Source organism: Eptesicus fuscus, chromosome 4, assembly GCF_027574615.1.
Source record: "Eptesicus fuscus isolate TK198812 chromosome 4, DD_ASM_mEF_20220401, whole genome shotgun sequence".
Classification (NCBI taxonomy): Eukaryota; Metazoa; Chordata; class Mammalia; order Chiroptera; family Vespertilionidae; genus Eptesicus; species Eptesicus fuscus.
In genome coordinates, this window is record NC_072476.1 from 39214069 (window position 1) to 39358247 (window position 144179).

A 144179-nucleotide genomic window follows, 5' to 3' on the forward strand; every position below is an offset into this window, starting at 1 on the left:
CTCAAAACATCCTGTTTCCTGATACACCTTTCTCCAAGTCTTCACTAAAGCAAAGCCTATTGTCCCTCAGCTTTCAGCCTGGACTTCACTTGGTCAAGGAAGGTTCTCTGAACTCCAAGCTCTTACACACTATGAAGGTACCCCGTGTTTCTCAGTTTCTAGCATTCATCAATATTCAATGGCCTGCTCATTACACTCCCTCCGACCTCAACCCACTATCATTTCAGGGATGTGTTAACCCATTCACTTGGAAAATACAGTATAAATCTTTTATACAGAAATCTTTTATGCCCCCCCCCCCCAAAGCTGCTCATGGGTAAATGAACTGATTATGATGGTGACTTAAGTATTCTAGGACATCCTGGGGGCCAGTGTCTAGCCTCTGGTCTGAAAGACTTCTGTGATCATCAACACAACCTACTGAGTCAAGAATTACTTTGAAAACTCCCATATAAACCCTCACATATAAAGTCAAATGATTTTCAGCAAAGGAACCAAGATCATTCAATGGAAAAAGGGCAGTCTTTTCAACAAACGGTGCTGTGAAAACTGGATATCCACATGCAAAAGAGTAAACTTGAACCCTTATAACCATATATAAACATTAGATCAAAGACCTAAACATAAGAACAAAAACTATAAAACTCTAAGAAGAAAACATAGAGAAAGTTTCATGACACTGGATTTGGCAATGATTTCTTAGACATGACACCAAAGACACATGCAATAAAAGGAAAGAAATAGATAAAGTGGACTTCATTAAAATTTTCAAATTTTGTGTATCAAAGGACACTATCAACAGAGTGAAAGGCAACCCAGAGAATGGGAGAAAATATTTGCAAATCATATATCTGATAAAGGGTTAATATATAGAATATATCAAACTCTTATATCTCAACAACAAGAAAACTAACCTGATTTAAATATGAGCAAAGGGCCCTGTGGTTGTGGCTCATTAGATTAAGTGTCGTCCCATGTACCAAAAGGCCACCAGTTTGATTTCTGGCCAGGGCACAAGCCCAGGTTACAGGTTTGATGCCCGGTTGGGGATGTGCATATGGGAGGCAACTAATCACTCTCTCTCTCTCCCCCTTCCTCTCTCTAAAATCAATAAAAACAAAGGACATAAGTAGATGTGTCTCCAAAGAATATATAACAAATGGCCAATAAGCACATGCAAAGGTGCTCAACATCACTATTCCTTAGGGAAATAAATGCAAATCAGAATCACAATGAGATCCTACTTGACACCATCGAGGTGATTATTATTTTTGAAAAAAAAAAAACAAACACACAGAAAATAATTAGTTTTAGAGAGGATGTGAAAAATTGTAACCCTTGCCCCACAGGTGTGACTCAGCAGTTGAGCATCGACTTATGAGACCTATAAACTAGGAGATCACGGTTTGATTCCCAGTAAGGGCACATGCCCGGGTTGTGGGTTCGATTCCCAGTGTGGGGCATGCAGAAGGCAGCCAGCCAATGATTCTCTCTCATCACTGACATTTCTATCTCCCTCTCTCTTCCTCTCTGAAATCAATAAAAAAATATTTTTTAAAAAATTGCAACCCTTGTGCACTGCTGGTGGGAGTATAAAAGAATGCAGCCATTATGAAAAAAGACATGATCACTTTCCTCAAAAAATTAAAAATAGAATTGTTGTATATACCCAAAAGAATTCAAAGTAGGATCTCACAGAGATGTTTGCACATCTATGTTCATATCAGCATTATTCACAATAGTCAAAAGGCAGAAGCAACCCAAGTGTCCATCAGTGTATGAATGGGTAAAGAACATGTAATATGTACATACAATGGAATATCATTCAGCCTTAAAGAAGAAAACAATTCTGATACATGCTACAACATGAATGCAACTGGAAGAGATTATGCTAAGAGAAATAAGCCGTCACAAAAGGACAAATATTATATGGTTCCACTTCATTTGAGGTACCTCAAGTAGTCAAATTCATAGAGACAGGAAATAGAAAGGTCATTGCCAGGGGTTAGGGAGAGAGGGGAATGCGGAGTTGTTGGTTAATGGGTAAAGAGTTTCGGTTTGAGAAGATAAAAGTTCTAGAGATGAAATAAGATGATGGCTGCACAAAAATGTGAATCTACTTAATGCTTCTTTACTGGACACTTAAAATTGATTAAAATGGCAAATATTATATTATGTGTATTTTACCACAATTTTAAAAATAAAATTAAAGATTTACTCTGAACTAAAAGCATTTTGGTAATGAAAAGAGTCCAAGAATCCCACCCAGCTTTGAAGTGTGAGGTTTCCCATATGGGGTAAGTCAGGTTTCTCCGAAAGGCTGAAGGCAGTGTCGGTTCAAGTAGACAGGTGAGGAGAGAAGGCAGGATACAGCCTGATGGCGTTTGGAATGAGGCTGGAGTGTGGAAAACCCAAAGATACTGGTCTGCAAGAGTTTCCCTTCCTGCTTCTTTAGAGACTCTTGTCTTGTTCAGGGAAATGGACTCCATCTGGTCTGAGTCATCAGCACGTTTGGAAATGTTGCTTTGAAGCTCTTGTCGAGGTGCAAGAAAACCTAAGCCTATTCTTGTCTCCTTTGTTTTTAACGAAGGAGGCTTTGTGATTGGCCAGACGACTGCAAAGCCAATAAGACTCAAATTCATATCCAAAGCCCAGGCTTGTGGAGTTCGAGCACTTTCAAAACTTAGGCCAAAGGTAAAGAGCGGTAAGGAAATGCTGCCGAAGGAAAGCTGCAGAACTCGGGGTACTGGAAAAGTGAGCAGTGATGAGCTCTAACTCCTTAAGGCTTCTCCTGCCAAAAGCAGGGGGAGGGCAGGAGAGGCCTCTGGGTTGCTTGGCTCATATTCACAGAGACTCAGCCCATGGAAGAGTAACGTGCCCCCCCGCCCCAAGCTAATGCCCAGTGTCACTGAAAGTGACTCAGTCCAGGAAAGCCATCTTAAAAGGAAAACAAGCTACAAAGTGGGAGGAAGACCAGTGGACGGATGCTCTTAACTGTGAGAAATGGTCTTTTACTCATAAACACAGACAAGAGTATGGTTACCAGAGGGAAGGGGGCTGGTAAAAGATAAAGGAGGCCAAATATATAGTGACGGAAGATGATTTTACTGTGGGTAGTGGGCACACAATGCATTATACAGATCATGTATCATAGAAATGTATACTTGACACCTATATAATCTTATTAACCAATGTCACCTCAATAAATTTAATTTTTAAAAAGAAAAACAAGCTACAAAGGAAGACCAAGATGCTGAAGGGATGCTCTTAACTGTGGGAAATAGTCTTTTAAAAGAAAGTAGCTCTGACTGGTTTGGCTCAGTGGATAGAGCATCAGCCTGCGGACTCAAGGGTCCCAGGTTCGATTCTAGTCAAGGGCATGTACCTTGCTTGCGGGCACATCTCCAGTAGGGGGTGTGCAGGAGGCAGCTGATTGATGTTTCTCTCTCAACGACGTTTCTTACTCCCTCTCCCTCTCCCTTCCTCTCTGTAAAAAAAAATCAATAAAATATATTTTTTTAAAAAAGAAAGTAAACAAAACCTATTAGTGATTCTTTGCACCTCATTTGGTAAGACTCAAGAAACCTCTACACAGAATCCAGTTTATTTGCCTCATTTGAGGGACTCATGGCCTTCTGTTATTTGGCCCAGAGCAAACTCATCTAAGTTGCCCCTAGTTGACAGCAATGGAGATACCATTACCTTTCCCACAGAAAATGTCACCTTTTAGAAAGTGAAATAGTTCTAAACCTGAAAACAGAATTCATCCAGCTGTAGATTTTGGCTTATTTTCATATAGATCCATCTAAGAATAATTGCTCTTACGGAAGTTGCTTTCCGGACTATTTCATATTTGGGACTCAATGGGTCATGTTCCTTCCTGCCCCTAAAAAGGAGTACTCAGCCAAGAGGCAGGTTAATACTCGGAGCCAGGGAAACTCTTCACATAGGAGGTGCCATTGAGCGGCGGGAGTCTGTGAGGGAGACAAACAGCATAGTGTGAAGAAGGGGTTTCTACAGAGTCAGGTACAAAAGTCACTTAGAGAAGCATAGGGCCAAGAAACAGCAATTCCTATCACCAGCTTTCGGAAAGCTGAAGGTTAGACACCTGAGGCTGCCCTAAAGGGAGGCATATAATTGCCCTGTGGTTGCAGGACTATGAGCTCTCCAAACCCCGAGCAAGATGAGCATTGCCGCCAATGACTTTTTAAGAAACTTCTCACCCTTTCAAAGTTTCAGCTGATTTCCAAGCTCTCTTTGCTCTGGCCCTGGGCTATTGCTATTATGAAAGTCCCAGAATAAATCTCTGTCAATGGCTCAAAGGTTAAAACATTAGACCTTTAAGGGAAAAAATGAAGAGGCTAGGATTGAATAATCTAGATATACACATTACAGAGGAATGTTTCTGCAGATCTTTGGTAGTTACTAGAGTTCTATCAAGGGGTCAGTGGCAGTTTAAAAACATGGCCGGCCCCCAAATGCTTCGACATTCCTTCCATTGAGAAGTCAAGGGTCGATGTCCTCTCCCTTGAATCTGATCAGGTTTCTAACAGCTTCAATCTACAGCATATGGTGGAAGATCGGCTGGTCCTTTTGAGATGCTCTATCTGGAGGAAACCAGCCACCATGTAATATATCAAACTCCCCTAAGACTGCCAGGGACTCTGGTCAGTAGCCCATCTGAGCTCGTAGCTGACAGCAGGCATCCACTGCCCCCCACACCAGAGAGCCATCTTGTGCGTGCAGTCACACCTCAGGTGACCCAGCCCCACCCAAGTGCTGGCTGCAACTTCTTGAGAGATTCCAAACAAGGACCGCCTAGCTGAGCCCTTCCCAGATTCCTTATCCACAAAATTGTGAGCGAAGTAAAAAGGTTGCTTTAAATCACCCAGTTTGGGGGTCATTGGTTATGGAGAAACAGTAGCCTAAGTGTGGTCCCTCGGCAGTTTGTTGATTTCGGCAGAAAAGGTGAGGAGACAACTTTGTATACATGTCACAAATTTACAATGTTAGGTTGATTATGGTTTTTACAAAAATCCAATTCTGTCCTCAGTAACTATTACAGTCGTAAAAATGACACATGCACTGTTAAAATTACACATAAGGTTGTCATGACTAACTTTCAGCTAACAGGATACGGTTATTCTTTATATTTGCATGTTGATATTTATAATAAATTTGCATTTTTTCATCTTTGTTATACATACATTTTTATTTGTTAGGTGGCATAAAAGCACTTGTATGCCAGATACTGTTCCAAGTGAATACATTTAATCTTCAGACTGATCCCAGGAGGTAGGTATTATTACTTCTATCTTCGTTTTATAACTAAGAAAACTGAGTTACAGAGAGATTAAGTATCTAGGTCATGGTCACATAATTCTTAAGTGTTGGATTTGAAATTTGAGCCCAGGTAATCTGGCTTGAGTCCATGAATAATTTGACCCCTGCTGCATCATTTTATTTCCAAGTTTCTCTCTCTCTCTCTCTCTCTCTCTCTCTCTCTCTCTCTCTCTCTCTCTCTCACACACACACACACACACACACACACTCCAATGTGATACACTGAAGTACTAAAACAAGTAATAAAAATACACACTTTGTGTCCAGCCAGTGTACCTCAGTGTTGAGTATCAAACTATGAATCAGGAGGTCACAGTTTGATTCCTGGTCATGGCACATGCCCAGGTTGTGGGCTTGATCCCCACTAGGGGGTGTGCAGGAGGCAGCGAATCAATGGTTCTGTCCCTTATCATTGCTGTTTCTCTCCCTCCCCTCTCCCTTCCTCTTTGAAATCAATAAAAATATATTTTTAAAAAGTTGTTCCTCAAAATATAGTACCTTTAAAATATGTATGTGTATGTGTGTGTATATGTATACATACATATATACATACGTATTTTGGAATAATGTCAAAAATTTAAATGGTCACCAGAACTCAAGTGAAAATATAAAGTATGTATTATATGGGCTGGGGTGTGTAAGAATCCAAGTATATGACACCTGAAAATTACATTTTATAAGATCATCTACCCATTTATCCCTTATCTCTAGTTATGAAACACTAGGAGCCCAGCGTGCAATTCGAAATCGCGCGGCGCCGCCCACCCTCGAGTCGCCTGTCTGGCCCTGCCTCGCTCCCCGGGACCCCCAGCAGCCGCGGCCACTGCCAGTCCAGCCCTGCCTCCCTCTCCAGCCCTTGAAGCAGTGCAGCTGCTGCTGATCAGGCCCTCCCCCAGCACAGGCGCGCGGAGGCCCCTGCTGCCCCACCCTCAACAACCTCCTCCGGTCCGGTTGACCTGTTATGGCATCCCAGTTAATTAGCATATTTCTCTAATATATATATTATGTTATTAAACTTTATCATGTAGGGTTAGAAAACAACTCAAAGCCTTTCCCTTATTTTTAAACACAGCATAACAGCCTTCCTGGAAAACCAATGAAGTACTTCTTAATACTCTCCATTAAGAAATTTCCAATCTCCTGCTAAGGGACAAGAGAGACAGAAAGTACAGAGGCCTCATTTAACAAGTCACACTGTTGCCAATACACGTGTAAAGCCAGCTATATATTGACTGGTTGATATGACGTTTGGCAAGAGAGCAGAACAAGCTATGGGAGAAGCTCCCTCTTCAAGTGGCACCGTGGGTGTTACGTCATAAGAATGACAAAGTGTGGAGGAACAATGACTTTCATGTGTAGCGGTGAAGAACATGGACTCCGGAGCCAGAACGCTTCAATCCACACCCCAGCTTTGCTACTTGCTAGCAGTGTGGCAGTGGGAATGGGACTGCCCCTCCCCGTGCCTCAGTCTCCTCGTGTATAAAAGTGATCATTGTAGCGCCTCAGAGCTGCTAAGAGGGTTAAGTAAATCGATAATGCCAAGCACTTAGGACAGTGCCTGGCAGAGGGCACCTGCCATATACATGTTTGTCAAATCAGTAAATAAAACGTGTGCTACGGATAACTCACCCTGCAGTTGGCTAAAACTGCTGCTGTACAAGGCAGTGCATATATGCCCACATATGAGGGAGAAATGTGGGATGGATGTTGTTCTCATTAACACTGCAAGCGAATATTGTACAGAACAGACTTTTTTGGTTAATCATTATTTGATGAGCTGTGACAGAAAAGGAAAGTTAGTTTGAGTATTGATGGGGTTCTAAACTATGTGTGCACCAAGAATACAAGAGTAAAATAATGCTCCATTATTAAATAAGTGTCAATCCATACCCAGCTTTATTCACCAAGAACAGCCTCCAAATCTTAATTACATGTTGAAGGAAATAATGAAAATTGTAACTATAATCAACTCACGACCACTGAATGTCTTTTCGGTGCACTGTATAAAAAAGCAGTGAAATACAGGCCTGCCGGTTCTCCACGCAGAGCTATCTATGACACAGCTACCCCATGGAACAAAGAATCACAAAATCTTCATGGCACACAATACACACGCTGCTCATGTAGGGGGACCACTGGGGATTAGCTTGGCAGCACTGGGGAAGCTGGCTGGGCTCACACAGTGTCTAGGGGTTGGCTGGGTATCAGCTAAAGCTACTGGGGCAACTTGGGTCAGTTCCAAGTGTCTCTCCTCCTCCCCAGGCCTGTTCTCATGGCAATGAAAGAGGTACGAGAGAGCAAGCAGGAACACACAAAACCTCCCGAGGGCCGGGCTCGGAACTGGCACACAGTCACTTTACACACTCCATTGACCAACAAGTTAAATGCCAACTCATATCGGAGGTGTGGAGAAACACTCCGCCTCGTGTGGTCCAAATGCAAGCTCCCAGGGCAAAGAGAATGAAAACAAGCAAGGCAAAGTAAAAGGCCATTCCATCATTTAAAAACGTTCCCCCCGCCCCCCAATATTTATTCTCTGAGGAATGCAAAATGTACCTAAAATTGGTGGGCTGTATTTTTATGAAATGCTCATAATGCATTTTGATTCTATGATACATCCTACAATATCATGAATTTTACATTTAAAACCATAATTTCTTAATAAGACAAAACTGGAACGCACATGTCTAACTGCCAAGAGCTTTACTGACACTTGATCATTTTTGTCATTTTTTTGGAGAAAAAAATCAATGATGTAATATTGGATACATTTTAAAACCATAAACAAATGCTGCAGCAGAACAGGAAAACATACCTTTCACAGCCACAGCACCCGGAGTGGATTAGGAAACCAGCCTTTAACTCTCACGTTGAAATTTCAAATTTCCAACTCTGAAACAGCGTACGTCCATCAGTTAGATTTCTGACACAATGCCCAATGAAATTTCCAGTGAAAAAATTCGTAATTCCTGGCTTTGTGTCTAACCTGAATGTCAAGGACTCTCTGACAAAGCCATCAGCTACCTGCTGCCCTTGCCAATAACTTAGAATTGGAAACTGTTTCTAAATTAAAACAAAGAAAGAAAGAGGAAAGAAACGGATGAGATGTGGAAACTGATCTATGACTCTAGCTATTCATCTTGGAGCCACATGACGAGATTACCTTTCAGGAAAATAATTTGGGGAAAGATTACAGATACCACCATTCCTATAGTTTATGTGAAAAAAATATGGTGACTTTTTAAATGTTTTATTTGCTGTTTAAAGCTTATAAGAACTCTTTTAAAATATTATACCTAAAATTGGCAGGATGCACATATGCCCTTTGCCATTATATTGTCTACACACAATAAAAGTTTAAAAAAGAGGTAATAGTTAGCAAATGTCTCAAAAGCAGCTTGCCAACCCTGAGAGTCAGCAGAATACAGATTCTGTATAGATCCAGGCACTTAACCGACTCAAGAACAGTTATTAGGAAGGTAGTCATTTTGCACGTCCAAAGCCACATGGAAAGCCTTACTGACCAGTGAGAGTAAGAGCAAACGAAACGATCTCAGTGGAGAGAATTTCCCAAAGTACACTTCATTGCCCACTCACTGTTTGCAAAATGCTGGGTCATAAGCTGCATGGTGTGTTCGTTTCCTACAGCTGCCCCAACAAATTACCACGAACCTGGTGGCTAAACACAATAGAAATTTATTATCTCACAGATCTGGAGGCTCTGGCAGTTTGAAATCAACGTGTCAGCAGGGCCAGGCTCCCTCCAAAGGCTCTAGAGGAGAATCTTTCTCTGCTTTTCTTAGTTGCTGGTGGCTCCACGCATTCCTTGGCTTGTGGCTACAGCATTCCAATCTCTGCCCCTGTCTTCACATGGCCATCTCCTCAGGTGTCGTCTCTTCTGCCTCTTATAAGGACACATCCCTGGATTCAGGAGCTAACTGGACAACCCAGGATGACCTCGAGATCCTTAATTATATCCACAAAGAAGCTTTTCCAAAATAAGGTCACATTCATGGGTTCTGGATGAACACTCAACCCACTACAAAGGGGAAGGAGTATGGTAAAACCCAGAAGAGAATACAAACAGAAGCTTGAATTTTTTTTTTCTTAAGGATATCAGAGATAAAGTAGATTATCTCGTATAAAATGTATGTGCCTGTGCAGGTGTATGTGTGTGTGTGTGTGTGTGTGTACACTGACTACCTGAACATAGGTAAAATTGAAGAAAAGACCTTGTAAGAACAGTCCCCTCTCTATATAATATGGTGAGTTTGTGACTAAAAGTTCTGTTTTACTTGCTCTGATAGGTATTAAATAATTTATTTTGGTTATGACTGGGATTCCAAATAATTAGTATTCCCTTACATTTGTATGCATGTCATGCATAAATTCTATACATACAGATGTGGTTTTAATTTGGGGATGGGGAAAAAAAATAATCTGGAATATCAGGTGGAAAAAAATCTCTGCCTGGTTGTTCACCCCTTTCAATGATAACGGAATGACCTCTCTAACTTATTGATTTAGCCTGGCTTTCTGTCTAGGTCTCCATGACCTCATACCCAGTCATAAACAGGAAAAGAAGCACCTATTCCTACCATGTCCCATTCATTTTTTATAGAAGCATCTCAGCACATAGACTTTTTGAAAAGTATTTGTTAAGTGAGTGTATAAATGAGTGATGAACAACCAATACAAGTTGTCTGAGGACTCGAAGTCACATTAAAGTTGCTTAGAACTGTCCCAACCACGAGGCTGAAAACCAGAACCACCCCACTGTCAGGCCCTGCCTTCCCCCCACCAAGTGGCACTCAACTGGGTCTATATTCTGACCAGAGAACTGGAGACACAGGAGAATCGCACCATATGCATTCCCAGAGCACCCTTCCTTAAAGAACCTCCAGAGTGAGACTGGTGCCCCATGGCTTCAGAGTTCTTCTAATTTCTAAAGGAGAGCCTCCCTTCTGATGTAATCGTTTTCTCGAGAAATGTTTGCATGTCATTCCTGGGCAATGGACTACCATGTGGTGCCACAGAGGAAGCAGAATAAAATTCAACTCCCTGTTTGCAAACGGGGCTGGCTGCTGAGCCTGGCCATGCAGGGGAGTCCACATCCTTGTCAGAGCGCTGCCCACTGTGCATGATCATATTCCCGTGTATTCCCCTGGAATGACCCCGATGCTTAAGGAAAGGCTGAGCAACCCAAAAGTGGAGTATAAACCCCCAGACCGAAAAAGTTCATCTTCCAGTTGCCCAAAAGCCTTGGAGTCATCTTGACTTCGCTCTTTAGATAACATCCCACAGCCAACTCGTCAATAAATCCTGTCCATCTTCAAAATACACCCAGAATGTAACCACTTCCTGCGCCTGTCCCACCATCAGCCTTGCAGAAGACATTGCCATCTCCCACCTGTATCGAGAAGCCCTCCTAACCACCTCCCATCTGCAGCCCACATCCCCCTTGTCTATTCTCAACACAGCAGATGGAAGGATGGTTTTCAATCAGATCAGGCCCACCTGTGCTCAAAGCCAGTTCCCCCACCTCACTCAGAGGAAACAGCCACGTTCTAAGGCTCTAATGGCCCAGCCCACTTTACCACCTACAGTTTCCCCGGCTCTCAATCTACAATTTCCCCGGCTGTGTTCTCCCTGCTGTTCCTTGAAGCTCAAGCACTTTTTCTCAGAGGAAAGTAGAATTTTATGTTCTAACAGAACAAAAGGTAAGTCAAACAGCTGGCTTTGGCTTTCTCATTGAGAGTCTCATGGCCCTAGAATACTCTTACTTAGAGCAGGAGCTTTCTGCTCTTCTCAGGGTCTTACGAGGGCCAGAGGTCAAATGTCAAGTCTACCCTGCAGCAAAACTGCGGCTAAGCCTCTGCATGTATGTTTCCTTCAGAATGGACCGGACTCAGCTGAGCGAATGAGCATGCAAGCACAGGAGCAAGACAAAAAGCAATTTAAACATACCTGAAGAAACCATGGGGTTGAATTTCAACAGTCACTCTGATAGCTAGTGCTAGAAGCATTCTATTTTCCAACGTATGCTTTCCCAGGAATAGCTTGTTGACTTCCTATTACCTAAGCTGCACGCTAGAATCAAACAGTTGGACACGCAACCAACATGGGACTGGAGAGAGATACCATCGGCAGATTAAGTCAGTATAGGAATGTTTTATTAATCAAATATATTTACATGTCTTGGTCAATTATCTCCAAAAGTGTGCCTGTTTTTCATTTAAACATAATGTAATCCCACAGATTCTATCATAGGAGTCCAGCTGCATGCATGATCTCATGGGTCCTTTGTAGTTTTTTTTTTTTTTAAAGATGTGTGTTTAGTAGAGCTAAACAACATAAGCACATTGTTACCCATTCTAACTGCAGGATAATCATTCTCGTCATACCAGTGACCCGTGGAGTCAGTGCCCTCCCACCCACAGTGAGCTTCTCCTCATTCTCTTGACTGACTTACTGAAACTTTCCAAACCTCAGAAAACTGAAATAGAGCACTAACCCTAGACATTTTATGTGGTAGGAAGATGGAGAGAGAGACATATTTCTATTCCAGTGGGGGACCACTTACAGTAGTTTAAATGAGTATGTTAAGGTAATTTACACAATGCCTTGATAGCATCTAAATGTCACACTTCTATTAGCATACTACTCAGCTGGATTTGCCTTCCCCTTAATATAACAAAATAAATGGATTTGGGGACATCAGGTTTCCAAAATTACTTTGCTTTTCTGAGCCCAAGTTTTCCTTAGTGTGAGTCACCACCTTGGTCTCTGCATGTGTACCAAGAGGAACCCTCTTTCTCAGAGCATAACTTCCCAGGAAAAGAATTATGCCTCTATTTTTGCTATTTCATCTCTCCAAGTTGGAAGAAACCTGAGTATGTGTCCCAGCTTGTTCAATGAAAGTAAAGTCTACGAGGGTTGTTTTTCTCGGTAGAGAATGCTTGCAAGGGGACCAGCAGGGACTGTGAGTTGGTGGACATTTGGTCTGAAATGGCTGTTCTCATGGACATGTGGTGATCACCTGCTGTGACAGGATTTTTTTTTTTTTTTTTTTTAGCTCCAAAGAGTTCTGCTGTAGAAATATATCTCCAGCTTGCTGAAGTTTATATCAAGATTGTTTTCAGTTGGGAGTGCTGTGCCAAGCATTGGGGGAGAAAGGCAGCAGCAGGGATGCTTCGAAAGGCAGGAAACAGGAAATACCAACGGGAGCCCATCCTGTTTGACTGACAGGGAAAACGTGTTCATCCTTTTCATAAACAAATGTGCCCGTTAGAATCCGAATTTGGACAAAAATAGCATACAATGTGGTTTCCATGCCATGGTGAAGAACGTCCTTCTAGTAAAGTCAGGTCATAAAGAAATTTTGTGAACTAACTTTTTGAATGCATCTTACAAATAGTCTCGTCTAGACTGAGCCTAAGACCTTGAACTGGCTCCCTGAATGCCTCATTCATGGAACTGCATGACCTGTGCCTTGGACAAACCAAACCTGACCCCAGGCTTTCTATCTCAGCGCTTTAAACCAGCAGGCAAACAGCATAAGCTCATAGTCTTAATGGACACAACTACATAATTACTCCATTGATGCCCGAAAAGGCCCTCACTTAGCATTCAGTCAGAACAAAGACAGACAACTAGATTCCACTTAGCCTTGTTCAGGATGCGTCTTCACTTGTCAATAGTGTTCAAGCCTCGTTCTTCATTTTTGGCCACTGCCCAACATCACCTGCCTTCCTGCCTGGTGCCATTTGTCCTAATGTGTGATCACATACTCGAGAGGATTTGTTTTCTTTTAATGTGGAATTTTGGCTACATAGTTAGAAAAATAAAAGCAATTCCTGCCAGCAATGGGGTGTTTGACACACTGCTGTCCAGCCGCACAGATTTGAAGATTACAAAATCAGCAACTACCAGGACGTATATTTTAAGAGTATTTTAGCATTAAGGATAGCATGGTTTCCCCAAACACATTTTATAAGTAAATTATACTTGTGTTTATTTTTAAAAGCTCTCGTTCTCAGAAAATAAACTTTGAATAAGGAAGTATTTTCCCTTTGAAAAGTTACTATCATGTGGTTTTGGAGGGGGGAAAAATAAAGAAGCGGCTAAGAGCAGATTAAGTATATATGTGAAAGGGGTAATGATAGTATCTTTGTCACAGAGTAATTGAGGGTTAAATGAAATAATCCCTGTGAAGCACTTAGAACAGTGCCTGACAGTAATTGCACTGTATACGCTGCTGTCGTTATTATCATCCCCATCTACTCGGAGGGAATACACTCAGACTTCATTTTTCCATTAAAATTTATGCAACAGATACTTTCATAATATTAAATACAGTTTTAGCTTCTCAATATATAGGGACGATGATTCGATAGTTTTATGTCTTTGCTCTGTTTTCTGATTGACATTTTTATCATTGTTCATATTGATCTGATGCAACATCTGACATTCATTACTTAAAAGAAGAACTGAAATACATACTTTAAATGTTAAACACAACCATGGATTACAGGCTAAACATCTGTAGCAAGGCTTCCACAGCTAGAGCAATATTCTTTTCAGTTTGGCTCTCTGCTCAGTTATACCTGACAGCTGGTCTGGGCTTGTAGAATTTAATCTTGAGAAGGCCTGAAATATGTGGCTCTTCCCGGGACTCTGTTTGCTGTTTTGTGGTAGTTCGGAGAAGTGCCAGTGATGGGAGAGCCTCAGACCCTTGGGGAGATAAGTACCGGAACATCTAGTCACTTCATCAAATGTCTCCAAACCTCTTCACCTTGAAAGGATCCTGACAAACAAATGACATTTCTGGAACTTGCTGTTACCACTTAGAGCAGCATAGCTCTTAGGATCTTTCAAGATTTGGTGTCAGAAATTCACAAAGGCTGTGGGAAGTAAAATTAAATGCACAGGAAGGAAAGAAACAGAAGCTAACTTTTTGGAAAGTGTGCTTATTTCGTTTATTTGTTATTCCTGGCCTGGTCTCTGCAGGCACATGTAGCCTTAATATGAGAATGACCGGTTTGCTCCAAGCGACCCACCGACCCCAGGCTGTCCTGGAAATGCCCTACTTTGTGCCATGTTCCCCATTTTAAACAACTCAACAGATACCGCATTTCACTTTTTAAATTCATGCAAAACAAATATATAAGGTGTGCCCCCAAAATGCATACACACTTTAATAGCTGATAACTCACTTAATTTTCACTCCTTTTCAAGTTTAACTGATTTGAAATAGTGGGTAAAGCCAGACTAAGCTTTGCACAAAGAAAATTTGTAATAAAGTGCCATAGACTTTTTTATGGGGATACATGAAAGATAAAGTTTAGGGTTCAAAACTGGCAGCAGTCCACAAATTGAGGGCACACAAATACCGAACGAAATGACTCCTGATGTTTGCGATTCCATTGCTTCGCGTTACCAGTCAACAGCGCCTGGGCCAGAACGGTCATCAGTTTGAAAACAGGCATTGACAAAAAAAAATACTGTACATCCTTTTAAATTTTGAAGGTGAACTGGATGTTAATAAACACTGACTTTATAATAATTCAAAGTGCTTATTCTTTGGGGGGCCACCCTGTAGTAATAGTGCGACTTCTAATACGAAAAGCAATTAAATACTAGTTGTTTGGTTTTTTGTTTTTTGTTTTTTTACAAGAACAACTCCTTATAACCAATGACGAGCAATGAGCTTTGCAACGATGCACCAGAGACCTGGGGCCTCGGAGGGCCATGCTGCTGAAGAGGAAGATCCTCCAGTTTTTGTGCATAAAGAGCTTAAAAAGCCAAAACTTAACCGAAGCTGCTAATTTTAAATCGAAGGCGAACACCCACTGTGACTGCTCGCGGAAGCACCTGCGTGCAAGGCAGGCAGCCCACCTCTGGAAGCACCACGGGCACACACCGGGGACAGGGCTGCATTGGCCCTCGCAGTCCCGGGAGGCTCCTCAGACCCAGGCAGGTCTGCAGCTCCTTCCCAGCCCTGTCCCCTTTCTTACCTTATCACTGGAATAGGGTCATAAAACCCCTACAACCCTGGCCCTAATCCTAGGATCTTGATATTGTTGCTAAGAACCCACAGCCCAGGGAGTCAACCAAAACCGATCAGGCCGTGCATCTTAATTTGTTTTGAAATATGCTCCCTTCTGATCCTCAGCAGAGCGTACATCCCTCTGATCCCGCAGGAATCCCTGCAACTTCACCGAGACAATGGTCCTAGGACTGAGATACCCGTGCTACCAGCCTACCACTGCCGGGGAGAACATGATTTCCTCACAGATAGTCACTTGAGTAATGCTGCTTAATAGCAAACACCTAGAGTGGGATCTTATACAAATCAGGAGTTCAGTACATGTTTCTGGAGTAAATTAATAAGACAATGAACCAATTGACTGATGGGAAAAAACTGGAGGAGTTGGTACATGTTTGTAAATCTTTGCGTAGCTTGACTAGAATGAAGTTTTTCTAAGGTGCAATCCAATAAATTGTAAGCCCTGTGAAGACAGAAGTGGTATCATAATCTTTTTCTATGATGAAAAAAACAGTTTCCCCCATAAGGCTAACCCTTGCCTGAACATTCAATAACTATCTACTAATTGAATCAAATTATATAAATTAACACAAGACTTAGTTTTATAGCTTTCATTACCCACACAGTAACTTTACAAAAGCATAGATACTGTGGAGCGGGGGAGGGAAGTCATTTTTAACAATAAAAACAACCAAAATGAAATCATATGCATGTCCTGGGGAAAGTCTTCAGCTTTGCTAAGATTATTGAGCTATTTTTAGAAATGTGATGTCTGCAGCCCCACCCCTCATCCTCTACATCTCCACTTTTATGTGGCATTACCCTCTGGTTTAGACTCAGAGCTAGACCAACGAGCATGTGCTGTGATGGTAGGTCTTACTCCAGGGAGAGGAGGGAATCTGTCTCCATTGATCGAAAAGGGCGAAGAGATTGCTTCAAACTCTGACTGCCTCCCTTTCTCGTCTTGGCTATCCTCCCTTTTCCTCAGTGACTCGGAGCATTTATTCTCTTTATGCCATGATTCACTAGAAAGTCGTTAAAAAGGGGGACTGGCAAATCTTTAGAACTGCATTTTCTACCACCGTTTACAGTGTTCCAAGGGAATATCTGTCAATTTTACATAGAAAATGCTGAAGCAATGGTTGGGCGGTTTTAAGAAAAAACCCCTCCCCACAACATACTTCAACTAAAAGCATTTGGGACCCTCAAGGCCCCAAGTCAATGTGCAGGGAAGGCCTGTCTCATGGACAGACGGCCTCGGCTGTCTGCTACCCCCTGGCAATGGCTCAGCAATGGGAAAGCTGTGAATGTACCCTATTTTCTAAAATATTTTTCTAACCAAATTTGGTAGACAATACATGCCAAAACTTTCTCTTACTAATAAAGGAGAGAAACAAACTTAACTGGACCCAAAGGCCAGAAGAATCTTTTTGTACAGAGGTTACTGCCATATTAAGTCAAACTTGGGGATCAGATGGGAAAGCCATTGGAGTGGAAGAGACTATTGCTATGAAAACCCTCCCTGTGCCAGATATCAAGAGCAAAGTGAAGGCTTCCCGTGCTTGCAGGGGGAGGAGCTCAGTGGGGTGTATTGTGTTCAGTTATAAAAGGGGGCAAATGATTGAACTAATTTTTCTCGCAGGAAAAAAATATTAGAAACATACAGGTGAACCCCTTATTATTTTAAAAAGGTACAACCAAGTGTTTTAACCTTAATAAACGGAACAGCTTGCTTATCTGTGCAGCCCATCTGTCACTGTCTCTCAGGTTTGGGTGGATATGGCTACAGACTCTTTCCACCCTTCCCATTGCCACACGTTGCTGGCAAATGCCTCCATCACTTCAGGCAAGGAGCAGCAGAGAGAAACCTTTCAATCAGCCACACTCACACAGCTTACTATTTGCATGGTAAGAAGCCAACGAGAACCGGGAGGGAGTTGTAGGTAAATGACTTGAGAATGGACATAGGAAGTCAGAATTTGTCACGTTCCTTTTGGGGGCCTATCATCGCATACATGTAAATTACAAACACAACCAGCGGAGCCCTGTTTTACTTCCATTTTGAGTTTGGCAGTGGTGCCAAGGGATGGGGAAGCAAAATTAAAAGGGGAGGAGGATTTTCTGAGAACCAAATACATGATGATCCATCAAACTGAACCAGGTGGTCTCCTTCCTTTCAGTGGTCAGTTCAGTGACGTGTCTCACATGCTTGTTGAGAGAAGACAACGGGAGGCCTAAAAAGACAAGGAGATCCTCAAAAGGCAATGTTTGTTACCAGGCGGCCAAGAAATCTACACAGAGATTGCTACTGTGAACGAAGCATTCTAGATGGAGCAGTTTTATCTGCACTGGCCATCAAGGTAGACTCAGTCTCTGAGATGCTACTGTGAACTAATAGACAAGAGGACAGAAGCCGCTGTTTCTTCCAGAAGTTGAATCATGTCATGTAAGATGATCCAATTTATGGAACATCATTGTCGAATTACCAAAAGCCTCGCTGAAGTTAAAACTTACTTTCCTAGCACTCAATCCAGAAGTCGTGAAATTGTGTACACCATTCTCCCTTTCAATGGCTCCGTGCTGAGAGAAGAATATTACCCAGGGCCACAGGAGAATAAAAGGTAATTTCCATTGATAAATTTAGCTTTTTCCCGGGCAGGCTGTTCTAACCACAGTCCTCTCTGTGGCTCCTCCTCTCAACGTTTCCTTGTCTAGGTTCCTTGCGCCTGTTTCTGCAGGAAAGCTCCCTGCACACCCAGGAGGGTCTATGAGGAAGGAAGATGAAACTGCCCAACAGGGCCCTGACAATGGGGCCTGGCATTATTTTTCACGTATTCAACGCTTCCACAGACACAACAACGACAACAAATTACGTGAAGCCTAGTACCTTATATTCAGCCTCATACCGAAGAACTTTTATTTTTGTGGGTTTTTTTTTTAAGCTAAAATGGTATTGAAAACAAAATTTTCTCCACTAGCTGCTTCAGAACAATATACTGTATTATGAAGCTCCGTACATTTTACATGTTTTTGAAACAGGACAAAGTAAGTCCCCCATTTTTTTTTTCCTTGAATGTTGACGCTTAAACCATTTTCTTCCACTTCCAGGCTCTTCTGCATCAAGACCAGGCCGTTGGATGGAAGGAGCCACGTGACAAGTGCAGGAAGAGTGAGTGCGGAAAACACAGAATGGGATGCCTGTGGGGCTGAAGGTGGCACTGACCGGGCGGACGCTCTCGCTTCCGCTTCCACGGGCCCCGCCGGGCCGCCCGCGCCGGGCCAGGCCAACCCGAAACAGCAGGAAGAAGGGCTGTACAATGGGTCCCCTTGGATCATGCTACTAAAAAAAGGTGCAACGAGAAACAAGTCCCTGTGCATTCTTAGTCACAACTGTGGGCAGAAGAACCCATACGATTCCTCCCTTTGGTATTAAATAACAGTTTAGAAAAGCTTTTTAGAAACAAAGCAAATACATGGTGGGACTGGACATGTGGGTCATCCCAGGTTAGTTGTCCACTGAAATGAGTCTCATCCCTAGTCATAAATAAATAATCTCTTTCCCGGTCTGACTTCCACGCCGGGATCGATATCTCTTAACATCTTACTTATTTTATTACTGCTTTTGGTTTTCTGGGACTGATTGAAAGTTGCTCCGAGGAAATCTTTGGTTTTGCTTAAGTGTCCGTGACATTTAATCATGACTTTCCTTGCAGTTTAATTCCAACCAGTCAATCAGTTAATCCACTTCGATTGATTCTGGGCTCTCGGTGATTGGCTTGCACTCATTGGGCATCCGCTGGTGCCGGCTCAGCTGGGTGGCCTGCGTGAAGCTCCTCTCACACCTCTCGCACCTGGTGGAGGCAAGAGAGAAAATTGAGACCAGGGAGCGGGGCCCGCAGGGTGATGGGCGTCCTCTCATCCTGCCTAATCAGAACAGACACTCCAAAGTGGCTTCAGATTTCCCCGGCTCAAGAGGTTTAATTGGTGGCTCCTTCCAAGGCCTGGACGCCTGTGATGGGACAAAGCCCGTCTGATGCAGAACAGAGGGATCTGTCAATAGACGGGGGAAGGTGATTTCTCCAGAGAGCCCTGTCCTGCTGCAGCTCTGATCACTGTCAGTTCAAATAGATAAAGAACAAAAAGAGATTTTTAGGAGTGAGCCATCAAAGCAGCAGCTTGTCTCCAGTTTTCTGCTCCGTAACCCGAAAGAGAAATTGATGACAAATAAAATTTCACCTGCTGCTCATTTAAAATCGGGGAATTCAACTTCCCTCAAAACAGCAGCCCAGGGGCGAGCCTCTTGGCGTTTGGAAACCAGAGGAAGGAATACATGAGTCTGCGGTGGTGAGGCGGGTGGTGTGGGCAGTTGCTTTTGTGCAGAAGTTTGTTCTAGTATCGCAGCCCAACCAAACTCAGGATTAGCACAATGTTTGTGGTTGGGTAGGGCCTCAAAAAACCTGAAACGAACCTATGATTGTGTGGGTCAAGAAGTTCACCTCTCCCCAAAGTACAGTCATAGAATATCCTTGCGGGCCTTAATGAAGGGGTGGTGTGTCTGATGAGAAACCTGGTTTCACACCTCAAGACTATTTCCTCTCCTTAACTTAACAAAAAAGATTATAATTAAGGAACCGTGGGCCTGACCTATCTCCCAGGCAACACACATTACTAACTTGATGGCTATTCAATCTAACACACACACACACACACACCCCTAATGGTGGCTTCTAGTTTTTCTGTGATGATTGGTGTTACTGGCTGGTTGTCTATGATTGTATACACACACACACACACACACACACACACACACACACACACACACAATGGCAGCAAGCTGGACCCAGTCAGTGACTTCCTGTCACTACCCTGCTTGCCTGGGCAGCCTGGAGCAGTGGCCAGGCACTCTTTGGGGCATAGTAGCCGCCTCAGCCATCCCCTTAATGTCCTCTCTTCAAACCTTTGAAGGAAAGATATTCAGGAGAGCTGCAGACAACAGTCTCTCTTTTCAATAACACTACCTTTGGTCCTGGGGTCCCTGCATAATTGGGAATGTGGCAGAAATCATCATGAGAAAAAGTCCGCATTGCCCTATCCTGTGCCCGAGTCTTGTTATTTGGTGAGCAGTCCCCTCTTTCTCCTTCCTTTTTAGTAAAGTATGCAAGATCCCCATGCCATAGGAATAATCACCTATAAAAATAGAACACGCCATTCGCCCTGGAGATTCTTGCACATTTATGAGTGGTGGGAGGCTGGCGCTTGACCAACAGGCATGGCTTTTTCAAGGCCCCTATGCCAGCTGTGTGTGGCAGGGTGAAGAAGTTGCGTTTCTTTCAGGGAATATTTTTAGCAGCCTGTTCCACTGTTAAAAACTGCACTGTGATCTTGACAAATGTATAATGTCAGCTTTAATGTATCAGACCTCTCAACTCAATGAAAATAACTCAGAAGTATTGACCAGCTAATGATTTTTGGTGTATTCATTAACGTCCACGGGCAGCTCATCCCCTCTCCAGAGCTCCTGAAGTGCTGATGACATGTTAGTGAATTGCTGATTGTTTATTAGAAAACTGATTAGTTCCTGGATTAGTGTGTCAAAATATACTACCTTTCACTGCTTGACAAACTTTCAAATTATTATAGTCCTTTTTTTTATTATTATTTCAGAGCTCTAGAATCAATTTCGATGAGAGCAGAACAGTTGGAACAATTATGAGGCATGACAATTTACCTGGCTCATACTTTTGCACTTCTAACCTTGTGTATTAGAATATAAAGGAGTCGAAAGGAGGAAGTCTCATATTTCATAGAAGGCAAAAGTGTATGTGGATATGTAATATGTAAACATCCAGATTGGACAAAGACATTAAAAGGAGAATTAGGCATTTCTCACATGTTTGCCTAAATGCCTCACAGATCTTTACTCACGGAACAGTTTGTGGTAATAGTCAGGAATTTTACGAAGTCAGATCTAGCCATCCCATGAGACCATTACTGAAACTTCATCTTTAGTGCCATCTGCCCACAAGTGTGAGTAAAAACACACTCAGAACCAGGCTACTCGAAATATCTATGTGGTTTGGGAATTAGAAGAATACAATTTGTATTACTGAGGAAGAGAGCTAGATATAAAAATATTTTTAAATAATGGAAGGACTTCAGTTTTATGTATATCATCTTTAATCTTAGAAAAATTTCCTTCACAAGTTATTTTCATAGCTTAATAACACTCATCAGAAGGACAGATTCAATGCAAATACCTAGGTTCTAGCAGGTCAGATCTGGACGTCGGCTGGGTTGGCATTTAACCCTGAACTACAATCCCAGACGCACGACTGTGCATGGGTGCCTCTAAGCCTGGGCTTCATGCAGGGGAGCAGAGTGAGGAGGAGAGAGAGATGCAGGCAATGAGCTGGGAGCAAAGAAATGTTCTTGCACACAGGGTCCTCTTCCTTGTGATGACGTCACGGCCTTGAAGGAACATCGCAGGAACAGTGAAGTGGAAAGGCGTCCAAATAGTTCAGCAAAGAGAAAGTCCCCAACTTCCTACCAGTATGGGTCTCTTAACTGGACTTGATTTCCTTTTAGATTTGAGATCATTCTTTACTTACTGTGATGGTTGACTGGATTATAGGTACAGGGAGTTTAACAATTACCATCTGAAATTGACAGAGATGCAAAATAATGTCAAGTTCTGTTCCTTTCTGTGCCTCTATAACCTGTCAAAAAATTCTTTACGAGCCAAACCGAACTGCACAGGGCTTCATACATATGATGTGCTCAATGCATTTTTACTGATGTGCGTTTTCAATTTGCTTTGATTTTGCCTAGTTCTTATTAAAGTATTAGCTGCTCTTTGGAATATCCTTTGATTTTTTAAAATACTGAGCCAAACTGTCTTTACTTAAGGCAAAATGTAGTGATGAGTATTGCCCCTGCGTCTAACAGATGAAGAGAAGAGCCTCTCCTAGGACACGTCCTGGGCTTCCCAGGCACAGAGCCAGGCGGGAAGCTGCTCGCGGGGATCCTTCCAGGCACAGCAACCTCCCTGAAATCCTGCAAGATTGCGTTTAGTAACAGAGAAGGAGAAAGGATTTGTCATTGCAAAGAATACGTTTTAGACTGCCAACTTCATTCTTTATTTCCTTCCTTTTTTCAATAAAGTGCTTGGCAATTGCTGTTAAATGAAATGTCTTGCTTTTGTTCCTCATTTTCTATGACTTCCAGTCTCACAATACAAACTGAAAGCCAAGACCTTTAATATCATCCTTGATATGCATTTTTTCCTATGTGCTCCTGTATCTTTAAAATTCTAAGTCTACAGCAGGTTAGCTACCCGACAGACCTTGGGGGATGGAGGCTTTCAGTGGGAATTCAGCCCATCAGACTGTGAGGCAAAGCCTGGAATGTGACCGATCCCTTAGGCCAAATCTTCTCCAGCCTTCTCTGGTGGCAATAATCTTGATCTGCCTTAAAAAACCAAGTCACAGCAGAAGATTTTAGAGGTTGGGAAGACGTGGCAGGTTCCATCTGACCTGACCCCTGGGAATTCTGTGAAGGCCTCCTGGGCCCTGGGTGGGTAGGACAAGTGGGAGACTGAGCCATTTGTGGCATCTATTTGGAAGCTGCCCAACATGGAGAGTTTAGGGTTGTGTATCTTTTACAAGATTCTTTTCCTTCTTTGCAACATTGTTTAAGCCAATACCCATTAGTTGAAGTAGTAAAATTAACTGTTGTGGTGAAACCCATTTTATTGACTAATCTGCAAGAAAAGTTTTTTTGAATGTTTGTTTTATAAGCTTGTAAAAGGACATCTTCATAATATTTACAAATGTCCATGGGACGGAAATCCATGAGCTGTGTTGGAAGATCCCCAAAACTCCCTTGGGATAGTTCAATCCTGACCGATCCGTTTGTATATACTTTAGGACTTGGCTCTCCACTTCCTAGAAGATGTTAAAATCTTGCACTTATAAAATAAGCGTACACTCAGTTCTTCCCATAGGAATATCTATGATAAGTTAAAAAATGCCCACAGCATGTGGCTAATCTTAATAAGAGTACTAACAGGAGCAGAAGGAACTAAACATACACATAGAATCTAATCCACCCAACTCTGGCTATTTGCCGCCCCCCCCCCACCCCCCAGATGAAAGTAGGTTATGGTCACAAAAGCATACGTTTAGAAAGGAAGAAGATAAAATTGCTAAAGCCCTTCAAGAGAGTACCCTGATGAATTAAAAGTAAGTTAAAATGGCAACTCTATCGGAAACATGACAAAAACAGGATGTTAAAGAAAAAAAATTGAGTGGAGTCAACGAGGTTACACATAAGTAACACCTTAACATTAATAGAAATCTATTTCCCATTTTGACCCTGAAACCCCTTCAATTAATTACTAAAATCTATTTACACAGCAACAAGATAAAAATCAATCTGATCCTGGCACTGTGTCTGTCTGGCTGCCCTCTGCACTATGAGGGCCAGAAAGACTGTCAGTCCTGCGTCTCTTTTGAAAAGCTCTCTTGCTCTAAGGCTCTCAGGGAGCGGAGCCACGGTCACCTTCCACATCCAGAGCAGTGGGGAAGCCAGAGTCTGTGACCCCCTGAGGGTCAGGCCTGAGGGCAATGCAGAGCCCACCTTGCAGGACACACACACCTGCAACAGGGAACTCTAGGGCTGTGCTAACCCATCTGGTCCTTAAGGAGACTTAAAAGACCTTTGGGCTAGCTCAGACCCAGACGTCACCGCGTGGCTGGCATTAGTGCAGGCTCGATTTGAAAACCCATTCAGTCCCCTTAGTCAGATATCTTTACACAGTGATCAAGCAGCACCCACATACAAAGACGAAAATTAAAACTATTTTTATTATCCATGTCGTAAATTAAACCACAATGGAAAACAGTGGAAGATAATGAGTGAAGGTGACTGATTCATGGGGAGTTGAGTGAAGATGACAGCCTTTTAGGAGCTCCTCCCTCGCTGGCAGAACAGAGGTGGCAGGATCCCGACCAGCAGGACTCTGCCACCCTGAGCCGAGCCCGGACACAGACTGAGCGCCAGGGCAACCACCACACCTGGAGGTCCTGAGGGGAACACATGGGTAATGAGAGCCTGGAAAGGCTCCTTGGCTGATACTGAGCCGGGGGATTAGTCCTACGGCCTGAATCATTTCCTTTCGTGCTTGGTCTTGTCCTACAGAAGGTAAATAGGCTATACATCTATGCCCTTTTCATTTCCCTTCTTAACCAGGGGAAGCCACTATGGTAAATAAGTAAAGAGAGATGTCAGAGGGTTGAACAGAAAAGAGTCCATTACACAGAGAATAGAAAAGGCTTTGAGATGACCGACCAGTCATCCACACTACTCCACAGTCCCAAGCCATCCACATGCTGGCTGGGCTACCAGAAACGTCTCTTTCCTTTGAATGCCTGCAAAACTCCTACTTATCCTTCAAAACACATCTTAGAAATAAAACAAAACAGAAACAGACTCATAGATGCGCAGAACAAACTGATGACTGCCAGAAGGAGGAGGTTTAGGGGGCTGGGTGTAAAAGGTGAAGGGATTAAGAAGTACAAATAGGTAGTTTTGTAATAGTCACTGGGATGTAAAGTACAGCATAGGGAATGGAGTCAATAATATTGTCATAACTATGCATGGTGCCAGGTGAGCACCTGAAATATGAGGAGATAGGAAAAACTTTGTAAAGTACATGACTGCCTAACCACTCTGCTGTACATCTGAAACTAAAGCAAAATAACACTGAGTGGAAACTGTAATTGAAAAATAAAATTTAGGAAAAAAATACACTGATATCATCTCCCACAAACAAAATTGATTACTCCACCTCTGCACTACCCTGAGACACTGTACATACACATCTAGTTGCATTTCACGTTTGCATCTTTCACTCTATGTGGTAATACTTGTTTATCAATTGGGCTTCCCCATAAACCATGAGGTCTTCAAAGGCTGGAGGGCTGAGTCTCATTCACCTTTGTATCTGTTGTGCCTCAAAGGGCGCCCAGTACAAAAGAAGGTGCTCAGTAAGTATTTGCCGAATGAATGAACATGGACATGAATGAATGAATGAATGAATGAATGAGTGAGTGATGGGCCATCTTGCACGATTCAGATGTCCACTGCTTTCTATATCAAGAAACAAACTCTCTCACTCAGCCAAAGCCCTTGGAATTCAGTCCCACTTCTTTCTACACTCCCTGAATCTTCAAGAACTCAGACATGCCCTGTGTTTGGATTTTTCTTTTTCTTTTTTCACCAAAGTGGTAATGCTGATCCAAAAGGCACACTAAAAATTGCAAGTTGGCTGCCATAATAGAGTCAAACCAAGAGGAGGGAAATAGTTCACCAGAATCCTACAGGGTTCAAGGTCCTCAAGAGATGTCCTAAATTGTGGCCATCTTGCTGATGGTCATGGGGCTTGCTGATGGCCGTAAGGTGGCATTCTGAAACTGAGCTCCCAGCTCCACTTCTAGAAGCATAGATCCACGGGAACTAGAAAGAATCTTAACATGACTTACACCTACTTCCTTATTTTACTGATTAGAAAACAGTCCCAGAAAGTTGGTCTCATGTCCAAGGTTGAACAGCTTGAGTGAGGATCAATGTATAGGTTTCCTGACCTCATTTTGCAAACAACAGCCACTAAACAAGTAGGTCCTTTTACAGCCTGGACACTGACCTTCCAAATAGCCTTCTCCACCCGCTGGCTGAGCCGGGCAGCACCAATCCGCCTTATCTGCCGACTCCCGGAAAAGGCTAGAAGATGGGGTGAAAGGTTAGCCACCACTTACTTGAAGGGCTTTTCTCCAGTGTGGGTCCGGATGTGGTTGTTGAGGGTGGTGGCTCCGGCGAAGGCACGGCCACAGTAGCCGCACTTGAAAGGCCGGTCACTGGAGTGAGTGACCACGTGGTTCCTCAGTTCTGAAGGCTGGGAAAAGGACTGGGAGCAGTGGCCGCACTGGTAAGGTCTGAAACAAACAGACAGACTGCCTGGTCATGACTTTCCATGTGGGTCAGTGGACAGCAGGAATGTGAATCAAAGGCCACCGCTTTCTGGTGACGTTTTCTGTTTTGCATAGAACTTTGGCCACTAGGTTCCCATGGCTTGTTGCCACAGGGACAACATTCACACAACTGCTGAGACATTAAGTCCCAAACGGTTATTTTTTTTTTCTTCTGGTATTAACTACCATTTCAAGAACCCCAACTTGCTTGTTTCTATCCCTTCCCCCAGGCCAATGTTAATGTGTTTTGGGGGAGCGTAGAGAGTACAGGCTTGATGAGCCAGCATCTTACAAGAGAAAATATGTATTGTCTCTGATAATTCCATGGCACTTTTAACTTTTCAAGGGGGTTTAAAGCCACTTATTTAGTTTAATCTTTACAATAATCCTCTGGGACAGGGAAAGCGCCCTTCTTATCTCTGTCAGTTCAGAAAACCGAGGATACACTGTCCTCACAGGAGATAAGCTCTTGATGCCAACGTCACTCTGGGGCAGTTGGACCTTTATTCTAAGCGCCAGGTAAACATGCAGGCACTCGTTTCCCCCCATAATATTTTTCCGTTTGGGCCTTGTTCCTGAACCCCATTTCCCCTGGTTCACGTGGTAGAAGCGGTAAGTTATCACAGTTCAGAAATGACGGGGTGCCACTGTGCCTGCAGAAGGGTGACTGCGATGCAAAAGCAAACGGAAGGAAGTTGTGGCAAATACCTGATAATTAGCAAGACTGCCCGAGAACATTCTTTCCAGCTCCTGAGAATCAGATCCATTTTGGGTTTTCATAAAATACATTAAAATTCTATCTTCTCTACGGAAGGTCTTCTGCTTACTTCAGCAAAAGCTGCCGAGTGATAGAAAACCTGGGCAGTTGTCGCTGTCTGAAGCTATTTCATGTCATTCCTCGACAGGACTCCAATTTGTTTATCAACATTTTTGTTAGGAAGATTAAGAATCTGTCATGAGGGATATTAACAGCACTCATGAGCCCTGGTGTGCGGCTTGGACTTTCTGGCTACACTTAGAAAGCCAACGGTGCAAGTGGACTTAATTGTTCTACCTTTAACAAACACTTAAGCTCCCACGACCAGAAACCAAAATGTAAGGCTAGGAGACAATGGTGACCGAGCATGTACAACAATTCAATTAAGTGCAAAATAAAGTGGACCCTCTCATTTGTCAAGCGAAGTGCTTAATTGTGGCTACTTGCCTCACTGAACACAAATACCATTATTTTACCAGGCTTCAGCATGCTGAGCACTGATTGTAGAATTTTTTAGCTTGATTAATAGTCCAGGATTGATCAATAACTCAATACTATACAATTTTAATTACTTACACTTAGAAATCTATTTAACTGCTCTCAAACAGGTTTCAAAGAAATATGTAAGAGTCCTTGATAAGGAGTTTATCAATCTTGACAAATTGCACACACATTTTATTATAATTATAAAATAATGCTTTGAAAGCCATTAAAATTATATGTAGATGAAAATGTCCTCCTGCCAAATCTCTTCTTTGTTATAACCATTAACTTTAAAGAGTTTTTCAAGAAATCATTCTCTCAGGGGTGAATTTTTTAAATGTTATTGAAGATTATAAATAAAATAATGCATTATTATATGCTATATCCACTGACAATTGATTTTTCTAATAGTAAAGGGACCATTAACATTTATTAGCCTCTGGTTATCTATTTTTAATAGCTATCACAATAAACAATAAGCCACTAAACAAAACCAATTAATCTTTTCTTTTCTTTTTCTAACTCTGCTGTCAGAAGTTGGGGTAATTCATTTTCTATCGTCAGAAGTCAATCCATTCTTTTTATGTCAACGGTCACAAAGATTTACAAAAATGACCACAGAGAGGCTTGGGTTGAATTCTTATATCAAGGTAATACCAATGAAAGGCAAATGGGATCCCAACACATCACCTCTACCCACCCAGCACCAGCCTGAGAGGTGTTTGTTAGGCATCTAGTGACCTATGTATGGCACAGCTTTTATTTTATTTTTTTAATTTTTTTATTGTTTAAAGTATTACACATAGTAGTACATATATCTCCTTTATTTTTACCCAGTGACCTTCCCCCAGCCTCCCCCACCCCCTATTGCATGCCCTCATCCCCCCCACCCCAGTGTCTTGTGTCCATTGGCCGTGCTTATATGCATGCATACAAGTCCTTTGGTTGACCTCTTTCCCCCTGCTCCCCAACACTCCCCAGCCTTCCCACTGTAATTTGACAGTCTGTTTGGTGCTTTACTGCATCTGTATCTGGCACAGCTTTTAAAACGTTGCAGAATTTAGCTTAGCTGAGTGAAAAGGTCTAGAACAGGAAAAATAGGAGAGGTAAGTGCTACTTCAGCCTCTGGCCTCAATCAGCTGTGGGACTTGGACAAGTCACTCAACTTCCCTGACTGTATTTTTTCACCTCTCACCTCTGGTAAGGGGGGTGGACTGACCTAGACGCTCTCCTGCATCCTGTCATGCTCTGCTCCTGCTCTCAGAGGTGTGCCGCCTGCGATCTGTCCACGACACAGCTCACAGGAGACGGCATCAACAACATGATCTCCACCTGCCATCATGTGCACTAGCCAGTTCCCTATACATAGAGCTTCCCGTGTGTGTGTGTGTGTGTGTGTGTGTGTGTGTGCGCGCGCGCGCGCGCGCCACTTAAACTTACTTGGTAAACAGCTGCAAATCAGAGCAACAAGAAAACCTAGTACCAGAATGTAGGACCAAACCTTATTGCAGTTGATCTCAAAAAATCAAGTGGCAGCCTTTCTTCTTAAGTACCTTAAGGAATAAGATTTTAGACCGTAAGGTCACGTGCACCTGTACAGAAGTTGACTTTATGTAGAATTTAGAACTAAAATGTCTGCTCCACTTGCCAGTATAAAAACAGATTGTCTCTCTCAGCCTAGAAATCTACAGAAATTAGCCCTAAGAAAGCACAGAAGTTACATAGTGAGTCAACAAGATCCCTTCTTTACCCGGATTGTCAATATTTCCTAAAAAAAAAAAAAAAAAAAATGAACGAAGAAAATGACCCAAAAAGTAATTTTAACACTGACTTCCTCCTCGGCTTTCATCTAAGGATGCAGGAAAACTTTCAAGACAGAATGAAACCCTCAAGCCCAAACGCAGGGCCTAGAAAACATCACTGCTGTGGAATCTCAAACCTCACAACTTCTTTGGGGACAGCTGGCCACAGGAGCGGAGACCCTGCATGCAAGTTCCCATGAGCATATCCTGATGCCTCACCTCTCAATTTACTGCGGGGGTGGTTGGGGACACAGGATCAATTGCCATTACTCAGCTTCTTATTCTGATGACTAACAGTCCATCAACTTTTCAAAGATCTAGCCAAAAGGTAAGACTAAATATATTAAACTTTCGGACACAAGTTCACCTCCTAAGTTCTGTCTCCCTTCGGTGAGTTGTACCAGAAGCAGCAAGGGAGAACCGACATCGTCAAATGCTGCGTTCATCTTCACTCCTTCCAGAACCTCGTGTCATTGAACAACTAAATGGGACTCTCCTTTCTAATGCACTTTGATTCTTCCCAAGCCATCATACACAGACAGCACTTCATTATTCTCAAAACAAGCGCAAAGAGCATTCCTTGCAAAGGGACAACATCTCACAACCACAATGAGCTTATGGCTCTCTGACTACTTGAGAGCTGAGGGCTGGAATGTTACCAGCAGTGCTGTCCAGTGATGGAAATGTTCCGCATCTACACTGTCCAATATGGGGGCCACTTGCCACTTGAAATGTGTTAGGGCGAATGAGAAACCAAAGGATTGTTTTACTTACTTTAATTTTAATTCAAACAGCCTCCTGTGGCCAGTTTCCACAGAGATAGCAAGCTTCATGAAAAACTAGAAGGTGTTCCATACTCAAGAATGAAATAACTAAAAGACAGACAAAGCCTGGGTCCATTTCGTTAGTGTCTAAGATGGCTGGTCAGATCTTAAGCAGAAAGAAAGCAGCGGGACAATTCTGTACGTTCCCTGGCATTCTCCGTAACTGGCAGCCCCTCTGCCAAAGACTCCTCCACTAAAATGTGCAATTCATTTACTTTGAGTCTGTAATTGGTTCGGTGTACACATAGGAAAAGAATGAAACATGTAACAACATTAAGTGTGGTTTGGTTTAAAATATTATTAATTCTTCTTTGATTTTTCTTTCATGGCCTGAAAGCCTCCAGGACAAAAGTTGTTCAGTTGGGGCCACATCCTCTCCTTGCCCCGTTAGTCAGACCAAGTGCAAATCCCCAAAGACTTCAAAGGGAGCCTGCTGTTGGCTGTGCGGAGTGAGAAATGACCTGAGCTCTCTCTCTACATGAGGAGGAAAGGGTTGCAGGGAAGCAGCAAAAGCGCAGAGCCAAAGGACCTGGAAAACATGGAATGCCAGAAAGAAGATAACCTTCACACTTGGGGGGAGGGGGGAGTGGAACACAAGAACACTGACACATTCCAAAGAAACCATTATGGTGATGGATTAGCTCCAGGCTCCTCCCACCAACAGCAACCTCTAGAGTCGTCTTCCCTTCTGGTACCAACGCAGCCACATACAAACAATGATACTCAAAACAGGCACAAGTGTGGGCAGCGGATGATGCATCCGGGAGGTTAAAGGCAAACTCTCCCCATGTGACACAAACAACCAAAAAAAGAGAAAAGGAAAAGGATGCAAAATGAAGATAAGCATTAAAAAGACACTTTCTGCAGAAAGAAAAAAAAAGGAGAACATATTTATCAGCAAATAATCCACGGTGATTGAAGGCTTTGCTTACCCCTTTCTGGAGCCCCCCCAATGGGACTGTTGAGAGTTTCTGCAGCAGAAAAACAGAAGAGAAAAGGGATTGCTGACTCCTGGTTCGAGCAAAAGTGAGTCAAGCTGCCCTGGCCTAGGTCAGAAGCTTATGTAAAACCCCAAATGTTTATGAAGTTCCTGAATGAAATCCTGGTTGGTCTAGATTCCAACAGCTTCTTCCCTTTGAATTTACTTAGGAGGGGGGGAAAAAGCCAGTTGACTGGGAGAAAGGAAGAAGGGATTTGGGGGCTTGTTTGTTTAATATTAACAGAACAAAATCAACAAATAACAATTCTGTGGCTCTTAGGACCCTCATGAATGTGAATCGTTTTTCTGTGTTCAATGTAAATAACACGGTAGTAAAAATAAAAACCGGTGATGCTGGCAACCCTAGGTTTCCTTGGGTCTCTTTTCTTTATATCAAGGCATAGATTTTTTTATGCCCCCTCACATGAAAAAGCTCACAAATATAGACACACAAAGTCTCTTTGATGAAGGTTGAAATGTCTTAGGTTTCAGGACTAAATACTTAGTCTGTTGAGTGAAAAATCTTTTGGACCTAAGATTCAGGGGCCTGTTTCAAATTTGGATCCGTTTGAAACTCTAACCTGTTTACCTTCTGGCTTTGTCTTCTGCATCTCCCTTTCTTGCCTGTGGTTCTAGCCAGATTTTCCTATCAAAATAAAAGTGTTTGTGTTTTTCAAATCAGTGGGAAATGGGTTCTGACTGGTGAGTTCTAAGCTTTTTCACTGTCTGTGTCTGAACTGGCACAAACCGCCGAAGACGGAAAGCCACTTGATTTATGGCCACTCCCTCAAGAAAACATGGACATTCAGCACTTGTCATTCTCCACGTGGATAATAGAAAAGGCTCCAAATTTTGCAACCATCAGACACAAATTTGATGTTCCATTTCAGTTTTGTATATTTATCTTATTTAGCACCCATGGGGTTAAGAATTATGGAGAGTATCTTTTACTTCCAAATTTGCTGGTACAAAGACAACATCCTAGGTTCTGGACCTGAAAGAAACTATTCCAGTCCTATTGCTAAAGGCAAACCATGTCTCCAGAATGAGACCAGTGGGTCGAAGTGACTGGGCATCTCCTATGTTCCCTTTATCCTCAATAACCAACTCGGATGTAATGGAGTAATTCCAGCATATCATCATCATCATCATTTTGCCTATAAAGGGACTAATATTTTGAATACTTAATTTTAACTTACTTATGAGTGACGGTGACCACCTCTCATGTCACCAATAAAGCACAGGAAAGTGAGAAGCAGAACCCACTGCGTGAGTAATCAGGTCCCTCTCTGGCTAACTATGTGGATACTGAGCACCTATTACCTCACCTCACCTGGGGAGGGAAGGCCTGGCCACACCACGCTTGGCATCTGAGCCAGAGACGCCCATCAGCACCTAGCACAGGACAGGAGGCTCATGCCACTTGGATTTTTGCCAAGAACTCTAAATTAGCTTGGAATGAGCACTGACCCAACAGTCTTTCAAGGAAGTGTGTTTTGTCCACATAAGTTTCCTGATTTATCAGGTACTCCTCTGACAGTTTACATAAACGTGTTACTAGTTATGACACCATCATCTGCCAGGACAGACACCATAATGACTTAAACCTTAATACACACACGGTTTTCTAAGTGTGCCTGAGGCCAGTCCAAACAGTCTGCTTTGGTATCTTCCTATTCACCGTGACATACTTTCATTGCCTTACGTGACATTCAGCATGGGATTATATTATACTCAAAGCTAAGCTTGCCATCCAGAAACTTTCAACTATCATTTCATTTTCACCTTGCACGTTCAGTTATTATAACAATGAATCTGTGAAAATAACAAATCTATCCATTCGGACTCACTGAATTTAAAAAAAAAAAAGTAAGTTTATAATAACAAGATACCCCTAAACTACTGAAATGCTTTGCAAACTTTGAATGCATATATCTTGAGGCTATATGGATACTTGCAAGGAAGGCAAACTTTTTAAAAATCCTTTCTGAGTGAATGAAACATTTTCAAAACTTTTGTGCCCTCTCTAAAGCCAATAGTACTAATTTGCACCAGGTGAGGGTTGAGGCTCTCCTACTGAAGGTAAAGATTGTAAAGACACAGCTGCCTTACCAGGCCTAAAGCAAATGTTTCGGCATTAATTAGCTACAGCAACGATCAATGCTAAGTAAGTGGTTTCCAGAATGGTGCAAATAAAAACATGTACACATGTAAGTGTGTCTATGGACCCTAAAATGGTATTTTAGAAAAGACCTACCCGCTGTGTACCATGCCCACACCCTCCCTGCTGGGTTTCCTAGCACATGTATATCCTGCCGAGCTGGGAGGGAAGAGATTGGTGTACATTGTAAGGCAAGGAGGGCCATGTGGCTTACGGTTAATCCAGTGGCCCAATGAAGAAAATAACTCAGGAGTCCTGCTTCCTAGTCTCTTTTCCTACTTCCAAAAATTATTTCCTGCTTTTATACTGAAAGTGATTTTTGATGCTATTCTTAGATATGTGAGGGTTAATCAAATTTCCACAGGCTGTGAAGAAGAGATAAAACACACTTTTTTCTTTTTGAATTAATTTGATTTTTGTCTTTTGCACTCCCAGCGATCAAGGCTGTCGAATAAACCAGTTTTGATTCATAAATAATAGTTCCATTATATCTACTATGCCACTCGTCAGAGTACCTGAAATTTTAATTCACTTGTTCAGCTAAATTTCATCCTCAGTTCATGGCCATAAAATTCTTTATTGACAAACTTTCAAACCAACTTTGACTCTGAGGTATCTAGTCCACATTTTTCTTCGGTGTGGATATTAGTTTATTGAATAAGTGGCATCTGTTTTCCTCCACATCACTAGCAGAGGAGGTATTTCCTTTTGACAGCTTTGCAGGATTTATGGGTTTGCATGCTCTGAAGAAAAATAGTACTAAGCAAAAAATTCCAATTCATTACCTCTTAGTACTTAATTAAGTTCCTACCCACGGCACACTGGAGGTGAACCCTGAAACGACTGTGGCAGCAGCAGGGCGGCCGGGTGTATTATCTTTGGAAGACGGAGGGGATTCTAATTATCCTGACCTCATTTTTCCACCCATGATATTCATACCTGTTCCTCCTATCTTGCTCCCCTTTAGACTCGGACTGTTTGGAAAGCAAGCGCAGACTCCTCTCGATACCACTGTTTATGGGGCCCTTCTACACAACCAAGGCAAGGGGTGGCCTGACACGCCTCTGACCTGCCTGATGGCAGACACCTCTGATCACAGGGTTTCCCCAAGGGGTGGCTGGAGGAGGTGATTGGCACCTGTCAGGAAAGCAAGAAGGGGTTTTACTAAGCAAACACCCCGCGAGCAGAAGAGTCAGGGTTACCTGTCGGGGTTCTGCGTGCACACGTGCATCTGTAACAGGATCCTCTGCGTGAACGTCTTGAAGCACTGCCCGCACTTCCAGAGATGCCAGTCACTGAACTCCGAGTGCAGCTGGCTTGTGGACGTCGGGCTCGCCAGGACGCGCTGGTTTTTCACGTTGATTTGGTTAAATCCAGATTCAATGGACCCCGATTTATCCAGGAGAGAGAAGTTCCTGCTGCAGGGCGTCTGCGGGAACACCACCGAGCGCTGCTGGGTGGCGGGGGAGAGTTTGCTGCTCTTGCCAAAGGGCTGCAGGGCATCTTGTCGGCACATGGCTTCCATGACCGTGGAGGGGACATTTACTGGGAGAACAACAGAGTTTTACAGGATCAGTTTTATTAGCCCTCAAAATAAGCAAAATCACGTGCACTTAAAAAATTCTTATAAATCAACATTTTAAAACTTCACTTTTCTGGATTCAGAATGAACATAATAGCAAAATTAATAACTCATTCACTGCTTGTTTATCATGCAACTATCATACGCTCAGGATTGTTCGTATGTGGTCTTTGTCCTCACGGAGTTCACTTACGACTTTACACATAAGGACTCCCTCATGAGGCTCCACACGGCACCCCGAGTTTGGAGGGAGCTCAGATGGGAGGCACAGCAAGAGAGGGGAAGAGAACAGCAGGGACTGCCCAGAGAAGGTGGCCTTGAGCCGTGCAGGGAAGGTAGAGTCAGGCCTTCCAGCAGGCCCTGCCAGCAAAGGACAGGTCTTCAAGGAAAACTGGCTGAAGAGATGAAGGGAATAATACAAAATGAAAGACACCTGGAGACAGAGTCTACCATGCTGGTGAGATGGTGAGAGACACACTGACCAAGCAGGGCCATGAGCTCTCGACACTGTGGGAATAAGGCAAGGGGCGGGGAGGGCTAGACCTCAAACAACCTTTAAAGTAAAAAAAAATAAACAAATGACTTCAGGCCTAGAAAATAGATGCAAACTGTTTCTGAGCAGAAATAGCAAGGAGAAAAAAAAACAGTGTTCAGGGAGGGCTTGAGTGAGGCATGATTTACAGACAGGGTGCCAAGGATAAAGTCAGAATGGAGGCAAGAGTATGGGCGCTTGCAACTTAGGCTTTGGAGCTACAAAGACCTAGGTTCAAATCCTGCCTCTACCTTTTATAGCTTGGTGATCTTAGGCAAAGTTCATAAATCTCTCTGTGCCTTAATTTCTTTATCTGCAAAATGAAGATAGTGGTAGTAATAGCAACATGGTTTACGTTACTGGTTGAGGTGGCCTAGATTTTAACTCCACTATTTACTAGCCTTGTGATTGTGGGCAAGTATGAAACACTGAAGTCCACATTTAGTCCTTGGTCAAATGTAAAATGGTCACCCAAAAGGTTGAGTGAGATAATGCACAGATAGCCTTTGCTAAATGCCAGGGTTAGGACTCAATAGATGTTGAGCTCCATGAGCCCTGGTTTCTTCCTCTTTACCCCCTTTTGTGAGGTTTAAATGAGATAATGAAAATACTCATCACAGGGCCTACCATCAACAATAGCCAATTCTCATTATTTATAGAAGGAAAAGAGAATAGAATGAAGGAACCTGGCCCTAAACTGGGATAGTGGCAGTGGAGGTGAGGAAAGAACTAGAAGAAACGTTTTTGAGGAGGGAAACCTAATATACTTGAAATTTGTTTTTCTTCTTATAAGTTGTTATTGTGTTAAAAATATATATCATGTATTCACTGGTCAACCCACAGGTTCAGAAGTGATTAGAACCCAATATGCTTAAAAACTATTATTCTTTTTCTAAGTACCTACTGTGTCAATAAATGCATTTTTTCGTTGTTTCAGGGGTCACAAAGATTAAAAACTATAAGGTGATCAAGAGAAGGAAATTAGAGATCAACAATTTTGAAAAGGTTGTTTGGCAAAAAGATTGGTAATGGGAAGTAAACCGTGGCTGTTGGCCATATTTCAAGGCCATGTGGAAGGAGACACATGAACAGGGGGCAGCGGGGGGGGGGGGGGGGTGCGGGGAGGCTCTTATCCTTTCCAGCCACAGCACTGCTGAGGTCGCTACGGAGCATGAAGACTCAAGCACGCTCAACCATGCAGAGGAGCATGCCTGCAAGGAGCTCCGTGCTGGAGTGGACAGACAGGTAGCCACCACGTGTGGGGACACTAAGCACTCTTTAACTTAGAGCATTCTGTGTAATCCCATGTAATTAGACAAATCCAACAAAAGGAATTGCTCTGCTCTCATGATCCATCCTGTCCTGAGAAGGAAAAGGAAAGCAAGAGACTCGAAGGCCTGGAGAGAGCAGAGAGTTTTCCTAGGTGGCAGTTCTTGACCCTGACTGCACCCAAGACACACAGGGGAGATTTTTTAAAAATTAGATCAGAATCACTTGGTAGATTCTGGGCACCTGCATTGCTAATGTATAATTGGGGCTGAGAACCAGTGATCGAATTCTACTCTCTCTTATTACAATTAAAAACAGCTCAAGTCCAAGAAGGGCCAATAACTTGACCACGGTCACACATTCAGTTATGGGCACAGCAGAGCTGGAAGCTTTAGCTTTTTGACTTCCAGGTAATTTTTTGCTGACCACACTCCTACACTGTCTCTGCTCACAAGCTGTGCTTCAAAAATAAAAAGGACATTTTATAGCCAGTACATCTCACATGAACATATATCATATATACACATAAATACATATATACCTATACACACATACAGGTTTATGTACATATGTGTTCTTTAATATTTAAGTACAATTTCAACTTCTGGGGCAAAAGTGTATGATCAATATAAAATTTATCCATACATTTCAGACTTTCAAAAAATCTTTGATTGCACACAGACTGTTTTTTAAAAAAGGTATTGAACAATAAGGAGCAATGTTTTCTCCTAAGGGCACTTTTTAAATAAAAAAAATAAAAGCAGCAGCATTTTCAGAGATGGGGGTAGAACTCATCTTGTGTAGCCCATTCATAACTAATCTGGGAGAGACACAGCACAGAGAAACCCACAAGTTTTCAGACAGCACTGAGCTCCTGCGGGCTGGGAAATGCCCTCTAACAGGAAGGAAGGCACGGTGGGAAGACGGTGGGATGAACATGTCATCAACATGCATGCGAGCAGGAAGTCGGCCAGAGCTTCACTGTTGGGAAGAGGGATAGGATGCCTTCGGGGGGAAATAATTCAAATAACACTCTAAGTATAGGTTATAAATCCTGACTTCTCACTTACCCTCCTGAAAAGCAACCTAATAAATTAATTTTCAAAAACTGTTACGGTCTCACAACCTTTATATTAAACTAAAGAATTTGTGGGCCAATGAAGTTTTGTTAAGTTTAATGATCAATGTCAAAATGGTAATAAAGGAAAACTTGAACCAGTTTTTATAATAATCTCAGATTTATGAGATCTGGGTTAATGATAGTAATAGTAGTATTTAGGCAGTAAGAGTAGAAATGGGTATAATGAAATTCTTGTCTTATTTTTCTTTTCTGGGACACCCCAAACAAATGTAATTTTTTTTTGAGATATAGGTAGCAATGCTTGCACCCTAGAGATTGACAAAGTATCGTTTCTTCAGGACCTAAAGGGCACAGAGATTACTCTTTCCAAATACCAGCCTGCCTGGCTATAGCAATCAAAAGCATTAACAAAAGGCAGGAAATTATCAGGAAAAAAATAGGGAATGAATTCAGAAAACACTCATCCCAACACAAGACAGTACGGACAACTGCAAAAGGCCCAGAGACGACTGACTGAAGGGATCAAGAGGATGAAGTGCTTTCTACTTGAAGACATACCACCAGTAACATCTCTTCAGTCAACAAAACCAAGATGAATGGGAAGACGGCAAGCTCTTAGAGCCCTAAAGGATACAGTAAGAATATAGAACATAAACTCATCAAATCCTGGAAAATTAAAACGTTGAGAGGCAAATTTAGGATCTATAAAACAAAGTCCTGCTCTCCTCCCTTGTCCATTCATTCAATCCACAAGTAGTTACTGAGCGTCTATCCCATGCCTGACACTACAGATATGGGGGAACGAGAGAGCCACGGCCCCTGGCCTCCTGCAACTCCAGAGAGAGAGAGAGAGAGAGAGAGAGAGAGAGAGAGAGAGGGAGAGAGAGGGAGAGAGGGAGAGAGAGAGAGAGAGCTAGTAAACAGATGTTGTTACAAATAAATATTTACAGTTTCATCAAATCTAAAATTCCACTAATGGCAAGTTGTAAGTCATTCATTGTAAGTCACCGTTCATTGTAAGACATCTTCCAGGTTCAGAAGGAGTAAAATGTGACAAATATATAAATTTTAGAATTAACACTATAACAGCTGATACAAGTTTGATAGGCGCTATGAGAGAGAAGAAAGGGATGAATCCATGTGGGTGTGAGGGGTGGCTTCCCTAAGGCATTGACCTTGAAGGTGAGTCCTGAAGGTTACACAGACCAGACAGGTGTGAAGAGAGGAAAAAGCAACGCGAGGAGATGAAACACCGGCAGCTCGGCCACAGAGTCTGTGTGTCGTGCTGAGGTGAGAAGGTCCTCAGGAGGACGGAAGAAACCAAAAGAAGGCTAATGTGGCCAGAGGAAGAGGGGAGAGGGGCGGCAGCTGGGGCTGGAGAGGAAGGCAGCGCCATCACCAGTGCCTGTGGGGGCCGGGCAGGTAACAAGGAAGTGATGGGAGGCAAATTGATACAATAGAGGATGCTGGGGTCTGCAGCAAACTGAATAGGGCAGAGCCTAGAGTCTAGTGATGCTTGACTCTAATTTTGCAAAACATTGTGAGCCATGCAAAACATTTCTGAAGAGTATGTGTGGCCCAAAGGCTAGCATCCTAAAAAACTCGAGATTTTTTATGAGAGTAATGGCAAGCCAAAAAAAAGAATGTAAAGCTAGGGTGATGGTGTGAGGTGATCAGATTAATATATTAAATGCATCATCACTCTGTATTGTTAAATGAAAAAGTGAGGTGCAAAACAACGTATATAGTATGTTACTATTTGTATAAAAAGGGGCAGGAGGCAGAGTGAGAGCCAGAGAAAGAATGGGAGAATATGCTTGATGCTTATATGGGGAAAAAATATGTTTGGAAAGACACCTAAGAATCAGTCAATTGATGACCTCTTGGAAGGAGAATTATATAAGCCCATGGTCCTTCTGGATTTTGATCTATGTAACCAAACTACCGATTAACAAAGCAAGTAAGCTGAGACAATAAAAAAAAGCAAATCAACAAAAAACTTCACTTTGGCTGCTGTAATACTAAAAGAAGGACATTGTGACATGCAGGAGGCGACAGCAGCAGTCCAGACCAGAGCTGGTGGTGACGCTGACCAGGGCGGGGGCAGCAGAAATTAAAAGAAATGCGTTTAAGAATATACAGCCACCCAGCCGGCATGGCTCAGTGGTTGAGCATGGACCTATGAACCAGGAGGTCACATGCCCAGACTGCAGGCTCGATCCCCAGTGCAGGAGGTAGCTGATCAATGATTCTCTCTCATCATTGGTGTTTCTACCTCTCTCTTCCTCTCCCTTCCTCTCTGAAATAAATAAAAATATCTTTTTTTTTTTTTATAAAGAATATACAACCAACAGGACATGATGACAGACTGGATAGAAGGGTGGATAAGGGCAACTGGATGAGTGAGAGTTACTGAGCTGGGGAAGAGGCAGTTGGTGGGAGTGAGACTGGGTTCAGATCTACATGTTTAGTTAGAGACTCCTGTAAGGCATGCCAGTGAAGATGTGTAGACCGTTGGACAGGAGTCTGGGCTCAGTGGAGAAGTCTGGTCGGGAAATATAAGCCTGGGAGTGCCTGTCTTAAGTCGGTTCCCTGGGAAACAGACTCTGAATTGGACATTTGGAGCTTCATGTGCAGTTTACTGGGGAATGCTCCTGAATCAACACCTCCTGGGAGTGAGGCAGAGGATTCTGTTGAGAAAGGAGATGAACAGGTCTGGGGCCCGGAAGGTCCTTCAGTTGTATCGATTTGCCTCCCATCACTGCCTTCTGTTACCTGCCCAGCCATCCTGAATACCCCCTTCAGTGACTGTCAGGAGACATGGGCTATGGGAAGAGGGCATGACCAAGGTGAAGTGGCCCTCAGGCTAACGGTGATTCCTGGAGTCACACTCCCCTGAAGGCTGTCAGCCCTACACTCCCGGGAAGGGGGGCGATGAGTGCCTCACCCTGTGCCAAGGGTGGAGTGTGGGAGGCCAAACCTCCCATGACAGCGGATTCCCTGTGCTTGTCATTGTCATTTCTCTGTGTGGATGCGTGTTCAGTGAGTGGCCTGCTGGAGTCCCGCGCAGACTCAAGAGGCGTCCTAACAGGGTGACCCCTCCTTGCTTCTTCCATAGCCCTACAGGTTTCTCCACTTCTGGGCCAATTTTTATACCTGTTTCCTGGCCCAGAATTTCCACCCCTGGCAGGTAGGACCAAACCAAGCCATGCCATTCCTTAGCGAGGGCTGCTTTATCGAGTGTGGCATTCTCGTCTCACCCAACAGCTCAAGAAGGACAGGTCCCTGGTCTGTTGGCTCGAGGTTAACATTTTTGTAGTCCCCATTCAGGGACAAAATGTAACTTCCGGTTCCGGATTTATGTAAGGAGTCCAACTCCAGCTTCCCACTGTATCAGGGAATGGCACTCTCCTGAGCTACACGCCCCGGGCTCCCCATTATGGCAGCTCACAGGGCGGCCGCATGGTGCTGTGCTGTAGTTGTGGGCTTATGTGCCTTCTCCTAGACTGAGTCCTTAAGGAGAGGGTCTGCGTGTGTGCACCCCATCACCATGCTTCCCATGGCCCTTGCACACAGACGTTCTTGTTGGATGGAGCTACACTGCAATCTCCTCCATGTTCATGGACATAAAGCTTCAGGGGGGCCTTCTTTACCCCGGGGCCGAGGTTTTTCATTATCGGAGGGACAGTGAGGGTGGGGAGCACTGCACAGGGGTGCCCCTTTTTACTTTCTGCTCTTTAAAAATCAAAAGAAAAAGGCCGGCCTCCCGGAGGCAGAGTTCACTCCCGTGCCGGCAACTCCCGCGTTGCCCTCAAGTTTCACATTCTGCTACCTCAGCTTCATGGGCCGAGGCAGGAAAAGCAGCAGGAAGACTTGTTTGACATTTATTCCCAGGGCTTTTTTTTTTTTTTAATTTCCTCTGAAATGAATACGAACACGCCGTGGTCTTTACACTCTGCGGGAGCTAATCCCCACTGGAAGCTTGGGGCACCTCGCTCCTTCGCGCGGATGCAATCTGTCGACATCGGCGTTCCTGCCGGCTCTCCTGAAGGGCCCGCGGGCCACGCAGCGGCTCTCTCGTTGGGGCCCTGTTACATTTAAAACGATGGCTTTTTTCAAAAGAAAATAACACAGGGATTGCTTCCAGACCCCAAATGCCTGTGTGAAACGCTGCCTTCTCTTGGAGGCGAGGCGGCTTTCAGTGGCTTGTCCGGGCAGTGCGTGTGCCCCACGGCTTCACGGCCACGGCCAGGGGCGCGGTTACTCGAGCCTGAACCCACCGCACACGCTCCATAGGAAATGTGTACTTTCCATGTTGAAAGAACCATGGGAAGAAAATGACATTTTTATAAATGAAAGTGCTTATCGAGTACTATTCACTAAGCAGAATCAAATTTTCCTTTAATGTCTTGGGCCAAGTATCCATTTCATTAACGAAGAAAAATCTGGCTGAAATACTTAATCCCCCAATATTTAATGGCAGTAAGATTCTCCATTTTTATCCAGTGAGCATGGATTAATTGTGTGCCGTGTGCACAGCACGATGAGGAGGCTCTGTGGAGGCATGTTGTCAAGGAAGTTTTTGATCGCAAGAAGCTTTTTTAAAAAACAGTTTTTTAAATTGATTTTAGAGAGAGAGGAAGGGGGGGAAGAGAGACAGAGAGAGAAACATCGATATGATGTTGTTCCACTTGTTTATGCACTCATTGGTTGATTCTTGTATGTGCCCTGACTGGGGATTGCACCCACAACCTTGGCATATAGGGACAATGCCTTAACCGAGTTATCCCGCCAGAGCAAGCAGCCGTTTTTAAGGCCCTTCATTTATTTTGTGGCTAACTCAAAATAAAAATTGTCTTAGATTTGCTGACCCAGTTGAGATTAAATTTCTCAGGGCTGAGGAAGCCTATCTGTCACATTACCTGCCCAGGCCCTTTCTCACGTTTGTGCTTTTAAATCACACGGAGTGTTTTCTCAGTACAGAATAAGGAGGCCTCAGTATACGCAATCCCAGGTCCCTCACTGAGTCACATGGAATGAGAATCCATCTTCGGGTTAGAGTCAAAGTCATATATCTATCTCCCCCACACTCTCCGATGCAGCTTTCTGCTGGTTTCTTGGGTGGCCAGTCACATGACAGATATATGACTTTGAGACAGGAACTGAAATAAAACTCCTATAATACCCTGAGGGGGAAAGGGGATTGTCACTGTTGAGCATTTTAGTCAGTGACTTAATTCCTTTTAAACTTCCCTCCGCCCTCCGTTAGAGCTTAAACTCGACCCAGAAGAGCTGCTTAGTTTACCTACTGAATCCACAATACTTCAAGCTGCTGTGGTTTTGTGAATTTTCTTCCGAGGATTTCAGGTGCTAAATGATATAACATATGCCCTGGTAGAGTTTATTCAATACTCTAGTCAGCAAAGCTCCATCCGGGTTGGACTCTAGGAGAAGGAAGAACTGAAAAGCAAAGCAAATGGTGTTTCCAGAAAGCACATTTTTGGATGGTATTGAGTCTGAAGACCACAAGGTATGCTCTCAGACACCGATGTGCAGGTGGCTGTGAACAGTACACAGGAACCCTCCCGCCCAACCTCTAAGTCCCTCTCATCATGTAACAGTGCCATGAAGCAGAAGCAATGTTGCAGATGTGTGACTTCCACCCAAAGATCCAGGTCAACGGTAAGAAATGCATCCCCTAAGGCATCGTTCCATGGCAGTTTTCCTTTCTAACTAAGTCACTCAGTAAATGGCCACTCCATCCTTCCCGTGGCTCAGACCAAAGCCTTGGATTGTCTTGACTCCTTTCTCTCTTACTCAGCATCCAAGATGTCAGCAAGTGTTGTTGGCCCAAGACCCAAAAGGTTTCAGGTTCAATTCCTGGTCAAGAAATTTCTTGACCAGGAATTGAACCCGGGTCAATCCTGGGTTGTAGGTTCGATCCCCGGCCCTGGTTGGGGCATGAGTGAGAGGCACCCAGGTGATAGGTCTCTCTCACATCTATGGTTTACTTTCTCTCCCCGCCCCTCCCTTCCACTCTCTCTAAAAAATAAAGAAGTCAATGGAAAAATATCCCCAGGTGAGGTTTAACAAACAAATAAAAATATATCCAGAATCCAACCACTTCTCGCCACCTCCACCACGTCTACACTGCTCCACACTACATCATCTCTCCCCGGAATTCCTGCTCCACCCTCACCCCTTACTGTCTCCACGCAGTAGCCAGAGTCATCCTGTTACAACTTCACTCTTCTGCTCAAAACTCTGCAATGGCCTACACAGTAAAATACAGGGTCCAGACAGTGGCCTCCTGGGCCCTATAAGCCCCACCTCCCCCCAATATCTAAGTTAACTTCTCTCCATCTCTCACTCCCAAACACCTACACCAACCTCTGTGATGCTCTTCCAACAAGCTAGGAGCAGTCCTATCTCGGGGCCTTGCACTCCTAGACAGCCTGCCTCGAACACTCTTCTCCCCAGTAACACATGGCTTGTTCTTTCACCTCCTTACGTCTCATCCTAAAGGTCACATTTCCAGGAGGACCCACCCTGATCACTCTCTAAAACTGTGATTCCCAACTCCTGGCACTCCCTGCCCCTTCTCTGTCTTGTTATCGCTACAACACTTACCACCACCTGACAAACTATTCATTAGCTCATTTATTTGTTCATAATCTGTCTCCTTCCACAGGAAGGTAAGTTCCATGAAGGCAGGAATTCTTGTCTATTTTGTCCACTGCTGTATTTGCAGCAACAAGAAAAACACTGGCCTATAGTAGGTGTTCAGTAAATATCTGAACAATGAATGAATGAATGAGCAAACAAATGGCTAGTTGGACTATGGGCTATGTACTTTAGAACTCTAGGCTTTGCTGTTTATTCCCAGATAATCTTCAACACACACATCATAATAACATCTTCCGAGTTTGTAGCAGGTTTTATTAAAGGACTTCTGGAATCCTTTTGGATCAAATGCCAAACTTCAGAAAGTGAGGTTATGTCAAGGCTCTACGTACAGACAGGCCCATGCCAGCAGGTCGGGTCGGGGTGGGGGCTTGGGGGTCTGATACTGGTGCTTTTTCTGTCCAGGGACCTAGAGCTAGTGCTAGGGAAGCTGGGGCCATTCTGGGACGAGAGAGCGAATTGGCCTCCATGTCCCTATCTGCCTCTAACACCAACCACACACTCATGTCCAACACTGAGATTTTCTTTTATGCAAACACACACTCCCTCAAACAGGGGTATCGCTGCAGGAAAGAAACTTTCCAATGGAAACCTGGGAAGACAGAGGAATGTACTATATGTCCAAAGATTCATGTTTTGATTTGAGATTGGTTTTGGGTTCAAGTAGAAAAGGAATGTTGATAGTAATACGCCTTCTGAGGATTCTATTTTTCACAAAGAAAATAAAGGCAACATGGAAAAGAAATACCTGATCATCAGGATTTTGTTCAGTAGTAATGTGGACTTTTTTTTTTCTTTTTTGGAGTTTGTGTGTGAGAGAGAGAGAAAGTTAAGTAGAAAAGGATAAAGCAACATAAAACTTGTTTTCAAAATAATGTCTCTTGAATAAATCTGTTCTCTCGGCTTCTTTTTCTGTTGCATAATCCCAAAGGATCAGTTCACAGATTAGTCAATTTTGGGACAAGAAAGAAAATAGCATCACTGAAACCAGTGTTTCTCACTGAAGGTCATCAGAATTACCCAATTCTGTTTCAAATACTGAAAATCACCTTAAAATATTTTCCAAAGAATTGATAAAGCACAGATATAGAGTTTAAGTGAAAATTGCTGCAAATTTGCATTTGCTTAGATATTAGATTATTTTTAAGAAGATAATGGCTGCCCTGGCAAGAAGGATAGAAGAAAATTACATGCTTCACTCAGGCTAAGATGAGTAGAGGGACACAGGTTCCTCAGTCATAGGTCTGCGATTTTTACCGTCATTTCTCCTTGCAGTGACCTCTTAGGAGGAAGCACACCCCATGGACTGGTGGGGGGCTACTCCTGCTGAGCGGGCCCTGCTTTCTCATTCTCTCGTTTCTGCAGGGAGAGTGACGCAGCAAGACTGCACGTCCCTTGGGAGCAGAAGTTGTACCTTACGAGGCTCTTTGTAACCCCGGAAGGTGGCAAGCACAGAACCAGACACACAGTAGGCGCTCAGTAACTCCCAGCTGCCTGAACATTGCTGCCGGCGATTATGTAAAACTCTGACATACGTTTGGACATTGTGAACAGGCACAGAAGGATTGCCCTGTACAAGGCAAGATGCCCTGTGAAGAAGCCAAGGACACCCAGGGAAAAGAAAGTGATGGAACAGACCGTGCACATTTGTGTCATATAGCAGAGTGAACCGCATATTTCAGGAGTTTCAATCAACACTCTTACACTCAGCTTTACAACAGGGATTTTGAGGTGTAAATTCAGAGCTAAAATAAATTCTTACAGTTTTCATCCTGGGCAATGCATTGTAAGGGGATCCCAAAGAAAGACGTATAGCTGTCATTGTACCACACCAGAAGCTCGGTGCCCCTGGGGATATCTATACAGGCTCGGTAGAATATATTCGACCTATTCAAAACAAAAGAAAACCCAGCTTAGTAACACGTAGCACTCATGTGCCCCCATCCACATTCTCATTGCCCCCAAAAAGTTCTGCCCATCTCCACCTACACAGTTAATGCTTGTAATAAAATCAGCACCCGCCTTCTCATTCCCAGCAGCCAATGAAAGCTTGTAACCCAGTATGATAAACAGCTCACAGTTTATTTCCACAGGGTCCCTTCCTACAGCGTCTTGGCTGAGGAGACTGATATTTGGCCCAGGAGACAGCAAAAAGGAAGAGTTCATTTTTTAAAAAAGAATTCCATCTCACACTGATGAGAAAATTCTCTCTCTTGGCAAACTGCAGACACTGGTGCCTCAGCCTTGTATATAAATTAACACCATTGATTTCTTATTTGAAGGAAAAGCATTACGTGTATTCTTGCAACTTGGCATTGGGAGTTCTCAAATTTGTAATAAAATTAAACAGCTCTGTGATGTAAGGATTGAGAGAAATAAAAGTCCCTTCACCCCCCCACCCCCCCCCACCGCCTTCCTTTTGAAGTTAGATACAGGGGAAGAGAAACCCCCTCTTCTGTGAAATGGATGGCAATTCAGTAAGTACAAGAGGAGCACTTGACTGTGGTGGAAAGATTACACTCTGAAATGATAGAGTGAAGGTACCAAGAAAGAAACATTATTTTACACAGCCTTGGTACTGTAAAGAAAAATCTACAGATTTTTTTAAAAAATGAGACTGCAACCGGTTTTCTCAATGAAGAATTGCTGCAAATATTAGCCTCCAGTTCCAGATAAAAGCGTTGAGGGTTGGTGGGCCTTAAATGTAGCCCTTCTGTAAGGAATGGGCTGCAGCAGGCAATTTGTTCCTGGTACAACACTGCAGACAGAAGGCGAATCCTTCACCACATTTTTCATAGCAGTGAGATATGCACTTGTCAACATATTTTGTCACCACAAAGTGGCTCTTGGCAATAGGATCATAAAGATCAATAAAAAAGTGCAGATTCTCAATATTTTACTTGCAGCTGCAAAAATTTCATTTATCTTGTTATTTTCCTTACTTGCTGCCATTCTGTCTCACGAGGGCACTGCTAGCTAAGCAGAATGTTTTCCCCCAACGTTCTATGAATATCTGACAAAAACTCCAGCCAGTTGTCCGGCCCTCACTACCCTTCCTCCCTCTGCATCCCCGAGCGCTGTGCATTTTATTAATTCTTTCCACTGCTACATAAAAAAAAAAAAAATCAAAATTGGAGCCGAGCTATAAATCACTGGCATCTCCTAACTTGAGAAAAATGGAGTCTACTTTGTACTTCACCCTTGTAACATTTCATCTCTCGGTTTGGCTTCCCTTAATATAAACACAGCGCCCGGCAAATGAATGTGCTAAAACCAAATGACACACTTTGCCGCTGAAAGAGCAGAACTGTTTTCGAGCGATGGGTGGTCCTCGGAGGCACGGAGTCGGCCGAAAGGGGAGGGAAAAAAAAGTGTAAGTGTACACCGTTCCTTACAAGCGGGCAGAGCTTCCAAAACTCGCAGAAATCTCTGCATGCTGAAGCACATCAAAGGGATTTTTCCCTTTTCAGATAATATTTCCTTTGCTGACATGTATTTAGTATTGTGGTTGGATGACTCATAAAGATAGCTCCGTGGCGTCCCCACACAGTTGAAGCAGAGCATATGCCAACAAACATTATTGTCAGCCTCAAAATAAAAACAAAACGTTCAGCTCAGGGTCAATCAATCAAGGCGCTTTGAAGAAAATTCCATTTAGATATTACAAATCATAACAGAATGAATCTAAACCAGCTGACTTTCTGTGAAGAGGACATTCATGTACAATAAAAATTAGGCTGGCTCTTCAGGGTCCAACTTTTCTATTTTCTTACTCTTGGACGTGGTCACCGGTGATGGATGCCAGTGTTTCTTTTTTTAAAAAATTGTGTTTTTGTAGCTCATTTTATAAAGATCTGAAGTAATCGAAAACAGATCGGCACGGCAGAGAGAACTTGGGAGTTGAAGCGCCCTCAAGAAAGGGGAGCTATAAAATCCACTTACTATTGACAGCTAGGTAATGACTTACTCATGCCCACCTTCCTGTCCGGGCTTTCTCGTCCGTCCGCCCGGATTCCGACTTTGCCTCAAGAGCTCCCCGAGCACTCATTACAGGGCCAGCCAAGCTATCTCTTGCTGAATGGACAAACGCACTCTTTACTAATTCTCTAGCTGCGAGTTTCAGAAAACCTTCATGGCAGAAGTGCAGCCTCCATAAAGGTGGGCAAGGCCTGGGCACAGCAGGGTACGGGACTACTGCCGTGCGCTGTTCCATGCGACCCTTATTTCATGAAACAGAACTAACTGCACAGGAAACCAAGGCAGGGCAAAGTCACACGCTGCCCAAACACGCTCCTTTTGGGTTGGAGACCCTCAGAGAGCGAGCCAGAGTTGTGCAGCCTTTAACCTATACGGGGCATAAAGCTCTTTCTCTCTCTCTTTTTAAAGGCTTCATTAAAAAAAAAAAAAAAAAAAAAAAAAGGAAAGGAAAATAAAGAGCCACAGGCAGGACTCCAAGTTGCCAAGCTCAGGGCCTCCTGCTTTGATGTGTCAATGGTGCCTAATAAAGTTAAACAGTTGCTTCTGATTCTAAAGGGAGCATGGCTGTTTATAACTGAGGTCATGTATTTATATGGCACATGTTTTCGAGGGAATTTTGAGAAAAGAAGGCTGAGTGGTAGGGCTTTTTTCCTATGTGATCGCTTGTCTCCACGCCAACCTTCTTTAGCACTAAATGGGGAAGCGTGACCAACAGGTGCACTGAGCAGATGTGGCTCAGCATCTGCTTCTCAGCGCCTCCCCCCGCACCCGCCAGAGGCTCCCCTGTGAGACTCTGAGAAATGGGGGTGGCTCCACCTTGGCTTTGGGCAAACAGCTCGGAAACCAGGGGCTTCCCTGTGCTCTGGAACCACCTCACCTCCTGAAACATACTCTGAACCGTCCAAGGACCAAAGTCCAATGGGCTGGCACCTTTCCAGGGATCAGGAGAGGTCACTCTGGCTCCGGTGCTGCTGCCGAGCATAACGGCTTTGGAAAAGCAGCCTTGGGAAGGCTGAGGGACCTTGGTTTCCCAGGCCTCTGTGCAAATGAAACTGTCCCTCCGGGGGAGAAGGCCTGAAGGTGACTGAAAGCGAGGGGCCTGGGGCTGAATCTGCACGTCTCTGTGTGCACGCGCACTTCCGCTCAGGGACTCCGCCCGGCAGTGGGTGTGCCGGGCTGGTCCGGCCAATGTGGAAGTTCAGGTGAGGATGTGGAAACGACTGTACCACGTGCATTGAGTGAAAGAGGCCTTCTACTAGGATCTTTATTCCTGAATTTTCATGCAATTACTGTTGCAAGAACTAAGATTACAGAAACCTCGCAAAAAATAAATTTCTGCCAGTCCTTGCAGAGGTCCTGCAAAAACCCCTGCAGAAGTGTTTCAAAACTAGCAGCAAGCCTGAATTCGTATATGCAAGCCCAAGGGCTTCCGCTCCGTAAGTGGGAAATCGAGGTATACTTTACCTGTACTGAACTACTGTTAGATTCTGTTCTCCGCAGTGCCTTGCACATCGGATATACCTCATCCAGCTCGACTTACTAGGTTCCCCACCATCAATAAAGTGCTGTAGTGTCCCATCTTGGTCATATATCTAGAGAAGAGGTCAGAAGGTCAAGTAGTTAGAATGAATCATCAGCAATCATTTTCCCTGCTTCCCTTGGTGTCTCTATGTGTCGGCTGCAGAAATTTATTGTCCTTCGCTTTGCTAGTGCTTATTGATGCTCATGGAAACTCAACCAGAATAACAGGGAAATATTTTTCAGTGATGCAAGTCAATCACACTCTTCTTATCAAGCCAATCTTCCCTGTGTTAAACATATTTGTGGTATCTCAAGGATGTGAGGGACCATGTTTCCCAAAGAATATTTAACCTATTTTGACAGGCTACTCTTAAGTAATGAGCTGCTGGATAAACAAAGCCAGCTGAAAGGAGAGGCCACACGGACACGGCTGGAACATCTACACTGCAGGCCCCCAGGCTCCAGCACACAACTGTCCGAAGGCATTCAGAGGCAGCAACCGTCTGCTCTGCAGGCTGGGCGACACCCAACAGGAGGCAGTTGGAGAGTTGTGGAGCTGGTCAAATAGATTCTGATGTGGATGAAATAAATGGACTCCCACCTCACAGAAGATGTAGGACTGCAACTGTCTGGACCTGAAACTATTAGGAGAGGAGTCATCAAAAAAGAGAGACCCTCGTAAAGGAAAAGGAAAAAATGCTGTTTCCTATGGATTCAAATGTCTCAATTGAGGTTGGTCTAGTAACAATTGCCTTGGGTCATCTCAGACAGATTTTCTTTCAACACTGCATTCAAAGAAATGAAATCTGCTTCAAACCAGGCAATAAGCATGGGACAAAAAGTCTTATGCAAAACAAGTCGCCAGCCAGGCACAGGTGGAGTCAGTGCCGACAGCAGAGGCAGGCAGCTTCCAGAAGCCAGGTCAGCCCTGGGCACCTGGGAGGATGTGGTCTCTACAGGAGCGGGAGATCAGGGGTTACATATGGACAGCAATTCTAGGTCATTCCCTGTCCAAGGGGAATCCAGGAAGCAAGTGGTACAGTTCTCAGAAGGACCATTGTGAAACTGGACCTTTTCAAATAAAATCAGTGGTGGGATCTGACAGAGCATCCCCAGAGCATCCTAAGAAATCATGTCTCTTACTCTTGCTAATCAGCTCTTCCACTTCTTCCTAAGTAGTCATAGAGAATAAGTCCTACAGAGAGCCTCACTGGTTACATTAGGTCTTAAAATTACTATGGTCATTCACATTAATTTAGCTCAGTATTTCTATTCTGGGGGTCAAAGGGCTTAGTGATGACAGCCCCCACCCCCCCTTTTTTTTAAATCACCATTTTAAAACAGCTGGGTTTTTGGTTGGGTTTGTTTGTTTTTTTGTTTTTGCATTTCTTGAACTCAAGTTTTCCACCCCAACCTTTCCACTAATTTATCCCACAAATAAAAGATAGATACCAATCTAATAAAGACAATTGTTTGAGAAGTTATGATGGCATAGGATGCCAGAGTGGTCGCAGCTGATAATCATTATAGCCAAGAAGAATGAATAAATCCCTAGATTACATAATATTTCAGATTAGTAACTTCTTCAAATTCCTGGTTTGGGGATGATGGCAGAGAATGGAATCATTTCGGGGGGTGGATACATCCGCTGCATGAGCAATCTGACGACAGACTTGGTATTGAGGTTAGATGGCACTGTAGTTATTTTATTTTTTGTTTTTGTTTTTGTTTTAAGAAGCTGGTTCAAAGATTGAAGGTCTCAACCCCGAGCCTGCTGTTGACAGCCCATGAACACTGAACAAGGCCATCAGTTCCTTAAACGCCACTGTTTATCTATCATGGAGCCAAAAATGTTGATGGCCCAGCCCTCTGCCCTGTCCTTTCCCCATGAACAAACAAGCCTTCCAAGAGGACTGCTGGTGAAAATAATTATGAAGCATTTTGAGAAATACAATTCTCCTTTGTGCTTCTAGCCAACATCCCCGACAGCAAGGAAAATTCTCAACATTTATATGTAGTGGATGCTACCTTCTGTGTTAGCTCATCTGAACATCAGACACTAGCCAATCAGTCTTGCAAATAAGTACAGCATAAAAAGTGTTTCCTTCTACACTCTTGTCTCAACATTAATTTCCTTAAATTAAGCATATTGTGACTACAGGAGTCCTACAACTTTTGTCTGCCCGATGAAACGGCTACTTGCCTTGAAGAAAAGTGGAGAGCTGCTTGGTCAGACTTTTTACGAATATCACACAATGTAGAACATGGCGTGAGGTTGAGCCTCCCTAGCTTCAGCTAATACTGATATTAAACTATGTCACAGGAAGCTGTGATGAAGATCCCGTACACCTAATTAGAGCCCATAACCGTGCAGCCAATCGGAGTTGAGGAAACTCATTTGATCTTGACTGATCCTCTTCCTGCCCTCAGTCCCCCCCCTACCACCCCGCCCCGCCCCCCGAGTCCAGCTATCACTAAAGCCAGTTGGATTTGCCTCTTAAACTTTTCACGTGCATCCATTTCTCCCTCCCCAGTTAGCTTCCTTGCTCACAGAAGTATTGCAATAGTCTCTTAACTGGTCTCTCTACAGCTTCTCCAGGCCTCCTCCAACCTCTTCTCTAAATGTAGCCAGAGTGATCTTTCGGAACATAAATCTGATGATCTCCATATCACCCAACTCTCCCCCAAATAAAAAGCTTCATAAATGTCATAAAACACCAAGTCATAACCCAGTTTCTTCACAGTATGTGAGGAGCTCATCATGCTCCTGTGGCCAGCACCTCCTATCAATTACGCAGAGAGGCCAAACATGTGTGCTTCTGCATTTGGCTCAAGATAATCTTGGGCCATATCTGTTAAGAGTTAACAATTAAACTCGGTGTTTCTTAAAAGAGGAACAATGGACCAGAAGGCACTGATGCCTATTTCTGTTCATTCCTCTAGTTAAAGGGGAATAACATTGGGAAAACACCTAAATGCGAGTGCTAAATGGGAATTAAGGACGACTTCTCAAAAAGGCTCTAGGTACCAATTTGGGCGCTATCATTATTCTCCATCACCAGCTCAATTTTGTTTCCCTTTAAAAGCTCAGTTTAAAAAAAAAAAAAAGAGGGGGTAAAATTCTGCATGTAACTAAAGCATACAGGACACTGTGCCTTACCCATCGACTGTACCAGAAAGGGGCTGATGTTCTGCCTCCTAGGTGAAAGGGGAAATGTTCCAACAGGTTTCAGTCTAGAGTAGCAGCAACAATTTCAAGTTCAGGAAGCCCTTGGAGGTTGCATTAACATCTACATTTGTTTGACACTAAAGGGAAATTTGAAGTTCAATACTGAATAGGTCTAAAAATGTAAGGATTTAAGGAGACAAATTAATGCCAAAACCAAGAGTTATTTTGTATTTATTGCCTTTCAGAAGATTTTAAATAAGCAGAAAAATATTAGAAGCCATATACAAAGTGTTTAGACAATCCCCTTAGGACCTATGAATGCATGAAAGGTAAGAAATTTTATTCATTCAAATAGTGAGAATGAAGTCAAAGAGTTCGTTTAGATTAGGGAAAGATTTGTTCTGAAAGAATGCTTGAATTCAGCACAGTTTTGATGAAAACTGGATTTTATCCTGAATGAACATAAACAACCAATATTTTGAGTTGACAATGACTCAACAATTTCACATCTAGAAAGTTACTCCAAAGAAATTCTGATACGTGTTCCTGAGGAGACAAGTTCAAGGGCATTCTCTGTTGCACTGTTCATAATAGTGAATGATGGGTATCATCAGAAGAATAAATAGTGGCTTACTTATTCAGTGCAATAGTATAAAAAACTTAAAATGGCTGAACTAGATCTGTATATATTAAGATCCAGTTCATATAGATAAATATCAAAAAATATACATTGAGAAAATCAGGTTGCATATAAATACCATTTGTTAACATTCCAAAATGTATAAAATAACACTATTAATAGCCTACCTTATAATAGTGTATATTGTGATATACATATGGTCATCTAGCTATTTATCTATCTATCTATCTACATACATATTGTAAAATTCTGAAAAGGCACACTGGAAGGATTCCTGATAACGCCCTCATAGTACTGTCTTATTGGAAAGAAGAGAGTGGAGTAAAGGGAAGTAACACTTTATCTGAAATGCTTCATTTTTCCTAAAAAATAAATATAAAAAATTCCTAGCAAATTTGGAAAAGTGTTAACACTTACTTTTCTGGTGGCCAGTATATTGGCTTTCTATATTTTATTTCCTGCTGTTCGGTGTGTGTTTTTCCCCAAAAAAAAATCAAGGAGAGAAAAATAAATAAAAAGAAAACCTAGCCATTTCTTTCTTTGTAGATTAGTTTTTGCATGTGTTGTTAAAATAAAGAAGCTGACTATTTTACTCAAGATTAAAAACTATACCTGTATTATGCTCCTGGGAAAAATAGTTGTAATACATATCACTACATTATCAATCACTGGTTTCTTTTGTGATTGTTGCTGTTGATACTTTAAAGCCACTGTTTTGGGTCTGTACTTTCTCTTTTATCTTGTATCAATGGGAGCAGAAACATAAGTAAGGGGAAAGAGCTAAATTTTACCATGTTAAGGGGATTTTTTAAGTTTTCAATTCAATCATACTTATTGGGATGTGACATATGTGGTTGAAATAACAATCACAAATTCTCCCTCATTACAAACCATGTGTGGCATTAACTGAACACCACCAGGCAAAAGACATGTTTTATTTCAATCCTAGATATTAGGAAGCACCACTCTTTCCCACGATCTTATTTTCCTAGAACAAGGATCTACTTTAAATGAGAACAGCATGAGCAAAAAATGCACCAACATTGTATCTTATAAACCCTGGTCATGAGTGGCCTGTCCATGGCTCTGTCATTTATGAATGCTGCCAACTTACATTAACAATAATAATAATCATAGAGACAGTGTGAGCCAGAGACTGACTTGGGCCTATTTTAACATAATAGCAAGAAAACCATCTTTTGAATGATAAGAATTCATGTATGTTGGTGCCTCTGAGCAATCTGTTTCTCTAATCTGCAGACTAGTGGCTCCCAGGCTGAATTTGGGCAATTGACCAACATTGCTTTTCCTCCACTTATATGCATAGCCAATGGACACTGGCAATAGAGTGGTGAAGATTGGGGGGCAGGAGGGGGATGGAGGGAGGGGCTGGGCAGAGGAGACTAAAGAAGGGGGAAATGTATTGCTGACATCTGTAATACTGTCAATCAAAATACATATATATTTAAAAATTTTGAAAATTTTACCTATTTTCTCATTTTGCTTGAGAAAAAAAAAAATCAAAATATGGGTACCTGCCCATTGTCTGGCAATCATTCACTGCAGCTGAGAAAAAGTAAGTGGACTCTATTTTGTTGTTGTTGTTGTTGTTAATCCTTACTGGAAGATATTTTTTTCCATTGATTTTTAGACAGAGTGGAAAGGAGGAAGGAGAGAGGAAGAGAGGAGAGAGAGAGAGAGAGAGAGAGAGAGAGAGGGAGAGAGAGAGATGTGAAAGAAGCACATTGATTAGCTGCCTCCCAACCAGGGCCGGGGATGGAACCTGCAACCCAGATACATATCCTTGACCAGGAATCGAACCTGAGACCCTTTGGTGGGCGGGCTGAGGCTCTAACCACTGAGAACATCTGCTGGGGCAAAAGTGGTCCCTTTAGATTGGCCGTGTGCTTTTCTAGTTTTCCACAGTCCCTACCACTCCCTATAGTCTTACATGCTTCCTCAGTAATTCACTTACCTGCTTGGCCTCTTTCAGCATCTAAGTGCGTAATCCCAGCGTAAAGGAATTACTGCTCCCCTGAATGAATCTGGTACAGCGGGGCCACTTTCCAGGGAAACCGTTTGAACTGATAGCTTGGAAACACTGCGAACATTCATCATTCCTGTGCTGCCCGAAGCCATCCTCTGACTGAGAGCAGGCTTTCTGTGCTTGTTTTCCAGGGAGCGGGAGGGCAGAGAAAAGCATGCGTTTCTTTCATTTTTACCAGCGCAGGCTTTCAATGGTCTTTTCAAGCAAGGGATCCTTTTTAATGCAAAGAAGTCTAAAATGCAATTCCACTCTAAAAACATAAAAAGTTGCCCTGGTCCACTATAAAAACAGAAAGGAAGTTTCCTGGTCCGCTATAAAAATGGATAAAAAGCAAGTCCACCGGGAACACGCCGCCAGATTGGCGAACCTCACCCTTGCTCTCTGAGGCGGCTCCTGGGGCCTCACCAGGGGCCTGCAGTGAACTGAGGGACCCTGTTTGAAAACCACAGGCAGCGCACTTCCTCCAGCAGGTAGACCTCCATGAAGAGGTCAGTCACCAGTTCTTCCGCCAGAACACTGAGTGCCTTGGCCACAATTAGAGCCTCGGAAAATCAGATTTGGAAAGGACCTCTCAGACCATCTGTTCCAACCTCACTGGCTTACACATAAGGAAATGGGGTCTCCAAAAGTTGGTGACTGAGACAAAGCAAGAGTACTGTGGCTGAATGAGGCCTAGTCTCCAGGCGTCCTCACACCCCTCCATCCCTCTGCCTTCCCATCAGAAGTGTGCCGAGGCCGCTCTCAGCTCATGCAATCCTGCAAACACCCAGAAGAGAGCCACTGATCTTAATTAAAGGGACTTGAATTGTAACTAAAACAGTAATCTGTTCCTCCCAGAACCTGGGTCCCTGAATTTTGGCATAAGAAAAAAAAAAAAAGTTTTATATGTTAATGATTAGCCAGATTTTGGGGAGCAGGAAGGCATCCCAGGCTCCCTCTCTGATGGTTCCACGTGTTGGATGCCCCTGTGCCGAGGCCCCAGACACCAGCATTGGGTCTTGTGCTAAAATGCCAGCCTTCTTCAGCTTTGCTGAGCAGCTAACACGAGGGAGCATATTTTATGGCCAAACATCTAACACAGGGCCCAGCATGTAAGAGGAACTCAAAACATGCTGAAGTGAACTGAACTGAATCTCCACAATAATCCTTCAGCTTCTTAGAGAGCTCAAATTTTATTCCAAGCTTGCAAAGAAATCACCACTAAAGGCAATTAAAACTTCATTCTACTAGTAAGAGCTCACAACCAGGGCTTTTTTAGGAGAATATGACATCCTCCTTAAATCTAACTTCTTATAATTCTATGACATGCAAGGGTGAATTTCATAAGAGGATTAAAATATATTAAATAATTACCACAGAAACCAGCTGAGGAGAGAGAGGACTTTGGGGGTTTTCCGGTTTAGACCTGAGGACCCAGCGCTGATGGGGTCCTCTCACTGCACACGGAGGATCTTGGGAGGAACAGATACAAAGATGGTTTCTCAGACTTCTTCCCCCTATTCTCCACCCCATGCCTTCATAGGGCCCGCCTTTCTGTAAAATTCAGAAAATTAGGGTTTCAATAATGGAGTGTATTAGTAATCTGAGAAACTCAATGGGGATGGATAAAAATGTTTTCCTGTGAGGTTCCTGTGTCGGGAGGTACAACGTTGTGGCCTGAGGATAGCAGTGAGCCACAACATTGTTTTGACTGTGAAAGGTTAAAACCAGAATGTCTCTGTTGCTAAATAAAAAGATTTTACTTTTACTAGTGTGGCTGCTAGTGACAACTTCTTAAGTATCACCCGTGAAAACACGTGAGGGAAGTGAACGGAGAGGACAGAGCGCAGAGGTTAAGAGCACACATGTGGGTGTCAGCTCCCATACCTGTGAGTTACAATCGTGGCTCCACCGCAGGTGGCCGTCTGAGTTTGGGCAGGTACGTAATTTCTTGAGGAAGCTAGACAGTCTTTGAAAAAGGGTGGGGCTGAGGACGGTCAAAGGACTGATAGGAAAATCAAATGAGCTAGTACCTATAGAGGACTCATGGGCACTGGGCACACAGTAAGCGTCCAAAGAGCATCAGCTGTCCCGTGGGCCATCGCTATAACTACACGGGAAATGCCAGCCCAGCATCATCTACTAACCTGCGCGGGGACACTGACCACAGGATAATATGTACAGCGTATGCAAACTCCCTGTTGCTAAAGTTACCAGATTGTAAGCTCAATGAAAGCAGAAATGCCTTTCAAATATTTTTTTAAACTTATCCATAGCTACCTTACACAAGGATTTGTATATACCAGGAAATCAACTTCGGTTGAGAGGGAGAGGAGAAAAAAAAAATTGGAGATGACATCAGGGAGATGTAGGAGTAAACCAGTCATTCTAATTTACGTTTTTATTTCCCAGATGAGCCTATCAAAAAATAAGACAAAACATTTAAAATAATGGATGAATGCGAATACGATCTAGAAAATAGTAAAGAAGCATTTCTTCAGTACTACATTTTCCATTACCTAAACTTAAATCAGTCTTCCGTTACCACAGTGTTATAAAAACGTCATCCAAAAGACACAGGTTCCCACCGCACCTTTAAGAGCTTTCCGGGAGCATACCTGTAACTAACAGGTGCTTATTACAAGTGCTCTAACTAATTACGGCTCAAGGACCCCAAAGACCTCTCGCTGAACGCCACCAATCACTCGGGGTTGCCTGACCTCTGAGACCACTGGCATTTCTGGCCAGAGGAGGTCCACCTTACAGTGCCTCATTCCTACATGAGCAAGGGACATGTCACGGTAGGTGAGCTGTGTGTGTAAGCCGGTGTACCTGGATGAGGAGCGGGGCACACGTGTGGGTGGCAGCCGGAGCATCAGATCCACAGAGATCCCTGTTAGTCAGGGGTTCCGGGCGCTGCTTCCCAAGCTAGAGAGGGAGACAGCAAGAACGCCACCGTGGTCTCCTAACCCAGTGGTCGGCAAACTGCGGCTCGCGAGCCACATGCAGCTCTTTGGCCCCTGGAGTGTGGCTCTTCCACAAAATACCACGGCCTGGGCGAGTCTATTTGGAAGAAGTGGTGTTAGAAGAAGTTTAAGTTTAAAAAATTTGGCTCTCAAAAGAAATTTCAATCGTTGTACTGTTGATATTTGGCTCTGTTGACTAATGAGTTTGCCGACCACTGTCCTAACCGCTTTACTTCTAACCTTTCCAATCAAGCAAACCAAGGCTTGAGAAGACAGACCCCAAACAACACTTTAAAAATGAGTTGAAACCATTTGTCCCCACCTTAACACAAAGAAAGCAAGCCCTGGCCGGGGGACTCGGTTGTAGCATCATCCTGTACATCAAAAGGTGGTAGGTTCGGTTCCTGGACAAGGCACATACCTAGGTTACAGGTTCCATCCCCAGTTGGGGCGCATACTGAAGGCAACCGAACAATGTTTCTCTCTCACATCGATGTTTCCTTCTCTCTCTAAAATCAATTTTTTAAAAATATCCTTGGGTGAGGAGGAAGGAAGGGAGGAAGGGAAGGAGAGAGGGAGGAAGGAAGGAAGAGAGGAAAGGAGGGAGGGAGGGAGGGAGGGAGGGAGGGAGGGAGGGAGGGAGGTTATCAGGTCATACACAATTATGTAGGATTTTAGTTTATAAAAATACTTCCACAGGCTTATTTGAGCCTTCCACTGACCTCGAAGCAGGCTGGAACATTATTCTGTTTTACAGGTAAGAAACCTTGGGCTATAAGGTTAAATGACTTGCCCACAGTCAGACAGTTCATGATTGACACAAGGAATCACAGGCTGTCGTATTATTGCGATTTTCATCACATCCCAGTTGTCCTATCAGAGAGAAATAGTACAGCTTTTTCTCTAAAAGCATCTGAAATTCTCCAAAGGAGGGCCATAAAAATGTTCATAATGATTAATAATGGCATTTATAAAGCAAGCCTATTTTCAGAGTAAATGTCAATTTAGTGAGAATTACTTAATCTGTCAGTAAAATTTACACAAAGCAACCATGCCATGGATCAAGATACAAGTCCCCAACGCTGTATTAAACCACTCTCCTTCCGCTGGCAATGGGCCATAATGGCCGGGAACATCAAAAACCAGGTGAGGCAAAAGTTTGTAGATGAAGATGCATATTTTACAAGAAAAGCTTCTTCATTAAAGCAAATACCAGCTACTGAGGCCCTATTTATTTGTGTTCAGTTTTCCAACTTTTTTCTCCCGTATATACTACTATAGGTGTTTTTCTTCATTTCAATCATTTCTTTTTCCTCCCTCCATTAGAATTAATGTATTTTTGTTGTTATTTCTCATAAGAAAACTCTTTCCTCTTACTTTGGTTTGGACTATTTTGGAATGCTTGGAATGGCAAGATTTTGAAACGAGGCTTCAAAGGGCAAGTAATAAACGCCCCATAAAATAAATGAGTAATGGTTATATACACCGTCGCGGTATTTTCAGTAATGCTGATAGAAAGCTATATACTGTACTTTGTCAATTCACATTCATCAAGTTCCAGAAATATTAGAAAATCATTAGAGGTTTATGTTGAGCTTGCAGATAATACTAGCATATAAGTCAAGACTGAAATATGGTCATCAGAAAAACAGTTGAAAAGTGTCAATAAACTGTAAAACACCCCTGGTGGGGATTGCGAAGCCTGCAGCAGAGTGCCAGCCTCGTGAAGAAATGGAAACGGGTATTTTGGTCACACTGTGGGTCGGAGACTGGTATGTGTCAGGCCAGCAGGAGAGACTGGGCGACGCGGGATTCCAGCCCAGAGATGTGGGAGCTCCCGAGAGCTGCTGAGCAATTGGTGAGTCCCACTTATCTCCGCGGACGCCAGCAGCCATCAATACGAAGCCTGCCATCCATCAATCTGGGGTCCTTTTTCAGACATCCTCGGCCTGTTGATCAGAGGAAGACTTGGGGGAATTAGGCTTCCATTATCAGGATTTTGTCTGCGATCTGAACAAGCCACTGAACCTTTAACTTTTCACTTGGCAGAAGCCTCGATGCTGGAAAAGTCCTGACAGTTCATTCATTTTGCTCCATCCCGGAGCCAGCTGATGTCTGACTGGTGAGACCCGCCCTCTTTGATGTTGTACTCTTCCGAGAGCGCCCTGCTGGGAAAAAAATTTTATCCGTCCAAATGAAAGAGAAATATTTCTGCATCCAGCTGCTAGCTGGGACACGTTTGCCATTTTTCAGGGCACTGGCGTGGTGCCATCCGCAGGCGCGGCGGCAGCAGTAATACCCACAGTGCACAACCGTCTCCATGTCCACACAACAGCAACACGGAAAAGGAAAATGCTGCTAATCCTGCACTGCTAAGAACAGCCTCAGACATAGTTTCGTGTGGCCATTCCTTTTCTTCATTTCTTTTTTCAGTATCCTCATCAACGTCTTCCACAAACTCCAAAATTCTTCGACAGAACTCACCCATTTAAAAATGGCTTCTATTCGGTTTACTAAAAATCCAGTCTTTAAAGTAACCAACAAGAAGTCCCGACTTCTAGTAAATATATTTACAAATGAAATGAATTTGGAGCCTGTGCAGACTTATTTCATATGTACCGAGTCCACATTTAAAAATGGACGTTTGTTCAGGGGAGAGAAATCTGTGTAAATGAAGAAAAACTCGCACACAAGCTTGAATAAATATTAAGATCTAAATGATCAAGAAAGCCTTATCTTCTCGTATTTATTAAGTGTGGGGAGGGGAGCTTATAAAGATTGCTGCCATGAACTGTGTGTGTGACAAACAAAGACAGCTCACATTGTTACCACGTTTTTCTCCATACACTGAGATGAATGAGTAAATGCAAGTAAAATACCCCAGTTCCCAATGAGCCTCCCCTCCCCCCCCCATTCTGGTCTCTTCTCTCTCATTTTCACTCTGCTGGGCTGGAAAGGGATCAGTGGCATTAGACCTCAGCATACCTCGTCAGAGCATCCTGCCTGGAGGCTGGTCTCCGACTGACTAGCAGAAATGCACCATCCTTTTTCACATCGGGAAAGGTGAGTTGTGAAAAAAGTAAACAACAAAAACATGTTGTATGAGAGAAAAATATCAATTTTGGAAAACCAACCACAGGGAAATCTGAGTGAACACGCTCCTCCATTTGGAAAAACAAAACCTTAGTTTTCCACCAAACAGGAAAGGGGAACATTTTGTTAAAATAATTCTAGACATATTACCAGTGTGAGCTGCTGCGATGTGCACATTATTCATAATAGTATACCAAGTGGTTCTGCACCGGAGAACTATAAAATAACACACTAAAGTTAGTTCACACACAGTGGCACCCACTAGAATTCTCAATGGTTCATGCAATGCATCTATGGAGTACTGTTTAACCCTCGCTGTAGTGGAAACTTCCGGTTTATAAATTCTAGGTAAGACCATAGAGACCTTGGTGAAAACTGTTACTGGTTTTACACTTCAACGTGGGAGCTAATGAAGAACACGATGTCCAAGAAACAGCTTGGCCCAGAGCCTAGGTGCAAACTGCTATGTAGACAGCCATCATATTAAATACTTACATGGTAGTGAGTAGGGAATATCCCTGAAAAACCAGACAGAGGCAACTTCCATGTATGTGCAGACACACACACCATGCCCTAGAACTCACCCGTGTTTTTTTAGTAAGAACTTTCTGAAGACACAAAATATTTGTCCCAATGAAGTAATGGTTTCCTATGGTTTTACTCTCTTTTCAGAGCAGTCTACAGCTTTATTTCTTCGCTGAAATGTGTCACTCTTTAAATTATTATGTTTTCCTAAGTCTACGACATTCTTTTCCTAACCACACCAATAAAGTGTGATTGTCAGACACACTTTATTAGAGGGAAAGTGACCATCTGTCCAGGGCACAAAACATATTTTCACATCTTAAATTTAGGAGACATTCCTTACGTCAAATAGAGTCACTCATTTCCCGATTTATACCTTCCTGCCCAGGATCCCAGGACAATGGCAGAGACACAATGAACCCTCAGATTCACAGTGCTCCAGCGTGTGAGCCTCTGAGGGTGACAACTGGCCCAGACCAGGCATGGTCCCGAGGGAGAGCCCCGAAGTTGCTCTCCTCCCAACGTAACTGCTTACAGGAAAAACCTAATGAAATGCTGTTTGTCCTGGAACAAGAGACATGGGACAGAAATGGATTTGGGCTTCTCTGAACCATTTTTCTTGAAGGAAGGGTTGCACAGAGGACTGAACAAACACACTCGTTTGCCATAGGTCTCCTCCCTATCAAAATACAGAAGGTGAAGTACCAAGGATAGAATGTGACAGCAGCAATGGTGAGCCTGGAAGGTCGACTCCTGCCCTCCCAGACACCACTCTTTCAACAAACATTTCGTAAGCAGCTCCTAGGTGCCAGCCAATCCGCTTAATGCAGGGCATTAAAAACTTAAGACCCAGTCCCTACCCTCAAATAATTTATAGCTCAGTAGGAGAGATACACGCATAAATCAGAAGACATTTATTCTAGCACCACAATCTGTAGATTTTTCCCACTCGTATTTTGGACATTTGATGTCTAGAATGGGATTACTAGGTGTGGGAAGGGTAATCCATTATAAGTTTATAAAAAGAACAACAGAACGTAATGAGTTAAAACTAGTTATTTAAACAAATTCTGGACTGTGAAGGCAGCATTACACGAATACTTGATTAAAATCTGCCAGACTATATAACCTCAATGAGGGCAAAGATAAAATCTGTCTTATTTGTCACAGTATCCCTATCAATTAGCACAGAGCTTAGCTTACTATAGGTACCTGGTGTTCAATAAATGTGTGTTGGTTGGTTGGTTGGTTGGTTTGGTTGTTGGTTGGTTGGATGGATGGGTGAGTAGATGGATGAATAGATAGATAAAAGGATGGATAAGCAGATGGAAGGATGGAAAATAACAAGGATACAGATGAAAGGATTCGATAACTTCTAGGTACCCAAGCCTTAAGGGCTGGACCATGTCTGTCTGCCCTCTGGGCAGGCCAACACAGCCAGGCAGAGTTGGAAATCCAACTGGGAGAATTTTAAGGGATGCAACATTACTTGAAGAAGTATACTTTGCCTCACTGGCTAAAATTAACACTTATTTTTTTCCAATTCTTTGGTTTATTTCCCCCCAGATTTATTGAGGTATAATTAACAAATAAAACTGTAGGATATTTGAAGTGTACATCATGGTGATTTGCTATGTTATACAGTGTTAAAGGATCACCCCCACATATTATTAGCACATCCCTCACCTTCACATATTTATCTTTTAGAACACTTCAGTTTCTTTAAAAATGCCCAACAGTCTCTGAAGAGTTGAGTCCACTGCAAAGCAGTTGGATGAAGACTTCAGATAACGGCAAGGCCAGAGGCTACTCGGAGCCTGGCACACACCTGCCTCTCTGCCAATGTTGGTCCCTCCTCCCATCCCAACTCCCCAAATCGCCCCCTGCTGAGGGTTATTGTTGCTCCTCCTAGCCTTCCCTGTAGGTGACTCTCTTCCTACCCTCCATCCTGCTTCAGTCCTTCTCCACGGGTCAGGTGCTCACTTGCACCAGGATCCCAGGAGCTGAGATTTACTTCTAGCCGGGAACCTAGGTCAAGATGCTACTCCCAGAAAGAATATTTACATTTTGAACTTTTCCTTCAAGTGAGGCTTGAATGGGGGCATCATGCCCTTTGAAAGAAATTCAAAGAACCATGACAAGTGCTGAAGTCGTCCTGGGAGGACGAATGACCATCCTGGGACTTCCGATTGCACACATGGTCCGTTTGGGTCCTCGGACAGCTACAGGCTGAGGCTCTGACTGAGTCCCTGCTGTTCAGGACAAGAGGACAAGCCTCCTCAGCAGGTGGGCTCAGGGGAGAAGGTGGGGGATTCTGGTGACAGGGGAACCCCAGCGCCCCCTGCAGAAGAGCTTTCTGCGAATCCTCTCCGGGGGATGCCAGCCGGGCCAATCCATGGAGAGCCTCAAATGTGGGCCTTTGAGGTGAATTTCAAATGCAGTTATACAGACAATCACAGACAGACTGACAGGATTAAAAGGAGGCCTTCTTTCCACACTCCCATCGTGGGCCCTTTGACTGGACCACACTGCCTGAAGTGAGCCATAAATTAACATTTTTATAAATCCTGTAATTAACTTATGAATAGCACAATTATATGTTTCTGGTATTAAAAGCATTAAGTTGTTAAAGGTAAACATTTAAAGTATACCCCTGTTTTTGTAACCCTGTTTGGGTATTTTTTTTCCCATTTTTCCATATATCAAGGGCCTCAAAAAGCGGAAGTGGCCCAGGCATCTCCTCAGCCCCGGTTTGGGCTTGTTGATAAAACTCCCTTCACACAGTTGGGCCAGAGGGCTGGCACGTGTGCAGCCGGCGCTGGCACACAGCGCTTTCTCACAGAGAGACGGTCCTGTGTTCCTGGACAGGCAGTCAAGTCCACAAGGCATGATTCCCCGGAAATCCAAGCAAGAGACCCAGCGAACCTGAATGTCTGGGGCGTGAGGTTTGCAAATCCTCTGGTTAGCAGAGGAAAGACTGATGTCAACACCAAAGAAAGGCCACCACCTCATTACCACACTGCTATAACCCGTACACTTCCTCATTTTTAGACAAGACTTAGAATTCACTTCTTTCCCCAGGAAGCACCTATGGACGGAAAGAGACCTCTTACCCTGGGGTCCACAGAGAGGTTTCAGACAGGGCGACGAACACCCTAAAATTTCAAGAAAATGACGTATGTACATCTAAGTCCTTAGATTTCAGTAGATTCTCAAAGGGAGTATGTTCACACATGCATGCGTGCGCACGCACGCACGCGCACACACACCTGCAGAATTCCACACATTCACAGAGAAGGGCAGTACTGGATGAAGCAAAAAGGAGATAAGGGCATGTGTGGAAGAGCTAGAATTCGTGGGGTATTTTATGTACGTTTCAGGAAGTGCTCTTCAAAAACGGGTAAGTTTCTTTGGTCTCTGAATTGGTCTCATTTTCATGTCCTCCTCTTTGGAGCTAGAGACCCTGAGCTTCCTAGGCTCCTTTTACCACATTTTCACTTTGTATTTGATTGCAACTGTTTTGATGTGTTGGTTACGCCTCAATCTCTGACCATATTTCCAGGACCACTGGAATAGAGTTCTTGGGTGATTTATTTCATAATGCTGATATTTTTAGGTTAGACGTCCTGTGAGTGGGCCAGATCACGTCGGGCAGCTCAGTGTTTCAGCTTTGTGGACATTAACCACTGCCTGTTCTGGATTTAGTGAGTCAATAGTTATTAATACTCCAAAGCATTCCCATTCAGCTTTGATCAAACCCTTGATGGCACCTTTTTTTCCTACTAAAAAGGAAGTATATAATCACATTTAATCAGTCCTTCCAACAGAATCATTTGCTTTGTAAGCTATAAAGGTTTTATAAATTAAAGTATTGTTTACCTTTCTCTGGTTCATTCCTTTATATTAGTCATTGGTAGATGAGCTACAAGTAAGGAATCCTGGGTTCTAATTCTGGCTTGGGCAGTACTAACTTTGTGACGTAGGTAAGCCACTTTATCTGACTGCATGTCCTCGGATGTGACCCTCACGCCTTTGCAAAAATGGAGGTGCCCACAGCCAATAAGAAGGGAATGTGCTAATTGACTGCCCCGCCCTCAAAGACTGCGGTGCCCATAGCCACAAGATGGCGGCGCCCAGTCCCCTCAGCCCTGCTGGGGTGGCAGGCATGCAGCAAGGCCAGTCCTGCCCCCAGGTGGGCCCGGCCACTCTGCACGCCTGCCTCCGGAGTCCCCCAGTCTCCTCAGCCCCCCAGCCTCCCAGGGCTGGCCCCAGGTGCAGGCAAGCCTCAGATGGCGGCTGCCAGTATGTGGAGCCCTGGCTGGTGTGTTCAATGGTTAGGGTGCCATCCAGAGCACTAAAGGGTAGAGGGTTCGGTTCCCAGTCAAGGGCATGTACCTGGGTTGCAGGTTTGATCCCGGCCCAGTCAGGACACAAGCTAGAGGTAACCAATCATGTCTCTCTCTCACATCGATGTTTCTTTCTCTCTCTTGCTCTTTTCCCCCCTCCCTTCTTTCCCCTCTCTCTAAAAAATCAATGGAAAACAATATTCTCTGGTGAGGTTTAACAAAAATAAATAAATAGTAAGTATGTGGCTGCTGGAACCCAGATGAATAAAAACCCCAACACAAATGGATTCGGGCCTCGGAGGGAGCCCCAGGCTTGGCTCTGCTCCAGGCTACAAAGTTTCAGTTGTAGAAGGAAAATAAATTCCAGATACCAGGAACTCCGCTTGCATCCCAGGGGGCGTGGCCGGCCTGCAAACCACCACAGGCCCCTCACTCAGGCCGCCCCTCGCCCCAAGGGAACCCCACCTGATCAGGGACACCCTTCAGGGCAAACCAGCTGGCCCCCACCCCTGTACAGGCCTCTATCCTATCTAATAAAAGAGTAATATGCAGATTGATCATCACTGCAACACACAATATAGCTGCCCCCATGTGGTCAAAGGTCCTGCCCCCATGTGGACACAGGATGGCCACCACAAGATGGCCAGAGGAGAGGGCAGTTGGGAGGCACCCGGCCTGCAAGGGAGGGCAGTTGGGAGGCACCCTGCCTGCAAGGGAGAGCAGTTGAGAAGAATAAATAATAATACTGCAATGCCCAATAAGGGGGGGGGGAAGGGGGGCAGAATAACATAACTGTAAGTCACATACCTTTTCATTAGAACTGTGCAAATTTAATTATAATTTATGTCTTCCAAACTATAGTGTATAACTCTACACTCTATAATAAACTCAAGAATAAACTCTTGCCCTGGCCAGTGTGGCTTAGTTGGCTGAGCATCATCCCATGCACCAAAAGGTCACCAATTCGATTCCTGGTCAGGGCACATGCCTGGGCTGCAGGTTTGATCTCAGTAGGGGGTGTGCAGGAGACAGCTGATAGATGTTTCTTTTTCACAGCAATGTTTCCCTCTCCTTCTCTCTTTCTCTCTCAAATCAATAGAAACATACTTTTTTTAAAAAAAGAAAAAAAAAACTCTTAAGCAATTATATTTTTAAAATTCCATGTAATTGTAAGTGAACTCAATTATACAAATGTGGAATGTATACACTTGGATTTCAGAGTGATGGAGACAGGGTATTGGAGCAGAATCAGGCAGCCTGGGTCTGAATCTTGGATTCAGCCATTAGGAGCCGTGTCATCCTGGGCAAAACACTTATCTCATTTGTAAGATGAGAAAGATGTTAATGCATCTTCAAAGGGCTTTTGTGAGGATGAAATGAAATAATGCATGTGTCTGACACATAGTAAGTGCTCAATAAATAGCACCATTATTATTGCTTTTTACTGGTGGGTTTCAATATTTCTGAAAAACGAAGTACAAAAGAAAATGACAAGAGGATTTTCATTCCTTGGCTGTGTGTGTCAAGTGGGATTGGCCAGAGCAGGAATCAAATCTCAGCTGCGTGACCTTAAGCATGTTACTTAATATCTCCAGTTCGTTTTCTGATGTATAAAAAGAGGATAATCATCCCAGAGGCTGTGCAAGGATTTACAGAAATAAGGCATATAAAGAGTGAAGGATAGTGACTAAGACACAGCTACAAAAGAGAATTCCTAGAAAATAAAAATTATTTTTTTCTCTAGTTCAGTGACCTTGTATTGTAAATACTAAAAGTGTCAAATAATAACAAATTCTAAAAAACTCTATACAATTGTTTTGAAATAAAAATATAAATGCCAAGGTATTTGATAATGTTTGAAATATGAATTGAGGTACATTCAAACTTGAAAGTAAATTTCTAAGTCATCTCAGTTTTATTTCATTGGCTCACATTGGATTTCGTTTTAAGTTAAAATAATAGTTTAAAGAGAAAAATATTAGTCCTACATCCTCAAAACAATCAGAATTTCATATATGTATATGTGTGTGTATGTGTGTATGTATACACACATACACACACATATATATATGGTGTCCCCAAAAATGTATACACACTTTGAATAATAATTCTAATGTTTCTTTTCAGATGTTTAACCCATTGGAATTAATCATTATTCAAAGTGTGTATACATTCTTATTTTTGGAACACACTGTATATATTGTATGTGTATGAATGTGGATTTTTAAAATTTTTTTACAAAACAATTCTAAGTTTGGCATATAATTACTCAAAACTGGGTCATAAAAGCAAGAAAGTAAAATCATGAGAAGCTTTACAGGATTTATACTTTTCTCTCTCAATTGAGTAACTAGCAGAAGTAGCCCTAAAAAATAATTGACTTTATTTTTATAAAAATGTTTAACTTAGAATCTGAGGTTCAATTTGAAAGAAGGGGCATGTCTGATGAGATATTAGGCCAATAAATAACTTTAGAAACAGTCATACCTATAATTATAATTTATTTCAGAACTAACACCTTGCCTTCTCTTGATTAGTAAACCATTTACAAACCAAAGTCCCAGCAAGAGTAAATGCAATAACATTTCCATGCACCAAAGGGAGGATTGCATACAAAGATTGTCTCATTCATAAAACCCATTTTTCAGAACTTTGCTCTCATTAGAAAGCAAAATGATGTAGCCTTATGAAGGTATCTGCCACTTTTTTATTAGGTAAGAGTATTTTTGTTCTATAAACCATCTTTGAATTTCTTTTTCCATAAATTAAATACATGTCAAATTCTAAATGGCATAATTAAAACCCAATATCTTTTTACTTAAATAATTTTGTCTCACTTAGACGTTGCATAAATCTTGGCTAGTTTGTACATTTTTGCTTTCAAGGATGTAATGAAACCATTGGAGCTGTTACATCATGTAAATAAATTTCAAAGATGGTATTAATATAAAAACTATATCACATAACCCTAAAAATTTAAGATAGCTGCCAGAGTAATAACCAGATCATTTTTCCAAACAAATATATATTTCATCATGTCATTTTGAACTTTTTCTGAACTTTTTTTTTTTTTTTAAGAAAGAAAACTACAATTGAGACCAAATGTTTTGTGAAAGAAAATACAGGCAAGCCGATTTGGCTAAGCACAGACAATTTCAAGTTACAGATGTTACTATATCTTAGAACTTAACTAATTTTTTTCACAAGGCAAAGTGATTATTAAATAATTATGATCTGAAGTTATGTCACTTAAGGAGGTCTATGAGCTTGCAACAGTGCTTAGAATATTTCTGAATGGTTTGACATCAGCTCTGACTACCAATTTCACAGTTCCCTTTTTTAAAAAAAAAGTATATGCAGGGTTTACTGCAGTTTGCAATAAGAGCTACAATTATGTCAGCATCTTTTCACAAACAAATTGTAAAAATGAAGTCAATTATTTTTTAGGGTTAATTCTGGTTGTTGTTACAAGGGTAATTATAAAAACTAATATTGTTATTGAGTTAGAGAAAAGTACAAATTCTATGGTGCTTCTCATGGTTTTACTTCCTTGGTTTTATAACCCAGTTTTGAGTACTTTATCTCAAATGCAGACTATTCCTATAGCATCCTTTTTGCCTAACCCTAACCCTAACCCTAACCCTAACCCTTCCTCCTTCCAGATCATCCTCCCCATCACCCCATCCAACCCATATGCTCCTTTCTCTCCTATTCAACTCAACTCATGATGGTTCCAAATCTCTGTCATCTTTCAAGTCTACTCTGTGCCTTTAACAACCCAAAGTCCTGAAGTCCCCACATTTTAAGGACCGGTTGGATCCATCACTACATTCAAAACAGGAGATGCAGTGACTTTATAAAATTAAGTCACCAGGATCCGCACAGCCTGCACACACTGAGTGATGCCTATTTCACCAAAGATGGGTTCAGCCGGTGTCAATCAAGAAACAATTCTCCAAAAGCCGTTCAAGAATGGCAAAGGCCCTAGGGCCCACACTCACCTCTCTCTCAAGCTCACCATGCAGGAAAACACAAAAATTATGGAGGGGGTGGGGAATGGATGCTAATCTAATAACACAATGGCAAGACCTAGCTTTCAGTCAGTATTATCTGTAAATTCAAGCAGTACTCCTCCTGGATTGTCCCCAGGAGGAGATCAGTTTATAGATCACCTAAAAAAAAAAAAAGTGGCTTTCAGACCTACCGAGCGATTCCATACTATACTTTAAAGCTGATTTGGGCCAGGTTGGGTCTCTAGTTGGAGAGAATAATAACAAGCTGTCCTTTTACTTACTAGTCAAAGAAGTGCAAATTTATTATTAGCATTTTTATTCACTTAGAAAATGACCCAGTACATTTTAAAAAGCAGGAGGAGGGGTAAACCAAACACGTGGTATCTAATATGCCCAAATCCTGAACATTCTGATGATGTCGGCTTTGCTTTAAGAAAACTGTTTGACAGTTCTCCTTAAAGCATCCAGCTTCCCCAGAGCCCTAAAGCATGGCTCGAATAAAACAGATTCAGAGTATCTACAACATTTCAAACATGCGCTACTGTGTGCAGCCGGGTTTACCTGTGTGTACACACAGATAAGGAGAGGAGATGATACAGGCGCTTAACCATCTGGGCTGAAAGTGAATGAGTAAATGTTCATAGGCGTGTGATAAGATAACCCACCCACTATCAGAGCCATTCCTGACATTTGGGTTTTCATATCTGCCTTTTCCTTCTAAAGTGCATTTCACACTTCCCTCGACTTGGTGCAATCGCCAACAACTACTGCTTCTTTTTGCACTTAGGATTCCAGAGTACGTCAGATGCTGTGCTTTGGTTTTTTAAAAAGTTACTGTGCTTTGATTTTTTAAAAAGTTACTAGACTAAGAAAAACTGGGGCCTACAAAGTTATTTTTAAAATCTTTGGCCATATAATCATGAACGAAAAAAATATTTAATTATAGAAAACCATGTCGGCCACCATCCAGTTCTCTATCCATATTTGAAACCTGGAGTAGGCAGGATTTCCCTGACCTCAGCATTGACATAAATTATTTTAGCTTTCTCTTTACACTATCTGTACCATTATGTATTGAATATTCTTCTTTAAATTAATTTTTCATGTTAGCCTCAGCATAAGCAATAATACTTATAAAATTGTGGGTTTGATGTACTACATGCAAGTAATTTCAAGCTCTGTGGATCTCCTGGTTTGTACATCCATAAGTAAAATGTCAGGGTCATGTTAAAAGTCTCTTCTAAATTAAAAAAATTTGATGATCCCAGGATTCCTAGAGTGATTTGCACAGTCACCTTACACAGTACATCAGAGCAGAACCAGGTCCAGACCTCAGGGTTCTGGACTCCCAATTTAGGCCCCTTTATCCTCATTCTACCACGCACACAAAAGTTCAAGTGTCAGGGAAATGAGCATACTGGGAAATGACAGCACATGCATATCTAGTGATTACTTTTGCCAGGGATGGTTCCAAAGATGCACCATATATCATACTCCTTCATCCTCACAGCCATCCATTCATCTATTTAACAGAGGGAAACTGAAGCACAAAGAGAAGTAACTTGCACAGATTATAGGGTTATGTAGAAAGCGATGGAGCTCAAATTGGAGCCCCAGAAGCCTGGCTGCAGCATGTGGGCTTTTATCACAGTAACGTGCTATGAATCTGGGGTGCCCCTCAGCGGCTAAGGTTCCCATGCACACTTTGCTGGCGGAACTCTGAGCATGTGAGGAGAGCGGAGGGGACAGACAGAGAGAGAACACCAAAAAATAGTATCAAAAAGAATGGCGGCTAGGAAAGTATAAGGAAACAGAACAAATATGGATTCTCTTGCTTAAGTTTAGCATAAATAAGATCAGCAATATTCAGTGCTATTTTTAATAGTACTACAAGCAACTGGAAAAAAATCCAAATAACATTACATACCCAGCCTCTTCCCCACACACACAAAAAATTAAAAAGAAAAACTATAGCCAAAATGTCCCCAAATAGAGTCAAATGTACTAAAATATATTTGTAATCTATTATATTTACTACTTAATTAAATAGTTTCTAGCTAGGTGTGTGTGTTGTTGTTTTTTTTTACATTTTCATTCTTTGTACAAAACAGAAAATAATAATTACAAACACGTTGATTGGCCTCCTAGGTATCCACATTGTGAAACAGTCCACTGGATTGGGTAAATAATTTGGTATTTCTACTGCTATTCTTGGCCAATGTGAATCCTATACCCACATTAAAACAGGGCAGAAATAAAATAGAAGTGGTGTGATTCACTTTAGGCCTCCGTAGTTCACGTTATAACATGCCAAAAAATACATTCAATGTTGTATTAGTCTTATGATCATAGTCTTAAAATTTGTAAATGCAACGATTTCCAAAAGGAGATAAAAGTCTGAATTCAGAGTGGGATGAGGCTGGGAATATAGCTTTATATTGAAGTCTTCCCTGAAAGTCTCACTGGAAACCTAGTCAAGGCCACCTCAGGGACCTCTGCAAACCCCATGCATGTCTCAAGCGGAACAGTGAGACTTGGTCAAACAAAAAAGTTTTATTTTTATTTTAAGACCTTAGACCATCTGAAATATAATTTTAATACTTGAATTTCCTTTACTTATGGAGAATGAAAATAAAAATTAAAAAAAAAAATTCCACGGCAGTGTGACAGTTAGCAAAACAAACAAATGAACCCCTAAAATAATTATGTTGACCTCGGCTGTCCAAATAGATTGGTCTGGTTATTTTAATATTTGTGTAACACAGATAAATATGTATGTGTTGGGGGGTGTGAATGTTCATGAATAGAGTCCCAGGAATTTAAAATTTCATCCAAAATTCAGCAGTTTGCGATGACTTAATAAGTTTGATAATGAGACACAGAGACTTTAATTCTTAAAGCATTTGTTTTATTTCAAAGCCGTCAGGGGTGATTAATCAGCATTAGTAATAGTTTAGTGGCTTAGAAATAGTTCCTGGGGCTCTGGAGGGGAGTTAAAGGTAGCTTGGGGTAATGTTGCATTTCCAACATCCCATCTATAGCAACCATTAATGGACACACCCTGAAGTGTTCTTAAATGCACAGGCCTTAAATACAAAGCTGAGCTGCAACCCTGGCCATGTGCACAGAGTGGAGCCACCTCAGGGAGAAACCTCTGCATTCACTCTGGTAGCCAGGGATGCCTGCTTTGTTTTGGTTTTGTTTAGGAGAACAGCCTTAGCTGTTTCAGGATGGTGAGTTTCACAACCCAATACTGCCTTAAAGACTTCCCCCTCACACTGGTATCTGAGTTAATGATTTCTAAGCCTTCATCAAATAGGAAGAGAAAAACGGTTTACATGCACATAGGCCAAGGTGGCTTCATTTGTGTTCATATAACACTTTGCATTTGTGTAGGACTTTAATGTTTTCAAAATACTTTCATACATTTTACTTCAGTATGGTTTCCAGTCTATGTAAACTATTTAACAACGGCTAATTCTGGTATGACCACGATCTTTACTTCAAGACCACCACAGAAATTTATTTTCAGCAAAAGCTTAATTACTTAAGGAGAACAGGGATTTGGGATTTTTTTCTTAAAGAATATTTTTTTGCCCCTTTTATGCATTTATGTTGAAAGATCTGACTGTCCTATTGCCTATGGAGGCTGAATGTGTCCATCACTGCAGGTTAAATGTCCCTGCAATGTGATCATCTTCTTAGAACCATGTCTTTGCCCTAGCCAGTGTTGCGAAATGGTTAGAGCATCAGCCCTGTGCGCCCAAGGGTCATGGTTTGATTCTCCGTCAAGGTCAAGGGCGTGCGGAGGCAACCAATCAATGTGTCTCTTTCACATTCAATGTTTCTCTCCCTCCCTTCCACTCTCTCTAAAAATCAATGAAAAAAATATCCTAGGGTTAGGATTAACAAAAGAAAAAAAAATAACAACACTTTTATATAACATTCTAGCACACAACTATGCATGCTGAATAGTAACTGCAGATGAACCAATTAATTGCAATATACTCAAAGAATTAATTCCTGGGATCTAAACCACATACTATTTAGTAGAAGTCTTATGCTAGAAATGATTGGTGGGGATATGAAATTAATAATTTTTATGTGTTCACAGTTATTCAGACTTAATTTCATTTAATTAATCTATTTTATGACAAACACATGAAAAATTTCAATTCCTTTCAAAAATAAATTCAAACATACCCATAAATTAGCTTTCTGTGTTTCCTACTGTAATTTCAAATATATATAAATTAAAATGTTTTCTAAACAGATTGCAGGGATATAACATCTAAATCCATCTACTTATACCAATGCATATTTTGTTCACTGACTGTAACAACCCTCTTCATTAAAGTAAGCTTAATCTATTCCCTTGAAATTAACATGTACAATTTTTATTCCATTTCTTCTAGATGCTAATTTGAAGTACTAGAATAAAGATCTCAACTGAAAAACTTAACTGACTTTGAATGCATCCACATTCTTTTAGAGCTACAATCTCCAATAATTAAAGGCAGTACAATTGTTTAAAAAGAGAGAGAGAGAACAAGGAATCAAAATTCAGTGGTAAATTCAAGCTAGAAAAAATATTATATAAACCCCACATTTATTTTTCAGATACATTTTGAGTTTTTACAAGGGGAAAGAGCTACAGTTTGGCTGACAATATGAGAAAGGTATCTGGTAATAGGACAAAGTGACTTGGAGTTGTTGAAACTATTTATACAGAAGTGACCCAAAAGTTTGTAAAGTGATCCTTAACTGGTTTGATTAAAAGAGGGTAATTAATAAACGGCAAGACAGAATGAAAAGTTCATTGTGGCATTTGATAAACCACCCAAGAAGTTAAATCAATAGTTTTCTGTTTAATTTCACTATTTGTTTTTCCATTAGAGCTGCCAGTTTTTTTTTGTTGTTGTTGTTTTTTGTTGGTTTTTTTTGCATGCTATGGAAAAAAAAGAAACTTTCCCTCTTTTTTTTTTTTCTTTTGATTGATAAACATCACAGATTTTTGTTTCAGTCCAATTGAACTTTTTCAAGATGATGCTCTCATTTGCTGTCACACTTGTGGTGAAGGCATTATTCCATCAAAACGCTTTAAACAGCCGCCCCTCCCTTTTTAACTACTTTGACAAGAACACCATAAACAGTTCACATCACCCCTGACCTTCAGGGTGTATATCATCTTGTCAACATGTAAACAAACACACTATTGGTTGTATTTTAATAGATTTTGTAAATATCAAGATCCAATTTATCAAAAGGTTTGCCCTAAGTGACAGCTCTGAAATTTGGATTGGATTTGCAATGCTAATTCTGACTTTTAATGAAAAAGAGTATTTTGGTTGTGTTTTGTCCTTTTGTCTCCCCCCCACACACACACAGGGATGTGAGTAAACTACCAGAACTATTTTTTCCTCTTTTCTATGGCAGAAGCTTTGGCTCTGATTCCATCTCAAAAGGAGAAGACGACTTGTACTAGCAAAGGTGGTTATTTCTCTCAGAGGAGAAACACGCAAGTTTGTATAGAAAAGATTTATATGCGATTCCTACTACTCTCTTCTAAGTTTGGCAAAATTCATAACCTATAATAATAAGAATACCTTGTTTTAAATGGAAAAGGAGGTGACGACAAAGGAGAACACTATGTCTGCAATCAAGTAATTTTCGTTTTGATTCCACATTCACAGCCGTCGCACATTTGGTGTCGCTGGCTTTGTATCTTCTTTTCAAAACATAAAATGTGTCGTCAATATTAATGTGCCCTCTTTCCTCAGAAGGCCCTTTATTAGGGATAAAAGTATAGGTCTCCTGTACACTTCCTGGGCAAGGAGAATTGATGGACAAAAGATTCTGTTCATCAGGAAATGGTCTTCTAGATAATGTTTGTGAAAGATAACATGTAAGGTTTATCAAACTTCAACAACTGTAAAAATATAACATCTATATCTTAGCAAAACAGAAAAAAATAACAAAAAAGTGAATACTACATCTGAGAGCAAAGTGTTTTAATAAACAATTAAAACCTCTACAATAATAAGACAATGGCAAGGGTCTGTAAGAGATGCTGACCTGCACAGACACGTGTGTACGTGTGTGTGTGTGTGTGTGTGTGTGTGTGTGTGTGTGTGTACATAGACAGCCACAATTTTATGATTAGAAATCATCCTTGGAAACTGTCTTGATTAGCACGTTTCTCTGAGTCTGGGCCAACCACTCAGCCCAAAACTCCGATGCATTTAGAAACATTCAAAGCTTCCTGAAATGTCAACACACTTTGAGAGTGCTCAACCAGAGATATGGGATGATATACCTACTCTTGTGAAAAACTAAACAAGGAAACCCATTAGAAGGTACTTACAGAACATCCAACATTTAGAAACTTCTCTTTGATACAAGTTAGAAAGAGGAAACAAACAAAAAAACCCACATAACTCATTGTTACTTGGACAGAGGAATTTGTTTAGCCTTATGTGAAGGCTGAGCCAGCAATAATTCTAATTCTGAGGGCCCGAGGTGTTTCTCCACATTTATGCACTCCATGTGTTAATGAATGGCATTTTCAGTGCTGAAAAGACCACAATGTAGGAAGTTAGCTCGGGTAATAAACAAAGGAAATTTGGATCTCTCTACATGAACTTTTTCAAGATGATCCAGAGACATGGAAGCATGGAACAGACTGACGAATCTCAGAGGGAATGGGAGAGGGGAGGACAGGAAGAGATAAACCAAAGAATTTATGTGCATATATGCATAACCCATGGACACAGACAATTGTGCAGTAGGCCTAGGGGAGGGAGGGCAGGTGCGGGTTGGAGAGGGTCAAAGGGGAGAAAGAGGGAGATATATGTAATATTTTGAACAATAAAGAAAAATATTTTTTAAAAGAGAGAGAGAACCCTTAGAAAATAATTTGCATCCATTGGAAATAGCTTGTGCATAAACTCTCTATTTCTCTAATGGTAATTAAAGGGAAAGGAGGACACAGTTATTATGCCTTTCCTACACAAATGATATTTCAAAGTATCCAACTGATGTCAGCCCCCTTCCAGCTGATAAGTGAGCGCAGTAGAAGTGACAGAATCCAAAAGCATCTATTTTGCAATCCCTAATGAAATAATTGAGTCCAGCTATGGTCATCAACTGATGCTAAGACTCGAGAAGAAAGGTGCGTGAGAACTAGGCATCTTCAGGGTGCCAAAGACCGATTACTTGTTGGTTATAAGGAGAAAAGAAAAACTTTATGCTGGATCAACCAGGCTGTCACCTGGACCACACAGACCCACCTTGTTGATGCTAACAGTGGGACAGCTAGCTATGATGAAGCCCACCAGGTGATACAATATGAAGGACATGGTCCCTCCAATGAAGTATTCTTGCCAAAAAAGTTGATCCTGAATCTAATCGAAGGACATTTTTTACAAATGTAAAAAGGGAAACTGAAAATGGACTGAATATTTGATGGAGGGATTACTGCTAATTTTGTTAGGTACAATTAGGTACAATGGGCTTTTGTGTGTGTGGAGCTGTATACTGAAGTACTTAACTGTATACATGATGTCTAAATACTTCAGCAAAGAATAAATAAATTTTTAAAAAATAAAGTAGGACATCAAGAAAGCTAATGTGCACACATTATGACTATACTTTTACAGTGTTGAACACTGACATATGCTAGTAGATTTCAGGGCCACTCACTGCATACCAAAAAATGGTAACTGTGAGGAAAAGGTATGCAATTTAGTTTGGCTATAGTAATAATTTCACTTATATTATATATATGTATATATATACATATAGATAGATAGATAGATAGATATAATTATGTTGTACATATTAAATAAATTTTTATTTTTAAATATGCAAATATATTCTTAAAAAGAAAGATAGGGGTGCTATAAGAAGAGCACATACTTTGGGATGAGACATGCCCAAGTTGGAAATAATAATGATAGCTAATATTTATTTATAGACTGCTTGTTCTATACTAGGCACTGTCCTGAGTGCTTTGTAAGTATTAACTCATTTGATCCTCAAAAAATATAGTATTGTTATGTCCATTTTGCCTTTCAGGCATCTGAGACACAGAAAGGCTAAGCAACTCACTCAACACACTTATATTAGGGAACAAGGCTGAGATGCAAACCTAAGTCATCCTCTATGCAAAACATTTGAAATTGTACAAGGCACTATAACAACCTTTCAATATCGAAAAATAATTCCTATCATCATTGTTCATTCAGCAAATATTTATCAAAACTTGAGGATATACATTTGAGTCAGACATGACCTTTGATCTCACGTTGCTTTTATTCAGTCTACTGAGAAAGACAGATATTAAAATTTATGACTACAATACATCATGATGTTTAATAGATTTAGCCTCTCAGGGCCTCAGTTTTTGATGTATAAAATGGAACTAATTAAACTACCCTCAAAGGGATGATTCGAGGATTTAGATGGATAATGTGTGCAAAGTATACAGAACAATGCCTGGCACACAGCAAATGCTGTTAATATTAATAATGAGGCTCGTTTTACATAATAAACAGAGTATAGTAGCAGCAAATACTGTATGTTACTAAGAATGAAAAAATACACGTGCAACTTTACAGCCGTAAAGCTTCTCAGACGATCTCTTGGGAGAATTACTAACTGCTTATTGACTATCATTTGGCTCAAATGCAATTTTTAATCTCTTAATACTATAAACACTTTAATGGAACACATAGACTTTATCGTTTAAACAATATCCTTAAATAAATGAGAGCATTTAAGTAAAGCCATTACAAAAAGAGACCTCCTGCGCCTTATTGTAATCCAAAAACATTCGTGCACTGCCGTGTATTAAGAAATTACTTATTCCCCATGCTTGAGGGTTTCCTGATTCTTCAAGATGTGTTTCAGGGCTAAGTGCTGGTGAGAAAGAGATAAAGAGAGGAGGAGGGAAAAAAGGAGGGCAGGAGGGAGGGAGGGTGAGCGGGTAGGCTGCAGCCAGTTCAGATGCTATTTTTATAAACTAGAATTGCTTAGGTTTGAAATGCTGGATTTTCTGATTCTTTCTGGCTTAGATCCTAAGTGAAACAGAACTTCATACTCTAAAATTTTTTATGCAATAAAGGGAAGAATACATTTACAGAGAACCTACGATGTGACAACCAATATCCTATGAAATTTAGATAACTAATCAAAGTTAGGTAAGATCGGTATTCCTCACTTTACAAATGAGAAAATGGAAGCTAAGGAAAATTAAAAGTGACTTGTCCAAAGTCACACAAAGCACAGTGAGGCTTTGAAGCGACCTGCATGGTTGCTAAGGCCTTATTCGTGATGTTATCCCCACGCAGGTCCTTCCTTAGCACATGATGGCTCATTCTTAGCACAGCCCTCACAGGAAGAAAGATGCTTGGGAAGGTCACACAATCAGCTTTATTTAATGTCTTCAAACGCTGTTGTGCTTGCTTGTAATACAGGTGTTTTCCAGACACCTAGAGTCAGTGGCTTTGGAGTAGACCTACAGCTCTAAGGCCCACCTGAGGAGGTTCTTACTGCACTTTATCAATGATAATCTGTATGCCACGTCCTGGGTTTGATATGATCCTACATTGCTCCATAGTAACATATTTCCTGAGGAAGCTCTTAGAATATCATTTCTCTAAAAGTTCTGACTTAGGATCAAAATCCTTTGCTTTACTTTCATCCATCGATCTTTCCAGGCATAGATTTAAAAGTTAACGAACCTTGCAAAGTATTAAGTCTCAGAACTAACAATGTTTTCATTTTTGTAACCCCAAATAAGTCGTCGCTTCTCCGTTTTCCGGATCTTTTACCCTCAAGCTTACAGTTCTAAGAGTTCGACATGAGAACTTTTTCTCAACCTCTTGATTTTTTTCCTTCCACCTCAACTGTCAGATTTTTCCAGTGTGTCCGGTGAAAAGCAGTAAAAGAAAGTGAGTTTTGAAAGTAGGGTGAGGTCTTTTTATAAATTTTTCACTTAAACTTGCTATGTTTTTTTTGTACCAAAACAACAGAAACAATAAACATGTGCCAACTTTCCTTACACCAATCGAAGAAACTATTTTGTGTCTGTCACATTATAAAACATAAAAAGCTTATTAATGGTTATGATCAATACAATAACTCTTGGGAGGCTAGGATCAGGTGAGTAGCTAAAAGGTTTCTTTCTTGGCAACCAAGGTAGGGACAGGTAGGAAACCTTTGGAAATTCTTGTTATTGGCTAGAAATAGTCTCCTTAAAATTGATCTTATTTCCTACATTCTAAGAAAAATGTAGAAATATGTATCACCTGTTGTCCAGGAGGTATATCTTGCTTAAACAGACAAAACTTGGTTAAAATGAAATTCAAGAACTGGTAATGTCTTAAAAGAACTGGGCTGGTTCTGAGAGTGTGTCCAAACCCAGGGATGGTGGTGGCTGTCATGAGACTATTTCCATAACTAACTGGCTAAGCCCGGAGAAAACGCTCATCCAAATAGTAGTGGTCCACTGGTCACTGCCAGGCTTCTTGGCCCTTCGTTACTACAGAGACGCTACATTGAAACTTCACCAGAAAAATCACGGTCCATGATGCGGGTCAACAATTCCCTCCTTTCAGACTTTTAAGCAGTCACCTACCTCTTTTGACATTACACGCCAAGCAAGCCATATAGTGATTGCCACAAATGTGATGTAACTCAAGGAATACTGGTCTCTCTTTCTGCCTTTACTGATACTCCCTGACCCCCTCTCAGATTAATGAAGACAACTGGGCCTAGTTATGCAGAAATAAGAGTGAAAAGCTGAAATGAATTTGTAAGATTTCTTTGCATGTTGGTTCCTTATTCCCAGAACTTGTCTGCTATCCCACTTAGTCCCTATTTCCTACTACTGAAATGTAAGTATTTAGGACCTTAAAATAATATCTGGTCAGCTGTAAATGAACTATTCCATCTCCTTTCCCCCTCCCCCAATACACACATAAGAACAACAGAATAAACATACAGAGATAGGATGCTATCGTGCTGACATCGTCCTGAAAATGAGCGCATGCATGCTGTTCTCCAAGCCCTCTGAGAAAGGACATTCACAATTTCTCTCTGGCCCCTGCACCCTGGGTCTCGCTGTCCTTCAGAGCAGGAAACCCCCTCTCTCTTCTGTGAGACCATTTTGGGAAGCTATCTCTTTTTCAGATGTCTGAAACCAAAAGTATCTTTCTTCTAACTTTCAAGTCTTTCCTACTGGAAATCATTAAAAAGGCCCAAGAAATGGAGGAGGAAGTGAATATTCTGAATATCAGGTAACTTATTTCCTAAGCCAAAATGCAATTTCTCCCAACCAAGAGTATCCATCTAGCTTACGTTCTGCTTTAAATCTATTAAGCACATACATGGAGTAAGATTGGAGGAGGGACCATGTCAAATAGGCTTTGAATTTCTGGCAAATGGCTCACTGTATATTTCATTTCAAAGGCCTAATTATGTCTGCATAAATAAACTGTGCTACGCAGCTTGATGCATGGCCATTTGTCATATTAAAACAATGGCATCCAAAATAAATCCCCATTAACATTGTTTAACTTTAATGCTTTGGGGTGTTTGCTACTCAAATGATTAAAAAATGGAGTGATTTATGATACCACAATTTAAATGAGGCACCAAAACAAATAGACTGTGACTCACTAAGACCTAAAATACACTACAAGCCCAGCTGGATTAGCAGTGCAAAAGACACCCACAGCTGAAGAGTCCCTGTGTGTGTGTGTGTGTGTGTGTGTGTGTGTGAGTGTGAGTGAGAGAGAGAGAGAGAGAGAGAGAGAGAGAGAGGGAGGGAGAGAGAAAGGATTGAGTAAGGTACTGGGAGAGTTTTCAGAAAAAAATGCAATGCCAAGTTTTAAAGAAATGTTTTATAAGTTGCTCACACTCAGTCTCCAGGGAAATACTTGTAAATGATGAGGTTCTGGCATCAAACCGTTGGGGTACACAAAATAGGAATGGAGAAAAAATAAAATTTTTTTTTCACAGATCTGAATGGAAAAGCATTGATCTTCCCCCCTCCCCCTTTGCTTTATTTTTCTCTTTTAGAAAACTGTAGGTAGAATATCTTTATTTTATATGAAGAAAAAATACAGAGCTTAAAGACATATCCTTTCAGAGGTCATGGCTCAGTCTTCAAAAGTAAAACACGTTGCATAGGCCAGGAAATTAATAAATGGCAGAGTTGTCTAACTCTCCAGACTTCCCTGGTCTTAACCATAAATTTTCCGGATGCAGCAATGTCTTGGTTTTTACTGCTGTCAAGCTTGTCCACTTTCCTCCTGAGTAGAGCCGTTTCAATCCCTGATCTCTGTCCCACCTAAATCAAGGCAGTGCGATTGCCAAAAATAGCAAAGTCTCTGAATTAGACACTGTATCTGTGAAAGACCCAAATCATTACACTGAATGCCAGCTCTAAGTTGGGCTTTTGTCTTCAAAAGCAGATTTGGATAAATGCATCTACCAAAGGAGTAATAACATTTTTGCCTTAGCCCTTTAGAAACAAACTTCCTGTAAATACTTCCATAAAAATACTTGGAGGTCTTTTAAAACAAAGCACCATATGAAGTGTGTCTAAACAGCCCAAAAGTAAACTGAAATTTGGCAACTTTCATTCTAATAATGTGAATGGCTAAAGTGGACAATTTAAGATAAAATCCTTTCTTTCCATTTCGGTCGGGATTATCCTGCTGACCATCTACACTGAAATAACAAGATCAGCTCTTCCTGTTGTGCTGCATAAACAGTCACAAACGCAAAGAATGCTGGTGTGTTTGTGCAGGATAACTGCAGCGTGAAACAGAGATGCACAACCCAACAGGCCTTCAACATAAAAGGAGCAGCTGCCCAACCAGGCGGGTCAATCTCCAAGGCGGGCCCGCCCAGGCCAGGTCAGACTTTGCCAGGGATCCCTTCTTCCCTGACCTCGCTCATTCCACTCTGGTGAGTTTTGCTTAATGGCTATAATCCACTCCAAACCACGGATTTCTCCAGTTTTTCAAAATATTCAAATATCCTAGCTCTCCCTTTCCCCACCCAAACCTCGCTGTCTCTCCCTTTCTTCTTCATGTATATTCCTTTTTCAGTTACTTTGTAACGAGAACTCATCTGAGACAAGAAACTAGACTAAAGGCAGCCAGAAAGCAGATAAGAAATCAGGGGGGCATATCTTAGGGTGTGTATCAAATGGGCCTAAAGTTTCAAGCTTTATTTGAGTGGTAACAAAGCTTGCATGGGAGGAGAAAGCGAACACATGCCTACTGCAGCATCAGTATAAATATGGGAAGAGAATGAAGCACAATAAAAATGAAAATGATACACCCAATTGTGAAGTATTTTTCCTGCAAACTTGGACCCCAAGGATCTTAAAAATAATTGGCCAAATGTATTTATTTTGGATTCATTTTGCTTACCCATGAAATACAACCACCTATAGAACCTGGACATTTCATTATCTCTGCTAAAAATACAATATCCAAAATGCTCAAACCAGATGAAAAAAATTCAGTAGCCAGCTACATGGTTCCCGTCATCCTTGTTCCCTGTAATGGGGGCTGAGCGCTTCCGAACTGACCACACAGGTGACTTCCCAGACCTCCAAAGCATGTTTTCCTAAAATTGAGTCAAAAGGCCCAAATAGTGAATCATCAGGTGTAATGTGCTCCCAGAAAGTATAACTGAGGTTCTATATTAAAGCCACTAATACAAAAAAAGGGAGGGACACTTAAATGGTTTATAATAGAAAAGACCACAGCATAGATAAGGGATCAGGGAAACTCTCATCCACTCAGAGGAATGTAAACTGATACAACCCTTCTAAAAGCAAATTAGGCAAAACAAAAGCCATATAAACATTTCAACTCAGAAAAACAAAAATTAAACCAGGAAAACAGTAATAGATGTACAAAAAAAGCTATATGGATTCTAATAGAGTATTATCCATACCAGGGAACAATTTTTTTTTAATGGTTTTAGAAAGAGAAAAAGGGAGAGAGAGAAACACTGACTTGCTGTTCCACTTATTTATGCATTCATTGCTTAATTCTTACATGTACCCTAACCGGGGGATCAAACCGACAACCTTGGGGTATCAGGATGATGCTCTAACCAACTGAGCTACCCAGTGAGGGCATTGGGGGACAATTTAAACAAGATAAATACCAAAATTAGAGCATATCCATATGCTGAAATACTAGGCAGCCACTAAACTTATAGTAAAGAATATATAGTCATTACAAAAATGTTCACAGGATTTTAGAATTTGTCTATTAAAAAGTTCACTGCCATATGAAAAGAATAGAATGAAGTACAATGAAAATACTAACAGTAAATACTTCTAAGCAGAGAGATCATAGATGATTTCTTCCTACTTCTTTACATATTCTGTTTTAGTGGATTTTTTTTTTTTAATTTCTTTATTGATTAAGGTGTCACATATTTGTCCTCATCCCCCCATTCCCATCCCACACCCCTCCCCACGGATGCCCCACCCCCCTGTTGTCCTTAACCATTGGTTAGGCTCGTATGCATGCACACAAGTCCTTTGGTTGATCTCTCCCCCCTACCCACACCTTCCCCTACCCTCCCTCTGAGGCCCGACAGTCCGATCGATGCCTCCTTGTTTCTGTGTCTGTTCTTGTTCATCAGTCTATGTTGTTCATCATTTCCCCTAGATGAGTGAGATCATGTGTTACTAGAAATATACTTATAAGAACTGAATGTGAGACGAGCAATAATAGTTATGCTGACAGGCAAATGAATCAGTCTGTAGTGAGTTTCTTTCTGGACCAACAGTTCTTTTGAGACCCAATTTCAATGTCCACCAGTTCCTTATGTGTACATGTCAGCACTGACTTTTCAGCTCTGGATGGTGGACAAATGGTGGTAATGCAGGTCCGACTCCCTCTGGTTTGGTCTCGCCCGGACCCAGGGGCACGGCTTCACCCAGACTCAGGGGTGTGTGGCCTCACCCGGACCTGGGACCCAGCATCACCTGGGCCCCGGGGTGCGTGGCCTCACCCGGACCCAGGGGCACGTGGCCTCACCCGGACCCAGGTGCGCGTGGCCTCACCGGGACCCGGGACCCGGGACCCAGCCTCACCCGGATCCAGGGGTGCACGGCCTCACCCGGATCCAGGGACGCGCGGCCTCACTGTTTTAGTGGATTTTTAAAAATATATATTGTTATTGCTTTTAGAGAGGAAGGGAGAGATAGAAACATCAATGATGAGAGAGAATCATTGATCGGCTGCCTCCTGCACACCCCCTACTGGGGATTGAGCCCACAACCCGGGCATGGGCCCTTGACCAGAATCAAACCTGGGACCCTTCAGTCCACAGGCCGACGCTCTATCCACTGAGCCAAACCAGTTAGGGCCATGTTCTCAGTTTAAACACTTTTTTTTTTTTTTGCCAAGAAAAGATAACTACAGATATGATACAAATAGACAGAGTAGTTTTAATATAAAGTTCTCAGTAGAAAGCAGTGAAAACACCCCTAACAAGGAATAATCACTGGGATGAAAATGAGTGATTGTAGGAAAAGTCATATATCATCTCAATCCTCATCCATACAAGAAGTGAGTCCATTTTGAGGAAATCCAATAAATAAAAGGTTCACATTAGTAAAATAAATAAACTAAGGCAGTGGTCGGCAAACTCATTAGTCAACAGAGCCAAATATCAACAGTACAACGATTGAAATTTCTTTTGAGAGCCAAATATTTTAAACTTAAACTTCTTCTAACGCCACTTCTTCAAAATAGACTCACCCAGGCCGTGGTATTTTGTGGAAGAGCCACACTCAACGGGCCAAAGAGCCACATGTGGCTCTCAAGCCGCAGTTTGCCGACCACGGAACTAAGGAATAGCTTACTCCTCTACTAAAAGCTTCATTCCAAAGGTGTCTTAAGTATCCTCCTTTGTACAGGGGTTCTCAAAGCTGTTTGTCCATCAGAATCAGCAATAGCACTTTTATTAAATGCAGATCATGAGACTACATCCCTGATGATACTGATTCGGTAGGTTAGAGGGGAGACTCAAGAATTCTCTTTAAAAAAAAAAAAATCCTCCCTAACTATTGAACTCTTATAGATTAATAAAGACCTAAGAGGTATTTCAACAAAATGCAATGTAAAAATCTTGTTTCAACTGTTATTCAAACAAACCAATTCCTAAAAGATGGGGGAGGAGGGGAGGTAAGGGGCTATGAAAGGAGATGATACTACCATAGTTAATATTACTGGATACGATGATGGTATTGTGATTATGTGCTATTTTTTTTATCTGTATCTTTTATTTTTTGAATGTTTTTATTGATTTTTAGAAAGAGAGAAAGGAGAGAGATGGAAATATTGATGAGAGAGAAATATCCATTGGCTGCCTCCTGCATGCCCCCTACTGGGGATCAAGCCTGACTGGGAATCCATCCAGTGATCTCTTGGTTCTTGGGTCCATGCTCAATCACTGAGTCACACCGACCAGGCTTACCTGTATCTTTTAATCTAAAGTTTCTGCAAATAAAATGTTATAGTATCAGGGAATTACTTAAAATAGCCCAACAACAACAACAAAACAAAAATGAAATAAAAACAAAGCAAAAAAAAAGGCAGGAAAGAGCAGAGGAAACAGAATGAAAAGAAAAATTATTCGAGATACATGCTGGATACAAGAGGATTTATTATACTATATCTCTCTACTTATTTTACTCTACTGCTTATATTTTAAATTCTATAAAATGCTAGAGGGGGAAAAGTATCCTAGTGGTTTGGAAACCCGTGCTCTAGTGGTTTAAAGATATTTGGTTTGTAAAACTGGACCAGAAAAGTAAGTTTTCAGAACTCTCTCTCCTATATAAAGTAAGGAATTTTTCGTTTTTAGAATTATCATTTTCAAAACATTAGTGAGATACTGTTTATAAACAGCAACTCACAGATCCTTAAAACGGCCCTGGTAAGCCCAAAAGTTTTAAAAAAGGGAGGGGGAACCCATATTCAATAAATACCTACTATTTTGTCATATATTACCCTACCCATTACCATAACCACGTAGGAGAGAAATAATTTCCAATATACAGAAGTCAAAATTATAGTGGAAAACTATAAATAACATAGATGCTAAATGTCTAACAATAAGGAAACAAAAAGTTAAGCAAATTATGACTCATTCATTTGGTGGACAATATATTGAATAGGATGATTACAAAAATATTAATGATACTAGGACATGTTTAGGTAACAATTTAAGTTAAAAAAATTTTCAGCGTAATACACACAAATATATATATATATAAAATACATTTAAAATTTTAGAGTTTGTCTCTAGGTAGTGGACTATGAAATTTTTTAATTTTGTTCTGTATTTTCCGAGTTTTTGGTAATAAACACCAATTACCTATTTACTAAGGAAAAAAAACCCCACACAATTTAATAGAGAAGCCTAGCATTGCACAACTAATCAGCTACTCCCCACAGACCGAGACTATGGCCTCCCGACTCTGTCCATGTATGACACTGCCTCCAGATCATGGAACAGTATCACATCATGGTAACATCACATCCATTCCGCAAACAAGCACAGAACATCGGGCAACCATGTCAAGACAACACTACTCAGACATAACACATTCCAGCATCAAAACAGTACCTAGAATAGTTTTAAATACTGCACATTGTTTCTATTTAGAATTTTCCATTTTCATCTTCTCAAAACATCCATCTTGAAGACTTTCTAAGAGCCACTTTAAATCTCTTTTTTTGGAGCAAGGTGATCTGAAAATAAATAAACCAACCCCTTTTTAAAATGAAAGATACTCAAAACTCACCAATAACTCTTTTCAAGATATCTAATGTGTACTAGTATTGTAGAAGAAATAGTGAGGGAGAAAAGCCTTTAAAAAATTTTAACTCAACTTAAAATTTTCAAATGAAATAAATTTTGATATATAAAATAAAATGTTTAAACCTTTGCATAAAGCTCTGGAATGAATAAATAAATAAAAATAAATATTTTTAAAAAAGAATAAATATAAATCACTTTAAAAAATAAAGCTCTGGAATAAAACTGAGCTGACTTAACTTGGTAGTGTAACCTTATAGATATACATTAATTTAAATGTCTTTACTTAACTTGCTCCCTGGAATTCCTTTCTGTTGCTTAATTTCCAAACAAGAGATAGCAATGCTAGTCTTAAAGGGATGAATCATCAGGGAAGGGTCTGACACCGCTGACAATGTAGTTCTAAAAACAGAAACTATAGATGGTCAGGGAAGGAAGTTTAGAAATATCAGCTGAGGGTCTGAAGCTTGTCTTGGGAGGCCACCCAAGGACTCCAGCTTTCCTTGGAGTCCCCCAGCCCGAAGCTCTAATCTGCAGCCCAGGAACAGATGCATTCCTCCAATTCCGAGAGGGGGCAGGGCGAGGCATCGCCCCAGAAGCTGTGGTCACTGCAGCAGGAGTGATGTTGCAGCAGAGGAAGCAGGAGGTGGCCCTGAAGGTGGCAGGACTGGAACCCGCACGTGCTCGGTGCACCGGAGCTCCGGCTGCCCCAGCTGCTCTCGGTGCCTCTTCCCCTCGTATCTCTCTCTCCATCTTCTCACAGACACACTCATCCTTTTGCCCAGGTCTTCTCCACTTCCAATCTTTATCATCCATTTTGTTCTCATTTCTTCATTTTAAAAAAAATCTCTCATCTTGTTCTTCCCTACGCCAATCTGAACTCACTTTAAAATTTGCATTCCTTCATATTCTTGTTAGTTGAAAGATTAGTTTAGGTTTTAGGTGATTTTCTCTTTCCGTGTCTTGATGTGTTCGAGATAATAGCAGTTAATGCTACCCACTACATGTTAGCCACTCAGTGTGCTCTACAAATTTTTCTGGAGGTGACATATAAACACCCTCACTCCCATCTTTTCCATTCTGTGCTCCTATATAACTGGGATTTCTAGATTTCTGTTTGTTTTTTACTGTTGTATTTGCACAGCTCTGTGTTGTTTGTTGAAAGACTACATAAGGGCAGAGACAATTAGATCCCCAACTCTTAACATAACGCAATCATCTGTCACAAAGCATAAGATACTCCTCTTTGTTCCAATAGGAGATCATACAACTGTATGTGGCCCTACCACAGTCACCATCAGGAAAAAAAAAGTTTCTAACACAGAGAACTGTTATCTACCTGAGAGAGGTTCCCATTCCCCTTTCGAGCGTTATTCTGTTCCCACTATCCCCTCCTCCTCCTTTTTCCTTCTAATTAGATGTTACTTGGAGTTACAGACCAAATCTAAGACCTTACAACATTGGAGTGCCCTCCCAGTGCTGTGCACCCCCCCGTGACAGCTCGCGTGTAAGACGAGCTGTGCTTTAGTCACTGACATTCTCTGGGGAGCCGCGATGCCTCTAGCTTTATCAGAATCGTTACCAGTCTGAATGAAGGCCGGATCTCAGACGACAGTGAACCTTCCACTACCTCTAGTTATACCAGTTGAAATATCATCTGCTGAATCAAACCCATGTCCTCTTCATCTGCCACCAGCCCTCCTCAAGTCACCCTCCTAGCAATTATGTTGTAGTTTCCTCTTTGCACTTCAACTCAACTCTCCAATCAGTTTTCAAGAAGCTCATCAATGTGCCTTCCTGGTTCTTCAGCCTCCTTTCTTACTATCACCCCACTGAGAAGGACCCACAAACCAAGCCGGCCTTTTAAACAAAAATGACTTTCTTGCTCCTCCTCTGAGCCTCTGCATGGCTATTCTTCCCACCTTAAATTCCAGCTCTCCTCCTGGTTACTATGCCACGTACTCTCATCCCTGAAAAACGTGCGTGCAAACCTGCCTGGAGTGGCCTCCGGTGACGCTCCTTCCTTCACTCTTCAGTTATCCCTCTGGATTTTCTCAGTCAGGTGTCTAACATACATACTCATCTTGCCTTATGTGCTTCATCTCAAAATCTTTCTCACATAGTTGATGTCTTCCTTATAGACTGTAAGCTTCTCCCAGGCACAGACTGTGTCTTTCTAACCCAACACTATCCTTCAGCGACCCTGTATGTAGCATCTGGCACATAAGAGGAACTTATCAAATCTACGCTGAATGAGCGGATGAATGGCTCTCCTTAGTCCCACGGCAAACACCTCCAGAACTGGGACTGCCTCCATCGATACCTGACACATCTCCACAACGTCGGGTCCAGTGCTCAGCTGGACAGTCACCATGCATGCAAAGCAGCGTTGCTGGGACGTCACATTCATCCCCACGTGACACGCTCCACAGTTACTTTTAATAAAACTCCTTGCTCTGGCAACTTCAGCAAGATTTGAAATAGCGCTTCTATCGTTAGAGATCTCATGTCAGCAGGGGGACGCTGAGAAAAATCGACCCCTGACTCCAGCCAAGAGGAGAGGTGGCAGCACACCAAAAGGCAACCCACCTTATTTCCTACTGGTTATCTATGCCTTTCTAATGGGTCCCTAAAGCGTCCATTTTAAACTTTCCAGACACACACTTGCTGCCATCCACAGTCAAGAGCAGGAAATTTTCCACTGTGCCAGGCCCCTGAGCAGAGTTTTCAGAAGTAAAAGTCACTGCCACTCTTCTCCCTTAGCCAGGAAAAAAAAAATGACAAAAAAACAACACAAAACACAAAGATACCTCAAATGACCCACTGCCTTCTACAACAGCCTCCAACCTTGGCCTTGCCGACGTTAGCCATAGCGCCTAGCAGAGACTGCCTGGGTATGTTTACTGCTCTCCTCCAGTCCCCACCCACCTAACCAGGAGCCCTAAGACTGTTAAAGGTTGCATAACTTTAGAGTGGCTTTGGACATGGCTCCCAAATTAAATGGACTGTTGCAATATTGGACATCCTGGGAGCCCCGGGGGGGAAAGGCATCAGAAAGCCCAAAGCCCTTTGTTCATGAAAGCCAGGGGCAAACCCTAATGGCATGGCTCAGTGGTTGAGCATCGACCTATGAACCAGGAGGTCACTGCTCAATTCTCAGTCAGGGCACATGCCCGGGTTGCGGGCTCAGTCCCTAAGGTGGGGCGTGCAGGAGGCAGCCGATCAATGATTCTCTCTTACCATTGATGTTTCTATCTCTCTCTCCCTCTCCCTTCCTCTCTGAAATCAATTTTTTTAAAAAGCCAGGGGCAAGACAAAAGTCTCACAACAGAACGTGGTAGCGGGGAAACCAGTTTGTTTGAGGTACGGAACATAGGAATTTGCCAGCTCCACAGAAGTGAAATAAATTAGGGAGAACAAGGAAATTACTGGCTGGGAGACAGAGTTATTATGAAAAGTTGATTTCACTGTCCAAAAATGTTAGCCTGCATTTATTCTCAAAATTATCCAAATATTTCAGCAATTATCTATTTATATGCTTGTTTTCTGGACATTTCCTTACTGTTTCTCTCCAGTCTTTTATAAAGTGTGAAAGTGATTTGCTTTTGAAACCATTTCCTCCCTTTCATCACAACTGCAAGGCCTAGTTTATCGCCCTTCTGGATCCACAAAGATCTGCACTTGGACAAGGGTTTCAGCTGGCCTGAAGCAAAATGTCCTGGAATAGGAAAAAAATGTTTCCTTCACTTTGCTACATAATTAAGTTTGATTTGCATATTTATGCCCTCCAATAGCCACTGTGGACAGTGGTCCAAAAGTGCTTTTAAAAGATGTTTCCACCCAGCTGGTGTTCTCAGTGGTTAGCGTCAACCCATGAGCCAGGAGGTCACTGGTTTGATTCCCAAAGTACATGCCTGAGTTGCAGGCTCAATCCCCAGTGAGGGGAGTGCAGGAGGCATCTGATCTATGTTTCTCCCATTGATATTTCTCTCTATCCCTCTCCCTCCCTAACAATCAATAAAAACATATATTTTTTTAAAAAGATGTTTTCGTTCTCTTGGAGAATTCCAGAACTCGAATACAAGATGTGCAAAGATACGAAAGAGCTCTCTCGGTTGGAACCCAGTACAATATTACCTTGGCTATGCACTGCTTGCAGACCAACTCCTCTCTGTTTTGAACATTTCAGCAAACAAAGCTCATAATAATGAGCGCATGAGTCATGCGCATGGAGGTGACTTATAATTCAAATTGAATTAACTGTAAATGCAAGCAATTGGGAAAAAATTAAGGCCTTATGTTCAGTGTTGTCGCTACATTTGTTAGGGATTTCATCACTGTGTGGAGGCGTTTCGCTCCAGGCTAACATTTGGACAGATGGAAAGCGCCCCTGGAGCACCCGGGTCAAAAGAGGCAGCCCCGGGCCTTCTGAGGAAGGGCAGGCCGCCTCCTGGCCCCAGCTCCCCCGGCTCCCTCACACCAGCCCGGACAGAGCCTCCTGCAATTCAGAGGCTGCAGCTACAAGATCAGTGCATGGGTTGTGAAGTCTCTTATAAATTAGAAAGCGACGGACAAATGTATGCTGTTGCTTTTCGTATTATGGTCATTGGTATGAAGTGAGTTTCTCTTCACTGCATATTTCTCCCTGCAGGTATTTGGCAAGCATGACCCAATACGCTCAGGATATCAAGTGATTAGTAATATGTCCAAAGTAAGGAGAGAGGGAGAAAGGGAGGGTCAACGTAAATGTTCAAAAATAGAATTCAACCATATTAAGCGTGTATAGCTAATACATTTTTATAGCATATAGCTAATAATTTTATTGGCTATACATTCCAAGAATTTCCTGTATGGGGACAGTGTTTATAATTTTATGAGACAAACAGCATGTTTTCATCTATATATTAAAAGAAAGCACTAACTGTAATAAGAATGACACCAAATTAATTATATAGCTCATTTCGCCTTTCCTTTTAAAATGTTTTTCTGTTTTCCAAATTCCCTTTCATAATTATCTTTATCCCTTGTCATCATAAAAAAAATATTCACAAGCAGCACTGTGAAAAATGCAAGAGAATAAGGGAGATGCCCCACTTGGGGAAGAGGAGGTGAATGAGGTTTTTGATAGAAGATTTAGGTGAGTCAGATTAAGCAGCCCTCTCTTTGGGGAAGGATTCCAGGATAGGCCACAACTGGAACACATAATGACCTCATGATTAATAGATTCCAACACATTTAGGAGTGGTGACATCGTTCCAAAGCCACTATCCTACTGCCTCACTGTCACGTTAACCATGCGGACAACAGTGAGGACTGTGCCGGTTACTAGCAAAGGAGGAAAATGAGATGAGCCACCCAAACCATTCCCAACTACAGGTGGGGCAAAAGGAGGTCTACCATTATGAATACACAAGACACAGAGTTTATTCCTATATAATTATTCATTAATTACTGTATTATTTTCATATGAACAACTGTAAACCTACTTGTGCCCCACCCTGTACATGACTCTTAATCCACATTCAACCTGCAGATCCAATCCACGGAAATTCATGGAACTGGAGACATATTAGCCCTCCTCTAGTCCAAGCTCGGGCTACCCACACTCCCCAGCTGACCTCAAATAGTCCCATAGGTTTAAATAACAGCTACAGGCTCACAACTCCTGATTTCTCCAGCCACTTCCTGTCCTTTGAGTTCCGCATAAGAGCGTCCATCCTTGCCCCCCGCACAGACTGTCCTCCACACAGCACCCAGAGTGATCAATTAGATCTACTTCACTCAGAATAAATGCTAAGTCTCTTGCACGGTCTAACTTATCTGAGCTTATCTCCCCGCACCCGCCCCCCAACATACACACACACACACACACACACACACACACACACTCCTCTGAACCCTGGCTTCTGGCATGCTGGCCTCCCTGACAGTCACAAGGCTCATTCCTTTTCCCATCAGGTCTCTCCTCAATTATCACCTTAATAAAATTGCCAAATGTGGCCAATAAAAATATAGGATGCCCACTCAAGGTTGAATGATATATAAATAATAAAGTGTTTTTAAGTCTAAGTATGTCCCAAGTATGAGCTTACCAACTGAGGCTGCAATATCAAGTGATAAAGCAGAAGTTTCACAGCTGTCAGGGGGTTGGTTAAAGGAAATGTGGAAAGCGTAGTGGAAACTGGGATTAGCCCAAAATGAATTATTGGGTGATGTGACTCTAAAAAGGTAAAAGATAAAGGGTGACCATAACAAGGGCGAGCCTTCCTGGTCAAGAGCAGGTCACACACCCCAAAAAAAGAAGCAGGTCAGGCTAGATCACAGCAGTGGACAGTAGCGAGACACTGGACATTAGCAAGATGTCAGTAAGGACTGAAGCAGTTCCCTTAGGGTGAAGGAGCAGGCAGGCACGAAGCTGGGCGGGGCAGGGCTGTGGAGCTCCACTGATGAGGGGCTCATCTTCCCGGAGCATCTCTACTCCCAGTCCCTGACGCCTGGGTACTAACCATTTCTGTCCCCAGGTTAAATTCCTCCCCGTTCCCTGATCTTCCCGCAGGAAGTCATCTTTCTCCTGGGCACCAGAAAAGGCCATGTTTTGCATGCTGTTTTTAACTGGAATTATTCACTGGCCTGCTTCTCTATGGTCTTTGAGTGCAGCGTTGGTCTTGCCCATCTCTGTGACCTGCAGGATGCCGCATTCACGGTAGTTTCTCAATACATGTGTGTCCCTGAATGCTGGGGAGTTTACATTTTCTGGGGTAATAAATATGAAGCCCACAGTCCTAGAACCAAGGTGGACTAATCATGTCAAGGGCCTGAGCTACAGGCTTCTGTGGAACTCTGGCTGGGCTGTGCCCGAGAAACCAAAGCAGTACCCGCCAAGGAAGGGGCTCTCACCGGGTCCAGGAGCCAGGTCAGCTGCACAGAGGTCCACAAGGCAATGGGAGTTCAGGTCGGATAGTGGGGGGGGGCAGGGGGGGCAGGCAGCATAGCCTCAGACTGAAGACTCTGTAGCCCAAAACACCTCAGTGGGAATCCTACCCTTAATGCATATAACCTTGGGCAAGTTACTTACCTTCTCTGTGCCTTCATCTGAAAAGTGTCTTCATCTGAAAAATGACTACCTCCTTGGATCTGAAGATGAATTAAGATAACCCCTGCAAAACTCTTAGCGGAGTGCTGGGCACATGGTCTCAGCTTAATGGTGGTAGCTCTCATGACTGCTATCAGATCAATGGTGTTTATTAAATGCCTTTTATGTGCCAGACATTCTGTTAGTTGCTAAGATACAAATATATTTGAAAGCTGTAACTCCAAAAGGTTGGGCTCACTGGCTAAAAAGGACTATGAGAGCACCATAAGTTAAGGATTAAGGGACACTTAGTTGAGGAGATGTGCAATGGGGCAGTTAGTGAACTCAACTTGAAACGATGTCAGGACATTGAAATGGAGATGGCCCTCAGACAACCAAGGATGTAGGATGTAAGAGGGATCAGTGCAGCAAATGGAGTCTGAGAGCCACCCCGCATAAGGAGTCCGTGAAACAGTAAGAACAGGTGAGCCGTCTGAGTGTGAGAAGGTAAGATCAGAAAACAGGCTTGATGTTACTAAGAAAGGGGAAGACAGAATAAGATCAGCAAATTTGTAGGTGAAGCTGGCATAGGGAAAACTTACAGACTACAAATCTCAATCAACATGAAGGAGTGCCCAGGGCCTCTCTATATGCTACAGGACTGCACAGAGGGGCTGGTGGAGTGCAGATATGAATGCAGCATCCAAGTTTGTGGGGCAGGGTATAATCTGGTTTGTAAAATATTTTGAATATCACGCCTTCTTAGGTTACCATCTAAGTAAAAACTCCAGATACCGTAACAGAAATGATTACAATATGAAATAAGTATGTGTTAGGAAAAATATTCATTTTAGTCTATGTTTTTCTTCTTTATGACACGTTTTGGTATTTGTGTTTACTTTTTTATCAAACATTTCCTAAGTGCAGACTATCACTTGGAATTCTTGATTTTCATGGGGTCAACATTGACACACAGTCAGAATTTCTATGATGTACTATTACATCAGTATTCACTGGTACACACACAGCTGCACACCCTTTTTATGGACAGTGGCAACTGTGCCATTATGTTGATTTGTTGTCATTTAACATTTATTCACAAGCCACGATATGCTAGGCATTGAGATGTTTTTCTATTCAGAATTCAACATCTAGTGCCATACCCACCTGATGAACTATTCCTGATCTGGTGTCTATGATCAAAACACCTTGTGGCTCAGGGCTTCCTCAGGGTTTTTCTAGGTGTGACTAAGTCATTCCCCTTACATTTCATTTTGAAAGTCAGTTCTCTGTTGTGAGGATTAAGAGTGATGTCACTTTCTGAAATCTTGTACCTCTAGGAATGTTCATGTGCCCAGTATTTGTACGTGCCCTTGTTGGACTCCATTAGAAATGTAGTTTTAGAAATTAAAGCCATAGTTTAAACAATAAAGAATTTAAATTTAAAAAAAAGAAATTGCCCAGCCGGCGTGGCTCAGTGGTTGAGCGTCGACCTATGAACCAGGAGGTCACGGTTCGATTCCTGGTCAGGGCACATGCTCGGGTTGCGGGCTCAATCCCCAGTGTGGGGCGTGCAGGAAGCAGCCAATCAATGATTCTCTCTCATCATTGATGTTTCTATCTCTCTCTCCCTCTCGCTTCCTCTCTGAAATCAATAAAAATATATATTTAAAAAAAAAGAAATTAAAGCCATCCAATGATTCTTTTTACATCCATGTTGTGTGGTATCCCTTTAATACATAATCTTGTCTTACTGATAAGCAGTGCTAAAAAATGTGCATTTAAATATTAGCTAAGCCTGATTTTGTGGTAATTAAGTCCAAACTGGGTTTCATGGTCTCCTGAGTATAATCTTTGGTTTTAACAGACAAGTAATGCGATTATTTATGACTATCTGCACAGTCCTCTAGAGACTTAAAAATTACTATTAAAATTCCAATTGAAAAAGTAAAATCTCTCTGGTTACACAGAAATCATAAATAGTGTCTCTCTAATTTGCATAATAGTCCAGTAAAACTCCTCTTTACACATGGAGAAAAAGAGGCACAAAGAAAATAAGACGTTTCACTGAAGCCTCACAACTAGATAAATTAATGTCTTCCTACTTAGAAAAGCACTTCAAAAAGATCTGATCCTCTTTTTGCTAACAACTTCATGTGCAAAAAAGGAAAACAAATATTTCCTCCTTCCTCTCTGAGGGCCATTAAAATCTCCCTAAAGACTCCAGAAAGGCTCTGGTTTTATTAAAGACATGCTATAAAACACACAAACAATATCGGTAGAAGTGTTTCTATAATATCAGTGGCTCTGCAGACTGTTAATGAAATTTCCCACCAGGAAAAATACAGAGAGGGGAGAACGGGACTAGACACAAAGTTAAAATCTATTAATGGGGGAGCCAAAATCAAACATTTGCAGGAGATCCTATGAAGACTGTCCCTTTGGTTGCTGCTTTAAAAATGTGTTTTTCAGTATCAAGGAAATAGTGCGGGTATCTTTTACCAAAACTGTGACTCAATGAAATAAATATGTATTATATTATTAGTCATCTCTTTAAAGGCCACTATAAAAATCATCAACAATGGTTACCACTGGTTTATATTTTCATATAGTTTGAATTCTTATGATGAACATTCTTTTTTATTGCTTTTAGATAGAGAGAAAGGAGGGGAAGGAGGAGGGAGGGAGAGAGAGGGAGAGAAGGAGAGAGGGAGGGAGGGAAACATTGATTTGCTGTTCCACTAATTTATGCATTCATTGGTTGATTCTTATATGTACCCTGTCTATGAACTGAACCCACAACCTTGGTGTATCAGGACAATGCTCTAACCAACTGAGCCACCAGGCCAGGGCCAATGAGCTTTAATTATTTTTAATATAAAAGTTCATTTCTACCATGTTAAATCTTAATAATGAGATTTCCACCTCATAGATTATGCAGGTCAAATTTTAAATTGCAATAAATTGAAATTAAGTGCTTTCCTCAATAGCATAATATTTTCCGGAACTCTTTCCCCCAGGTACTATTTGTGCATTTTTTTAAATCATAAATGAAGTTTAATATTAGTTTGGGACAAATACAACAGATTCTGAAAGCACTGTACTCTAACCTAGAATTTATTTATGGGTTATCTACCATTCTGGAGTTTACATGAATATCTGAGAATTTAATTCTGTTACTTTTGTGATAAACCTTAATATTCCCAAGTGTGCTAACAACACTTAGGTCTTGGTGCTTTACAAGACACTGAAAACATGACTTGATTACATTTCATTTGATTCCAATTAAAAAGCACTTAAGAAGTTTCTACTGAATTAGATTACACTGAATGTTTCTATAGAAAACACTTCATTATCTGAGGCAGCTTTAATTTAAAATGATCACAGAGAGTGAAAAACACTGTTCATTTTAATAAAATGGGCTTAATCCCATATCACTTCACAATTGCATGCAGAAGATTTTGGTTTATTAAATAAATGTACAAGGGTGCTGGCAAAAACATCTATAAAAACCGAGTGCTTCATTCAGTTCACACAAGACAAATCTAGTCACAAGGCTTTTAAGTCTTAACAGAAACTAGAAATACTGCCCCCCCCCAAAAAATAAATAAAAATGAGGAGATAATATCAAGACAAGTGAAAAATAATGCCTTTTCATTGAATTTTTAAGCAGTGAATTTTACAATTAATTAAAAATGAAAACGAACTTCAGAGCAAACATATTAAGCAACCATAGTCAAATAAAAATGCAGGGTGCCACCAAACATAGCATTTCTCTTTTTAACCAAAGGAATACCTTGAAATCAAATTAATATATATATATATATAAAAACCAGGACAAACTAAAAATTGTTGGCCTTCCCAACAGTGTTGAGCAATTTTCTAAAATGTTATTATTTTCAAGCCCCAGTCTGAGATCCAAGAATGGAAAATTATGATTAAAAACAAAAAGACGATTAAAAGTAAATGCCTAAAGTCAGTTATTTTGTACCAAGCATAAACTGCTAGCTTTCGTTGGACAGAAATCTGTATACACATGTGGCATGCCCATCTCTGATACTGCAGGAATAAAGACAACTTTGTGGTTTGCGGTTAGTGATTAAGTACCAAGTGAACTGGTGAGTGTTCTTATATAGGAAACACTGCCACGTTTTGAACGTTTCACACTTGTAACCATGTCTTTATTATGCCTTCCAGAATTAATTGACCTAAAATCCAGCGACTCCAAGATATATCTATTGGATAATTAGAACTCTAAGGACCAACAAATAAAACACATTATTGACTTTTAGATCTTCAATCAAACAAATATTTATAGCTGCAATTTGCGAAAATAATTTCCTTTTAGGTTGGCATCATCTCAAAATCTGTGCTACTGATCTGAAGCGTATCAGGATCAGCAACACCCTCCTCCAAAAGTAAGATTGAAATATAAAAACAACGCTGCATCCTTTAGCACAACTTGCACCTACCCTCCCAGCCTGGGTGGATCTCCTGTGAAAACTCATTATTTTTAAGCTTCTTTGAAAGTCTGTCTGACCTTGAGACCAAGAACAGCAGGGAGGATAAGGAATAGTGACCTGCTTTAGTGACCAGTAGCTATAGATATCAGAGAATGTGTTTGTTGTCAATGATCGTTGCTGAGATCTGTCTATACCACACGGGAACAATCAATTTTGTAAATGATTGCAATAATCAAGGAAATTGCCTAATTTATAAATCCTTGCATACAGCATCTTAATGGATTCTTCCATTTTAATGCTGATGCCTTCAGAGCTAAATGAATTGTTGTCCAGGCTGTCATTACACGAAATGATAAAAACATTCCGTCTGGTGGGGAAACCACATCTCATGGATATTCAGACTCTCAACCCATAATCACTCATTAGTGACTTCCATGAAAGTTTCACACTGCTAAGCCTCAGGAAGAGAGAACGAGCCGGCTCGTGTCTGAGCTCTCCTGTAAATCCCTGCTTTCGTTTCCGAATCTGAACAAATTACCTTTCCCTGAACTGTAATGCACTGGTTGTGTCCCCAGTTCTGACGGCCCCATATTGTCAAAGTTGATCCTTTTTTCCTGGGCTGTTTTTTGTTTTTTGTTTTTACCACAGACCTCAGCGTCAGCAGGTTCGGCCAACTCTCAACTTCCTAATCCTGAAGTACATCAACACGGAAGATTCCGGATGCACCCAAGCAAATGGGTGACGTCCCACCCTCGCGCTCCTGCTCACAGGTAAACCTACAGATGGCCCATGGAAACCGAGGCTGCACACTTAGCTCTCGCCCTGAGCCCGCCACACGGAGATTGCTCTCTTCAGTTAAGCCCTGGCCAATTGATTCCAGCCAATAGTGTGCTGTCAGTACTTTACTTACTGCTCAATCTCACTAACCTGACATTTATGGTGCACTGATTGGCCTCTGTCAGTGGTGCTGGTTGTAAATTCACTTTGAAAAGCTTTGTGTTAACAGCCTTCAACCAGGCTCCAAGAAGAGTACGAACAGGCAGCCTGACAATTGCTCGACCTCCTGCCCTTATTACAGTGAGTAAATCAGGGTTTGAGCCATTAGGCTGGAGCCTGGGGCCTACACAAAAAGGATTGACATGACGAAAGGTCAACCTCTGTCACACATGTGTAACAATTTGGATAATGGAATTCTGTAACTTATCTGAGTGAGGTGGCAAATGCTTACAAGGAAAAGTATATTCTGCTCTGGCTTCTCTGGCTTTTATGCTAAGTAGTTATACCGGAGTCTGTGTTTCTTGTGTAAATACACAAGGAATGCCTGAACTCACGAAATCTTGGAGTACATACGGTTCTTAAAAAGAAAGAAAGAAAAAGACAGAGCATGGCAGTCTAAAAGCGGTTCTGTGCACGCACTTAAAAATGACAAAACATTCCCCCTACACCATCAACGCATCACATCCACGCTCTGAGAAAAGAGAATTTTGATACTGTGGACATGATTCCTCAGCTAGCTACGAGGCAGTTTTCGTATTCATTTTTTAAAACCCACAGTATTATACTCTAACTGTAAGTGATTTCTGGATAACAATAAATTTACTCCAATAATTAAAACTGCCTTAATTGGCACTGAACTATAAAGGTTCCCCTGCAGGCTTCTCAGACCCAGTGTTGCCATAATCACATTTTCACCAGATCGCTTGCTGCCATGCAGTCACGGGGGGTGGGGGGGGGGGGGCAGGGGGCGGGGGGGGGGGGGGGGGAAGGATACCTCATCTATCCGGGAACGTCTGAGACTCTAATTTGAATTTCTCTACCCCACTTTTAAGTCAGTCTGAAAAAAATATTTTTTTTAATTATATGCTGTAAGAAAATATGCAGTCAAGAAATAGTTTGAATTATTTTTTTATGTGGATAAATGCTATCATTTATCCACGTAAAAAAATAAAAGAAGAAACCTGTAAACAATAGATAAACTGACTAATGAGATACAGAACATATCACTCTTTATAAAGCATTTGCAACTAACGCACTGTAGCGTCATGTGCATATCTGGATGAAACCTCGCTAGCATGAGAATTTCCAAATGGCTGTTATAATTCTTTTTTAAAAAAGCAGAGTCGTTTTGGGACTTAGAAAACCAAGGTGGCACTGTCCAGGGGGGTGCATAAGTTAAAAGGAATGAGACTTTACATGGTTCTTTTCAAAGCCAATTTTAAGTACTAAGTTTTGATTTTTAACACAATGCTGGAAACCATTCCAACAGGCAGCAGATGGTTTTACAGTTTATGTAAAACTACAAAATGCTCACACTCTATCAAATGGGCACCACTGTAAAAGACATCTTCAAATCAAATGAGGCAAAACCAAAGAGATATACCAGCTGTCACCCTGCATAATTTAAAACATAATAGTAACATTACTATGGTTTATCTTTAAGGAGAAATTATTTGGATTTCATAAAACTGACACATTCAAAACCAAGCTGACAAGCAGTCTAGTGTATTAAATGATAAATTACTGAGAAACACAATTTTTACTTCACTATAACTGTGACAGCCACATAATTCTATCCCCCTGGTGTTTTGATGAGTCAAGCCAAATTGAGCCAAATCTATAAAACAAAATATGGAGTATACAGTTACAGTACTATCACTGGAACTATTTTTAAATGATTTTAATTTGATTTTAAAATTATTTTAATTTAAAATAATTAATTTTAAATTATTTATTTCAACATCTAAATCCATACAAATGGGTACAGTACTATAAATGGAATTGGGTCATTTATAGAAACATAAAATACATTTAAAATATAAAATCAATTCATTTCCTTCTAGTACCAATTACCTATGATGGTTTTGAAATATAAACATGCAGCAATGTGTAATATATTTTTAATATTGGTTTTCATTAAAGTCTTTTGACCTAACTTAAATGTTAATGATGAAAAATAGACCATTTGCTTAAAAGCAAAACTCTTATTAAATCTAAAATATTATGGCACAACATCAAACCACAAAGAGAACCATATTATGTTATCCCTTTTGATTTTCTGAAGAAAAATAATGAAAGTGTCCACATAGTACAAGTGAAAATGAGACACTCAAATTTACTCAGGCAAAGGGAAACAGGTTCTGTAAAATTAAATCCCTTTCTAGTACCTTGACTGTAATCCTAACAAGTCACTACATCAGTTCAATTAGCAGAATAATTTTTTTAGGGTGAAAATAAGTACAATTTATTTTGTCATCATTGCTAAAATTTCTTGTCAAATCAGACTTTGAATTGAAAGGCCTGAGTAATTCTGGCCTATCTTAAACTGTAACTATTTTAAACTTCCGTATTTTATTCCAGTAGAATTTTAAGTATACAGTGTACATTCCTCAGGTCCAGCCATATTAAATTCTGATGTTAAACAGAAAGGGGAAACCATGTGCAACTAGATTAATTTATCTCAAAGGGAAAAGAGCACATTAATAATTGAGATAATGTTTTCATAAATGTTGGAATCAAATGTGCCTTTTCACCTCTTTATTAGAAAACACATTAGGATAAAATTATCTCACTCTCATCAATAAGACCTAATTGCTGAGAAAGACTATGTTTTCTTTGCAAAACATTCAGAAAGATTTTTCCCATTACGTCCAAAGAGCTAGAAATATATCATGCATTCAAGTCTTGTTGGAATAAATGTACGTAAGCAAGGCAAGTGATTATTTAATCCATCCTGTAATGTTTTTGTTTTAAACTATCTGAATTTATTATTCCTTGTAGAACATATTAAAATTCTGATTTTAAAAGAAACTGGCCAAAAAGAGATTAATAATTTGGCTTTTAGTTTATTAATCTCCTTAAATTACAAAAAAAAAAAATACTGCCATTTATTGCTAAAAAAAGAAAAACTCTTAGAACTTCCCATAAACACTCAAAAAAGTCAAGACATATTGAAGGTAACAGAATGATATTGAACTTTCTTTAAATTGCTATATTCTTAAGAACCAGGATTATACACAAAGATGATGTTAGCACACTTACAAGCCAATCAAACAAGCTCTCCATAGCTGATGTATGTTAAATATTAAAAAGTCATTTTTCTACGAAGAAAATATAGCTTTTAATTGTTAAACAAAAGAAGTAACTAAGGTGAATCTGATGTTTTCTCTAATAAGCCTTCATGTGTATAATAAAGTACAACCACACTAAAAACAATGAACTGTAAACCGAAACAAAAATCCATCATCTACTTGGAAACAGTGACGGGAAAAGATTAGCAATCCATTTATTGTACTGAAATAAAGATAAGTAACCCTGGTGAGATCCATCAGGACCTGAGTATTGAACTCTAAATATAAAGACATTTCTTCATCAGCAAGTGACTTGAAAAAAATGTGAGAAAGAAAAACGATTCCAGTTGACTTTTAAAATAAAATAGTCATGATTCAACTGCTTTTAATTTTTTTAAAGATCTGCTTTATGTCAATGTGATATTCTGGAAGATATCTAAAAGAGTGTGTTTTTAAAATGGATAATTTTTACATGAGTCACACAATAAATAATTATTGCCAAAATTTCCTATAGACCTACAGTGTATTCCAATTACCGATTCTTTCTAAATATAAATAATAAAATGATTAAAAATTTTCACAATTGAATTAAGTTTGAAAGGAAAGAATAAAATTTAAGGAACAATCCAACATTTAGAATCTTCTGTTATAAATATAACTTAATTCAAATAGTCACATTTCATAAAAATAATAAATCACAATGCTTAAAAATAAATGATACTAATAAAAATCTGAAACCTATTAAAGAGCTTTTTCTTACCAATAGACATTGACTCTAAGTTCCCTGGCCCCGGTCAGTTACATTTTACATGATCCCTCCGGAGACTGATACATTTCATGGCTGCATTTAATATCCCTTCAATCTCCTAAACGTGTGTTATTCTAACTGTTCTTACAGATGATAAGAACAAATAGACTGTCCTGAATTGGGAGAAGGGACCTGTAGATCATTAATGCATACACCAAGCAACTCATTTTTATAAGATAGAACCACTTCTATGCATCCCCACCCCCAACACACTCAACTCACACAAACAACAGGTAAAACTCACTTTATGTCTATTGAAGTATCAACAACAACAAAACCTAATTAAATTTCCCAGTCTGTTTACTAAAACAGAATTTAAACTTCATCAAGTACAAGTAAAGGTAATAAAAGAAAGGCTCCATGTTTTTAGTTTATTGTCTATCAACCATGTTCTACATGCATAGTGGTCTCCTGACAACATCCCAATCATCCACAGCCATTTAGGGGGGGGGAAAAAAACAACAAAAACCCTTAAAACTGTAGGATTTTTTTTCATGTTTATGGATTTGTCCCCTGGCACTCTAACCCCAAGTCATCAAAGGGCAATAATGTTCACTTTTAATAGTTTCAGATAGAGCAAATCTGTACCACTGAACAATTGCTTTATAATTTCCTCAGAAAAGTATTGGCAGATCTTTAACTGTATGGTATTAGAGTTCCAAATAACACCACTGGAATATGAAAACTGACTAGAAGTGTTTTATAAACTTTAAACCACATTGGAGGTTACGATTAATTAGTCAGAAACAATAAAACAACTGGGGAATATTTCGAAACCAGATGCTTTGATTATTTCTCACTTGTCATTTTTTTTCTTTCCAAAAGTTCTAACTTCTAACGTGCCTCTATGTACCATACCAAACCATTTTCTCCTGCCTTCTTTTCCTATAAAAATTTCTGTTAAAAAGAGGAAAAGCACTATTTGGTAAAATAAATATGCCCAACTTTTTTCCCCCCCTCATTCAAGAATCTTATGCAGAAGGACTAAATTTCACTTTAGGAGTGAAATGAAACCTGGGAGCCAGGCACAGGGCACCAGCAGATAACTGTAGGAAACTTAGCTCATACCCTATGCAAGCACGTCAAACTCAGCGGCTGGCGGGCCGCAGGCCTCATTGGAATAAATGAGGCCTTCGAGCGGGGAGTTTGACATGCTTGCCCTATAGGGTATGTAGCCCATATCCCCTATTTGGTCATCTTGGGGTGTTGGGCTGTGAGCTCGTACTCTTAGCTCCTCCCCCATCCAAGGAGGCTTTGGGACACGGGTCTCAACATCCCATTGCCAACAGTCATGTAAGGGTTCTGGAGGCTGGGTCTGCTTTTCACAACACTGTATCTCCAGGGCCTAACATAGTGCTGGGCAGAATGAGGGCTCAGCAACAATATGACTGGGTTATTGAGTCCCATGAGTTTTAGTTAGTGAATAGGAGGCAGCTCACAGTGAAAATAATCATCTTGACTGGCCACTGAGCCACGTGTGAGGGGCAAGCTGCTGTAGAAATGACCCATTAATGGAGCCCTAAGGTCCATGCCAACTTGGCTGCTGACATCTCAGAAACTTCCTTTTCTGGCTATTCCCACTCCATTATATTGCCTGGCCTCGGTCAGGCAAGATGCTAGAAGTCTTACCCTGAAGAGTAAGACTTCTAGCATCTTGTATTTCATAAATAACTCCGGGGGTGGGAGGTGGCTAACTAGTGGGGGCATGACCTACAGGCTAAGGGTCTATCTCTGCAGGAGTGGACCTCAATAATCAACCATGAAGCTTTGGGAGAAAGCTCTGGTTAACCTTTTTCAAAGAGGTGGTTTGTTTTTAAATAATAGTGTCAGGTAAGATTGTGCTATTGAAGCATTGTCTTCAACTGGGTTATTGTCACAAAGTGTCCCCGTGTTTTAACTTTTCATTTTCTTGAAGACGGCATCACTGTACTGCAAAGGACAACAGAGAAGAACCCGAACTTGTGATTTCTGATTCACGATACTATAACTTGCTTACTGCGGGAACTCTGAAAGTTATGAATGAAACATGTTGCAGTCTCTCAGATTCGGTGTTTACAAAATTGTTTTTATCTGACAAAATGAGCTTGACTCTTTCCTCCTATTTATGCTTATGTTCCTTTTTGCCCAGTCCACAAAAAACACACTGGAAGAGCTTAGAATGGGACACAAAGTTCACCCAGCTCACACCCCCAAGGCCCAAGCCCTCTGCTCCATCTCCTCAGCTGGTTTCTCTTTCTCTCAAGAAGCCAGGATATCAAAGACCAAATCCATCTCAGCTGCAACAGAAGCTCCTTCAGGGATTCCACCGTGGGAAACCTGCAGGCCCTGTGTCCCTGGCTCGGCGGCCTTTGTGTCAGGTGGAGCAGATGGTGCAAACACCAGGCATTTGCATGACCAGAGAAATCTACTCTCCACTCTTACCCTCTAGGAAACAGGGAAAGCTCTCCCCCCGAAGTTGCCACCCTCCAAGGGCCAGGCCCTCGGCGGCCCGAATCTCTGGCTCCGCGAGGCGGCGGGCGACTTACCTCCCAGAGATGCTGCGTGTTTCTCACCGCGCCGGCCTGCACCTTCTCTGGGGGCAGGAGTACGCCCTGGAAGGGCCCGATCCAGGTGCCCTGCTGGATCCTCTGCGCCGCGCAGATGCCGTAGGCCAGGCCGGGCACGGTGCTGGTGCACAGGCACACCTCGCGCGGCAGGTCCCGCAGCCACTCGGGCATCTCCGGCGGGGGCGCGGCGGCCGCGGCGCTGCCCGTGCTCACCAGCCGGCGCAGCGAGTGCAGCGGCCCGTGCATGGGGCACTCTCCGTGGCGGTTGTCCGCGCACATGTCGCAACCTGCCGGGGGTACGCGGGAGGGAGGGAAAGGAGAGGTTAACTCGGCAGCTCCAGGGGCCCACCCTCGGGTAAATTCCCGAGACCAAAGCATCCCCGCCCCACGAGCCACCTGCAAGGAAGGCGAAGGCGTGAGGGCGCTGAGGCTACTGGGAGCAGGGGGAGAGGTGAACCCAAATCGCTCCCTTGGAATTCGCTGAACCCAAACCCGCCTGGTACCCGGTCAGCACCCCGGGACCCCTAAATGCCTTCCGAGCTGCGTGTGGGCGGCGTTGTGGTCTCCGCGGAACCGACGGTTCGCGCCTTCTCCTCCCGGCTTCTAGCTCTCCCTCTCCCCTCGGTCTCCGGTTCCCTCGGGTCCTCCCGGTTCCCGCGAGTTCTCTCGACCAGGCGTTTCCAAGGGCGTTTACTGTGCCACGAAGAAAGCCCGCCTCTGGCCAGTTGGATATCGAGGAGCGATTCTACATGGGTCGCCTGGAGACACTGGGCTCGCCCCTTTTTACAAGGACAGAAGACACTTTAAAAGTCACCAGGGCAGGTGGGCAGCGCCAGTCCCACTCCTCTGGCCCCACGCCCCCACTCCAGCGCCCCAGAGGGCAGAGCCGGAGCCCCAGGCACAGACCCCCACCGGGGAGCGCGGGATCCCCAGCGCCCGGCAGTGCCCGCTCTCCGCGCTTCAGCCGGGCGGGCGGGGCTGATGGGGAGAGGAGGGACGTTCCGGCGGGTTAGGGGAGCCCATGCTTGCGTGCCAGCTCTTCCCAGAAGCCAAAAAGAAACAAATAGCAAATTTAACGATCGGGGGGAATGGGTCTTTAATGATCAGGATACAGGTTCCATGGAGAGGGCCCCAACTCCTGCCCAGACGGTGGGCGCCCAGGCTAAATGCTATCATCCTGCCTTGTACACTGCGAGTTGTTAAGCTGTCTCTCTCCGATGTTCCCCTGCTCGAAGGGACCCCCACCCTGGGGGCCGGGCTGCAGACACCCAGTGTGCTTCCACTCAAACTCGAGGTAAGAGGCCAGGCGGCCGCGGGGAGCAGGGCCTGCGGCAACCGCGCTGTCGGATCGCAGCGCCCTCCGGGTTATTAATGGGCCTGGCGGAGCCGCCGTGTCTGCGCCCCAGCCCCGCAGACCTGCCTCGGGGAGACAGCCTCGGCGCCCGCTGGCCCAGCCTCCTTGGGGAGCAGAGGCGCCCCCAGCCATGGAGCCCTGTGGCACTGGGCCCGATAGTGAGCCAGTACCCACAGGGGGACGGTGCTGGGTGGGAGGTCGCCCTTGGGGCTTCTCTGTGCTGGGCTTTGGTGGTAGCCAGTCCTGATGGACCACACAGGGTGTGCCATCTTCATGCTGAAACAGACAAAATAAACGCTCAGGGAACTTGTAGCAAAGGGAGTCACTGAAGAATCTTCGAGGAAGGAACACCTCATCAACCCCAGCATGGTAAGTGAACCCTGGTTTTGCCATTGGCTTCACAGCCAGCTGAGGGTTGACTATGTCAGCATCCTATCTCCGGGAAAGGTCCCAGTCAGCTCTGCTTCTCCTTGTTCAGCCTCTCCACTCCTCCCCAGAGAGCCCAGGGACTAAAGGGACCTCTGAGTGCAGCTTCTTGGAGGTGCCGGGGCCTCTCAAGTGAAAAACAACAACCTGTTTCTGCAGGGAGTGATGTGTCCACGCCCCCCTCTTCCAGCAACATAAACTAATGTAAAAAGACGGTGTCCAGCTCTGCTTTTGACCTTAGGGCCTAGATAGAAGGCATTCTCATTCTCCACACGTCAACCCTTCCAGGACACATGCACTTCACACACCCTCTCAAGATTCTGACCGTGAAAATAAAAACTTCGAAATAAAGGGGGAATGAAAAGAAAAACAGAAGTTTATAATTACCAAGTGCCAACTATGTTCCAGGCACCTACCTATTTTAACCCAAACAATCGCCATATTATCCAAATGTCATGATTCCCATTTTGCAGATGAAGCAATTGAGCAACGTAACTTGATCGTGGATCAGAAACTAGAAACTGGTAGAGAAAGATTCACTATCAGGTCTGCCTGACTCCAAAGCCTCCAAAACTATAGAGATTTAGGAAGACTAATAAGAGCTGGGAGAATTTTATATCCAAACTCAATCAATAGAATTATTTCACTGAAATCACTCTTTGGGGGCCACAAAATCGCTGATTGAATTACAGACATTTCTCTCCCTCTTTCCCACACTCTTGAGTTTTGGGATAAAGGAAGAGAATAAATTGGAAAGTAAATAGATAATGCCCATAATTTTCAATTTTAGTATCTAACTTCAGAGATGGCCTTTCATCACCTTAGCAAAGACAGCTTAAAACAAATGACTAAACAAAGGCAATATGTCCATAAAATAAATCACCCCTGGTTTTTTATTAACTGACTGTCCCTTTCTGATTGACTCAATGAAACAAAGGGTGAGAAGCAAAAGTGTTTAGTATTCACTCCCCTAACAGTACACAGTAGAGATTCTGTCAAGTTCCAATAGCTCCACAACATGGAATGTCACACCAACTATATCAGTAATAAAGTAAGGAGCAAAAGTACTAACTTCAGCCACAACCCCACCCCCCACCCCCAGACAACAAGCACACTCTTAATATTTGTTATACATGATACACTAGTCCTTTCTCTAACAAGTCCTCTAAAGCTCTCTTCAACTTAAGTTTCATTGTCTCCAGGGGAGGTTGAAAAAAACTTAGTAGCGTTTTGCAGAGTGAAAAGCTGAGGCTCTCCCAATATTTACAAGATGACAATATTTAGGTCCACAGCAGAGTAGGCAAGGCCAGTCCACTGTAACTAGTCCACCCAGCATGAGTCTTCTGAATTTATAAACCACTTTGTGCTTTAGCAAAATATTCTGTCAGAAAAGTTGACCAATTGCAGCAAAATACTTTATATCCTAATGTTACTGGGTTGTTGTTTTTTTAATACACCAACACTGTCATTGAAAACATTTGGCTTCTGACTTATGTCTTGGAGTCCCAGAGAAGCTTAAGGATGTTTAAAACAAGTAACTGATTACTAGGGGTTGACAAATGTGGCACAAGTAGACAAACATTCTAGCAGTGTTTTCTAGATAGCAAGCCATGAACACCTACATGAACAGGTTTGAGGGAGAAGTGAGCTAGATGCCCAAATCTCTCTATCTCTCTCTCTCTCTCTCTCTCTCTCTCTCTCTCTCTCTCACACACACACACACACACACACACACACACACTACATATATTACACACAGCATTCCATGCCAAGCAATCCATAATACAAGCCTATTTGTATTCATAAAGAGGAGGCAAATAAAGGTTCTTACTTTCTCTTAAAATCAGGGTAAGCTTTCTACAAGTTCATAGTTATCAATCATAAAGAGTTTTCTATAACTGTGAGAAATATTATAATATCCTCTGAATGCCATTTTAGTATCAGAAATATAAGAAATCATGCTCGCTTTTCTATCTTGAATAGGTCTGTGAAGGCCCCTGTTAGGGGTTTCTGAATAAGGGAATGAGGTGTTATTAATTACAGACTCCCTCACCTCCTGGCTTTAGCAGGCCAGGCCAAGGGGAGTGAGGAGCAGACTTTCACTCTTCACTTCATAGCCTTTGTATGGTTTGGATGTTTTACTTTTGTAATTGAAAATAAATCTATATTAAGTTAAGGGGGGGCAAAACAGGCCATGGGGTGTTTGTTTCAGGTATTTTCATTTGTTGTTCTAGGAAAGGTAAAATATAAAACGTTTTGGGCTTTATTTTGGTGTCTGGAGAGGCCAAAGACATGTGTGGGTGCAGGGGGAGCTTGGACCCCTGAGAAGCACCAAGCACAGGCAGCCTCCACTGAACCTCTGGAAAGGGAACCAAGGAGCAGCTGAAAAATCTGCTCCCCCAACCCTCCACCCCCTCATAGGCAGAGGTAACTGCAGGACTGTGAATCCTCCCCAACCACCACTGAGGCGCTGCCCTCAGTCTTGCAGGCCCAGTGCAGTGGGGCCAGCACCCATTGATCCCTGCTTGATGGCTCTTCCCCAGGAGTGCCGCCTGCTGGCAAGCCTCTTGTGTGCTCTGGGCTTGGCAACGGAGGGAAGGGTTGCTGCATTTTCGGGAGGCTGGCCGCAGGGGCAGAGGGCAGGTGGAGCTGGGTAGCTGGTAACCTCCCGCACCAGAGTTCAAGTCCAGACAGCACTCTCCCCAGCCCTCCAGCAGCAACTGGATAAGGGCAGCAACTGGTTATGGGCGAAGCATGCAGTGAGCAGTGAGGCTGCGAGCTGGAGCCCCCCAACCCAGTGTGCATTTTGAAGGCCTCACCCCCTTCCTACCAGCGTGGGGCTTTCTTGCAAGGCCACAGAAATCTGGAGACCCTTAGGCCCTCCTCTTCTTCCACCCGGCAGGGGTCTTCCAGGCGCCTCAGCAGATCTGGAGGCCAGTGAGTTAGCCCAGCCACCGGGAAAGGGAGCCGGTTGTGGCTGGGCCCCAGGGGAAGCCCAGCTGCCACAGAACCTACTGGAGGACTCTCCTGACGCGAGTTTAAAGCTCCTGGCCAAGTTCGGATGGAGGCTTGGGTTTTCCAAGCTCAGCCTGGCTGAGGCTGGGCCGGCCAGCTGGACCCTGGGGCCAAGAGGGAGAGACAAAATGGGAAGGAAAAGAAAGAGGAAATGTGGATTTTACTAGTCTCCCCACACCTGTATTTATAAATTAAATGGGAGCGCCCATGTGTGCGGTGAGAGAACATTGTATGGAGATAAACCGGGCAGCCCTGCCCCTGTGAAGCCGCCATATACAAGGCGGAGATGATGAATAGGAGGCGCGAGAAGAGATCGAAGCGGGTCTGGGCTGGCTCCACTCGCTCCTACAAAACTATAGGGCAATTAATTGTGGCTTGTCCCCTCATCCTTCATCTCCTGGTGGCACATATCGATGGAGATTACTGCTGATGGACCATTTTATCACCTTAAATAAACAGTCGCCACCTCTTCTAACCTCAATCTAATATATGGCTCTATGTTCAGTTTCAGGGCGAGAGATAACGAATGATGTAAAATAACTAAATCATGTGTGTTATGGGTTGGGATTGGGCCTGCACACAAAGAGAGGAAAGAGAAAAGGAAAATGTAAAACACACAAACCCACACACTGACGCCCAGCCTCCCTCCCACTGGGGACCAGGTCTGAAGTCTAAGCCACTAGCTGGCCGTGGACAGCTGGGACTCAGGGGTGCAGAGTGTGGTGACTGGGCCTGGGCGCTTTCTAAACAGGACCCGTGCTTTCCAACTGGGTGGGAAGAGATTAGGGAATGGCAGAAAATACTCACTCTCCTTTACCTCTTACCCTGACTCCCAAACAGACAAAACAGTGTTGGGTGCAGGTTTCTTTCTCTCCCCTGGACACTCGCCCCAAACTCTTGGAAAGGGTGGCACTGCCAACCGGAAAGCCTTGGGCCCTTGCTGTTCCTGGTGCTGTTCCCTGCGTAGCAGGACTCGCCTAACCCAGGAGGGGATGGAGACCTTCCGCTGGGAGAGGTGCAGAATGTCCTGACACAAGAAACTGGGTGGGGTCCTTAGCTCTGGTCTCCCAGTCAGGTGCAGGGGAGAGCAGCTTCCAAAAAAGGTATGCCAAGTTAATTGGCCCAGACCTTGCCATACAAACACCCAATTCCAGGCACAGCCCCGAGGCTCTTTCTACCTTCCAGGAGTAGTAACAGGGTTTCAAGCAAGGCACCGGAACCTGAGAAGAGGCCACTGACACAGCCGGACGGAATCAGTGGCTCCGGGCAACCCAGCAGCAATGAGGGCAGTAATACAAGAAGAGGAAGACAGGGTCCCACCCCCCAATTATATCACACACTGCCCCACCGGACTTTAAAGAGATGAAAGAAGAGGCAGCTAAGCATTCAGAGCTGCAGTGGAAAGTGTACTTCAACCCTAGAATAAATGGAATACATGGAGTTGGATATCAGAAATATAATGGAACAGCTCACTCACCTAGCTTGCATGGTCTCTGCTGCTTTTTAATCTTTTTTTTTTTTTTTTTTTGTGGGAAAGAGAGCTAGAAGACCTTTCGCTATGGCCTTTGCCATAGATGCCAATAAAGTTTCAAGGTGAGACTACTGTCACTGATTCACAGGCCTTAGTGGGTTGCTGATCCCAGGCAAAATGTTACTCTTCTGTAGGGAATAGAGAAGTGAGCAGGTCCCTTGTAAGAAAAAGATAAAAACTACTCAATGCAAAGTAACAACATGAAGCACTGCTGAGTGGTCTCCTCACAGAGTTCTTTTAGAAAATGGCAAAAGATGGAGAGGAAAACTGGGGATCTCGCTTTGTCAGAAATGAATAGGTGTTTCCCTTTGGCCTGCCTCTCGCCTCCCCCACCCCCGTACCCACCCAAATACACCTGGGAAGGGGGAGAGCGCTGGTTTTCACCTTCTTTCAAGTAACAAATATACCAACTTCCCCTGCCTAGGGAAACACTTTCCCATCCTTTGCATTTCTGATTGTTGAGCCCCTAGTTAGATTAAACTCAATCACTTCCCACTTCATCTTTGTAAAACACATCCTCTGGTTTAAAATGAATGCCTCTGCTTGCCCAGAGGACTTGGTCTCCCAGCATTACACAGAGCTACCCCGCTATTTTCTTTCTCAACTGCCCTTTAATTAGGGAGCACCATGAAGTGTGACTCTAATAGGACAATCTGACTTCCTTTCCCCTCCATCTTTTCTTATGCACTTTGCATATTAAAGCAACCCATTAGACTCAAAAGGATATACCAAAAGACTAACACAATGGAAATAATTTAAAAAAATCATACTTCCTTTCCTCTGGCCATAGGAAAAAAAGTTACCTAGGCAATTAAGTGATTCTAAGAACCATATATTAATTAGGAATCTAACCCAATTCTTTCTCTGGTGAGACTACAGTGAAGCTCAAGACTGCATTGTAAACAGTATAGGGCGCTCCCCACACAGCCAGGGCTGTGGGGCACGCTGCTGGTGTCTTTTCCGGCACTGTTTTCATTCAGAAGAGAAACTGCGAGCTCGATGAAGCACTGTCAGCCCACAGTGACTACACTTACACTTAGCAGTAAGAAACGCCTTTTCCAAAGATTAATCTTTTTATTTAACATTTTAAAAAATGCTTTGTAAGCAACACATTCAAATTCAGTAGAAGAGAAGTATCTTTAAAAACCCATTAAGACAATATAATTTTTAAATATTTTCTGCAACTCTGAAATGCAAGCATCTCCTTAACTGTAGAACAAATCCGAGTGGAAACGCTCCTTTTAAACCAGTACTTTGCCTTCAGATTCTACAAAGGAAAAAAGTAAACGCAACTGCTCTTTTTGTTAGTAACAATTACCTCCATTAGAACAATTACCTCCCTCCATTATGAAAAGATTAATACAACTTTAACCACTAGGCTCATGCCTCATGCTTTTTCATCAAAGTAATGACTTTGGGAGCCCTTCTAATAATTATAACCAGGAGGTATTTTGCTTTTACAACGAATTAAAAAGTTCACGGAATGGTAGCCATTCTGCAAGACGGGACTTACTAAAAATACAATAATAACAAATGTTTGTGATCACACACATTTGTGAAGCTAGATGACGGAATGAAAGGAAGAAAATGGTAAGTGCTGATCTTTCAAATCCTGTATTGCTTTCCATCTGACTCTCTAAACCTGATTTAATGTTCTCTCCAGAGGTCTCTGAAAGTATATTTAGTACTGAACGCGTTAGGTGTAAACATACCACAACTTTTGAAGTTACCAAAAAGAATCGGATATAAAGCAATACACATGCTTGGTCTTCATGGAGAGTCTTGCTTCAAAATCTCAAAATGGAACCATACTTGTGACGAGCGTTTGAAATTATGAATATAGGAACCGAAGCTGGACGAGACCTGAAGTTTAATTAGGTATTTGCTATTTACTTGGGGGACAAGGAGTGTAAGCTTCTTAAAACTAAATTACTGTCACCCAGTTTTTACAAATAGCCAAGCCATCGAACGTGGCTACGGATTGCGGACGTTTGAAAGGGTCGAGGATGCAAGGAGAATGTGCGATCCGCACGGAACAACTCGATCCTGAAGACGGAGAATTTCTCACTAAGCAGCTGGCATTTACTTTTCTAAATAAATGGTAGACCTAAGAATAATGCCTGCCTTGCTGGAGAAACTGACCCAGAATTACCCAAAACTCCTAATCCCGGGAGGCCAGGCCAGCCAGCAGCGCCCGGCCGCTCCCCTCCTAGACAATCCTGCAGCCCGAAAATGAACTGACAGTTAACCCCAGAAGGAGGGCAGAGAGGAGAAGCAAGCCCTGGAATCCAGGCTCCCCAGAAACTAACCCCGCGTCCCTATCTTGTCCCCCTCCCCACCCCACTCCCAGGGCCGGGCCAGCCCGTTCTCGGGACTCCCCGTCGCGCGCTGCCCGGAGCCGGCCGTCCCCGGGCGCCGTCCCGCGGGAGGGCGGAGAGCTGAAAGCCCGGGCCGGCAGGCGACTCGAGTCCTCCAGACTTGGGGCTGCGGAGCAGAGGATGAGCGGAGGGGAAGAGGTAACCCCGAGGTGCCAGCCGGGAACCCCCATCCGTTCTCCTTCCTTCTCTAACGGCAGAAAACCTTTGCCACTGTGCTCTGGGAGGTGAGGGCCCGCTGCCCGGACCAGTCCACCGCCCGGGTCCCTCTCGTCCCACCCGCCTCCCCGACGGGCGCCCGCCCCGGACGGCGCCAGCGCCACAGGAGAGAGCGCGCGGGCCGCGGCTACGTACGGTTGTTGGGGTCGCTGGTGTGCTGGTTGAGCGGGATGATCTCCATGCGCTGCTGGCCGTACAGGTAATAGTCCAGCTCCTCCGCGCTGCAGCGGAAGCGCGGGGCGCCCCGGCCGTCCCCGCCGCCGCCGCACTTGGAGGGCCCCGGGCCCGAGGCGGCGCCCAGGCACAGGTCCTTGTGGGGCAGCGGCTCCGCGGCGACGGCGGCGGCCAGGGGTGCGAACACCGGCAGCTGCGCCACGGGCAGGGCCGAGAGACCCGCCAGCGCGGCGGCAGCGGCGGCGCAGGAGGAGGCCGAGGTGGAGGAGGAAGCTGGGGTGGAGGCAGCGGAGGACAGCGAGGCGGGCCGCGGGCGCAGACTGTCCGGCGGAGGCTCCGCGCGCTCAGGGGGCGGCGGCGGCGGCGGCGGCGGCTGGAGAGGCTGCGGCGCGCCCAGGGGACCCGCGGCCCCGCCGCCCTTGAGCGGGCCGCCGCCGCCGCCGTGCGGGAAGAGCTGCTGCCAGTGCTGCAGATAGGCTGGGTCCACTTTGAGGAAGGCCGAGCCGCCGGGGTCTCCGGGCTTCAGCATGTCCGACGCCTCACGCTGGGGGCAGAGGGCAGAGAGGAGGGTGCGTGTGAGCCGGGCCCCGGGCCTGGTGCGAGAGGGGCGGCCAGGACAGCCGCCGAGACCCTGGAGCGGGAGCCGCAGCCCTTGGCTTTGCCGGCAGCAGCCCGGTTCGGCGGCTCCTTCCTCCCAACTCCGCTGGGGCGCAAAGTTTACTCTGAGGCTGCCGCGCCGCGCGGTGGGAGCAGCGTCCACGCTGCCTGGCCTCGCAGCCAGAGGCGCCCAGCTCCCACCCTGCACGGTCGAAGCCCGGAGCGAAGGCGCTTCCCCGCAGAACTCGGCTGCCAGACGCAGCCCCCACCCTCGGCCGGCGCCCGGAGCCCGGAGCCGACCCCGGCCGGAGTGGCGCAGCGCCCGAGCCGCTTTGGCCCCCGGCGCTAGGAGGCGGGTCAGCCTCGCCCTCCGCCCCCCGCCCCCAGCCCGGGACCTCCAGCCTCCGATCCCAGGGGCCCAAGACACTCAGCCCCACAGGAGCCTCGTCTTACCTGAAAACTCGGAGCCGCCGGCGGCGGATGCGTGGGTGCGCGTGTCTCGGGAGCCGTGCGAGAGCGTGTGCACCCCGGGTGCGCTACATGCCCCTGGCAGCGCGGGAGGAGAGACCGAAGATCCGGCCGCGAGCACGGGCTACGGAGGCCCACGGAGGGCGCGGGAGCGCTCGCGGACCCGCGAGTGGGACAGAGGCGCGGTGGGTTGTTGCGCTCGGCCGCTGCGCCCGGGCTCCTTGGCTCCGCGCTCTGGCAGCCTCCTGGCTGGACACGTGGGTTTTACGACAGCACAAAATACAAGTGTGTGTGTGTGTGTGTGTGTGAGTGTGTGTGTGTGTGTGTGTGAGAGAGAGGAGAGAGAGAGAGAGAGAGAGAGAGAGAGAGAGAGAGAGAGGGAGGAGATGGGGTGGCAGGGGGGAGGGGTGGGGGGAGAGGGGAAGAGGCGGGAGGCAGGCCAGAAGAACGAAGGGGAGGGAAGGAGGAAGTTCTAACTCGGCTGGATCCACAAACTGCCCGAGCGCCTTTCCTGCACTAATACCTCCTCCGCTGTCCCACCCCCGACTTTTTTTTGGGGGGGGGGGGGGGGCGTGACGTCTCCAGCGCGCCTGTTGTCTCTTTCTGCCCGTGACATGTCTTTCCTAGGTGCCGGCTCTCTGCCCCGATGGGAATGCGGAGCCCGGAATGCATCTCCGCACTCGCCCGGGGGTCCACGTCCGGGAGGCGGATTCGGCCGGGCAAGTGAACCAATTCCCGGGACGGGGGTTGAGCCTTGGCCGGGCTCCGTGTTCAGAGGAGTACTGCTGGGTGCCAGAGCGGACTAGCCGCTGAGCAACTTCTCACACAAATCGGGACGGGGGGGGGGGGGGGAGCAGGAGGGGGAGCTGGGGGCGGGGCGGGTTGCGCGCCGGAATGAGCCTCAGTCCCCAGCGGAGGAGGCAGGCTTTGTGGAGCTGGGATGCGAGAGACAGTGGGTCTCCGAAGGGCGGCCGGTCGTGCAGGGCTGGAGCCTGGCCGCTGGCCTAGAAGGCGGCTGCGACGGATGGCGTCTCACGTGCCTCGCGCTCAGCCCACTCGCGCTCGAGTTGTCTTCCTGGGGGTCTCGCTCCTCCTCCTTGTTGGATCCGAGGCAAGTATCCAGAGCTACGTCTATGACAACTGCTCCGGGACAGGCGCGAGGCTTGTCCTCCTTTGGGTGCCAGGGACTGCGGGGCGGGGGCCGGGGGGGGGGAGGGGAAGGGGGCGGGGACACACATGTGTAGGTCTCTAGTCCCCAAACCTAGCGGGCGGAGGGGCAGCGTGGAAGCACAGCTCCAACCCCCCGCCTTGCCCACCCAGCGCCTTGGTCCACGCCCGCCCATCCCCGTGCAGCCTCACACAAACTAGGTACACCCCATCCCCCCACGCCCCCCACTCTTCCAGGCAGCCGCAGCACTCGGCGGGCGCTTTCCCCTCGCTGGAGTTCTGCACACACCTCAGGGAACTGGCATTTGTCTTTGTCCAAACACACCAACTCCTTTAACACCCGCCGCTCCAAGCAATTACTAGTCACACGTTCCTGCGCTCTGCCTGTGTCTTTTTGTCTTTCTGCGCTCCTGCCGTCTGAGCCTGGGAAACACGCTGTTTAGACTTCGTCCGGGTCCCACGCAAGATGCCTCGATGCCGTTTGGAACGGGGTTGGACCGAAAATGTTTTGACTGGCGTAGCGGTGACAAGGTCATCAGTCATCCCTGGCTAGATGGATAGCTCCCAAGTCGAAGGCAGACCCCACGAGGGAAAACCCACGGTGCCGTGGACACCGAGGCGCACCAGGCGGGCTCCACGGGCTTCCTCGGACGGAGAGGAGGAAGTTCCAGGCCAGTTTCAAGGAATCTGCTCGCAGAACTGCAGTGGCTGTGGGGCCACGAGAGAAGGAGCAAACTCTTTCTCACACTCTCCGGGTTCACTGCGGAGAAACGGAGACTTTTCTGTTCTCCAGCGAAGACCAAGAGCACGGGGGGGGGGGGGGGGGGGGGGGATGGGAGCTTAGACTCTCGGGCAGCGCCCCGCTGCCTTCTTGTTTCTGCCCAAACCGGCTGTTGATGAGTGCTCGGCCCCCCCCCCCCCCCGGGACTGTCCACCCCCAAACACACTTGAAAATCTCGGGAATTTGAGAAACTAGTGACAGCAACTGCTTCCGAGGCCTCATGCCGCCCACGCTGTGGGAGCCCCGGGGTCCTTCGTAATAAACGCGGCGGACCGGTTGGAGAGCACTTCCCACGTGCCAGGCGCGGGTAGGCGCTTCGAGGGCGCGTCGTCTGCCCAGCCACGGGGAGGAGGCATTATCATTAACCCCAACACGGCAGAGGGGCACACTGAGGCTCAGCAAGGGTAGGTAGGTTACCTAGTCAGCCGCTAATGAGTGATGGAGGCAGACCCAAACCCTGGTCAGTGAGGCGCCAAGTACATTTTCCCGCTCACCCTAGCCAAGCCTCTACCCTCACCGGCCGGACAGACGCCAGGGGGGTCTGGAGGCACGTTGGGGGAGGTTTGGCTCCCCTTTTTGCTGGAGAAGAGACTGTAGCGGAGCCTCCTTTTCCCACTCTGCTGGTGTGTGGTGTTCCAGAACCGCCAGATCCAGGACTCCCCGTGGCCCCTGGCGGAAGCGGGTCTCGCGGAGACCGGAGGCCTTAGGGAGCTCGTGTGCAGGAGGTGGGCGAAAGTTCTCTGGGGCGCTCAGAAGGTCGGGAATCCAGGAGCGCACGAATAAGGAAGCTGTGGAGGGGAGTGTAACGGGGGTCCAAGCTTCCTCAGCGCCTTTCCAGGAGTCCCTGCTCTGACTGTGACCACCCAGACCAGAGGCAGCGGGCTTGGCCGGGACGGAGTTCTGCGCTCTCTTCCCCCCACCCCACCCCGCACGGCCGCGGTCTGCCCAGGACGCATCCCACTCACCCCGCCGATCCTGGGCTGGCTTGGTCACCGCCGCCCTGGCAGTCTCAGGGGTTCTTAGGAGGTGAGCCCAGGGACCATCAGGACATGCACCCCTCAAATCAGCTCGCCTCTTCATTCCTTAGAGGGCGACCGCGGAAACAAATCATTTCGACCACTTAGGAAGCGATCAAACCTTTATAAAAATCCATCGCTCCCCAATCGATGAGTGAATATTTGCTGGGAATTTGTTCCAGAGGAATAAGTAAGGAGTGTGAGTGTATTGAATGCAAACGGGGGGACACGATGGTGTTTTTCTTCATTGATTAATGACCTCTAAAATAAAACAAGTGGGAAGAGGTGCCGGGATCGATAAATTAACTACCCAAATTCATCATTTTCTCGAGCAATATCCCCCCCCCCCCGAAAATTACCCTTAGGAAGCCCATTGTACCCTCAGCCGGGAGGGAAGGCGGGAGCTGGAGGTCAGAGCTGGGAGGGAGGACGGGAAGGAGCAGGCAAGCAAGAAGGGGGTTCTGTCCGGTAGACCCTCTATCCGATTTCGTTTGACATACAATCTTCACGTTTGCCTTTCATATTAATTATATTTTTCTTCCTGATGGAGGAGGGGAACAAATGGTCGGTTGCCTTTGACAGGACTCCAATAAAGAATTCAACAGCGCTCCTCTCTGCCCTCAGCGCTCGGCTTCCAGGTTTAAGGTCATGGGTGGCTGAGTTAATAATTCATTAATATAGACATTTATTCAGAAGGGTTCTCTGAGATCCACTCTCCCAGCCTCCTCCCAGAGATTTATTTCCCTGGGAAGTGGATGGGGGGTGGGGTGGCTGGGGTGTGTGTGCTGGGCTGCAGGTGAAAGGAGGGAAGAATGAGTAGAAAGAAAATGAGGAGAGAGACTGGAGACAGCTGGGAGCAATCTTTGCTTACCCACGAGTGGACAGGTGCCTCGAGCCTGCCGTCAAAAACTTGGTGGGAAAATGTAGCATCCAAACTGCCCAGGTTCTCTGGCCTCCAGTCGTCTTTTTTCCTACTTCTACGTTTGTTCATTTTCACTAATTCGCAAAGCTCTGTTCTTCCAGGCTTTAGGATCCGGGAAGAACCGTGGAACTGAGGACCTTGGAATGCAGGCAAAGGGGGAAATCCCTGGAAAGAGACTACTCTGCCCGGCCCTCTGAATTCCCAAAGGAGGAGCTTTGCAACTCGCCAGACCTGGAACCTGAAGGAAGCTCGGTTCCTAAGGGCACAGGCAGCTTCTGGTGGACACTGTATCCCCTCAGAAAGGGACTATGGGGGCATCAAAACAAGCCCCAAGGGTCCATGCCCTCATGAACTTTACTTTGTAGGGGGTGGAAACAATAAACAAGTCATTGTCAGATGGTAATAAGTACTATGGAGAGCAACAAAAAAAGTACAGTAAGTAGGTGGAAGGTTTAAATATAGAGGTCAAGGAGGCTTCTCTTATAAGGTGACATTGGAATAGAGACTTAAAGCAAGAGGAAGAACTTATATGCATATACGTATAACCCACGGACAGACAATAGAGCTGTGAAGGCCTGGGGGTGGGGAGGAGGGGCAGGAGTGGGGTGGAGGAGTTCAATGGTGAGGGAGGGGAACATCTGTAATATTTTCAATAAAGATAAATATTTTTAGAAAAAGAGGATGGCACTTTTGTGCCTCGAGTGGGGCATTCTCTGCTCTAACCCATGGCCCAGGAGTGAACACAATAGAAGGGGCCTCTATCCCCCAAGGTCCTGAGTGAGGATTCTGCCTGGTCAGTCAGGTCAGGCCCTGGCCACACTGGTTCCCTTTGCTCTTACCTGCTCCCATCTGGTTCCCACAAGATGCTGTAAAAGCTTCTCAGTATCCTTTCAAATACACCTGTTCGCTATTTATATCCACTGAAGCCACGTCGCCTCTGTTGCTGGTGACTTAGAACCTTACACAGTGGCCTACCCCAAACTGGGCCTGTGTCTTCAACAGGCAAATGAAAAGATGCCTTCCTATTTTAAGCTTTTTTGTGAAGCAGCTACCAAATTCCAACCTCCCTCTCTACCACCCACTTTATACTGTACTGTGGGATGCCCGGACGCTAAGTTGTACAGTGTGTAAAATGTACTGCGAAACTGAAAACAAGAAAACCCACACCATTTACTTTAATCACTGTCATCTTCCCTCTGATCCCTTTGCATCTTCACTCTTTCGTCCTTAGTGACAGAAAACCATAGTGCCAGCTGCTAAGGGAAAGAAAGGTGTGAGGCCGGAAGCATGAGAAGGAAAGCTTAGCACGCACCTTCAGTTCTTGCCTCCCAGGATGCAGCAGGAGCCTCACTATTCTCCTGAGGTCTTGGTAGTTTACACACGTGGTCTCAGCTTTTCTCCTGTCACAACAGTACTGGGAAGGCAAGGTCATAGACAGCCTCTGGGGCCGAGAGACCAAGCTGAGCCTCTTTCTGACCACTCTTTCATCCTCCACCAGGATCACTGCAGACAGCACCTGTTCACTTCACTTGACATGCAGCCCAGCCCTCCAGCTCCTTTCACCCTGGTCACCCAACAGCTGTCACTCAAACAATGCCTCTCAGCCACCCCAGGCCTGATTTGGATTTGACCTACTGACCTCGAGGTGAAAGGCTCTGCAGTCCATTACAATCCCTGGGGGCCAGTTCATTCTCCCAAGAAAGCCTCTAAATATATCCTTTCCGTTTCTAGGGAAATCAACTATTATTATTTGCAAAAGCCTTGTGAGTTTATAACATATCAGGGCAGTTCAGTCCTATAAAGATTTTATGAATAGCCATTGAGTGAAAAACAGCTGCTCTTTTTTTCTCTGTCTTGACAAGTAAAGGAAAAGAGAAATAATTAGACAAGGAGAACTGTCCTTCAGAAACTCATGTATTCCCTTCACTGTCTCCTGCCCATCCACCCTTTCCCCAGGAACTTAACTCCTCCATTTTCCCCAGAATCTGTAAGAATAGATAAGCCCCATCGAAGTTACCTACAACTGAACAGTTATACATAATATATAATGTGCACCTACAAGGTAGGGATCTTAGGGACAATCACCTTTTGAAGCTCTTCCAGCAAGTGCTATCTGGTTCTAACAGTCTTCTTTTGGTTACCAGATTGTTGCCTAAATTAGTTGAAGCCTGAAGGCCTTAAGTTATAATCAGGATGAGGCAAGCATATTGTAGTGCGTCTGTTTGAAATCAGGAACATATGCCATGGTTGATTCACTTTCTGGGTGGTTCCTAGTGCATGGAGGATTCCCTAACTGCCTGGCACCAGCCCCGAGGAGCAGGACGGCTTCCAGTTAGCCCCCATAAATGAGGGGGCCCTGGCATCTTCCTCCCCAGGCCAGCCTCAGGAAACAGGACCCATAAGCTCCTATTAGGGGTTCTCACACACACCTGTGGGACTCTGGGAAGCCTGTCTGGCCCCTCATCCTACACTGTCCTGGCTGGATCGGTGCCTGCCCTTACCTTAGGGAGCCAAAGGATGACAGTAACTGACAAGTGACAGTGGGACATCTATTGAAAAATTAACGTTTTGAAAATACAGTAATAAAAAATTTGGCTTTATACAATATTAAATTTGACTGTGTTTTCTTCTTGTCTGTCTACATTGGCAAGCACTTTTTCAGTTAAAGCGTATGTTTGGATGGACAAGGATTTTATTTGTCAGCTAAGTGGCAGGTCACTGTCTTGATCATGAGGATACTCATCTTGGAGTTAACTGGTTAAATTAACACCCCCTCAACCCCAACCCAAGTACATGCTATTTGCCAGGAAAAGGACTGGGTTTTCAGAATAAAGATAAGAACTTTGAGCTAAAATTTAAGCTTGGACTGTGTGGCAAGTCATGGGTTAAGCACTTTCCATGTAATATTCCCTTTGATATGAGTTACCTTTTAAGGGTAACATTCAGGTCTTTTTCTTTATAGTTTTACTACTGAAGAGTGTATCTCTAAATAATACACATAATTTCACCTGTTTTTTGAACTTCATGAATGGAATAATACTGAGTGCTTTCTTTAGAATCTTGCTTCATTTTCTCAAGATTATATGTGTAAGGTTTACCCACATTTGCTTGTGTGACTCAGCTCAGTTACCTATTGTAAGAATATACCAACATTTACTCATTTTACTGCAGATAGACATTTTCATTGCTTTCGTTACTTGGTTATTATGAAAAATTCTGCTATAAACACTCATGCACCTGCATCCTGTTCCATGTGCACACGAAGTTCTGTAAGGTAAAGACTCATGAGAGCAGCTGCTGGACCATGAGGTTTGCATATCTTAAACTTTTCTAGAAAGTGCCAAACTGTTTTCCAAAAGAGTTACATTAATTTGTACTCCCACAAGCAATGGAAGGATTATTGCTATCCCTTAATTTGTTAACACTTGGAATTATTAGCTTTTAAAATATTTTTTAATCTGGTGGCAAATGCTGACATTTTGACATTACAGTACTTTGCACTTCCCTGATTATTAATAAGTTGAACAGCACTTCAGATGGCCATTGGCTATTTAGAGTTTCTCTTTTGTGTGGTGCCCATTAATAACTTTTGCATGATTTTATCTTGGGTTGTCTATTTTTTTTAAAACTTGATCTACAGTGGGGTTTTTTTTTAATCTCTTCTAATCTCTTTATAAATCATTTGTCAATTATATGCAATGTAGGTATCTTGTCCCCTTCTGTGACTATATTTTCACTCTTTTCATGGAGTCTTAATTTCAATATAAGATGTTAATCAATTCTGTATGATCAATGTTCAGTGCTTCAGTGAGAAATCTTTCCCTATCCTGAGGAAATGAATATATTCTCCAATCTATTATTTTTGTGTGTGTGAAAATATTGTTGGACTTCCATTTTCAGCCAAGATGGAATAATAGAGACTGAACTTACTCTCCTGTCCAAAACAACTAAGAAATTGAACAAAATATATAAAGCAATGGTTGTCAAAACATTGAACACCAGGCAATGATCACTGAGAGTTAGAAAGCAAATGAGATGAGCTTTACAACTTCCCCAGTGTACCACTGTTTTGAGACAGCCTCTAGGACATGGCTGGGAGGTGGAGACCAGCAGACTCCCTGAGCTGAGGAGACAGAGCCATGATCCTGGGGGGTCCAAGGCAGCTAGAGTTGGCAGAACAAGATTCAGGAGAGAGCTGCATAGAGGAACTCCAGAGATTTGCAGGAAGCCCCAGGAATGTTCAGCAGAATGCTGATCAGGCTATGCCTGTGACTTGCCTATTTCTCCTCCTCTGAGGAAATCAGGGATTCCAGTTTCTTAGACATTTTTCCAGAGATCTTCTATTCATATATTTCCCCCCTTCTTCAAATGTTATGATACACAGTGTTCTGAACCTTAGGTTTTGTAACTTATAAATTTAGCTTAGAGATTGTTCCCTATCTGTAAATAAAGAGCTTTCTCAATTTGTTTTATAACTTTACTAGAGGCCCGGTGCACAAATTCGTGCACAGGTGAGGGACGGCCTGCCCCAATCGGGCCAGGCCAGCCAGGGCAGGGGCTGAGGGCAGTTGGATGGCCAGCCCTGCCCCCGATCAGGGTGTTGGGGGCCAATTGGGGGTTGGTTGGCTGGCCGGCCCCGCCCCCTGGTCAGACTTCTGGTTGAAATCCAGGTTGAACTCCTGGTTGAGGGGACAATTGCATATTAGTCTTTTATTATATAGGATGACCTAATCTTTAATTTAAGCAGTTCTCTATTGATGGCCAATTCTCAGTTTTAAATTGTTTCAAATCTTTTGTTTTTACACATAATATTCAATTTGGTACATATAGCCTTTCTTACATTCTGATATTTATTGATGTGCTGGGCCAGGCTCATATGGGCTTTTAAGAACCATTTGTTAAAATTTCAGACACTTCAGTGTTGGTTGGTATTAGGAGAATAGTTTGAAATTGACCATGGTAGAAGTATTCACACCATTAAAATTGACAAAGTCTACAGATAAAATACCCCACACCCTTAATTTGGGGTATCTGACATGCTAAATTCATTCTTATTTTCATCTCTATACTTTTTTCCCCATCCCCACCTCCTCCCTTTTGGCAATTATCACCTTGTTCTCTATATAGATGGTTCCGTTTTGCTTTGTTTATTTATTTTTCTTCTGTTTTTTGATTCCACATCTAAGTGAACTCATTCGGTATGTGTTCCTTTGTCTGACTTACTTTACTTAACATTATACCCTCTACGTCCATCCATGCTGTCATAAACAGCAAGATTTTATTCTTTTTATTGCTGAGTAATATTCCATTGTATATACACAGCACATCTTCTTATCCATTCATTTATTAATGGATACCTAGCTTCCTTCCATATCTTGACTATTGTAAGTAATGCTGCAATGAATATAGGGGTGCATATATCTTTACAAATTAGTGTTTTTATTTTCAGCAGTGAAACTGCTGGGTCGTATAGTAGCTCAATTCTTAATTTTTTGAGTAATCTCCACACTGTTTACCATAGCGGCTGCACCAGTTTAAAATCCCACCAACAGTAGACAGGATTATATGAATAATATATTGACAGTTCTTACAACAGTACCTATCATAAGTGCTATATAAGTGTTAGTTATTATGATTTTATTATATCATAAATATAAGTAATTATATATAATTTTAAGCATATAAAATTATATCTATATATAGTAAGTTTCTTCTTATTTGAAATTGTCTATGACACCTTGGATATGTAAGTGGTGCTACATGTTTAATAAAGATATGGGAATTTGTTGAATATGTGACTTATTTGAACATTAGAGAACAAGTAAAAGTGATTGTCTTCAATTTTATGTGAAATTCCCTTTTACCCTGAGCTACATCCTTAACCCTTCCTACAGTTTAATTATGTGCTCCTTTCTAAATGAGGCAGTGCACACAGGCTTGCTCTCACCGGCACCCTGTCTGACTCAAGCTTACTCATGTAAACTTGTGTCAGGAATTCCTCCAGTATTTCACACAGTTAAGAAAATTAAGCATCACTCCTTTTTGCTCCCTTTCCCCCTTCCTCCTCCTCCTTCCTATTATCAGGATTCACCTCCCCCCACTCCCATACTCCCAGGCAAGCCACCTGACTAATGGGTCATGATGGAATCCTTAACTATCTTAAGCTGGTTCCAACAGCATCACGTTTCTATTCCAGAGTGCCAGTGGTTCTCAACCTATCTATAATAATAAAAGACTAAGCAACCATCGCAACCAAACAGACAACCGAACAGGCTGCATGGGGCGACCAGGCCGGCAGGGGGGTTAGTGAGGGGCGACCAAACGACTGAAGAGCAAGCTGCGTGGGGTGACCAGGCCCGCGGGGGGTGGGGTGGGCAGTTGGGGGCGACCAGGCTGGCTGGGGGGGGGGGGGGGTGGGCAGTGAGGGGTGACCAAATGACTGAACAGCAGGCTGCATGGGGTGACCAGGCCAGCAGGGGTGTTACTGAGGGGCGACCAAACAACTGAGCAGCAGGCTGCCTGGGGTGACTAGGCCGGCAGGGGGGTTAGTGAGGGGTGACCAAACAAATGAACAGCAGGATGCATGGGGCGACCAGGCCTCCAGGAGGGGCAGTTGGGGGTGACCAGGCTGGCAGGGGGCGGCAGTGAAGGGTGACCAAATGACCGAACAGCAGGCTGCGTGGAGCAACCGGGCCCGCAGTGGGGGCAATTTGGGGTGACCCGGCCAGTGGGTGGGTGGGTGGGGGGAGTTGGGGGCAACCAGGCAGGCAGGAAGGTGAGCAGTTAGGAGCCAGTGGTCCCAGATTGTGAGAGGGATGTCCGACGGCCGGTTTAGGCCCGATCCCTAGAATCAGGCCTAAACCGGCCATTGGACATCCCCTGAGGGGTCCCGGATTGGAGAGGGTGCAGGCTGCTCTGAGGGGACCCCCTTCCCCTGTGCACAAATTTCATGCACCGGGCCTCTAGTATCAAATAAAGTAAAAAAATCACTGTTTCTTTCATTCAAATTCCTTTATCAGTCTGGCCATGATCTAATTTGACATTCAGCTCCCATAACTTCAGATATGGCCACTTTCTCCTTGCCAGAATGGTCTCTCCACTCTCCTCCATAAGCAACTCTGTAATTCATGACCTTCTGCCTGTGCTAATTTTGTTTATGCTTGGAGGTTTCTTCTCCCTACTCCATACCTCCCAAGGCCCCCATATTTTAGAGACCTGCTCATGTCCTACTTTCTCCAGGTAGTCTCTGCTGCTCACACTCATCTTTCTGGAAGCTCCTATAGTTCTTACTATCTGGGTCACTTTTTTGGCAATGACCTTGTGAACTACCATGTATTGTACTAAACTCTAAAATGTATGTTAGATTTGTCTCTCAAATAAAATATTTTTGGAGAATAGGAATCGTGATTTAACTTTAATTTTATATACTACTCATTATGTGACACGCCGCAAAGCACATAGAGGTTGTCATCAAATACTTGTTGGATCATTGTCAAATGAGTGAATGAGTGCCTTAGTGTGTGAATAAATGAATGACTGAGGGTATACATAAATAAACGTACAAATGAATGCATTGTTGTCAAGCCCCTACCACATGAAGGCTTGTCAGAGACAAAACTAGAAGGGTCAAAGCCAGCAAGTGGCTCATGGTACACAGAGACCATGGCAGGGGTCAAAGATGGGGCTGGCAGATCTAGGGAGAGGGAGAGAGAGGAAAGGAAGAAGGGAGGGAGGGAGGGAGGGAGGAGGAGAGAGAGTGTGTGTATGTGTGTGTTAGAGAGATGCCAGCTCCCCTCTCTGTCTCCAGAGAGTGCTTTCTTGTGCCTTAAGTATACAGAGTTCACTCTCATTCACAATGCCAGCCATAAATAGCTACAAACTGAATTATTTCCCCATTATATCTGTTTATCTTCCTAAATCCTCCCTGAAGAAGAGGGTATTTGCCCCTGACAGCCCCACGTGGCCCTCACACAGCCCTCTGGACTTGTTGAACTACATCTTTGTAAACAGTTTTTCCAATGAAGGAAGGAAAATTAAGGGATTCCTCCCTTCCAATGGAATGACCGATGAAATGATCGCATTACCATTATCTCTTACAAATCTTCCCTCTGGTCTCATAACTCCCAGTTAAGACCTGATAAGCACAAGCAAGACTTGTGCAGTCCATTTCCTTTTAAATGGGAAATGCCAGCACATGTCTGTGGATTGGCAGAACACACAACATATCTCACACAGGAGCGATGCCGCGACATCCTAAATGAGGTCCGGTGAGTGTAATAACGGTGTGGAGAAACCTAAATATAAAACATTATGTGACCTAATCGACACAGAGGAAAGAATCGGGAACTTGGCCAGCCCTAGCAAAGCCTCAAAGAATCTGCAAGAGCAGTCTAATTTTGAACTACATGGCTTTTGTGAATTCTACATGAAATAAAGATACATCAGCTCCTAGAAGAATGAGGAGCACTTTTAGTTATCATCTACGCCTGATTTCCAGATTTCTGAGGGAAAAGTGAGCAAATACGTATCCCGTGTAGATATTCTGGTGGTGTTTAACTCTTGATCATGCCTCAGCAAGAGCACAGAAGTGGTGAACTTGGGAGCAGTAAATGGGAGTTGTACCAAGGTGAATTGTTCCCCCCAAATTCATGTCCATTTGAAATCTCAGAATGTGATCTTATTTGGAAATAGGGTCTTTGAAGATGTGAGTATTTAAGTTAAGATAAGAACACATTGGGTTACGGTGGGTCCTAAATCCAATGACAGGTGTGCTTATAAGAAGGCCACGTGGAGACACACACACACACACACGGAAGAAGGCCATAGGAAGATGGAAGCAGAGACTGTAGTGATGCTATTAGAAGTCAAGGAACACCAGGAGCCACCAGGATCTGGAGAAGGCAAGGAAGCATTCTCCCTGAGAATCTCTGAGGGCAGCATAACCCTGCTGACACTCTGATTCCAGATTAATGGCCTCTGAACTGTGAGAGAACACATTTCTGTCATTTTAAGCCACCCAGTTAGTGGTACTTTGCTCCATACAGTAGCCTGAGGAAACTAATATATGAGAAGCATCGTGGTCATAAGCAAAAAAGCAGAAAACAACAGTTGAAAGAAAGAATGAATGAATGAATGAATGATGGGTGGAATGATTGTGCCCCATCTCTCCTGCTGCAGTGAAGCCCATGAGATAAACCCAGACCCTCAAGATGAAGGACCATTCAAATTGGCCCCTTGAAATCAGCAAGGAGTTAGGGGACTGGATGGAGGAGTTGCCCGTGGCCTCTCCTGCTGTGGGGCTAGAACCAGCTCTCTGGAGTCTCAGAAAAGAGGTCCAAGCCTAACGTCTTTGAAAGACAAAAGCCCCCGCATGAAGCCTATAGACCGGGGCTTGAATTCCCTCTGCAGAAATGAGTCTGAAAACGAGGAATAAAAAAGCACTGAACTCTTACAATCCAAATATTCACCATAAAGCCTGCAACATTCATTCTCCAAATTGTAGAGCTGCTCTAGGGAGAACCCCCATGTGTCCCATTCTGTTCCAGCAATAGTTCTAGTCTCAGCTATTATCCCAATGGGATTATTAACAGCCTCCCTTTTACTCACCAAAACTGTCCCAACCTGACCATGAATTATATGGTCACCCGAGTTTTGAGGAGTTCCCATGCACACAGCAGAGAAAAGTTGTGTTGCACACCTGAGCCTGGGCTTGCGGATGCAGAGTGCACCACAGCTGGAGCTCAGCTGTTACCCCAGAGGATGGCATTTTCTGTTATTTGCATTCATTGTGTATCTTTAACATATTTACATATCGTTTGTTTTCATTACAGTTCATTTCAGTGGAGAAGGACAAAATAGTATGTATGTAATATTATATAGTACTAGAGGCCCAGTGCATGAAATTCATGCATGGGTAGGGTCCCTAGGCCTGGCTGGCGATCAGGGCCGATCAAGCCCTTCCAGCTGCTTGCCAGGGCCTTCCTTCCAGCTGCCAGCAGGGGCCTCCCATACCCGGCTGTTGGCTGCCAGCCACTGGCTGGGGCCTTCCTTCATTCCGTGCTGCCCCCTGGTGGTCAGCGCATGTCATAGTGAGCAATAGAACTCCCGGTCTCCCAGTCGAACTCCCAAGGGACACTTTGCATATTAGCCTTTTATATATATACTAGAGGCCCAGTGCATGATTGAATCATGCACATGTAGGGTCCCCTACACGCATTCGCTTTTCGCGGTGGAGCTGGGTGCCTGTCCGAGCCGGAGGCTTCTGAAAGGCCTGGTGCTGGAGCAGACAGGCACCCAGCTCCCCCACTTTTGATGGTCCGCGGCCGCTGAGGGGGGCTACCCTGCTGTTGAGAGGCGCAGGGGGTGGGACGCCCGCCCCCTGCGCCTCTCAAAGGCCACTGAGGGGGGCTGCTGCGGACATCTGGCTACCCTGCCATTGAGAGGCGCAGCTGGGTGTCCGCGGCAGGCACCCTCAGCGGCCGCAGATCTGGCCTTTGAGAGGCACTGGGGGCGGGAGTCCCGCCCCCACCCCCTGCGCCTCTCAACAGCAGGGTAGCCCCCCTCAGTGGCAGCGGATCCGTGCCTCTCAATGGCCGGATAGGCCACCCCGAGTCCCGCCCCCCAGCCTCCCACCACCCAATCGTGGGCGTAGCGGAGTGATGGTAATTTACATGTTACTCTATTATTAGATAGGATAGGTTGTGTATCAAACTCAGAATACCCACAGATGTGCTCAATAATTAGATAAGTGGTGTTCTTAATGCTTTATGTGGTGCAGAAAGCCTTGCTGGATTGTATATAGATGTTTAAGATGTTCGGTGATATTTGGAGTAAATTGATTGCAATTTCAGAATAAGCCTGGAACTCATTATAATTATTTTATATTTAAAATAATGGAATATAGTCTCATTCACTCTCTATCTGGCACACTTTCAGGAGCAAACTAAATTGACAGTGAGGGTTACTGACCTCACTGGGTTGTGAAAAGTAACTAGAACATACATATGTAAAGCATGTGGCTCACAGTGGGGCTCCGTCCCCTCCACTTGAAATAAAAACATTGTGTGCGGAGTAGAAATGTCAGCCCCCCAGCTCAGTGTGCAAGAATAACCATTTCCTTTATTTACATTTAAGTGCCCATTAACACTGAGTGACAGAAATTTCGTATCACTTGGAGGGACTTCTGACCTTGCCTAGGATTGTGACAGGGCATTCCAAGGGCTCCTGCCCTGCAGGGCACTGGGTGTGGGAGCCCCTGGGTGCTCAGTCACCAGTCAGAATGGGGCTTCCTTGTCCCCACAAGTGGTTCCTTAAGCTCTCCTGCTGATGCTGCCGATCCTGCTGATCCTGCTGATCCTGCTGCTGCTGGGCCAGGCGGGCTACAGGGTTGTGCCGCACAGACCCGCCATCCCTGCCTCCTCCGCTGCCTTAGTTCCCAGGGGCTGCTGTTACAAATCACCACGAACTCAGAGGCTTAAAACAACACAAATGCATTATCTTACAGTTCTGTAGGTCAGAGGTCCAACTACAATCAAGGTGTCTGCAGGGCTGGCTCCTCCTGGAAGCTTTAGGAGAGAATCCGGACGCGCTCTGGCCACCTCTAAGCTCCTGCAGTATGACTCGTGGCCGTGCCCTCCATCTTCAAAGCCAGCAACGGAAGATCCACACGGATTCTGCTCACCTGCTCCCCTCTTGCAAGGATGTTATGGTTACATTGTATCCACCTGGGTATTCCTGGAGCCTGTCCCCCACCCCAAGACCTTTAACTTAATCCTATCCTAAAAGACCTGTGTGCGATGTAAGGTAACATATTCACAGACTCCAGGATTGGATTCTGAAATTTGGGGGATGCATTATTCAGACTAGCACACCCTACACAACTGGTCCCTCCCTGGGGCCCCCCAGCCTCCCGGGCTCTTCTGGAAGGTACAGTTCTCTCTCCCCTGGGGCAACTGTCCTCTCTGTGTTCACTTAGCTCTCCCCATCCCCACCCCAGCCCAGGGGAATCTGTTTTTCAAGTTTGAAGGTAAAAGGAGAGCCCCTCCCTCATCCAAACATTTTATTCAAACCCAGAAGCTGCTAAGCTCCCTTAAATATTTGGGCTTTGGAAGCACAAAAGCAAGCAATTTCCAGTGTGCTTCCGCTTTTCGGCCGGTCGCCTCCTTTGCCTGAGATTGTGGGCCAGAGCCAACCGTCTGATTAAAAGGAGGGAGGTGAAAGGGGGAAACAGGAGGAGAAAAGTCTGCAGATTAACATCTCCAAGTATTATCCAGTCACATTTGCAAAAGAACATAGACCCTCCTGAGGGGTAACCACTGAGGCAAGTCCGGGAGGGTCCTAGGAGACCCGGCCTGAAGCCTGGCTCCCTGCCTCACTCCTGATGTCTTCTCACCCTTGTTTCCACTGCAGCCACCACCTCACCTGGCTCTGGGAGCACCCAAATAGTGGACCTAATCTGCACAGAGCCTTTGTCCCTGTTTCCCTTAGCACCCCTGAAACAGGTGGGCACTTTCATAAAGAGCTGTACTCAGTCAGTACTAAGACGGACAAAAAGGAAATAGCTATAAAATACAAAGAGCACAAATGATCATGACTCCCTCAGGCAACTGTCTGACGGAGACAATGCCCTCAGGCCAAGGAGACTGCTACAGCCAGCTAAGATGTCTGGCCTCTCCCTCCACCCCTACCCCCGCCCCCACCCCCTCTCCACCCCCATCGGAACCTTCCACTCCCAAGCAGGGGCCACACTATTCTCTGACAGAGTGCAGCAAACCAGGCAAGGCCTCATCTTGCTAGTCTAAGTGAAACAGAAGTCCCTGTTCCCAAACCTGCCATCCCCCCTACCCCTCAGCCCTGGTTCCTCATTTGAGGGGCACCCTCAGACTGAGGACAGCACCACAGTGATTGACAAATAGATGATCTCACCACCTGTGCAGAATTTTTATCCTATTCATAGGTAAGGATGCCCCCCACCCCATCACATATCTACACAGAGCTCTATAATATAAAAAATATCTCAAAAATGTGTAACTATATTTTCCCCACAGAATTACACACTTAGGGAACAGCAAGGTAAATTTTCCAAAGGAGCAATTGTAGAATTCTGGGGGAGAGACCATAATTTAGATTTTAAAAAGAGAAATACAACAGCAAACCAATTTTTAAAAATGGGCACAGGACTCAGACATTTCTCCAAGGAAGGTATACAAATGGCCAACAAGCACATGCAAAGATCCCCAACATTATTAGTCATAACAGGAATACAAATCAAAACTACAGTAAGATACCACTCCACACCCACTAGGATGGCCATAATTAAAAAAACACACACAGAGAAAAAATAACAACTGTCAGTGAGGATGTGGACAAATTAGAGCCCTCATGCATTTCTGATGGGAATGTGAAATGGTACAGCCGCTGTGGAATACAGTTTGGCAGTTCCTCAAAAAGTTAATCATGGAATTATTATATGACCCAGCATTTCCACTCCTAGATATATACACAAGAGAATTGAAAACATATGCCCACACAAAAATCTGCACATGAACGCTCATAGCAGCATTGTTCATAATGGCCCAAAAATGAAAACAATCCACAAATCCATTAGCAATAATTAGCATTATTTGAACAAATGTCCAAATGTTCTTAGCAGCACTGCTGACAAAAACCAAAAAGTGGAAATGATCCAAATACCCATCAATGGAGAAAGAAATTGTAGTATATTCGTAAAAGGCAGTGTTACTCATCCATGAAAAGGAATAAAGTACTGATGCATGCTACAATGTAGATGAACCTCGAAAACATTATGCTAAGTGAAAGAAGCCAGACGCAAAAGGCCACATATTGTATGTCTTCATTGATATGGAGCACCCAGGACAGGCAAACCCAGAGAGACAGAAAGCTTTTGGGGAGTGACTGATTCATGGGGATGGAGTTTTCTTCTTGAGTGATGAAAATGTTTAGAAACTAGATAGAGGTGATGATTGCACAACATTATGAATGCACTAAATGCTTCTGAATTGTACACGTTAAACTTGCTAATTTTGTGGTATATATAAGTATTCCATTGTATATAGATATACACATGGCATATTATTTGGCCATAAAAGAAGGAGAAGATCCTGTCATTTGTGAAAACATGGAGGGACCTTGAGGGCATTCTACTGAGTAAAGCCAGTCAAACAGAGAAAGACAAATACTGTTGGTCTCACTTGTATATGAAATCCAAAAAGCAACAACGATTAAGCTCATAGACACTGAGAACAGACTGGTGGTTGCCAGAGGTGGGGGCTCAGGGGCCAACACGTACTAACTGTGTAAATGGGATCAAAAGGTACAAACTTCCCGTTATAAAATAAATGTCATGGGGATATAAATAGACAAACAAAAATGAAAATTGTTAATTTTCGAATTATGTGAATTTGATGTCATTTAAAAAAAGGAAAAAGAAATACAGAACTAGAAGTAAGAACACCAGAGATGGCGTCCTGATTTTAATACTTATTAGCCATTTCAGTATGAGCAAGTAACAAACTTCTCTGAGCCTCAGTTTCCTCATAAGTAAAGTGAGACTAATAATATTTGTACCACCTACTTGAAAGAGTTACTGTAGGAACAAAATGAGATGTTGTTTATGACATTTTTGTATCATGTACCTGTGATATAAAATGCTAGATGCTATTGCTTTGAGGCATTAAAATTTATATTCAGTAAGAAAATCCAAAGCTTCCTGTCATACTTTTATAAGATCCAAGTTTGCAGTAAATGTACTCATAACATTCTATTTTTAATTAATTTATATGTTGCAAGCAAAGGGTTAAAACAGACAATTCTTATCCAAATCAGTAGGCAACATCTTTAGAATTTACTCTACAATGTCAGGTCTCATTACAGAGTTGGCCCTAGGCGAGGAAGATGAAACACATCACAAATTCTTTGCAGACAGGTGATGGAAGTGTACTCATTTTATATGTCTCCCAGGCTCAAATGGCACCCCGTTACCTGTGGTTTATCAGTGTTCCTTGGAGCAGGTTTTCATAATATTTTCAACAGAGTAATGATAAAAATATGGGAGGGGGAGTAAAAACATCTTTACTTTAAGAAAACAAACAGGGGTTATCTGGTGGTTGCCATGACTTAATGCTTAGTTGCCCTATTAGTAAAAAATGTCCTCTCCCAATTTTTCAGTCTGGCTTCAGTCTAGTTCAAATCAGGATAATGACATGTTTCACTAAAAATACAAAACAACATAAAAATCATCCACATAATAAAGAAGTTAAGAAATACTATCAAAATATTTCTCTCTTCCTCTCTCTCCTCTCTCTCTCTCTCTCTCTCTCTCTCTCTCTCTCTCTCTCTCTCTCTCTCTCTCATCTTTCTTACTATAAGCAGGCCCATAGCAATGTGGTAATAAACAAGTGAAGTCTGATGAAATCATCAGGATTTATATAGTATATTTATGAGGCCGGTAAATTGTTACTCTTCTCTGGTTTTATTTCCCTATACTAACTCCCCAAAGTATGCTAGCTGAAATTTCTTAAAAACATTTTAAAGAGTAAAATACAAGAGAGTTGAAGGCTTTATAGGATTTCACAAATAATCTGGACTACTTAAATATAACTATTTTCTTTAGGATGTCATAGTCTTTTCATGCCACTGGCCCTCTAATAATAAAAGCCTGTAGTAAAATTATTCATTATCCACTATTTAGTAACTTACAATAAAAATCTGCTAACACAAACTAGATTTATGCAGTTATGAGTTTAAGCAAAAGTACAATAGTTCCATCTAGCCAGAATATGTGAAACTGGTTTATTTTATTACTAAACAAACTCAATGTGTCCCGCAGCAAACACTTTAGTCCTCCAAATTCTGTAAGCCCATCATAATTCTGGAATTGTGATCCAGGCCCAGAGTAGGTGGTTCTGAATAACCAGGGGTCCATTATAGTCCCAAGTAACACTTAATGAATTCCACATTTTGAGTTTCTATATATTAAGTTACATATATGAATAGTTCACTTTCTCATTTTTAATAAGTCTAAGGCATGTATGTACTAAGAAAGATTGCTGACTAGCATGATACAGTAAGTTGATACATTTCCCAAAAGAGCTTAGCATGTTGGTTAATATTATAAGTAAATATAACACTTCTATTAGTCTCTTTGAACTATTAAAACTAGTTTGCAGCTCTAGATAGGTGACTGTTGGTTGGAGCATTGTCCTATACGCCAAAAGGTTGTGGGTTTGATTCCCAGTTGCAGGTTCGATTCCTGATCAGGGTGCTTGTGGGAGGCAACCAATCAAGTCTCTCTCTCTCTCTCTCTCTCTCTCTCTCTCTCTCTCTCTCTCTCAAATTAATAAAAACATATCTTCAGGTGAGAATTAAAAAAAAAAAAAGGTTTGCAAGCCCCTTATTACTACTTTCAAGTTCTACACATCAGTAACTTGAGCTGTGAACAGAAAAGATCTAATAGTACTGAGTACTTAAGATATACTAGAGTCTATCATCTATAATAATAAAAGCGTAATATGCTAATTAGACCAGATGTCCTTCCGGACAACCTTCCGGACAAAGCTGGGGCTGTGAGGGAAGCCTGGGTCCCAGTGCCAGAGGGAAGCCGGTGCCGGCAGCCGGGGTAAGGAAGTCCTACTCTTGCACGAATTTCGTGCATCAGGCTATATATATATATATATATATATATATATATATATATATATATTTTCACACACACACACACACACACACACACACACACACACACACAATCTCGTTCACCTCTCACCAAAATCTTGAGAAGGTGTTGCTTTCACCTCCTTTCCAGAGAGATAAAGCAAATTGTCTGAGGTCCCACAGCTAATAGGTCAAATTTAGGCTCAAACCCAGGGTTTTTTCACTCCGGGGACAAGGCTTACACACCCAAGTTAATGAGTTACCTAAGGAACCTAGCATCCTGACATCAAACAAGCCTCAGGGATGTTGAGAAGAGAAAACCAGAACCAAACGTGCTCCTACAACAAGTATTTCCTAAGGACCTGCTATGTGCCTTGCACCGTGAGGGGTGAGAAACAGACATGGTCCGCACCTTCAGAGAGTTTACACTCTAGAAGTGAGTTAAGACACTGAGCCACTGCAACGCGAAAGAGCTATGGGAGTGGCAGTGATAACATGCCAGAGGAGAAGGGCCTCTGGCTCCCGGGCAGACTCTCAGGGTGATGGAGGGGAGGTAAACATACATCTTAAAACGGTGTCAATCTAATAAATTTCACATGAGAACTTGGATAGATTTCACAACCATTGATAGAGGACCAACCAAGTGCAAGGCACCAAGCTGGACCTTGCTTTTTATGAGGTATTCTGATATCTCCAGTTTCATACACACAGGCATCTCCGAAGAGAGAGCTGTGCTCCCATTGAAATATGGCAGGTATTTATTAGAGATCTCACTGATTATTCTAATAGTGGAATGAAGATAAGAGTCTCTTCCATGTGGGGAGCCTGGCTGGATTCGAGGACACAGGGGCGGGTGTTCCAGACCAGATTGCATGCAGGCAATGACCACAGAATTGGGGCATTCAGACCGTGTCTCCCTCCGATGCATCTAACCGTGGAAACTCAATCAGGTCCAGAAATGAATCAATTTCCTTTGCCTGTGTCCTTAAATTTGATGAATAGAGCCTTTGCTTAGAGCTACTGAAGCTGCTATTCATCTCAGTTAGTTGCTAAATAAAACGTTGTTCTTGGATGTAATTCTGGCGAATATGACTTTGGAGATTTTTCATTTAACTATGTAAGTCCAAATTATTCCCCAAGTGATTCTACATTTGAGCTATTTTGTTCCACATGCTCCATATTTTTTTCCATGTTAGAGAGTAGGAATCTGGAAAGGCCAGGTTTGCTAATGTTGCCTGTGAAGAGGATAAACCTGAATACAAGTGCAAATTTTTTATGATAAAACAGCTAAATGCATCCTCCTGAAGAATTGCTTTTCTCTTCAATGCAATTTGATAAGCTAGATAACGGTTTTGGACCTTTAACAAAGAAAGAGAAAGTTGAAATAAACAAATAAGCCCGCTCTCTCGTGTGAGAATCAGAGATTTTGACTTGAAATAGAGGGTTTCGTTGAACCAACCTTCTTCTTAGTTCAGAACCCTGCGGTATTCTGTGGTTAGGAACTTGCCCCCGGTCATGTAACTAGTAGTGGTAGAAAGTAATTGGACAATGAGTCCTTTTTTAATTTCTTTGAACTTCTAAATAAATTCCTGTTTTTATCTCAGGGAGGCATGCTCGCAGTGTAGAAATCAAAAAGGAACAACTAAAAGGCTTCTCACAAAACACACCAGTCCCTGCCCCAGCCCTCACACACCTCTGGTCTCTGTCTTCAGAGGGTACCATTTTGAGCAGTTGCTTCCAGCATTTACACATCTTCATTTTTCTAGATCATAAGTTTTAGTCCACAATTTTTATCATAAAAATTTCAAGCAGCATGTACATATTATAATTATACACACACCTTTTCTTTAAAAAGTGCTGGGGGGTGGGGGCAGCTGGAGAGATGTCAATGGGGGAAAAAGGACACTTATGTAATACTTTAAACAATAAAAAAAAAAAATTAAAAAAGGGAAGTTGCAAACATCATGGCATTTCATTCCTAAATGGGCGGGGGTGCAGAGGATGGGCTGAGACACCCCCCCTCCATGCCCACCACAGCCTCAGGGCCCACAGTTCCTTTCAAGGTGCATGAATTTGTGCACTGGGCCCCTAGTACTAAATATAAAATGACGCTGTGTTTGCTTCCTCTTTTAGACATTATCATGTGACTTTCTGTTCCAGGAGTTGAGGATTTTGTTTTCTTACCCCACCACCCATCTGTTTCACCTCTCCCATCCTCCAAGTATCATTATAGTACAATTTCAGGTTAAATATATTCAATGTTGTATACCTTTTGTTTTTCCTGGAATTAATAATTGCCTTGGTTTTTCATTTGCTTGGTTTTTCATTTGCTTAGTTTCGTATTAATTCTTCCTACATCTTCCAAAAACCTTTCATAACATTTCATTCATAGAACAATTTTATCAGATAATCTCCCAGCACACACACACACACACACACACACACACACACACACACACACACACACACAGTGTTGTTTTTTTTAAAGACATCCTCCTAGTGAACTGTTGGCTGTCATCCTTGAACCATGGCTAAGTATAGATTCCCCGTTTCCTGGGTCTCGTGCTTGGTGTATTGCCTTACTCTGGTGGGACAAAGCCTTTAATAGATTCCTGAGGACAAAAGGGCAGCACAAAGGACCACATCTAGCTCGTGGGTCACACTGCTTCAGTGAAGACAGGTTTCCCTCCTCACCTGGCACGCAGCTGTCACCCTGGCATCCTGTTCCCACTTATCCTGGGGGCTCCTGCCACCATGCTGCTGGGTCCAGCTCTGGGTACTCTATATACTGGGTCTTCCTCTTTCTTGGTTTATTTACTCCCTTGCTTTGGTGGGCACAGTTTCCAGGAGCTTCCTGAGACGGGGGGGCACAGAAGGTAAACTTTTTTAGACCTCTCATGTCTGAAAATGTCTGGTTTACACTTGATTAACATTTGTGCTAACAATGTACTCGAGATGGGAAATAACTTTGCTCCATTGTCTTTTAACTCCCAGTGATGCGGTTGAGAAGTCTGAAATAATTCTGATTCCTGGTCCTTTGTATGTGATTTGTTTCTCTGTTTTTGAAACTTGTAGAACTTTCCTCCTATATTGAAATCTTAAGGTGATGTGTTTTGGTGTGGATCACTTTTGATTCATGATGCTGGACACCAAGTGGCCCATTCAGTCGAGATTCGTGTTCTTCAGATGTGGAAAACTTTTTTGAAAACAAATTGTGATGCTTTGTTCCCTTCCTTTTCCTGTGTTCTCTCTTTTGTTTAAAAAAAAACAAACACCTCATTATTAGAACTTCTGTACTAGTTATCTAATTTTATGATCTTTAATCTCCTAGTTTCCATTTCTTTGTCCTTTTTCTCTATTTTCTGGAAAACTTATTCAACTTTCTTTTTCAGCATTTCTAATTTCAATCCAAATGCCATGTCTGCTATTATGCTTTTAACTTTTAAAAATTGTTTTTATTCCTTTGAAAGTTCTTGGCTTTATTGCTCTTTGGTTTATTTGGCCTTTTTTGACCAAGAGCATTTTTTCCTTAACTGCAGTATCTTCTCTTAATTCTCCTAAGATGTTAATGATCTTTTTGGTGTTTTATTTTGTTATTTTGTTTTCTTCTTTGGTTTCCGCACATTGCCTTTCCCCCGGTGGGTTCATTTTAGCTTCTGTCTCCAGGGTTAGCCACATCCCTCAGGTAACTGTTGGCTGTCTACTTATGCTTACAATGGGGAACCAGGAAGCTGATGGGAAGTTTTGAGATGGTTGGTGGGTTTATCCATGTTGAGCTCCACTGTAGAGGGATCTATCTGGCTGGGTTGTTTGCTGTGGAACTTTTGATAGTAGCTTTAGGTCTTTCCTCCAGGCCATTCAGTTTCCAGCTGGAATACTTTTTCTCTCTCCTGCGCAGAAAGAAAAAGGCTGGCTTCCTGTATTGGGAAAGTTAAATAGAAGAAAACCTGAGAGGACTCATCATTTATTGCACTAATATTGGCTTATGTTTCTTCAGAAAAAAAAAAAGAATTTATTGGGGTGACATTGGTTTCAGGCATACAGTTCTACAATCCATCATTTGTATATTGTATTGTGTGTTTACCACCCCAAGTCAAGTCTCCTTCCATCACCATTTATCTCCCCCTTTACCTTCTTCTGCCTCCCCTACCCTCTCCCCTCTGGCAATCACCACACTGCTGTGTTAATGTGTCTCTTTTATTTCTTTGCTTAATCCCTTTACCCTTCTCACCCAGCCCCCAAACTCCTCCCCTCTGACAGCTGTCAGTCTGTTCTCTGTATCCATGAGTCTGTCTCCACTTTGGTAGTTTATTTTGTTCATTAGATTTCACATATTAGTGAAATCATATGGTACTTGTCTTTCTCTCTGACTTATTTCTCTTAGCATAATACTCTCCAAGACCATCCATGCTGCCACAAAAGGTAAGATTTTCTTCTTTTTTATTTATTTATTTATTTTTACAGCTGAGTAGTATTCCATGGTGTGAATGTACCACAGCTTTTTTATCCACTCATCTATTGAGGGACACTTGGGCTTCCTCCAAATCTTGGCTATTGTAAATAATGCTGCAATGAACATAGGGGTGCACATATTTTTGAACCCCCTCTTTAGCCCTGCCTGGGGTCTCCCAGTTTACCTCTTCTGGGAATACCCTCCAGTATCCTGCTGGGCTGGGAGGACAGCAGGTTCCTGGGTGGAGGGGCAGCCAGCAGTAAGGTCTGTCTACTCGACTCCACAACAGCTTTCATTACGCCTCCTCATTTTGCTTGTCACCCTAACCTCTGCCTCCAGTTTCAGGGGTCCCTGCTGCTGCCAGTTCCTAGCCTTTTGAGGCCCGTGCGTGCGTGGAACTCAGCATGTTCTCGGCTTTCCCCACTCCAGGCTTAGCATGTGGCTTCCCGCACCCGCTAAGATGCCTGATGTTCACCTGCTTTCCAGTTTACAAGATGTTGTTCATATCTCCTGTTGTACCCACCTCTTGGTGAATTTATCTTTTAAATCTCCTTAGTGTAGTTTTCACAGGTTTTCAGGAGGGAGCAAAATGAGACAAATGTGTTCAATCCATCATATCAAACAAGAAGCTCTATTGTATTTTGGTGTTTTTTTTACTCCATTATAAATATTTGCTAAGTGTGGGGAGTATATAGCGAAATATAACTATGATACTTATATAAATATCCACCTTAATCAGCTAAAGTAACCTATCAGGTAAAACCATGAGGAAATGATCAGAGCTTCTGAATTGTAAAAGGAAAAAGTGGCTGAAAAAATGAGGGAAGAGAAAAAAATTCATTCATGTGCATGATGTTGTAAGTTTTAACTTCAAACAGAGAAAATAGAAATAACTACCCAAAAAAAGGCAAATGTTGACTAAATCTCTCTTACATGGTAACTAAGCAATAAGAGGGGGAAAATCCAGAAAGAAACTAACATTAATATGTGTAGCAATAAAAGTTGAAAACAATCAATTATTAATACTTTATTGAGCATTTGATATGAACAAATCCTGATCATTACGTGGTTTATGTAAAACAATCAAAGTCTGTAATCTTTTAGATGCATGCTAATCTGTAGATTTCTGTAGATAGCTGGAATCTACTGCAATAGTCATGCAGTTAGCATGCATGTCTTCTCATGTGGACAAATGAAAGAAGATGGTTGCTCAAAGCAATGCTGTCTCAGTGCCTGCTTACAGAAGAAGTAGGAATTAAAATGTTTAAATAGTGCCGAACAACTGGCATCTCCTGGAACAGCCTGCATTTCCTCTTGGATCTCTCTCTCCTCTA

General features: G+C 43.2%; 1 protein-coding gene and 1 long non-coding RNA gene across 2 annotated transcripts; one reads left to right on the forward strand and one right to left on the reverse strand.

Annotated features, from left to right (window-relative positions):
- The first annotated feature begins 4459 nt into the window (after window positions 1-4459).
- Window positions 4460-6159, forward strand: LOC114231503 (uncharacterized). The gene is made up of 3 exons (XR_003617456.2): window positions 4460-4542; window positions 5223-5295; window positions 6055-6159. It is a non-coding gene; the product is annotated as an uncharacterized LOC114231503 (long non-coding RNA).
- Window positions 6160-19084: 12925 nt separating this feature from the next.
- On the reverse strand, window positions 19085-117299 carry PRDM6 (PR/SET domain 6). Its single transcript, XM_054714961.1, has 7 exons — window positions 116732-117299; window positions 107656-107963; window positions 50015-50142; window positions 46335-46459; window positions 34627-34969; window positions 26206-26382; window positions 19085-19242 (listed from the first exon to the last, which is right to left on the reverse strand). Exons 1-7 carry the CDS (start codon window positions 117297-117299, stop codon window positions 19128-19130), a joined length of 1764 nt encoding a protein of 587 aa, XP_054570936.1. The 3' UTR covers window positions 19085-19127.
- Between the last annotated feature and the right edge of the window lie 26880 nt (window positions 117300-144179).

What these genes read in the sequence shown, in the direction of transcription:
- PRDM6 (XM_054714961.1), bottom strand. Translation starts at nt 117,299, where the DNA reads ATGCTGAAGCCCGGAGACCCCGGCGGCTCGGCCTTCCTCAAAGTGGAC. An exon ending in CACCAGCGACCCCAACAACC is followed by an intron (nt 107,964 to 116,731) that starts GTACGTAGCCGC and finishes TACCCCCGGCAG; the next exon opens with GTTGCGACATGTGCGCGGAC. An exon ending in ACACGCAGCATCTCTGGGAG is followed by an intron (nt 50,143 to 107,655) that starts GTAAGTCGCCCG and finishes CCTCTTCTCTAG; the next exon opens with ATATATGACCAAGATGGGAC.